At 45.4% G+C, this 118,290-nt stretch overlaps 4 protein-coding genes across 9 annotated transcripts; 2 read left to right on the top strand and 2 right to left on the bottom strand.

Annotated features, from left to right (window-relative positions):
• Positions 1-3,371: 3,371 nt before the first annotated feature.
• Positions 3,372-18,929, top strand: LOC119169706 (isatin hydrolase). The gene is made up of 4 exons (XM_037420733.2): positions 3,372-3,525; positions 7,677-7,894; positions 17,038-17,302; positions 18,406-18,929. The coding sequence occupies exons 2-4, from the start codon at positions 7,677-7,679 to the stop codon at positions 18,760-18,762; spliced, it is 840 nt and encodes a 279-aa protein (XP_037276630.2). The 5' UTR covers positions 3,372-3,525; the 3' UTR covers positions 18,763-18,929.
• An 809-nt stretch (positions 18,930-19,738) lies between these two features.
• Positions 19,739-47,627, bottom strand: LOC119169704 (retinaldehyde-binding protein 1). Of its 3 annotated transcripts, XM_075886922.1 has the most exons (6): positions 47,492-47,627; positions 42,626-42,776; positions 33,777-34,025; positions 31,352-31,545; positions 29,966-30,076; positions 19,739-20,049 (listed from the first exon to the last, which is right to left on the bottom strand). In XM_075886922.1, exons 2-6 carry the CDS (start codon positions 42,717-42,719, stop codon positions 19,873-19,875), a joined length of 825 nt encoding a protein of 274 aa, XP_075743037.1. In that variant the 5' UTR covers positions 42,720-42,776; positions 47,492-47,627; the 3' UTR covers positions 19,739-19,872. The 3 variants fall into 3 exon arrangements, with proteins under 3 accessions (XP_075743037.1, XP_075743039.1, XP_075743038.1); XM_075886924.1 differs by lacking the exon at positions 33,777-34,025; XM_075886923.1 differs by lacking the exon at positions 29,966-30,076.
• Positions 47,628-53,672: 6,045 nt separating this feature from the next.
• On the bottom strand, positions 53,673-69,180 carry LOC119170668 (alpha-tocopherol transfer protein-like). 4 transcript variants are annotated; one of them, XM_075886927.1, is made up of 6 exons: positions 69,098-69,180; positions 61,066-61,191; positions 57,793-58,044; positions 56,529-56,722; positions 56,242-56,352; positions 53,673-53,886 (listed from the first exon to the last, which is right to left on the bottom strand). In XM_075886927.1, the coding sequence occupies exons 2-6, from the start codon at positions 61,157-61,159 to the stop codon at positions 53,710-53,712; spliced, it is 828 nt and encodes a 275-aa protein (XP_075743042.1). In that variant the 5' UTR covers positions 61,160-61,191; positions 69,098-69,180; the 3' UTR covers positions 53,673-53,709. The 4 variants fall into 4 exon arrangements, with proteins under 4 accessions (XP_075743042.1, XP_037277795.2, XP_075743040.1 ...); XM_037421898.2 differs by having other exon boundaries at positions 66,644-69,160; XM_075886925.1 differs by having other exon boundaries at positions 65,652-69,160.
• An 8,303-nt stretch (positions 69,181-77,483) lies between these two features.
• LOC119170667 (alpha-tocopherol transfer protein-like) lies at positions 77,484-95,909 on the top strand. Its single transcript, XM_037421897.2, has 5 exons — positions 77,484-77,623; positions 85,220-85,468; positions 87,247-87,440; positions 94,104-94,217; positions 95,470-95,909. The coding sequence occupies exons 2-5, from the start codon at positions 85,261-85,263 to the stop codon at positions 95,704-95,706; spliced, it is 753 nt and encodes a 250-aa protein (XP_037277794.2). The 5' UTR covers positions 77,484-77,623; positions 85,220-85,260; the 3' UTR covers positions 95,707-95,909.
• Positions 95,910-118,290: the final 22,381 nt, after the last annotated feature.

Consider the following 118,290-nt stretch of genomic DNA (forward strand, 5'->3'; position numbering starts at 1 on the left):
CGCGTCATAGCTTTATCATTAAAGATTGACTGACGACACTACGCCTTAAAAAATGCCTTGTTTGGGCGACCAAAACACTGTAATTTGAGCAACGTAGCTTCTTCAGCGACTGCTGACTGATTCTCTAACAGTCGCCGCGCACTTGTATCAGCTCGCACCCGGGTTCACGAAGCTCCCAGGTGTCTCTCCTTGGTGTCTCCTATATACGGGTAGCACATAGAAGGCTCAAAAAGAAGGCAGATGCACATTTATCTGGCGCTGGCGCCCTTCAGCATTGAGTCATTTCCCCTTTCACGATCAATTCAGATTTTGCCCGGCGTTCGATGTGACCATGATGGTTGTCAGCGGCCGTCTTTAGGGGGTAATGACAAAGTTTTATATAATTAGACCACAAGGACCTCTGGCGCTAGTGTCTATGGGAGCTGCAATGCATGGTACTTGGGCCAGCATGAGAATGATGTGTAGTACACGGATTTGTCTAATCCTCGTTCTTTTGGCTCTGTTGACTTCGCGTGTTATGAATCCGTTTTGCCGCAAGACAAAGTTCAGCAAAGGATGTGCAGTTACGCTTCACCAACTTCGCTTTTTTAGGCTCACCAATTCAAATCGGCTGATGAAGTTCACTATGGTCTGTTCTTTCATTAGAAACAAAACCAAAACGCAACACTAAACAAATCCACAAGTGAGTTTAAATCTCTCAAGCACGAAGACTAGAAAACTCAGTGTACTACCCATCATGTCTCCGGGGGCTGAAACATTTCAGCGCCAGAGTCCTCTCTAGCTAATTTTAGAACTTTCATGGGGGAGGGCATGATCATTTTATGCCTTTTCATTGTTTTTTGTTGTTGTTATACGCACGCTTTTTGGGGAACTTTTGGCGCTATGATTCTATGCTGTTGTATAAAGTTGGCGACGCGCGCCTGATTAGGCACTCGTTTGCGACACTGTTATTATACTACGCATTATGAAGCGTTAATTACGCGCATTGCGACATGCGGGGCGACCACCTTCAGAGCGCACTTAACACGCACTTTTCGCGTCATTCACTACAGATGATGAAAACGCGCATAAGGTGCTGAGCTTCGAGGGCTGCCAATGGCATATTTGTATAGAAATAACTCGCCGTTAGCGATCTGGGTAACGTACGCTTCGTAACCTCGTGGTTTGGCCCAACAGGCTTAAGAGTAAGAGATCACATGTTCGACGGCCGGCTACGCTACAGGACAAAAAAGAAGGATGAGGGCGCGCACGACCAACAAGGTTTAGTACGGAGAGCGTAGATATATATATATATATATATATATATATATATATATATATATATATATATATATATATATATATATATATATATATATATATATATATATATATATATATATATATATATATATATATATATATATATATATATATACTCGCGCAATTTGAAAACAATCAAACAATCACCGCATATCCACGGAGTGAATGATGATGAGTGGAATGAAGCTTCGCAAGGTTCTATCGGCAAACCGTGAATGGTACGTCTGTCTGTCTGTCTGTCTGTCTGTCTGTCTGTCTGTCTGTCTTTCTTTCTTTCTTTCTTTTCATCCGTCTGCTGTGCGTCCATCCGTCCGTTTGCACCTGCTGAGTGAGTCATAGCACTAGGCGGTCACGTACCAAGAGAGACAAGCATGTACAGTCCTACGGCCTTAGGAGCTTCGTCTCTGAAAACAAACCAATCATTCTAGAAGCTCACAAAATGCCATGAGCAAAATTTTACATTCTCGGGAAAGTCATTTTTTTTGCCGTAGCTCGAGAGAGGCAGTGCTGCCACAGTTCAGCCGTAATATACAAAACGTCACTGACTCGATAATTGATCTTGTAGTTTTATTTCTTTTTTTTCAACAATATTTGTATCATGCAAAGGTTGTTTTGTGAATACCATTAACACAGAAAAAGTAGAAATAAAACTACAAGAGGAACTATCGATGGATAAAGAAGTTGTAGTTTATAGCTCAACTGCGTCAGAACGCCCTTTTTCAGGCTAAGTGAAAATCAATTGTCTTTACCGAGAATGTATGATTTTCGCACAAGGCATTTTGTGGTCTCCTAGAATGATTTGTTTGTTTTCGAATTTTGAGATCCTATAATTGTATGCTTTCTTTACTACACTTTGTTGGAAATTAGCGCTCGTCCTCGTCTTTTCTTTTGTCAAGTGTCAAATGTTTGCGCAAAGTAATCTTAGAGAGAAAGGTATCACATAGAAATATTACCATAGAAAGAAGAAATAGAACTAAAGGCGAAAAGACAATGAAAGCTAGAAAATGAACAGAAGAAGAAAGGGACAGAAGTAGAGTGAGAACAGATAGAAAGAGACAGAAATCTAGTAGGAAGGGCAGAAAGTGAGAGAAAAGAAATACAAATGGGGACTGACATAGCGAGAAGGAGAGATTAATAAATATAAATCTTAAAATAAAATATAGAAATAAACACGCAAGAAAGAAGGAAAACTCAAACAGAAGTGAAAAAAAGAAAGAGACGACGACATAAAGAAAGAAAAATAAAGAGTAAAAAACAAGGCACTTCACACTTGGCGCTACCGGTGCGAAACTCCCTTAATATTTTTCTCTTGTAATCAATTCTAAGATGGGTGATCAGAAATATCAAAACTTGATAAGCTTTATTTCACTTGCAGAAACAAACTAAGCGCTTTAGCGAAGCTGCAAACAATAAAATGCTTCAAGTCTGCGTTATTTGAACTTGGCCCTTGGCGATTGCGCGTTAACTGTCGGCAAAACCGCTTAACCCGTTCGTCCTTGGTGCTCGTGGATGAGTGGATTATCAAGATACTACGGTCAAAGACTCCACGGCGTTGTAGACAACTTCAGTGAGGAACGTGTTTTTCTTCGCGGAAAAATGTGACAACACAGCGAAACGAATTTTACGTCTTCCCTCTATTTGGGCCTCCGAGCGAGTTTGGGCTTTCCGTTGAGCGTTCGTTTTTTTCAGGCCGCTCATTTTTGTCCTGAGAAACGATGACTTCCATAGGTTTCCGACGTTGAGATTTCACATGCATATCATGGGAGCAGAGTTCGAAGCCCCGTTTTTAAGAGTTTTGCATTTGGAAAATGAGGCACAGCTCCTGGAACGTGCCTTTCTACGGCCTTTTAGAATTTGCGCCTCTACGATTTTTTGTCACCAAAAAACGAGCCTGCCCCATTGAAAACGGCAAAAATTCCAAGGTTGGCCACTGGGAGCCATGATTCTCCAGTGTCCCTGAAAGTGAAATATGCTAATCGCCCGGCCCGTCGTTTCCGCTGTATAAGCCACCAGCTGCGAATATACTATGTATAGAAAGACAGCGTACAAAGAGCACGTGCCTCAGGAGGTCTGCACCGACCTTTGTCGCTGTGTGATCCGGTGCACAGCTATTAGCTGACCTTACGAAAAAGACGGTTGCATTTCAATCTTTTCCCTGAAGCCGAAAAGAATACCGTAGCGCGCGTATTTCTGTTCCAAAAGGAGACACCTTGCGTTTTCCGGGTGAGTCAATCTATTCTCGCCCATCCTTCGTACGGGCAACTCGAGCTTCGGTGTACAGAGCAGTTTCTTGCCTGAAGCCTGATTGTCAATTTTGAGGCATTCCTTCTACAAACAAGTGAGCTTACAGCGCAGCATGAATACGAGAACTTTGTTGTGGAGTCGAGTGATAACAAGCTTGCAACCGGTGTTTTGTGACAAGCGTTATTTGCGATAATTTAGAAATGTTCAAACTGATCACATCAGCAAGAAGCCGTCCGCATCTGTCCATTCAATGTGAATGTTTTAAGGAGTGAGCTCACAGCTTGTCTGATATATCTCTAACGTTAGATTTCACAGTGTCGCCCCGTCGCGGTGGTCTATAGTGACTATAGGTTCTCGGCTTCTTACCCTCAGGTCGCGCGATCAAATCCCGGCTGCGGCGGCTGCATCTTCGATAGAGGCAAAAATACTGAAGGCCCGTGTGCTCAAATTGGGGTGCACGTTAAGCAACCCCAGGTGGGCGAAATTTACAGAGCCCTCTACATACGGCGTCTGTCATATTTCATGTTGAAAAGGAGAAACCTGTGGCAATATTCGTAACGCTCAGACATCAGCCAATTGTCAAGACTCGCATTTCATAAACGCTGTACGCCATCCACGTCATGCGGAATATTGTTAGCATTATTCACGTGGGTCCTTACGGAAAAAAATCTACTACAAACTATGCACTGGAAAAAATATTTGCTACAGCCATAGAGCCCTTCACTGGTTGCCCCTCCCGTCCACATTAGATAATCGTAATTTGTGTTGTCTGGCTTCAGTTGCGTAGCCAGGAGTGGCACCCTCCGGATTTTTTTGCAGTGTTATACTGGCACAAAAAATTACACTTCACCACATCTGCCTGCCCTGCCCCAACTTCCGATAAAGGGGTAACCCCCCCGCGGATAGAATTTCAGGCTATGTCCCTGTATTGTTTAGTCTTGTGCTGCTAAAGAAAATATAGCGAGTGGGCAAGCAAAGTTTCTCATGCTTCCTTTTATTACGCCTATTTCTCACATATTTACCTTTTGCGCATGCAAACTGAACAGCAAGTACCATGCTGAGTGGTACGCAGCTTCATATTGACTGTCGTGTTGACACCGCAAAAGCTCGATCCATGTAGCATGATGACTGCACGAATATGAACGAAAAAAGGACGATAGATCGATAATCTCGCTTTCGGTAAACGCAAACATATGAAATATATAATGAAGCGAAGAAGGACATAGGAGTGTTATTTCTATGAAGGTAAAGGTGGGTGAATATAGGCGAAAAAACCTGCCACCCCTTCGATCCTTACCCACAATCTCTGTAGTGCGAGTTCGATGTCCTGCCTGGTGGACCTGGTTTTTATATTTTGGTATATTACTGCTACAGTCAGTCGGTCAACAAACTTTCTTCAGGTGCTAATGGACTACAAAGTCGTAGTTTTGGGCCGCGAACGATATTGTGAACAAAATGAACCTTTCATACCAGTACTTCACTCGAAGGTTACACAAAGAAGTCGGCACGAGCTAGCAGTGTCATTTTTCGGTGTGTGCCCGGAGGGCAAGAGGAGCAAAGGATCCAGTAAGCGTGAAGGTTGCAGTAAGAGACCTTCAAGGACAGATAATTAACGCACTATGGAAGAAAGTAAAAAAATTAATAAACTCTAGCAACTTTAAATCTTTTGGATACTTGAAGCGCATCCACTTCTCTCTTCCACATGACTCACTTCGCTTCTAGAACGAGTGAGCCGAAGGGAAAAGTGTCCAACTTTCATAATCAAAGACAAAAAGAAAACTTTATAAGTTCATGACAGCAAAAAAAACAAGAAATTTTATGACACATGTTGGCTATAAATAAGCAATAACTAAATATTTAGCGTTAGTATAGAAGTGAAGTACAGCAGAATTATCAATAATAAATTTATATATTTTTTCTATTAGTGGTGCATTATGAACAGAAAAAGTAAAATGTGAAGGATGTTTTTTTTTGTTGTTATTAGGTTACCCTGATTAAGAGCCAATGGACAAAAATTACCCCATCTCTCACTAAGGAGAACCACGACTAGCCTGCGAAGCTGCGCATGGGTCGGCTTGATGTTTCGGTCATCAAGGGCACATTGCCCGATATTAAGGCATCCTTGCAAATGGAGCGCACCATGAACACACAGTATTTCCAATGCGCGTCTGCAGAGCCTCATTCGTCGACCCCATAACGCGATTGATGAGACAAGGCAAGGGAGAAAGGCCACAGCGTCTTACAACGTCTTACAAAGGCCGCAGCGTCTTACGGCCACATAGGAGGGCGAACGCGCTAGCGCGTGCTAGAGCGTTCTTTTAGGGTACAATGTGTCGGTTCATCGCGCATTTGCAGAATATCGCTGCCCGACGCCATTACATGATTGCTGAGACACTGCAAGGAAGAGAAGCCACGGCGTCTTACACGGCCAATTAGGAGGTTGAATGCGCTAGCGCGTGCTAGAACGTTCCTTTAGGGTACAACGCGTTGGTTCATTGCGCATTTGCACAATTTTGTTGCCCGACGCCATCACATGATTGCTGAGGCAGTGCAAGGGAGAGGAGCTACGGCGTCTCACATGGTCACTTAGAAGGGCCGAACGTGCTAGCGCGTGCTAGAGCGCTCTTTTAGGGTACAACGCGTTGGTTCATCGCTCATTTGCGGAATTTCGTTGCCAGATGTCATCACATGATTGCTGAGACAGTGCAAGGGGGAAAAGCCTCAGCATCTTACCGGGCCCCTTGATTGATATGTGGGGTTTAACGTCCCAAAACCACCATATGATTATGAGAGACGCCGTAGTGGAGGGCTCCGGAAATTTCGACCACCTGGGGTTCTTTAACGTGCACCCAAATCTGAGCACACGGGCCTACAACATTTCCGCCTCCATCGGAAATGCAGCCGCCGCAGCCGGGATTCCAACCCGCGACCTGCGGGTCAGCAGCCGAGTGCCTTAACCACTAGACCACCGCGGCGGGGCTTACCGAGCCCCTTATACAGGCTGGAACGCGCTAGCGTGCGTGCAAGTTCTGGCAGTGCTTGAGCCAACTGTTGCACATGAGCAGTAAGGGTGGTCACACACACCGGATTGAGCTTCGCCATGAGCTGCTTTGCACCTAATAAAGTGAATGAAATTTACTGGGAAAGTAATTTGTAGTACTTACATTACAAATGTAAATAAATTTAAGTGGCCGAAACTACAGCTGGTCGCCAGCAGGGGCCGAACCTGCAATCTTATAATAATGCGTCCGATGCCCAACCATTTGAAGTAAGCTGACGGTAATGCTCTTGGGCGTTTATTGGGTTCGGCCCCTGCAAAAGGCCATTTGTCTTTTCAACCACTTTAGTTTGTTCATCTTCAAAGCATAATTGCAACCAATAACATGACCATTCTCTCAGTTGCTCGATTATCTGTTGGGTTCTTATCAAGGTTATGAGTAGCTAAATGCCCCGCCGCGGTGGTCTAGTGGCTAAGGTACTCTGCTGCTGACCTGCAGGTCGCGGGCTCGACTCCCGGCTGCGGCGGCTGCAATTTTGATGGAGGCAAAAATGCTGTAGGCCCGTGTGCTCAAATTTGGGTGCACGTTAAAGAAGCCCAGGTTGTGGAAATTTCCGGAGCCCTCCACTACCTCGTCTCTCATAATCACATGGTGGTTTTGGGACGTTAAACCCCACATATCAATCAAGCATGTCTATCTAAATATGCATGATATATCTCCACTAACATTATGTAGTACTGAATATGGTGTAAAGAAATATTGTTTCCACTAAATGTATACATCAATACTGGCTTTGCATTTTTGTCAAAAATACACCATAAAGAACATTCTTGGGACAAAAAAAAAGAAGTAAAAGCGGCCAAATTGTATGAACATTTCTGAGAGCTCGTCTTGCTGAGAAACTCCCGCCACCGTCGAAAAAGTCCGGTATGAGCTGCGCTGGTAGGATCCGGGCTTCAGAGTAGTTCGAAATCTAGCAGTATGAGATGCTATGAAATCGTTCCACCTACACTTCAATATAGATCATCGAGTGACGCTAGGTGGTGCATGAATGACAAGCTAACGGTGTTCTTTGCAAATGTTTCTTCACTTTTGTAGGCCACAGACTAATACTAACGTTTTAATTTGCAGATGTGGTTAAAAGTGACGACATGGTTAGTCTTGGCTTTCTGCTCCTTAAGAAGCCAAGATCAAGCATGGGCGCTCTTGGGAGTGACACCACCGGCCCTAATCAAAAGCTACAAGATTGTGGACTTGTCTCACCACTTCAACAATGAGACAATATACTGGGACGATAACGGCATCTACAATTTGAACGTGACAGTTTACAACACCACTAGAGCTGGGTGGTACGCAAGTTGATATTGACTACCGTGTTGACACCACGAAAGCTCGGTTCGTGTGGCATGATGAATACGCAAATTTTGTTGCTAGTCATTGAATATGAATGAAAAAAGGACGATAGATGGATTATCTCGCTTTCGGTAAACGCAGATATAGAAATAGATAATGAAGCCAAGAACGACATACGGTTGTTATTTCTACAACGTTAAGCGTGGGTGAAAATAGACGAAAAGTTGGCTACCCTTTAGATTCTTACCCACGACCTCTGCATTGTGAGTTTGATGCTCTGCCAAGTGTGTAACTGTGGGGTTTTTCGCCCGTCAAATCTATGTGGTCCTTCTGCATGCGTAACTTTGTGTGCTAGCCAGCGTCACGCTTAGATGTAACGGCGAACGCTTAATCGGGAAACGATTTGGCACGCTGCGGAACAATGAACTCGATCACACCACATAGTACGTTGCTTGGTAGGATGATACTAGCACGTTGATGATAAGATAATGACACACCCTCACTACGTGCGCAAATTTAAAATGTAAGCATTTCGTTCTTCGTTATTTTAGTGACGTCACGCGTAGGTCGCCAGTCACGCGTACGTCGCCACGTGTGGTGCAGTTCCTGCTATATGTCGTTTTTCGTTCACCGAAACAACGCCTCCTCTATTTTATCAATAACAGCCACATGCGCCCGATCAATGCCACCTGGAAGATTATCAGTCCTGATCACTGTCGCCGTGACGTCACTCGTTTCAGCCGAGCGAGCACGCGTACGGGAGTCTGAATTCATTGCCGCAATCGTCTCCCTTTGAAAGATAAAGCGTTCGCGGCAAGTTCTACTTTCTTCCTTTTGGTTAACAAAAAAGGGCACTAGTTTAGGTAAATTATTGCGCTTGAAACTTTTTGGATACTCACCTGTGAGCCATTTCTTCGACGAAAAAGCTAAAGATTGACGCTATCGAACCTGTAATCGATCTCTAAAAAGGAATTTTGTGGACCAACAAATTTACAAAATAACTATGGTAGATAATATTCATTCTTTATTTGCACACATACGCGCACACACAGTATATATCACGAGCACGCAGATAAACTGTTCCTATCTCGTTTGCAAAGTTCCTGCAGTTTTATTTGCACTCTTTCCAACATCTGTCTTCATGGGCACGTAGTTATTGAGGAGAGAGTGTGCAGGTGCCACAAATAAGATATCCAGCACAACATCAGAGCGACGACCATTGCAAGTGAAAAGAAAATCTTTCGAGACCGACACAAGAAGCGGCGTTCCCTCTTTTGTTCTGGCCCCTCTCGCAGTGGTGCGTAGTCGGTCATATAACGTAGGGCCTCGGAAAACTGTTAGTACTGGGTTTATGTTAAACTGTGTAGCCTCCGTGGGTGCTTCTATCGCAGTGCTGGTTCTTGGATCGATATATTATTGGTAGTGGCTCCTAATTACTATAGCTTGAAGTAGAGATTACACACCTGAAAATCAATTAGGAAAGCACTTTACCGTAAGTGTCTACATGCATCTAAATTTCAAGGAAATACACTAGACTAAGGTGCTGACCGCAATAACACTGCAATAACGTGATATGAACACCAGCAAGAAAATACTATGCACAAAGCTGATGCACTAAGTAATTCCATTGCATTCTTTCCATTTTTGTCAACCAAGTGAACAGCGATAATACAAGTCCGCGGCGCTAATCGCCAGTTGCAAAATATTTACTGCCACTCAAGGGAAAACGCCTGTTCTAAATATCTTCTGCAACGAGCGATTAGTAATTTAATGTCAGTGCCTACGCCAACAAGTCAGAAACACAAGCACTTTTATTTCAGAGCAAGAACAGAACATGGTGGGGATGGGGCCATTGGAATGACTTTCAAATAAGCAGTACGGCCACACGTACCTTGAAGTCCCGAAGAAAATGGCATGCTCCAATTTTGTTCTTCGGTTGTGTTTAGGAAACAAGAACACTTGCAGCATCGGTCCCTTTGCGGTGACAATTCGCCACGCAGCATTTCCCAACCATTCGTATTTCCAGTCGTACGGATTGTGTATATCCAGCGCACAAAACGCATCACATATCCACGCTGCAGTTCATGGACACAGAAAAAGATGGTCTTCTCAAGTCGCCAACATGAACACTAGCACGCTGCGAAAACTTTCGTCGGGCTTGGCAATCCATGTCGGTCGAGCTACCAGAGAAAGCGTAGGCACGTCTGTGTAGCGAAATACGCTAGTCAGAATGGAGTGACGTCCGAGCCTGTGGCCGACACAGTGAGCAGGCCTGAAATTATCTAGTGGCATTGACCCAATCTACCTTTTCACCCCTCTCTCCTGTAGTCTTTTCCTGCTCTCTCCCATCGCCTAGCATTCGGACGTGCTTTGCGGTCACGGGGGAGAGTAGCCCCTCATGCAGTGCCTCATGATCACGGTGTAAGAATTGTTCTTACACCATGCTCATGACGGAAATCATGTGAAGTCATTTTTTGTCAGGTGTGTACAGATACGTGTAGTGCCCCACCGTGGTGGTGTAGTTGCTAAGGTACTCGGCTGCTGACTCGCAGGTCGCGCTATCGAATCCAGCCTGCGGCGGCTGCATTTCCGATTGAGGCGGAAATGTTGTAGGCCCGTGTGCTCAGACTTGAGTGCACGTTAAACAACCCTAGGTGGTCGAAATTTCCGGAGCCCTCCACTACGGAGTCTCTCATAATCATATTGCCACAGCTCGACCATCGCAGAAGACGCGGGCCACAATTCGCGTTCGTAAAAGCCGCCACACAAGTAGCAAGAAAGCCGCGCCATCGAACGCCGTCCTGCACGCGCCACGGTGCTACGCCACGGGACCGGCACGAGACTCGAGGGCCAGACGAAGAGACCGACGAAGTTCGAGTCAGCGAGCAAGAGACATTTTTTGGCTGACCATCTTTAGTTTTGTGTTTGCGGGCACAAGTTTGCCCTAAATAAAAAGTTTATATAGTACCAGGTGCTATATTTATTCGTAACAATCTGGTGGACGTGCTGGGTATGATTCCGAGCCCACCACAGGTAAAAGAGAGAAGCCCAGATCCCAGAAGATTAGAGCCAGCAGAATTACCACCTGTGCACCAAAACCCGAGTCGCCGACTACGTGGTGAGCAGCCCGAGTTTGGCCCCCTAATTGACCCATCAAGACCTGTCGAAACCTCAAGCGCAAGCGTCACTGCGATGGCCACCCAGTCGACGCCATCTCCATCTCACCTCATTGTGGATTCACCTCGTACACCAAAGGTCTTCCACGGTGAGACTTTGAAGACGCCGAGGACTGCCTTGAAGGCTTCAAGCGCGTTGCAGGTTTGAATGGTTGGGACGAAGCCCGAAAACTTCGTTACGTTTACGTCACCCTGCAAGATTCGGCACGTACGTGGTTTGAGAACCACGAAGCGCCCTTGCTGTCGTGGGACGACTTCCGACGAGAGCTAATTGACACCTATCCGAATACGGACCGCAAAGAGAAGGCAGAGGCTGCTCTTCAAGCGAGGAACCAACGGCACAACGAGAGCGTGACCATGTACATAGAAGACATGTCGCGGCTCTTCCGCTGAGCCGACCAAAACATGGCCGAGGAGAAGAAGTTGCGGCACCTAATGCGCGGAGTAAAAGAAGAAATTTTTGCAGGCCTGGTGCGTAATCCACCGCGAACAGTGGCGGAGTTCCGGTCCGAGGCAACGACCTTGGAAAGGACACTACAACAACGTGCGCGACTGTACAACAGAGACTTCAGCGTCTCTTCAGTCAGGGCGGAGCCAACAGCCCTTCCCACCAACGTTGACGTCCTCCGGGAAATGGTGAGGGCTATCGTTAAGGAGGAGCTCCAGAAACTGCAACTCCCCCAAAATCCTCCAGTGATGCCCTCTGTCGCGGACGTTGTACGTGAAGAAGTGCGGCAAGCAATTATTCAACCACAGCCTCAGGTGCCCCACCACACGCAACCGGAACCTCAGCCACAGCTGTTGTACGCGCAAGTCGTATGGCAAGAGATCAGACGCCCCAACTTTGCACAAGCTCCCGTTATGCCACCGACCTTTCCTCGCAGTACGCCACCGCCGATGCCAGAAGCGGGACCCCGCAAAAGTCATGTATGGCGCACGGCAGACCGGCGGCCCCTCCTCTACCACTGTGGGGAGGCAGGTCATCTTTATCGGACATGCCACTACCGTCGGGTTGGGCTACGTGGCTTCCCAGTGTACACCCTGCCCTCGTAACGGTGAGTGCCCTTACGAAATCGAAGAATATTTATCTTCGCGCTTTGCCTCTCTAAACACTCAGCAACATGAATCGTGGTCGATTGCGCCAATGCGCAATAGGTCACCGAGTCCACACCCATCGTCTACTTTCCCGAGGCGTCGTTCACCAAGCCCGTGACGGGAAAACTAGAACCAGCGACCTGTGGAGGCAGGGCCGCTGATTTTCGAAAACTGAAAACCCTCCGTCGTTAACCGGATCAGACGACGACACTGACACAATGACGGACAAGCGGAGTAATGGTGACGTGACATCCGAGCTACAAGTCAGAATCGATGACGTCGAAACCATAGCGTCAATAGCCACAGGTGCACACTACTCAGTAATAAGTAGCATGCTCGCAAAGAAGCTGAAGAAAGTGCTCACTTATTGTACCGGACCGCAGATACGCACCGCCGGAGGGCACTTAGTCAGCCCCGTAGGATTGTGCACAGCGAGAGTGGGAATAAGAGGCCATGTGTGCGTCTGCAGTTTTATTGTTCTCCCCGAATGTTCCCGTGAGGCAATTCTGGGCATGGACTTTTTGCAATTAAACAGTGTCATCATCGACTTGCAGAAATCAAAAGTTTATTTCTCTAGACAGAACGCCGTTGCCATCTGTCATACGGAGCAACCAATTGTTTCGTCTCTTCGTATTGTGGATGAAGGTGTGACAGTGCCGCCACGTAGCAGCGTGACAGTTTCTGTGAAAAGCGACGTTTTTCGTGAATATGTTGGACTAGCAGCACGGCAGCTTGGGCTAGTTGGTATGGCATGACGATAGTTGTAGCGGGAACAAAACGACGACACAGTCTTTCGTGTCCTTCTTGTCTCTGTGTCGTCGTTTTGTTCCCGCGCTATAACTATCGTCATGCCGGACTAGCAGTAGGAAATATCGAACTGCTACTCACAAAGGGGATACGCGTGGCGAGAGGTCTAGTGAAACTGCGGAACGGATATCTGATGTGCTATTGACTAACTTTACCAACGAGGTACAGCATGTGGCGAAGGGAGCAGCCATAGCATCACTTCATGACTACGTGCAAGTCTCAGATGTTTGCACAATAGAAAAAGTACCAACAACGCCCTCAACAGTGGACAGCGTCCTCGCGAAAATAGATATTGACCGAGAGCTTTCATCTCTGCAGAAAGACCAGATTGTGGAGTTGATCAAGGAATTCGCAGAGTGCTTTTCCTCTTTATCGAAAGTCGGACGTACTCCTGAAGCAAAGCACAGCATTGTAATCGAAGGGCATGTTAGACCAGTATGTCAGCATTCATACCGAGTAGCTCCGAAAGAAACGGAGGCGATAAAGGAGCAACTACAGGAGATGCTCGACGACGATGTCATACAGCCCTCCAAAAGCCCATGGGCATCGCCGGTAGTACTTGTGAAGATGAAGGACAACACCATGCGGTTCTGTGCTGATTACAGAAAACTCAACCTCGTCACGAAGCGGGACGTGTACCCACTCCCACGAGTCGACGATACGTTGAATAAACTGCACAATGCTCCCTTTTTTTCATTGTTGGACCTAAAGAGCGGGTACTGGCAAATAGAAGTCGACGAACGAGATCGTGAGAAGACGGCGTTTGTGACACCCGACGGACTCTACGAGTTCAAAGCACTCCCATTTGGTTTGTGTTCTGCTCCCACTACCTTCCAGAGGATGATGGACACTGTGTTCTCCGGCCTCAAATGGCAGTCATGCCTTGTCTATCTTGACGACGTAGTATTTTTTTCCACTACGTTCGAGCAGCACGTGCAGAGATTGAGAACGGCACTGGACGCTATTCGCATGGCTGCACTTACGATCAAACCCGAAAAGTGCCACTTTGGATTCCGGGAGCTTCAGTTCCTCGGGCACATTGTCAGTTCTCACGGTGTCCACCCAGACCCGGAAAAGATCACTGCAGTTGAAAATTTGCCAAGGCCAAGAGAAAAAAAAAGCTATGCGACGTTTCCTGGGGCTTTGTACCTACTATAGGTGCTTCGTTGAAAACTTCTCCAAGATTACGGAACCACTGACAACGCTCACGAAGGTGTGCAATTCATCTGGCACCAAGAGCAAGAAGACGCCTTCTCTGAGTTACGACGGCGTTTGCAGTCACCTCCCATACTCGCTAGTTTTGATGAAGATGCCAAAACAGACATTCATACGGACGCCAGCAACGTTGGCCTCGGTGCTATTCTTGTTCAGTGGCAGAACGGGGAAGAAAAAGCTATTGCTTATGCAAGCCGCACTCTGTCGAAAGCTGGGTTTAATTATTCAGCTAGGGAAAAGGAATGTCTCGCAGTTATATGTGCCATCAGTAAGTTCCGTCCAAATTTATGCGGTAGATCATTCCGGGCCATCAGTGACCATCATTCATTGTGCTGGCTTGCGAACCTTAAGGATCCTCCCGGAAGACTTGCTAGATGGAGCCTGCGTCTACAAGAATATTACATCACCGTAGTCTACAAGTCTGGCCACAAGCACAATGACGCCGATTGCTTGTCACGAGCACCAGTCCAGACCTCGTCTCCTGAGCATGAACAAGACTCCGCATTTCTTGGAGCTGTAAATGTGTCGGAGATGGCTACTGATCAGTGAATGGACCCAGAATTACTTCTGCTCATTCACTACTTAGAGGGGCAGCACCTCGAAGTACCGCGAGTTTTCGTCTGTGGACTACGTTCCTACGTCCTCCGCAACAACGTTCTCTACAGGAGAAACTTTCAACACACCGGTGAAACGTTCCTACTGCTGATACCATCATCACTGCAAGCAGAAATTTTAGAAGCGTGTCATGATGACCCATCAGGAGGTCACTCGAGCATTAGTAGGACTTTGGCAAGAATCCGCCAGAGATATCACTGGCCAAAATTGATGGATTCAGTACAGCATTATGTAAGATCATGCCGAGAATGCCAAAGACGCAAAGTACCACCCCTAAAGCCAGCAGGTCTTTTGAAACCGATTGAGCCACCGAAAGTCCTGTTTGAGCAGGTCGGAATGGATTTGCTAGGACCATTTCCTATGTCATCTTTCGGGAAGCACTGGATAGTTGTAGCAACCGACTACATGACCCAGTATGCCTAGACGACATCTCTCACAAAAGGAACGGCAAAGGAAGTGGCTCAGTTTTTGTGACCCAGATAGTGCTGCGACATGGCGCACCTAAAGTCCCTATAACTGACAAAGGAACTGCGTTCACTGCCAGGCTAGTACAGTCTGTCATGAAACTAACGCACACCGACCACAGAAGAACTATCGCGTACCATCCGCAAACTAACGGGTTAACTGAAAGGCTGAACAGGACGCTTGCTGACATGATCACGATGTATGTGGACGTCGAGCATCGGACTTGGGACACCATATTACCGCATGCTACATTTGCACACAATACCGCAGTACAAGAGACAGCCCACTTCACGCCATTTCAATTTGTTTATGGTCGGACAGTAATAACGACATTAGACGCGATGCTGCCTGTCAACAGCACGAATGAAGAGGACCCTGACATAAGCGAATATATAGAAAGCGCAGAAGAGGCGCGACAACTAGCATGAAACCGCATAATTCAACAGCAGGACGTCGACGCGCACCGTTACAATTTAAGACGAAGGGACGTTCAGTACTCCCTTGGAGACCAAGTGTGGGTCTGGACGCCTGTGCGTGCACGTGGCCTATCAGAAAAGCTTATGCGGCGCTATTTTGGCCCTTACAGGGTTCTTCGTTAGCTAGGCCCATCAAACTACGAAGTGATCCCTGAAGGTCAAGTATGCACAACACGACGCAGGAATCTCCCGGAAGATGTACATGTAGTACGGATGAAACCGTACTACGACAGGAACTGAACAAGTGAACTGACTCACATCACTTAACACAAGGACAAGTCCTATTGTTTAGAAACTGTAAGCCGGCTCTACGCATCGGGGCGATGCGTGCTAGGAGGGAGACTAATGCCACAGCTCGACCATCGCAGAAGACGCGTGCCACAATTCGCGTTCGTAAAAGTCGCCACACAAGTAGCAAGAAAGCCGCGCCATCGAACGCCGTCCTGCACGCGCCACGTGCAGGATGGCTACGCCACGGGACCGGCACCAGACTCGAGGGGCAGATGAAGAGACCGACGAAGTTCGAGTCAGCGAGCAAGAAACATTTTTTGGCTGACCATCTTTAGTTTTGAGTTTGCGGGTACGAGTTCGCCCTAAATAAAGAGTTTATATAGTACCAGGTGCTATATTTATTCGTAACAATATGGTGGTTTTGGGACGTTAAACCCCACATATCAATCATATCAGATCCGCGGGGTGGCGTCTTGCATTCCTCGTGTTCAGAATATTGGCAGTGACGCTGGCTCTGTGAAATATACATGTTTTGAGATAGCGTGTCGCCGTTGGGGCTGCTATTCGGGCAACCAGTGGGGAAGCGTCACTATGTAACGTTTCTGCATGCGCTGCTGTGTGACGCGGCGGAGGTAATGTGTCGAACCAGAAAGAAGCGGCATGAAGGAGTGAATCTGACAGACCTATGATATTGGTGTGGTAGACGCGTCTATCTCATCTTCCGGGGAAAGCGTTCAGACGCACGTGTGACGCGAGTAGCACGACCCCTCATATAGCGCCGCATCACGACCGCTCCCTGAATTAAGGGGGAGCGACTGCTCCCGTTGAGAAGCGCGCGTTTGCACTGGCGTCGAAATAAAGGAGGCGTTAACCTAAATAACAAAAAAAACCTAGTATGACAATGTGCTTGCACTTTCAGAAATTATTTGCGCAAATAATGCAGTACGCTGTGATACAGTCCTCTAATGCCTGTATTGACTAGCCCTATCGTAAAGGAAAACCAGCGTATGTCCTAACCTGTTACAGATACAAAGACAAACTTCTGATGATTGTCTACAGGCTTCAGATGGATGTGGTCGAGGATCCCATACACGGTGGTACACATTTCGACGCCCCATTACACTTCAACAAGGATGGCTGGGACGTTTCTCAAGTACCGCTCGAGATGTTGCTCTTCGTGCCGGTGGCACGTGTGGACGTGCGACACAAGGTAGCGTCGGATCCGGCATACCTTCTTACTGTTGACGATATTCTCGACCGGGAGAAACAGCATGCGCGTCTACCCGACGGGTGTCTGTTTATCGCCCACACTGGACATTCTAAGGTACATATTTTTTGATGCTGCAACAGTACTGTAGGCCTATAGGAGATAACCTATTATTAAAGTAGTACGCCAAAACATTCAAAGGGAAAAAGGAAGTTTCACTAATTTAAAATTTCTTCTGCTGACGTCCTCAGCTAATTGTCAGTAAGGTGTCATTGGTGCCCACAACGTGTCATTGATGATGTCAATCACGGATTACAAGTTATTTCGGCCTCTTATAATGCCAAGATGAAGTAGCAACGTGAATTATTTGCATTTCACGATCATTTATTCGGCGCATTTCTAGCGATTTCTCAAGCTACGCTGCAGTAGGGACTTCGCTAATACCACACGGTAGTTCGACGGTGCAGGCAGACCGGAAAGACTTGCTGAAATGACGAGAAATGAAGAATAACATACTCCATGGCAGTGACAGAGAGACTCGTGGTGTTGAGTGTGAAGGAAATATAGTCGACATTGTGGTATGAGATTAAGAAAGATGCTCATTTCGCACGCCGTATAACACAAATTAGCTCAGCCTCATTAGGAATATATGATAGTGGAGAGAGAGACAATACTGCACCAATTGTACGCGCTCAGTGCCGAGTTTTGTATTTACTAATACGTGGTAAGCTATATAGTCAAAGCACCTTGTAGTACGCGTAGAATCTGCAACACGCTTTTTTATGCAGTTGTCACACCTTCTATTTCGCCATCTGTCACCAACGCGTCACACCAATTGTCTTTAGACAAGTGCATTTAGTTTGCTGATGTTTTCCGTCCTCTTAAGTCTTACATTATAAACCGTTCGACGTTTATACCTAGCATATTCACGTACAAACGTGGTTTCTTACTAAAGAAATCGAGCAGTGCAGCAGTTCTGCATACATGCTTTCGTCCATTGTCTTTAGATGAGATTCGCGTGCGATAAATGTGTAATACCCTAGCCCCTGCAACAGTCACATTGGGATGGCACAGCGCATAAATAGATAAGTGAATCATTTTTACTGTTGCAAATGAACTTAATTGCTTCTGTTCAAACGTTCTGTCGGTGAGATAACGATGACTCCATCAGTTCGCTAAAACGAGACGATCAAACAACAGGCACCTCTTTTCTGGCACAGTACTGGCCCAACCGTACGGCGTATTTGGGCATCCAGGCCGACGGCGAAAGGCGTTTCCCGGCGTTGACAGGAGATGCCGCATCGTTCTTGGCCACCCAGCGCAGCGTCAACGGCGTAGGTCTGGATACGGCATCCGTGGACGCGTCCCGCTACGATGCGCACAGGGCTATCCTGAACGCGAACATGTTCATCCTCGAGAATCTGGTTAACTTGGAAAAACTACCGACACTGGGGTCGTACGCAATTGTCCTTCCGCTCATGCTGGATGGTGGCAGCGGATCGCCCGTTCGCGTCGTAGCCATTGTGCCACGGAGGAAAAACTATATATACCACTCTGAAGACAATTACGCAAATTAAACGATCAGTTTACTACGACGGTGCAAAACAACGTCGGGCGTGGAAACAAAACTTGTCGTTTTTGTTTTACCTGTCCTGGAAGCATGACGCAGACGCAAGTGGATGTGTTCCCGTTCTGGACGCCGACAGCTCAAAAGACACCACCAAGCCGGAGTCTAAAGCAACCGCTGCTGATGAGGTCTGCACGAAATGACGCCGCCTCACGCCGATAGGAGAAGGATAAGTAAAACGAGCTGAATGTTTATTGTTTTAACACCTCTAGTATGCGAATTTATGAAAAAAAAAATAACGTAGCTTAGGTTAACCGCACATGAAGTTATATTTGTGGACAGAAAATCGCACGACGAGATACGAGCAATCCTATCATTCCGAAAGGCAGCCGTCTTGTTTGAACAGCAAAGTAATCTGCATCGTACTTGTCACTAATAACGTCTTCACGAAGCTATTTTCTGTCTACACGAGAATAGTAATGCAACTAAAGGTAGTCGCTACCCACACAGCTCTCTTCCTAACCGCCTACGGTGAGAATGGCGGTCGAGCCAAGGTCGAGCTGACGTTTAGAAGAGCGCGCTAGTCTTCTTCGGGGCTATATGTAGAAGGCAAGTCTACTTGTTTTTGCGTCGGCTTGAGCTCATTACCCACGTGTAGGTATTTTTTTTTCTTGGAAAGTTACATATTTCTCTTCGTGCAGTTTTGCGGTGATTATTGGAACACACCCGGGTTGCAGCATATCGAAGTCCTTTCGTGTGAAAACAGTTCAAAAATAGTAGTGAACTAATAACTCTGCGGTGAATTTAAACAATCGCGTTTCACGCGAGAGATAGCGTGTAGAAGATCACTTGTTTTAAAGTTGTCATGAGCACGAGATAAGACTGTTAGTGCGCAATCCGCCGTTACGCGATTTTTCCTATAGTAGAAAAACGCAACTATAAAAAAAGGAAAAGTAAGAAAACTAGAAAAAGGCAAGCTTGGAAAATAAGAGATGGCACTGTTTACTGTACTTTGACCAGCCAACAACGTGACACCATTGTCAGTGTATTAGAGGTAAAAGAAAAAGTAACTATACACCCTTCTAGATATGACAGCAACTTCAAGACTCGGCATAGTGTGTCAAGGAGGTGGGAGGTCATATCGGCACAAGTCTTCGAATACATGACGCTTCCTAAACACAAGCTCCTCCTGGCGGTCGAAATCGAAGTCATTTCGCTTGCCTCCGAATTCGTCGGGTACCAGGTCTTGTGGACAAATTTTCCAGAGCTCCGAGAGGTCCTCTCGAACGAAGTGTACCTGTAAAAGTGAATACATAGCGCAGTCAATACAAGTCCACTAATATTGGTGTTGCATGTTTAATGAAGAGCAAGGGCGAGAACAGGGAAGTGGGGGTTGTCACATTGATAGAACATGTGTCTTCCCTCCCTTTGCTCCCTTCAAGAGAATGCATGATGAGAACACAGCCCTTAAGCTCCCGGCTCCCCGTCTCACTCCCGGTATAAAAATCCTGGCTCAGCTTCTGATGAATAGTATTAGTCCACTCTCCATAAAAGTGTCAATACCTCGTAAACACGCATGTCCAAAAAAAAAAAGAAGTTTCTTTCACTGATAAGTTTGTCTATTTATTTATTTATTAACACGATCACGATCAGAGTGACTACGCCCATTGCAGGACAAAGACTTCTCCCTTGTTCCGCTTCTCCCATTTAAAGGAAACTGCAGGCCGAAAACGGGGCACAAGCAGCAGGGCAAAAGTGTATAGGAGCAGATATAATTCAAAGCAACACCAACAAAGATAAGTGTGTGTCGAGGCCACATAAATAGCAAGGAACAATACTTATAAATGTAAAACATAGTGCAATGGGTTCGGTCCCACATTAAAGCGATAGAAAGCGCCACATTTATAATACAACTGTGTGTCGTTTCGTTCAATCGCGCCGCTACTACAGCCATGTGACACGTGTTCGACGAAAGTATCTACAAAAATGTCGCAAGGCGTTTTGTTCGCAAGAATACTGTTTTTGGTACCGCCGTTGCTAGTGATTGTTCTTTAATGTAGGGGAAAAAATTGTGCGTGGCTGGAAATAATTATAACGCACCAGGCGCTGTGGTAATACGAGTCACATATCTGGATAGGAGTAAATGAACAAAGTCGGCAGAGTTATTACGTTATGTCTGCAACTAAAAGTACCGGCAAAGTAACAACATAAATTCAATTTATGTGCTCAGTGAAGTGAAAGATTACAGAAAGAACCAAGCATGGCAAAACGCAACGGCAGCAAAATGTGAGTAGCAAATAAAGCACACACGTTGACAAAGCAACAAGGTGAAAATGCCCACGCTTGTTTGAAAGTACAGCCACCCCCCCCCCCTTGTTTTTTTTTTTTTTTTTTGGCCTGAGCGCGCGAGCGTTAAGTTCTCGGTCAGTTTGTGCCTAGTGAAGCCCAGCGGTAAAATAAGCCATAATACGTGCATGCGCGCGGTGAATACTCTTATGTGGGTGTTTTCTGCCACACTGTTGCGGTGACCGGACTCTCTCTTTCTAAGTTATAATTTAGATGAAAAGAAGAAAAAAGTGCCGCTCGTAACTGTCTATCGCTTGGATGACACCTCAACATGTCGGCACAAGGAGAGGGTGAGTGGGATTAAAAGTGGATAGGAAGGAAAAAGCAAAAGAAGCAGTAGAAGCAGCACGCTAGCAATTAGTGCTTACTGACTCAGCGGTTGATGCTCACACGTTCAGGTTAAATAATGAGTGGCTGTTCATGAGTTACGGTAGCTAAAATACATACAAAAAAGCGAACAGTACTTCTTCAATAGACAGTTCTACGAAATACAAGTGTTCGGCAAGACACCATCAGAATATGTTAGAGGTTTTGAGGTCGAGACATAATGTATATGCCATCTGCATATGCTAGGGTAAGATGCCAATGTATTACCTTGAGTGGTTTCTTTTCCTTTTTTTTATATAATACGGATGTGTTTCGTGCCAGGGCGCGCCACTGCTCGGTGACGTATTTCCTTCACGGATATGGCGTTGTAAAATATTTACTAATGGATTGTGAATAAAAAAACAAGAAGGAAAAGTTTCGTGGCGGAGCGTCAAACCTGCGACTTTGCGCTTCTCAGCGCGCGAGACAAACCACTATAGGCCACAGAGCGGCCCTTCTCCAACGTGTTAATGGCGAGCCATTTATATACATCCTGTACCGGTGACGGCCCTCAGAGCTTGGCAACTTCAGCGCGCTTCCATCATCAGTAAGGAGATGGCACGACGGGGGCGGGTAGGGCGTGCGCGCGCTATAGGTCGTCGTTCCCGCCAACCCACGCCTCACTGTGCGCCCGCGCCTCCACATGGTGTGGTCTAAATGCCTATAGAAGTTCTATAATGTTGTGGCTCACGCGCGCACCCTGATCTCGGGATCCGGCCGCTTTGTACATCCTGTGCTTCAACCGCAAGTTTGCTTTGAAGTTACAGTGGGGATCTTCGATTTTCAACTTCTGGCTACCCGAGGGCTGCCAGAGCCAGCCACAGCGCGCTCGTTTTTCTCGGGCTGCTCCGTCCCCCCCGCTGCGCACTTCCGGTTGGCGTTCGTTTTTCTCGTGTTGGACGTTCTGGCGACCCGCGGGGAGCCCGAGGATCGCCAGACGCTTCCAGGACAATTGAGTCGTTGAAGCTTTCTGGGAGGTTTTGGGCAGGTTTCGGGCTAGCAGACGCCGAAAAGGTACGATGCGCGCTTGGTGCCACCTTTGTGAGAAGTCGGCGGATTCCAGTGTGAGCACTTGAGGACTGCGTCTTCACTTGCCATTACGCGTGGCGTTATCTTCTAAAGCCTGTTTCCCGCCTTGCGAGATGAGGCGATTACGAGTGGCGGCGAGTGTTTGAAGCTACTGTTCATCGCATTTGTAGTGTTTCCCGTGAAGCTTTCTCCTGTGAACAACGCGATGAACTGTTGACTGCGTCATGCACATGCCTTAAAAGTTATGTACGCAGTACACGTTCGTACGCACGCATGGAGACAGCTTTGGAGTTAATTTTTTTTTTTCGTAGTAGTCGTTTGTGAAGCTGTGCCTAGTTTCTGTGCACTTAGCGAAGACGATTGTGCTTGAACTAGCTTGCTCCGTCGTATGTTTGCGTACGTGAACCTCTTAGAACCTCTGTCCTGACTACTAAATTGATCTTCGATGGTAATAGAAGGCCCTAGATCGCGACTGTTGGTGATGCTCGCTGGTCGCAAACGATGTGCGACACCATTTTCATCTATGAGCCAGCATATGTTGTATGATATTGTTACACAAGGCAAGGCATTTTATTGGAGGTTTTTAATGGGCCCTGAGTCCGCGATCACAGTATAATGATGATGATCTCCACCGCCATGGCCCACACCCTCTCAGAGGGATTGCAGTGAAGGCAACGTCGTCTTCATTCTCTATCCGCGCTTCCCTTGTTTTCCCTGGTAGTGATACTTCTTATCATTCCTCCGGTCTCAGATGAAGCCCTCTGGGCAAATCGTTCTTGCATCCTTCGTGTAAACGGCTTCAGGCGGGCAACATGCGTCACCTCTGTCTTGCATGAACGTCGGCCACTAGTGGTGACACGTGCAATTTCATAGTTGACCTCACTGAGACGATGGAGTATCACAAAAGGACCGGCGTAGTGTGCCAGTAGCTTTTGGCTCAAGCCACGTCTGCGTATTGGGGTCCACACCCACACTAGATCACCGGGGGCATAGGTTACATGCCTGTGTTGACTGTCGTAGCGAGTTTTGGAGGACTCTTGCGCTGCCAGTGTACGTAAGCAGGCAAGTCGACGTGTCTCTTCCGCCCGACACAAAGTTTCCGCAATTTGTAAATTGTCATGGACGAGAAAAGGAAAGATAGTGTCCAGCGTATGTCGAGGTGAGCGAGCGTAGAGCAGATAGAAAGGGCTGTAGCCTGTCGTTTCGTGTTTCGACGTGTTGAAGGCGTACCTGACGAATGGTAAAACTTCGTCCCAGTTTTTGTGGTCGGAGGCGACGTACATTGACAAAATGTTGATCAACGTTCTGTTTGTGCGCTCGGTGAGGCCGTTAGTTTGCGGATGATATGCAGTTGAGTGTCGGAACTTGGAGGCACACAAACGAAGTAATGATTCGACAATATCAGCGGCAAATTGTCGTCCACAGTCATTTATTATCACGCGAGGAGGTCCGTGTCGGAGGATGACTGAATGCAACAGGAACTCCGAAACCTGGACTGCCGTGGCGGAGCATAAGGCAGCCGTCTCGCAGTACCGCTTGAGGAAGTCGACGCATACAATTATCCACCGGTTACCTTTTGAGGAGCGTGGAAATGGTCCCATCAGATCAATGCGGACCTTTTCAAAAGGGGAACCGGGAGGTTTTATAGGTTGCAGGTGACCAATTGGACCCGAGGAGGGCCGCTTGTGGCTCTGGCACTGCGTACAGCTGGCAACGTGGTTCTGAATTGTCTTGCTCATTTTCGGCCAATAGAACCGCTCTTTCGTGCGACCAAGTGTTCGTGCGGTGCCTAGATGGCCAGAGGTGGGGTCATCATGCGTGAGACGCAGAACAGACGTTTGGAGGAACGCCGGAACAACTAGCAGAAAGCGGGCGCCCGTCTTGGACAAGTTTCTCTGGTAATGAAGACCATTTTGGACGCAGAATTGGCCTTCACCTAATGAGTTTCTCGCTCCAGGGAAAAGAGTTTTCAAGCTTGGGTCATTACGCTGCTCAGCGGTGAAAGTCACGGCATCAGGAAAGCCAGACGACAGAGAAGCGATAAGGTGGTCAAAAATGTCGCCTTCACAATCTGTTAATAGTAGCGGCATTCTGGATAGGCGATCCGCATCAGCGTGTAGCCGGCCAGTCTTGTATTAAATGGTGAACACATGATCTTGCAAACGAATGGCCCATCGTGTGAGGCGGCCGGATGGGTCACGAAGGTTGACCAGCCAACACTAAGAATGGTGATCTGTGGCGATAGTGAACGGGCGACCATAATTGTATGAGCGAAACCGTTGCACGGCAAAGACTACCGCTAGGCATTCCTGTTCGGTCACTGTGTAGTTGCGTTCAGGCTTGCTTAAAGAACGACTTGCGTACGCCACAACGTGTTCCTTCTTGCCAGAACGCTGAACGAGAACGGCACTGATACCGATGCCACTTGCGTCTGTGTGAATTTCCGTGGACGACGAAGGATTGAAGTGCCGAAGTATGCGCTGCGAAGTTAACAAACAATTCAGCTTCTGAAAAGCGGCATCACACTCGGAGGTCCACTGAAACGGGCTGTTCTTGCGTAGAAGGCTCGTCAGGAGGTGAACGACATCCGCAAACTTGGGTACGAACCGGCGGAAATACGAGCAGAGCCCGATGAAGCTTCGTAGTTGTTTCACAGATTTAGGACGCTCGAACGATTCAACGGCCGCTGTCTTTTGTGGGTCAGGTCTAACGCCATCTTTGTCGACGAGATGTCGTGACACCAATGTCTGTCGCTCGCCAAAGTGGCACTTTTTCGAATTCAATACAAGGCCAGCTTTTTCAATGCAGCTGAGCACGAGGTCTAGGCGAGTGTTGTGCTCCTCAAACGTACGTCCAAAAATTACGACATCATCAAGCTAACACATGCATATATGCCACCTTAAACCACGCAATATAGAGTCCATAAATCTTTCGAATGTCGCAGGAGCATTACATAATCTGAATGGCATAACGTTGAACTCGTAAAGTCCGTCGGTCGTACGAATGCCGTTTTTGTCAGCTGCGTCCATCGAAATTTGCCAGTAACCTGATTTCAGGTCGACAGATGAAAAGTAGGACGCGGAATGCAGGCAGTCTAGAGCGTCATCGATGCACGGCAGTGGATAGACGTCTTTCTTGGTAACAGAATTCAGTCGGCGGTAGACAACGCAAAATCTCCACGTACCATCCTTCTTCCTCACTAGAATGACGGGAGCGGCCCACGGACTTGCCGATTCCTGTATTATTCCCTTTTCCAGCATTTCTTGGACTTGCTCGTTGATGATCTTCCGCTCCGATGGCGCCACTCGGTAAGGTTTCTGCCTAATGGGATGCGCCGACTCGGTGTGGATCTGATGACGTATCCGGGACGCTGGGATTAAGGGCCTTTGGCTGTATTTAGAAAAATCGAACACTTTCGAGTGCTTAGATAAACGTCGAGCAGTGTATGACGTTTGCTTTGGTCAAGTGACTTGCTGATCATTTGTAGCAGTTGGGCATCTTCTGAACCTTCTAAGCCTAGATGTTCATTTTGGTTGGTAGCATCAACAAGCGCAACCAGCGTCATACATGACTCGGGTCTAAATACTGCAAGTTTCATGCCGCCTGGTAGAATTGCAGGCTCCATGGAACTGTTAATTGTCCACACACCTGCCCGTCCATCAACGACTGACACTATACAATGGGGAATGATAATGTTCTTTTTCAGGCGTGCAAGGAAATCGGTTCGAGCGTGGCGTCAAACGTGCCACAGTTGTTACTGGAACATGTCACGCGAACAGACACAGCAGAAAATGCAGGAACGACTGTATCCACGGAGACGAAAAAGATGCACTCCTCCGGACAGGAATTTTCCAAGAGCGCCGTTGGGAAAGTACCATGTCTAGAAAGATGCCCTCTTCTGCAGGCTACAGTTGCCCCACACTAACACAAGAAGTCAATACCCAAGATAACGTCATTTGTAGACCGCGGAATAACCACAAACTCTGCGCAAAACACCTTGCCACACAGCGAGACGTCCACAGTACAATATCCCACCGGACAGAACACGCCACCACTTACACCACGAAATGTCACCCCACGGTTCAGGCAAACCATCACTTTTGGTCCAAGCAGGTTCTTAAAATTTACACTCATCACCGAGACTGTTGCGCCTGTATCCACAAGTGCCATAGTAGCACTTGTGGATACAGTGCTACTATATGATATTCATAAGCGTCTGCTGCGTCGATCGATGGTTGCCATGGTGGAATAGAAACAGGAGTGCGCACACGTTCTGGTTCGTTTACGTGCACATCCTGAAAATTGCTGGGGCGATGATAGGTCTGCTGACATCGAAGCAGCTCTTCTCTGACAATCTGCCGCATGGTCAAAGCAAGGTCGTTAGGCGGCACTGTTTCAACATTAGCCACATTGGGGACGTCGGACAGGCGGCCCAATTTCGGAGAAATTCGACGCATCTTCAGGGATTCAAAGGTACGACAGAGCTTCATCACGTCGGACACGGAGTTCAAGCAGTCTTTCCCAATTAAGAAATTGTACAAGTCTTCGGCTATACCCTTGAGAACGTGTCCAACCTTGTCTTCTTCAGACATCCTCCCATTCACGATCTTGCACAGCTTCCATATTTCTTAAATGTATGTCGTACATCTTTCTCCCGGAAGCTGTGCCCTCTGAGACAATGTCTGCTCCGCGCGTTTCTTATTTGCGTCCGAATCACCGAAGCACTTCTGCACTTCTTCAACAAAACGTTCCCAAGTCGTGAACATGTCCTCGTGGTTCTCGTACCACATGAGGGCGGTGTCAGTTAACGAGAATACAACATGACTGAACTGTTCGTTTGAGTCCCAGCCATTGCTTCTGCTCACCCGCTTGTAGTTCTTGAGCCACACGTCGACGTCTTCTCCTGATGTCCCGCCGAAGTTTGGTGGCACTCTGTAGTACGGCACGGAACCCATCGGAGTTGGCCTCGAAGCGTTGTATGGCTGCTCTTGGGCCATTATGATCGGCGAAGGTGAAAGTCCGGCGAGGCGGCGGCTGCGACGAAGTCCTGGTAGTGAAGCTCCCGTCTTTGGGTTCGTCCTACCCAGCACCTTCCACCAAATTGTTACACAAGGCAAGGCAACTTAATGGGCGTTTTTAATGGGCGCTGAGTCCGCGATCACAGTATAATGATGATGTTCTCCACCGCCATGGCCCGCACCCACTCGGAGGGATTGCAGTGAAGGCAACGTCGTCTTCATTCTCTACCCGCGCTTCCCTTGTTTTCCCTGGTAGTGATTCTTATTATCAATATTATACAATACGGTGCGAGAAAAAAAACGGAGAATGGATTGAGAAATGTATACATCCTTTCGTGGCCCATTTCATCGTTGGCTTTGTCTTTTTTCACCTCTTTGTAATAATGCCGCGCCATACGTACTATGACCTAGTAGGCCGAATCAAAGCTAATATCCATGACATTCGTTAAGTGCCACTTAGGACTGGAAAACAGGCCAAGGCAAGTCCTAAAAATGGATCGAAAACGCGTCATGCAAATGTTTATTTTATATACGACGCGCACTCGTAGTACCGATACCTGCGCATATCATAAACTTTAGACAAAAACGTAAGTTCGTCAACGTGTGTTTGCGACGTACGATAGGCGATAGCTGAGCAGGTATATATATATCTTCAAGCTCTTTTGGGGATACGATCACTTTCGTGTGACTTCGCGTCGTGTTGTGCAGTGACTGATACATGTACTAAAGAGACGAGCTTGTTAAGCCGTCACCGTCGCGGCAGCTCATCTTGCATCGTTCTCAAGGTAGCGTGCGCCAGCTGGCTGTTTCGTTCGCGGACGCGGCGAGTGATCGTGCGAGCGTACGAAGTCATACCCCAAATGCACACGTTCGAGGATATTATTTCAGCTTTTTGGCGCGATTAGCTACGTATTTCCGAAAGGACAACGCAGAAAAAAACCAACATACACGCGGTGCATTGTTTTTTTTTTTTTTGCTGCCAAGACGGTAGAGTTTGTTTACGTTTGCGCTGGCTGTCCTGCGTTTGATGTTGCGACCTTCTGGCTGTCGCCGGGCGTGCGCGTAACCAGCCTACGTCATTTTCTACCGGAACCGGATGCAGCCGTAGCTTTCGGGGAGCCCGCGGGTCTCCTGAACCAACCCAGGAATCCGAAAATCGAAGAGGCCCAGTAGTTAAAGAGATCACGAACGTCATTTCGCTCACTGCCGCGTTTGCGAAAGGAGTGCGCTGCTCCCACACGAAGAAGCGAGAACTGTGACCATAGTTCGAGCTTGTCTTGTGTATATCTGCGCGTTCATTTCGTGCGCTTTTCTTTCTCTCTGAAGAGTTTGCTTTAGGTGTCGAGCTGTGACAGTTGTTTGTCCACGCTCGTCGTGTGTATGCTCATTTCGTGTGCGCTTTCTACCAGGTATGCGCTCAAGTTTCGAAATGCTTGCCGTTCTTCGCGTGACATTTCAATGTCTTACTGCACCGCTCCCAGCTTCGCCCTTGTGGATGAACAATGCTCAAATAATGCTCAACTACCTCTGCAAGGACACCTTTCACAATTATGTAATAGTGACCCCCCCCCCCCAAAAAAAGAAAGAACAATCAGCCATTCTTTTTTTTTCTTCAATGCGTCAGCTCCCTTTCGGTGTGATTGCGAGAGCACTCTTGTAGCTACTGGATTGTTCTTGCGAACTACGAAGTACTGCGCTGGCACCACGGCGGCACACCAGGGCAGGGACGGGAAATATGCAGCAGAATATTTCTCAAATCGAATTTGTCAATCCCTGCCATCCGCTGTTGATGTCAGGCCCGTCGACGTTGTTATACGCAGAGAAGAGCGATAGACTTCAAGCTGGCTGTGATACGTTAAAACCGTTTTTCTGCCACGTCCTCTGCTAAAGTGTTTCGCTCACATGGTGATTGGATTCTCGACTACTGAGCGGCAGTGTTTTCCCACCATGTTCAAGAAGTTCCGAATATACCTTTGAAGGTTATGGGCCTATGCTCCTCAGGAACTGTAGGATTAGGACAGCTTTCTTGCGACCTTGACTATTTCGGGTACTAATATATTAAGTACTTTTTCCTCGGTTAGCGGGAAAGACAGATATAATGGTCTGCGACATGCTAAGTGAAAGCACTGAATCAGGCTAATTTGTATTTGTGCTGTATAAGCTTACGATGCTTGAAAGCTTGAAGGAGGTAAACACTATGCATGTAATTCTGGATAATAAGTTCCTACTCAAAGCTTTACATGATGTAGCGCACAATAGAAAAGACATGTCATGGCGACGTGCAATGCCTAAATCACTGTACTCAACGATGTTGCTGGTTAAGCCCAGTTCTCGGAGATGCTGCCTGGAAACAGAGCTGTGGCGCACAAAAAAGTTCAACTGAGGCTGCAGCCAGCGTTTCCCAACTGTAGAAATTAAGCTTCCTAAAAGTGAATGACAGAGAAAACATTTTACCCTCTTCAGTAGCTTATGCTTCAGAAAAGGTTTGACGACTTCAAACAGCGTCTTGAAAGCAGAAGGGTAGTTGATTACGTACACAGCCTTCATTCGCACTGGCGAACAGTCCTGAAAATGGAGAGTATAGGGAAATTATGACGAACGCATTCGACGGGCTGTCTAATTTTTACGGCAAGATTGTTAATTTTAACTACCGCTTTCATGACAGCTGTGGTACGTTATAGGCGAAGAGTAGTGATAGACATCTCGGCTAAGTAGTTGACAAACGCATTGATATGCCACTTCCAGCGCACAAGTGCACGCCGTCGTATAGCTGAGAAGGGCACGAAGAATGCCAGATTTAAGCTTAATCCCATTTCACCACAAAAGAGCTTTTACAAATACAATAAACAGCCACTGGTTGCATTAAATTTTTAAACTACCTAAACCGGGCCATAATTATCGGGGGGAACAAAAATAGCAAGCCCGCGGGCCTTTCTGGTGTCATCTACAACACCCGTGAGTACTTGTACGCAGGAGCATGTACCATGGCGCGCTGGATATGTTTTTACGAACAAAGGTAGAAGATGCTTTTCCACACCTTAGAAATTCGAACGGGACAGAGATAAGCTGTAGCTCCGAGAAACAATATGACCTTTACGAGAGTGTTGATGATATACACGGGTTAAATATACAAAATGAAGTATAGATGCATGCATGTTCCAAATAAACATGCTAATTTTGTTCTGATTCCAGAATTACATGATTATGATTGTTTTTTGTATTTGTTTCCCTCTCCGGTCATAGCCCTGCGTTAACCCCAAAAGGCTGACACTATCTGTAAATAAATTAATCAATAAATAAATGTTAGCTTATTAGTAAGTAGCGCCTGGACGTACGTTCATAGAAAGTGAAAGCAGTTTTTTCACAAGCACATGAATACAACAGGTAATCAAAGCATATGAGACGTGATTTATTCGGTTTAGCTGTACCTTAGTAATTATGCGGCATGAATCTAAACCAGTTAAGTGGATAACTCTTTCCATTGGTGGTGCCCGCACTGCCTGTGCCGGCAACTTTGGAATTAAGCGTTGGATGATCGACCGGTTCAGCTACGCATGGAGGAATTTCCTCCCCCTAAAGTTTCGAGTTTTATCTTTGTGTGCAACCCCGAGTGTTAGCCAAAGCGCTAGTGTAAAATTCTTCTTTTGCCGGAAACGCAACAAGAAATTTTCCCACGAAGGGGTGTCTGACAGACGAGCTCTGACATGCAACCTCAGTGCATCAGGCCTGCCAGGAAAAAAGGACCACGATATGAAAAAGAAGTAAAGGGGCACAGTGATACGCTATGTCATGAAACATCGTTGTGATTTTCGTCGTAAGACTACAGCCTCGTTTTCTCACCTGTGTGATGTGAGTCATCTTAATTAGTAGCCCTGGAGTTAGCTGACGAAAATGGTGGAAACCAAGTCCTTCCAAGTCCACGATGCCCGCCACTCCACCAATTTGTGCCAAGTCTTCATAAAAATTGCAGCTCGCCAAAGTTAGTACGCCTCTAATGAAATCGTTGAACGAGCACATTGTAGGGTTCCAGGCACCTAGAAAGGCATGGCAGTGAAAGGGCACATATATTATTCGTGAGACCAGTAATTGTACACATTACTAAAATTAAAAACAAGAGGCCGACTGAAAGAACATCAACTAAAACAAACACTACTGCTCCCTACGGGAGCCGGCGTGTCTATTCTTCTTGAACGGGCCCTGCAACACTTTCCAAAGTAGCCATGGAATGAAGTAAGTGAAGGGGCTCATCGCCTCCACAATCCACACAGCACGAGTGCAGTGAGAAAGGCTTGTCACACGCTGCGATTGTTTTCTTTCTACACTTGTCCGGACGAAAATACTAAAAATTAAGCAGGGAATAATGGTACGAGGGAGATAGGTACGTCGCACCCACCTCGTAACCTTGACAACCTTCTCTCTCTCTCTCTCTTTTTTTTTTTTGACGCACACGCTGACACACCACGGCCTTCCGCGGAGGCCTCATTAACTCCCAAGCGCGTCATGCTCAAGTCAGGCAATGACTTGATATTCGGTCCAGTGACGCACTGATTTGTGAGTACATAGCATCATTTACCGATAGCAGATAAAGCGATTTTAGGTGACTTTGCGAATTTATTGGCTCACGTGTATGGTTTCGTATTTGGCTCACGTGTTTTCGAGAGCCTGGACTACCAATCGGCAGCGTTTTCTGACCGTGCTCAAAAGTGTTTCAGGGCCCCTTGAACGAGTTTAAGAGGTGAAGCTTCTTGTAGTCTAATGCAGTCTATCCCTCAAGCATAGCCAGCGCAGCATATTCACAGAGAGGAAGACGTAGAGACAGACGCTTCGCCCCACACATGATTCACTCCATGTATATGCTGTGATCTTTTTGGTCGGCCTCTTTCTTTTATCTGTTTACGTCTAGCTCCTAATATGAAGTATACACATTACAACAGCCTCAGTAAAAACAAAGTATTAAACAGTAATAAACGAGTCAGTTACTCTTCGAAAACACGTGTTTGTTTTCGTGGAAGTCACTTTTACAAACTGGAGTGACGAAAAGCTTGTTTGCCCAACTCATAGACCTAAGGTATTCAAGGCGTTAAAATTTAGGTGACGTGTTCTTGTATTCTGTTCATTTTGAAGTAAAAGAAAATCATCATGATTGCTTACGGGAGAGCACACCTTATTAAGAACTGGGCTCGTTTTTTCACATTTGAGTAAGCTGCAAGAGCAGCGCAGTCCTCCCTCCGCTCATAAGTATACCCTCTTCTTCCGAAACGGCTAGGACTCAGACGATATCTCAATTTGCCCTAGGAAAATTCTTCTTCTATGCACGATGAGACCACGCCTCTTAACATCGTCTCACGTTCACGTGCGTTACATCAGTTGAACTCTTTTTCCTAGAGGGATACTGACATGAACTCGATATATCGTAAATTAACATTTTTTTTTTTGTTTCGATGATGTGGAGCATCAGTGCTCCCCACGTACTGGTGTCAGACAACTCATTTGAAACATTTTACTCAGATTCTAATTTTTTAGTCACTGGAAATTAACAAGCCAGCCCCAACCCCGTGTGACCACTTAAAAGCTGATCTTCAGGACCTGAATAAATTTCAACATGTCATGCTGAAATGGACATTATCCCGACGAGTCAACACGGTTGCAGTCAATTCGCGATCTCTGCGCCCTGCACGCAGCCTAAATTTTACAAATCACAGTCAAGGCTCTCTGCATGATCAACAATTCACTCCCCTTTGTTTACGTGCTCCACAAGCAAATGACGGATCTTTCGCTCTGTACATCGCATTTTGCTGTCTCCCCGTGACTACCCAAGGCGACGGCTCGCCACTGAGAGGCCGCCCTCTCAATATCAAAACGGAATGGTTGTGTGAGTGAGTGAGTGTGTGTGTGAGTGTGTGTGTGTGTGTTTAGAGTGGCTGCATGGGCCCCGCCGCGGTGGTCTAGTGACTAAGGTACTCGGCTGCTGACCCGCAGGTCGCGGGTTCAAATCCCGGCTGCGGCGGCTGCATTTCCGATGGAGGCGGAAATGTTGTAGGCCCGTGTGCTCAGATTTGGGTGCACGTTAAAGAAGCCCAGGTGGTCGAAATTTCCGGAGCCCTCTACTACGGTGTCTCTCATAATCATATGGTGGTTTTGGGACGTTAAACCCCACAAATCAATCAATCAATCAAATCAATCAAAGTGGCTGCATGGAAAATAGAAATGATTGGAACGAGGGGCGTTTATGATGAAATTACATTGAGGTTATGCAAGAACTCACCCAATCTCATCAGTGCCATACTTCGCCCAAGGGAGTCGGGCTCTGTTGAAGTCATTACCAGATGGTTTTCGTGGCAAATTTCTCTAAGCCGACTGTTTTCTGGCCTTAGATCTCTGAAAAATTCTGGTACGTCACGACGAGCGTTAACGTAGTTCTGGAACACTCTGAAAGCCGCTTCAACATTGTACTTTTTGCTTCGAAGAAACATCAACAGGAACTTTTCGTCACTGGGAACGTGCAACGACGCCTCTGGAACATACAAGAAATGTCCGTAAAAACGAGAATATTCATCTTTCAGTGCTGCTACGCAATGATGCAGGCATTTCTCTTCTGTATTTTTCTCTTTTTCATCTAAAGTAACAACTACAAGAGTAAGATTTGTGCAACGTAAAGTGCTTTCTATAACATCAATTTTGTTTTAGAATTACTTTCCCATTTGTTGTAGCCACCCTATAGGTGTTTGTCCTTACTATCGGCCATAATAATATGACTAAATACACTGGGCCAGTTCCCACAAACATCAAACTAGTGCACTTTGAGTTAAATGTCATCAATTGCAGTATAAATAGTCGCCTTATCCGCCAAAAAGCACGGTTATACAAGAACACACACATAGAACGTGCGTAGTCGTGTTTTAGCGCCTATGTCTAGTAATGATACTAATGGTGCATTAAACAGTTCATAAGCAAGGACTACTAGAGTTATCGAGACTCGAAAAATTGGCTCATAGGTGGATCGTTCGATATGAGCAAAGCATATGTGCGTTCTTCGTGCCTGCTATTGTAGATGTGCCGAGCTCGAGCCGTACCTGTTGCTTCTAAAAGAGTCACGGACTGTACCACTGAGTCATGATTGTGCCAGCAAACTATTAGGAAAAGACGATGTCCTTAGAGTGAACAGATAAGTGTTTAGCCGCACAGTTGCACAACGTGTAGTGCCCTAGGTGCAACGTATTGAAATATGGTGACGAAGGGAAGGAAGCGCATTAAGTTTCACGTTCTCAGGGGCTCTCTCGGCTAAGCCTCATTTGGAAGCCCTTCCCATACCAGAAAAATGACAAGCGAAGATGGCGTGTGTGTACATCACCTACCAAATTTTCTTTCTTTCCTTCCTTCTTTCCTTCTTTCTTCCTTGCTTTCTCTTTCCCTCTTATTCCTTTCTTTCTTTTTCTCTTTCTCTCTTTTTTCTTTCTTTCCTTCTTTTTTCATTCTCTTTTTCTCTTATTCCTTTCTTTCTTTTCTCTTTCTCTCCTTTTTCTTTCTTTCCTTCTTTTTTCATTCGCTTTCTCTCTCTCCTTTTCTTCTTTCTTTTTTTTCTTTCTCTTTTTGTTTCTTCCTTCTATTCTTTTTTTCTTTCTGGTATGTGTGATATGAACAGTTGTAGTGAGTCCTACAAATTTTTTTTGTGTCTCGAGCATAAGTTGACAGCTCGTAGGAGCCAGTCAGACGAATTTCGCTCACTATTACATTCACCATGAAACTTTATTACCTCACCACATGAAGGCAACGTCGCATTTATCCTGGAAAGAAAATGAATATCTAGCTCTAAATGCCAAGTTAAAGGAAAACATTTAATATAACAAAAGACTCGCATTCTATATTAAATAGTGGTCCAGTAGCCGTGTACAATATTGAAACCGAACGTTGGTATGCCTGCGAGTCCACAGCGAACGTCCGTGCCTCTGAAAAAGGCAATCTGTGTCAAGGCCAGCCCGCCTGACGCGAACAACTCAACGGCGTAAACACGCAGGGCGCCTTTCTGGCGCGCACGTGCAGTGAGTCAGTGCAGCCGCGAGCCCATCGAGTAAACAACCGGCGTCTTCCTGTCTGGGGGTCTGACGCACTGCGCGGCGACGTCACTCGTCCTTGGGTGCAGCCACCTGCAGCACAGCCTCTCCAGATTCGATGAGAAAGAACCCGTCTCTTACGAATGACACTGTAGGGGAAGGGCAAACGGAAGCGGAGAAATTGAGTGAGGTTTCTACCACACGGGCGTTTGAATCACGGAAGCCGCTAATCCGCTACAACTGCAAAAAGGAAGGGCACATCACGATAAACTGTCAGCAAAAGCTTGCAACTATCCTAGAATCGGAAAACAAACGGTAGCCGCTAATCTGCTACAACTGCAAAAAGGAAGGACACATCGCGATAAACTGTCAGGAAAAGTTTGTTTTCGCAACAATCCGAGAATCAGAAAAAAACATGCGGTTGTTGGAGCCGTATCTCCAAGAAATTAGGGTGAATGGGAAAACGTGCCGAGCACTTAGAGACTCAGCGACAAACATGGATGTTGTCCATGCTTCATTGGTGTCTCCGGATGACTTTACAGGAGAATGTGCGTGGATCAGGCAAGTCGCCGAGGAGCAGAGTGTTCGCTTACCAATCGCCACGGTTGTCATTGAAGGCCCGTTCGGTAAGCTTCGCACCGAAGCAGCTGTGTCTGCCGCGCTAAACGATCGTTTTCCTTATCTTTTCTCCAACAACTCAGAGCAGCTTCTCAAAGAGCAGGGTAAATCGTTCTTCCCCAACTTAGCGTACATGGCCCTCACGCGATCGCAAGCGCGGAAGCTTTCGCGGAAGCTTGATCTTGTTCAATGCGGTGAACTCTCAAGTGACCTTGTCGGCGGGTCGACGGAACCCCAGAAAGGAAATTTTCCGCGTGAGTCATGTGAGCAGCCACGCGAGCGGCCCGTCACCCAAGCGACCAGCGCGGTATGCGTAGGGGGAGACAACATGGCGCCATTGAGTCAGAGCGAGAGGGTTGCAACGCTCTCGCCTGTAGCGGAAAGTTGGAGCGAGCTGTCAAGGGATGATCGAGAGACGCCCATTCAAGAGCAGCGCGAGGACCTCTCGGTCAAAGCGCCAGTGGAAAGCCACATGAAAGCTTCACAAATGTTGTCGAAGGAGTACAACGACAAATCGGCGAATAAGCGTGCTTTTGAAGTTGATGATCAGGTAATGCTCCTGCGGCCGTCCAAAAAGAACAAGCTTGAGGTTCATTGGGAAGGGCCCGCCAAAGTAATATCGAAGCTTCCTGATACCAATTATGAAGTGAAATTAGGAAGGCGGCCGAACAAAATTTACCACAGTAACTTAATGAAACCATACGTTCAACGTCAAGCGGTCGTAAATCTGCTGTTGAATGCTTCAGAGGAAGAGGGAGACGAAATTTTTAGTTCTTGTGAGGTAATCGAAGGGGGATCAAAAGTAATCTGGGAACAGTTGAACCTAGAGGCTAGCTTAAGTAAAGTCCAGAAGGAGGACCTGAGAAAGATTGTTTCCGAGTTTGGAGACCTGTTTTCGGACCGCCCTGGAAACACGAGGGTGATCGAACACGATATCGAGCTAAGCGGTGAGGAGTCAATCCGTAGCAAGCCGTATCGTTGTTCCCCTGTGCAACGTCGCAAGTGTGAGCCGCTCTTGGTACCGCATAGGTATCGTCGCCTAAAAGTGGTCGGTTACTGAGATGGAGCGTGATACTCCGACAGCGCAACTTTGACGTTCACTTAAAAAAAAAGGGGGGGGGGGGAGCTTAACGCTAATGCAGGTGCATTGAGCAGTGCGTTCTAGCTAGTACCCTCTCACCTTTCGGTTTCTCGCTGGCGATTCGGGGCAAAATTTTTTCCTCATCACGACCTGAGCTGAGCGCTCTCGTTCAGAGTGATCTCAAGGGGCCAACTTTATGTGGTATTCTAATTCGTTGCGTTGTTGTACGTTTGAAAATTCGAGTTCTTATTTTAAGAGTCTTTTGTCCCACATGTGCCTCTTGATGTAGAGGGAAAGAAATTCCGATGGACGCGTAGCTAGGTGTATGTTGTACTATACTTTGTCTGGTGTTCTGTCGGGTGACCGAGGGCACTTGCTTGTGTCGTGTGTTGTCTGTTGTCGAACCGTTCTTGGCAAGTTGCAGAACCATCGACAAGTGCTGAAATCAAAGATTGTCAGAAGAGACGAGCGAAGCTGGTCGACAAGTTGTGGCGACAAGCCAGTGGAGCTGGGATCCGTCCTCAAGAATGAGATGTGTTCCCGGAACGGAGTCTGGAGCTGCATTCTCCCCATGGCCCTGGAGGCGAACCTGGAGGGACCTGGCGAACGAGCGCGCCTGTCATCCGAGCCCCGTGGAAGCAGCTCGTCTTTTCGGCGCATTGTCTGGCGGCGGGGGTGCTGTTATGCCTGCGAGTCCACAGCGAACGTCCGTGCCTCTGAAAAAGGCAATCTGTGTCAAGGCCAGCCCGCCTGACGCGAACAACTCAACGGCGTAAACACGCAGGGCGCCTTTCTGGCGCGCACGTGCAGTGAGCCAGCGCAGCCGTGAGCCCGTCGAGTAAACAACCGGCGTCTTCCTGTATGGGGGTCTGACGCACTGCGCGGCGACGTCACTCGTCCTTGGGTGCAGCCACCTGCAGCACAGCCTCTCCAGATTCGATGAGAAAGAATGACGCAGCCCAGCGGCGACCCCCATTGGAGGAGTCTGACCTAACGACCAGCGGCGCTTCTGGTTGGACATTTGGGTTGGACCCGGTGCATATAAAAGAAGCCCTGCGGCGCGTCGCGAGAAGGAGACCCCTTTGACAGCAGACCTATGTGTTAGAGAGGAGAGCTCGACTCTTCGAGTCTCTGTCGGCCCCAGTGCCGAATTTGTAACGCCTCTGTAGATATGCTGTACATAAACCTTGTTTAACTCACCGTCGTCTCGTCCGCTCGTCTATCAGCTCTGCGCAGAAGCAGTCGCGAGCTGAAAAACCTACGCTACCAAACGGCTGGTGACCTTTCCGGCGGAGTTCGAAGCAGTGGCGCCTTCGGGACCGTGTTGGCGTCGCCGTCTTTCGAAACAGTGGTTGCAGCGGTGAGATTCGTAGCGCCCTTCGTAACGTCGTCGGAGGTGCGCTTCGCAACAACGTGCAGGGGGCAGGGCATTCGACTTTCCCTCACAAGTTGGCTCCTGGCACACTCGTTGACACAACATCATGTTTCCCGCTGAAAACATAAGCTCGAACATGTTACACTCTTTGTAGCTCCTGAAAGGACCAACACTACATCACACTCGGTAACGCATTAAGTTATACAATCGGAGGCTATAGTTTTATACATACGTAACGATTGATTTGATTGATTTGTGGGGTTTAACGTCCCAAAACCACCATTTGATTACGAGAGACGCCGTAGTGGAGGGCTCCGGAAATTTTGACCACCTGGGGTTCTTTAACGTGCACCCAAATCTGAGTACACGGGCCTACAACGTTTCCGCCTCCATCGGAAATGCAGCCGCCGCAGCCGGGAATCGAACCCGCGACCTGCGGGTCAGCAGCCGAGTACCTTCGCCACTAGACCACCGCGGCGGGGCATACATACGTAACGAATCACAGTGGAAAGGGAAGTTTTAATTACTTTGGCTTTTTTATACGACTGACGTGGTGTTGCAGTAGTTCCAAAATCGACACCCCTGTGATCAAGCTACGAGGTGGCATGATGACGTCACGTGATAACGTCGTAAAATGGCGTTACGTGTTTCAAAGATCTGTGACGTAAACTATATTTGAGCATACACGTGAATCATACATTTCAGCTTAATAGTACCAAGCAAATAAAAAGAAACTTTTTTTCTCCTTTTGGCATCTGTGTTTATAGAACTGTATTTTACTTTTTTACGAATTTTGATGTATAGTAACAATGTGATGATCTACAAATTTCTTGTATAACCTAAACCCTCTATGTAATGACCAAATGGGTCTTAAGTGTATATGAATAAAAAAATTCTGCAGCCACTTAGGAAGTGAAAGTTAAATCAAAATAGACAGTGACACACTGCGTCCGCTTGGTCGGAAAAATTTATGGTTCGAAAGCTGGAATACCACACAGCTTTTGGAATCGCTGTAAGCTATTCGCCACGTACTGGTGTTCTTGAGAACGTCATGTGTATTTTCCCTCGGGCTTTGAAATTGCACTTACTTTTTCTCGCTTTTTTTTTGTTATTGTATTTCAAAGCACACTAGCAGATTTCTGTCGGGTAGGCTAGCTAGATGGTTTCTGTCAAAGTACACCGTACTGGAGCCCTGTCTTTTTGTCTGCCACCGTCTACTGGATTAGCACACGTGTCGCAGAACTTTCCTCCTGGTAGCTAACGACAAGTAGAAACCCTGTGACGCCGTGCCACCTTCATTATGAGGCCTCCATCAAACAAGTTCTACCGCTTCCTTGCCGTTGTGTAAATGGGCATTGCCGTCTTAACGCACTCCGTGTAGCACATACATATTTATTATTCATTTGTTTACCTGCTCACAGATATACTATAGAAGCCTTTCAGAAGGAATCGGGTAAGGGGGAACTACCGTTATACAACAGTAAACTAGAAATGCTTAAAAGTAGAAAATACATCATTAGAGTATGATGAATATTCCCACAACGCAGTAGTATTCCAAAATATTAATATAATAATGAACCGTATTAAGATATACATGCAGCAGAAGACTGCAAAAATATCACTGTATTCGGAGGGGGATAACACATGAAGATAAACGTGCAATAGCAAGGCCAACTGGTACAACGAAGTTCTGCGGAGATGATAATGAATGAAAATGAGGATCAGAAAAAAGTAAAAGGTGAAAGATGGCTTAAAGTGCAAAATGTTCGTTTGAATGATTACCTAGTGTACAGTGAGAGGAAATCAACGTCGCCCAGGAGAGCATTCTATAAACGTGTAATAGCACGAAGCAAAGCAGAAAAAATAAACGCAAGTGTAGAGCAATGTATTGGGGTGCAGCCGAACTGATTGTACAGACTTTGTTAAACTGTGTGTGTGAATGATATCGGGGTACTGTTGGTATAACCAGTACTCACTCGCGGCGTCACAATTGATTTTGATTCTCCTAGCGCTAGACACGATAACGATTACACATGATTCGCGGGCGATACTCTGAAGTTTTATATGGGTATAAGGGAGATAAACTTTCTCGTAAGATTCGGCCTTGTTGGCCGTATCAAGCTATTGTTCTAACTTCTGCGTTTCAAGCTAACTGTACTTCGGATTTATTACTCTGAGTTCGTATTTATATTGCCCAGGCACTTCCGTACTCTATCAATAAGTGTATTTGCCATCATTTTATTCTAATGATTTGTCTCTAATTGTTCGTTTATTCGAATGGCGCAGCCTTTATATACTGAGCCAGGATGCGTGAGCCTACCAGGAGGCCGGAACTACGACATGACTTTTCGAAATATGAAAGCTTTTTTTCTCTCTCTCCCCGAGTATATATTAGTATGGGTCACCACGAACCCTTTTATTAATGGTGAATTCTTAATACTGAGAGTTTTAGTGCATCGACTATGGGCTTTCGTTGATAATCGAAGGATGAAACACAACTTTTACCAATCTGTATCTTTCATAAAATGATTGAAAAGAATTCATTGATTGGTCGAGTGTTTTATTGAATAATTTATAAAGGCATGAGAAGTACAGGGATCGGTACCCAGCACCTATAGCAATTGTGAAGAGGTTTATCAGCCGTTGAACGACGATACGCTTGTCAGCGACGATGGAGCGTGAAGCCCAGTCCAGCGAGACAGCAGCGATCAGATCGCACGAACCGAGGAAGCCGAGCGTTGGCGATGCTTCTGGATAGAGGCGCACCTTCTTCATTTTGAATAATTGATATATTTATTAATTATTGAACCGACATTCAGACTTCAGACAGACAGACATCGGTCTGTCTAGAACACAGACAGACAGACAGACAGACAGACAGACAGACAGACAGACAGACAGACAGACAGACAGACAGATAGACAGATAGATAGATAGATAGATAGATAGATAGATAGATAGATAGATAGATAGATAGATAGATAGATAAATAGATAAATAGATAAATAGATAAATAGATAAATAGATAAATAGATAAATAGATAGATAGATAGATAGATAGATAGATAGATAGATAGATAGATAGATAGATAGATAGATAGATAGATAGATAGATAGATAGATAGATAGATAGATAGATAGATAGATAGATAGGCTTTTAAAATCTTCTGTATTACTGGTGTGACATGTGAGAGGTCGAGAGGCAGCTGCCAGCTGTTCACGCCGCGACGCGCAATAGCTCGCATGCCAAAGCGGAATGTCTCGCGGAGTCATATAACGCGGTGACGAGGAAAGTGAATGAGACAGCAATAGTTTATTAGTCGCTAGAATCCTATGGTATTATTTCGTCTCATTCATACCTCAGACACGGTTTTCGGTAAGTCAAATTTTCCTGCAACTTTCTCTGGCGGATTGATTGATTGATGTATATGTGGGGTTTAACGTCCCAAGACCACCATATGATTATGAGAGACGCTGTAGTGGAGGGCTCCGGAAATTTCGACGACATGGTGTTTTTTAATGTCTCTGGTGAAAAAGCTCGAGGAAGCGGGTTTGATTCCCGGCCGCAGCTGTTTCATTCTAACAGAGAGAAACTCAAAAATACCCGAGTACTAAGGTTTGGGTTCACGTAAGGTAACTTCGGGGAGGGCCGGGCAGATGGTCAGCGGAATCCGATGTCCTTCCTTGCAGTCAATCATATTACCGGGGCTTCCACACCTACAGTCTGATATCAAGTATGTAACAATTAACATGAAAGTGAAAGAAAAGTACGCCCCTTAGCTGTCGGTTACATCTACAACAAGATGGCAACATGACTCATGCCATGAATGTGCCAAATAACGATATAATTAAGGTGTAGAAATGCCTGAATACTAATGAAAGTGTATTTCTTGTTTCTTGTCACATGTTCTTGGACACAGACAAGAAGAATAGTTACCCCCCTCCCCCCAACAAAACAAAAAGTTGTACTTTTTGCGGCAGAAACTTACCTTTTATGAGTAGACGAAGACGTCGGAGACATTCCTCTCTAACTTCTTGGGTTTCGCCGAGCTCGAGTCTGGCCCTTTCTTGAAGATCCATCATATGGAGCCGCTCGGTGTCGCTTGCGTCTGGTTGTGTTACCGCGGAAGCATTTGCAACCTGTTCAAGGGCGAAGGTTTTAATTACTTGAGGAAATGCGTCGTATATCAGCATGCTTCCAACCAACACCGTGCGTCAGTGTCTTCTGAAACATTCTTCTATTGGGCAAATATGAAGTTGCGTTCATTCTAACCACGAACGGCGGGCACAGCAGTTTATCGCTTAAACGCACGAAAGTGTTTCTGACCTGTAGAACTTCTAGCTCGAAGTCTTCCGAGATTAAGCATCACAGAAGTGACGGTGATCGGCTGCTTGGTTGAAAGGTGGAATGGTGGTCAACAAGAAAGTTTCTTTAAACCCTCTTGTTGGTCGCATTTCAAATAGAGGATAAATAGTAGCGGCACGTGTACGGCGCGATGATGTTAAATAACCCCATGTGGTCAAAACCTTAGCGCATTTTGCACTAAGACGCGCACATCTGGATCACCTAGCTGGATCACGTGGGCATGCAGCTGGCCCTGGCTTGAATAAGCTTTTAACCTCGAACCTGTGTTTTTCCCACCGCTTGTTCTACTATATTCTATAGACCTATTTCATGTTTGTAAACAGGGGCAGGCGCCGTGAACATACTAAGGTGCTTGTATACCGACGTCCCTGCTCGTAGACTCTGCCCACGCGCTGTGCTCGGAGATACCTTTGCAGCTGCTGTGTCACTTGTCACTTAGGCACAGATGGTACTGGCAAGTTTTAGGCTGGGCAGAGCGCACGTGCCGTGACGTCGCTACATTCGCCTAAGTATGTGGAAGGTGCCCACTCCTGTATACAGACGTGGAATAGGTATATGCATGGCTATGCTTGCTCTCCATTTTAAAATCGTCTTTTAGTCTGGCTCTTTCTGTCTCTTTCCTTCGTTAACCATCTGTCCTGAGCGTTAGGGTGGTGATTGAAGTTCGACCAGTTGATAGTGATGATGATTTTCTATCTACAATACACGGCAAACCTCGGCCATACCAGCTATGCTCTAAACATACGAGAACTTCATTCACTACGGGCCTCTCACGGGTGAGTCGCTTTGGAAAGTTCAGACACATAAAAATCTAATGTATTAATTCACTTTTTAGAGATCTTTTAAATAGAAATCGTACAAACACAAAGTTACACCAAACAAAACCACAAGCGCTGTGAGCTTTTCTCTCTTCGTTAGTGTCATCCGTGTATCTAGGTGCTCTGCCACATATGCTGTGAAAACAGTGCCGGTTGTTCATCTGCTCCGTAAGCCGTTCCAGGCGTTCATTGAATACCGTGCGTACAGCGCTTATAAATTGTCCCAGAGTTAACTCCATGAATGTTTCCAAACACAAAGGAAAAAGGGGGCTGGTTTGTAGGGGTGGGGAAACCTAGACATCGACTGAACTTGCGTCACCATCGTCACTATCAAGGCAGCACCTCTGTTCCTTACGTGCGAATTTGGGTGTGCGTGCATGTGTGTGTTGATTGCTCACCCACAAGCACAGGGGAGGAGAAAAAAAGCTTGCCCTCTACACCTCCTCCGCTTTTAAAGACGATGGTCTTCCTTGGGGACCATCGACAGAAAAATTTTGGTCTGTCTGTCTGTACATTTGTCTGTTTGTCCGCCCTAACAATACCAAATGGCCAATCCCATCCGCAGCGCCCACCAATATTGCTCAAGGTTTAGCGTTCATAGATGTGCGATGGTCAAGTAAAAAAGCAAATAGTGCGCATATCTGAGACGCCATAAGAGCACGTCTATGTGTTGTATATCTGCCTTTATACTGGAAGAGGCACACAAAAGTAACTGTAATGGATGTAATGTTTATCGCGCTGCGCTGACAGTGCAACGCGATGCTCAAGGAGGTGTTTTCAACGCTTTGCTACGACGACATGGTGGCGGCACCTGCCCGTCGCTTTGCATTCTACACCTTATCACCTCCGAGACTGGCGCGCATCTTTCTCGCTTGTTCGCCTTCGCTGCACGCTTGAGGCACTCTACCGCAGCGCCTTCAGAATACGATTCACCAATTTTCTTGCGCAGAACATCAAATAAACGTTTTGTTCACTCTCTCCAGGGGCAAGACTATCGTATTTTGACGGCATTTACAGTGTAACAAGTAGATTCGGGCAAATTTTTTTTTCTTCGAGTGAATGTGAGCCAACGAAGCAATATGAAGAGTGTACTGCATTGGCACATGAACATCGGCAAGCATATTCGCTATCAGTCATTAACGTTATCGGCGGTGGTGCACACACTGGGTTAGCAGACAAACCACAGGACCGAGAGATAAAGAATGTGCCTATATAAATACATCTTCACGCTGGGTAAAGTACTGATATTCTTAGTTTTGCCTACACTTTCTTGCTGAAACAGTAGGCCTCTAGGGGGAGATACGTCACACCATGACGTCACGGACGTACGTGCAAAGTGGCCTTGGCGAAACACCCCCGCTGCTGGCTCAGAGTACACCTATGCGCTGTTCGGGGCTAGTTTTCTTTGTTTTTTTAAAACCTAAACGTCATTTTAGGTGACAAGATTAGCTGTGGTATGTGTTAGAAAAAGTCGAGGAGTGTGGTTAACACCGTGAAAAAATAGTTGCCACGTTGGCTGGCTGCTCATTCTGGAGAAGCGAACACACGTAGTGGCTTGTGCGAGGAACAGTAGCACCTTCTTCGAAAATGTGCATTGTTTATGGTGTCGTGTAGTGTTCGTATAAATGCACCGACTATATTGGTTAAAGTTTACGGGCTGTGAAATTGAGAATATTGTGTGCTGTGTGAATAACGGTGCATCTTGTATGCAAAAACATTAGCACACGTTTAGAACAGGTGGAAGTAAGTGTTTATCGACGGCACTTCACAATTGAACATTCTAGTCAAGGTAAAAATGCATTCAACGCGATCATCTGCAGGTGGGTATGTCTCAGCGTTTCCGCAGAGTTCTGAAAAAAAGAATGCATGATCTCAGGGCTGAAATATACGACTACGCATGAGCTATTAGCATGTTTTAGCATTGCCCAAGCTGTATATATGTTGTACCACAGCGAATGTGCAATCCCAATAAATGCTTAGCTCGTATTATGGGAGACCTCCTACGCCTTTATGGAAGCGGCAGAGAGATCTTGTTTCTCACATACTTGGAACCTTTTACAGCCCGATCTTTATGAAGTGAGAATGCACATTACAAGTTGTGCAGCTGGTTTAAGAGAGCAAAGTACGTAAACACGTTGTAGGCATGCGACGCAGCGAGGTCACTGTGCAAGAAATATCTACATAATTAAGCTATCAGGATAACAATCGCGTGAACATTCAATGAGTTATGAGGATTGCTGTAGTGGGGAACTTTGATTTTCACAGGGCTTGGTTTATCTCAGCCTAACACGCAGCAAAATGTGATTTTTTTTTTCATTCATCTCAGATCATAGCTATTTATACAGAGTAAGAATCTTACCCTTGACCTCGCGTACAGCGCGAAACCATACTACTGCCGATGTTCTACCTCGTTGAAAACTAAAGTGCATATGCAAGGACGGAAATTGAGTATATTTCCAATCATGCTACACAAATACCAGGCAAATATTTCTCGAAATTTTGAGCATACAGATCATTCACTTTTGTAGAGGAAAAAAATATAGATATTTTTTTATGATTCGCACGCAGAACGAGCACATCACCACATGTTATTCTTTAGAATCGTGCATTATAGGCAGTTACCCTTCCTTTTTGTGATTATCACAGAAATAGCATTCCGCCCACAGTTCTGTCAAAGGAATGCAGAGAGACGCAACGCTGCTGTGCAGAAACATCCCGCCGGCGGAACTTTCTTCCCAACCAGTACCTGCTCCGAGGGGGGGGGGGATGGTGGGCGGCTTGCTCGCCGTGACGTCACACTGTTTACAAACAAGAAGGCGTCTATTGTGATAGTCTCGATAGCTTGCACAGGCGAATGGTCTGCTTGCGATGCTGCATATTTATGTGTTTCTGTAACAAAAGTTACGTAGCATTCGGCTGCGGTCCTTGTGCGTTCTTTGTATATTTCTCAAGCTGGTCACCTAAAAATGGAATACGATTACCACGCCCTTGTGCCATGGCTGCAACCACAGATATGTGTGTGTGCTCGAGGTACGCTCGTGTGACCTTAGCTAACAGCACTTCGCTAACATATCGGAGATAAAGATTCGTCCTATCTGACAAAGCAGCGCTGCTTCTTAAGCCGAAAGTTCTGTACACAGTGCTAAATAAATTAGCAATGCCGTTCATGGTTGCTTCTACGATAAAAACCCGTATCGGACGCATGCCGAGAGATGGAATTGCTTGACACTTTCACTACACGCAAGTAGCTTTTCCGAATTGTAGTGATATCCCATTCGCTGCTTTCTGCGAGAAAGCTTTATGGATTTTGCCTAGGCACTAGAAGTCAACCATCACCGAGTGTCTCTTCACTGAAGCGCTTCCGTCCCTCCCTGAGCGCGCTGACTCAAGCGCAAGCATTCGTCCATGTTAGGTAGACATAATTAAAAAAAAAAGAATAAGCGCAAGCAGTGAAACGTTCACGCCACATGACAGTTGTCGCAGCTGTCCGGAAAATTAAAAAGTTCAATGACAATCTATGGCTGACACGAATATTGTTAAGGTACGGCGCCAATGACGAATTGCGCTGTTCTCCACGAATGCCGCATCACAAGGTCGCAGACACCGCATTCATTAACGTACGCACTCTTGGACGAAAAAAACTAGAAAAAAAAACACTCTGTTGCACTCACCAGCGGTGAGCAAGGCAGGACCGGTTGCCGCGCGTTCCCATCGGCAAACTGGCTTCTCGCGTCGCAGTGGCTTGCAGCGTTTGCACCTCCTCGCCACCAGTTGCGTATCGTTCGGCGACTGTTAGATCACGGCACGCGAGAGGGCGTTGCTACCTTCTCTTCACCTACGTCACTACGAATACGGGCCGGCTTTTTCTTGATTGTAGAGCTTTATTTTTGTTGTTTAAACGACTAACTCGTTGTGTTCCCCTCGACATTCTGGCACGTGCTATAGAGTAATTGATCTACCCTCTTCAGTCACGAATTGTGATGTGCTGTCAGAAACGCGTTGAATTTGCGTGACATAGTAACAAGGCACTCAGTATTACATTCTATGTAGGAAAATGAAGAAAAGCGTTGTTCCATGTGAGTTTTGATAATTAAAGTGTAGCTAATTATCTGATTATTCTGCCAACGGTAAGCTTAAGTTGTTACACAAAGAAAATCTGCTATTAGGCCGCAAATGCATGCACTGTTTGTTTTCAGGTTGTATCTTCTCGAACGAAGAAAAAAAGATTCTTTTCGCGTTGGTGTTGGAATGTGTTACGCCGTACAATCGTCGAACATGGTATAGGAAAGCCATCAAACTGATCCTCTGCAGCAATACGCAGCATAATGAAGTTAAATGATCGCAAGTTGTTCACTCAGAAGGCCTGCAAGAATGTGCACACTGTGTTTCAAGCCATTTGATGAAACAAGTGGTGTGTTACGTGCCATTGTAGTTGGCATCTCCATTAGTACATACCGTGACTGAAAGAGCTACACCCTCCCAAGGTCGCAAGGCTTATGCGGAGATTCATGATTTCACGAGCTCATTTAACCTAGCTGAGTGCAGATGGACATCGGCAACGGCATTCTCTCAAGGAGCTCTCAGGTACGCAAAAAAAAAAAAGAAATGAAAATATATAGCGAGGGTGGCCTTCTTTTTATCGTGAATATTGGGCACCGTACAAGACCTTCTTTATTTAATTGATATGTGGGGTTTAACGTCCCAAAACCACCATATGATTATGAGAGACGCCGTAGTGGAGGGCCGCGGAAATTACGACCACCTTGGGTTTTTTAACGTGCACCCAAATCTGTGCACACGGGCCTACATACAATAACTTCCTGCTTTATCCTATGCTTTTATGGAAATCTCGACTGCCATTTTTTTTGTGTGGAGATGCATATGTGGCATTTTCTGCCCATTTTTAATTACAGTCGTTTCACCTTTTCTACCTCTGCGCGATGCACTTAATGGTGTCATATTTTTTCCTGAATTGTCAGTCCAATTCTTTTTTAAGTTGCGTTTCGGCGATAAATGTGTTATTTGAAGAGCTACGTATTTAGCGTCGTATATAGGTCACCTTTGCGCCAATACACCCGATTTAACAAAGAACTAGCATGTTACTACTACGTAGTAAGATAACCTTGCAGAACGTGACCCGATTTTCCTCTGTCATAAGGCAGAAATAATTGATCCTCTTGGGATGCTTCCGTCATGCCACATTAAAGTAGCAGTGACATCAACTTTACGCATGTCACGTTATTTGCTCGAACGTGCAGTTATGGGCCATCAAGTAAGGCTTCTATACTGATAATGCTGATAATGCAACAAAGGGACGAATAAATATCTATAATGTTCATTTGTAGGACCAATAAGGAGGGTGATTCAAAACGGGTGCGAATCCCTCCTATTCGCAGCGCCGCCGCGCGGCCACCTGATTAGGCCATGCCCCATCTCGTCGCATGGCCAGAAGAAACGGCAACACTTGCTTCTGCTGACATTAACCGCCGTATTCACAAACGCTCCTTCACTCAAGAAGTCTCCTCGACTTGACAAACTCGATGGGAGCGCCATCTCTTGGCAGAACAAATCACTGCATATCGGCAATATTCTGCGGCGATTCTTGAGAAGCGCAGCGTCAATTTCAGTCGAGCAGCGGCGCAGTGCTCTACTCAGTCAAGTGAAGGATGGAATTCGAGTCGAGGAGTGTTTCTAAATACGGGGGTCAGTCAGTTAGGCGCGCATGTGTAGCAATGTGTTCGTCACCACCACTATCATCGTCGCCGCTGTCATCAGTGTCTTCAAGTGGCGAAGAAAAAAAAAAGCTCTGAAGAATGAGAAATTGCTGTGATTTGCGACAGCACGAATCATTTTTGCTTCGATCTTTGGCAAACATCGCCATTAAAAATGAAACCGTGCTGAGAAGCGACGAGACGGCACTGAAGACTCACGCTTGAGCCGTGCTGACTCGTAAGAACGCAGAACAAGAAGAAACGATGTGCACGTGATCAAGGCTACTGCCCTGTTGACAAAAGTAAGCAGTGCGGTATCTAAAAATGACTAACTATTTACTCAACGGAAAAGGTCGACTGTCGCAAACGTTCGAATACGTCCGCACTTCAATCGCGTCTGCCAATTCTTCTGCTAGACCGAACCGCGTACTGTGCCGTCGCCTTTTCCAGCAAGCACCGAGTGACGCTCCCGGTGCACCATTAGTTTTGTTCGCAGATATTCATGAAAACATTAGATCGCATGTGCATGTGCGTACATGCTCGCTTTCACAAATTCATTTGCTTTAAATGTTCTGAAAGGTTACATGTGACTTGCGCTGAACTTTTGAATGAGCATGCAGCGATGAGATGTGTTCTCATGCAGTCTCCACTGTAACCGACTGATGTGTATTGAATTGTACAGATAACATTTATGTACGGTCGTGTTGCTACAAGCCACATAAATGCACTGCTTAAGCTACGCTCTTGTAACTAAGGAAAATCGTGAGAGGGAATCGGGGTAGCTTTATGTGTATGGTGTCATGTTATAAAGTCGAAGTGAAGGTTAGGTTACAGAAAACTTTCCAATGAAGAAATTACGCCAAGACCCAGCTCACAAAATACTTTAGACATTGAAGAGATCTTTATAAAGGATTGTAATTACGTACTCCATTTGAGTATTTACTCGTAACACTGTGGAAACTACAGGCTGCTTCGATAAATCACTGGAGTGAGTACACATTTAGCTCTGTCCCGTGCTCTCTCAGCGAGTCTCTGTGCGTTCAGTGTGGTATTATCAGGGAAAAGGCGTGATGGTATCTACCAGCTGCTACAAAAATATGATCTTGCTAAGCAAACAAGTCTCGTTTTTATTTTTTTATGTGTGTTTTTTATCGTACACCGCATCCATGAACGCTGGTTGACCACGACGCCAGATAAAGCGAAATGATAGAAGAGATCTCAAGTTCGCTTTCGGCGCTGGCAGGGTTTGCGATTGCGAGATGCTTGTGCGGTGGCATTTGCGTGGTTTCGACACCCGCTACAATCATGCGCTTCACGAAGCAATGATAACGTGAGCCTGGAAGTCACTGACCTGTAGCGTTACGTGAAGACGTGTCCCGTTACGTTCTCGTTCGTTCTGGCCTTGTGCGCGCCAACAGCTTGGCACGAAAAATTCAGAATTAATTATGTTTATGTGACAAAAGGAGGCGATCGACTTACAAGGGGATACACTCGGCGTCTATGTTCGTTCTTGGTTTCTGAAGGTGTACCGCTGTGAAGCATGTAGTCGGCTTAATTCTTGACGAAATATTTTGTTTCGGTAGCTGAGATGTCTTTCCTAATACTCTTAATTTCATAATTGTCCAGCTTCCGACCCTCCCTTTAGGAGTTTCAGAGCCCTGTGACTGCTAGTGGTCTGCTTTGTGTTGTCCAGTCGCAAACTTCGCCACTTATAGGTTCAAATAGAAACGCCTGAAGCTTCGAAACACCTGCTTATGCATAAAAGATTTGTCTTTAGGTGATTGTTTCAGTTCATATTCAAGTATGTCCCATGACAGGTAAAATAATCTCTCATAAGAAAACCAGCTTGTAGTTAAGACGCATCTGGGAATGAAATAAAACAGATGAATGCTATCTGGTTGATGTAGTGAATAATGATCAAAGAAATGCTACGAATAATTTCCACCTGCACTTGCTGTAGTATTTGCGAGGCCCCAAAGAAAGCTTATATGTTCCTTATGTCAGCTTAAGATAGGTGTGGCTAGACATTTTTATAAGGGGGGGGGGGGGGGGTTGCCATTAATTTTTTACATATGTTCGTGCGTGCACATGTGTATTGCACTATTAAAAAGTTCGTTGGATTTGACCCCCCCCCCCCCTCCTTTACTCCTTGTCTACATTAAAATGCAGCACATAGCTAACCAGCTAAGTGGCACTGGCTTGGTCACAAAAGTTGTAATATAATAGTGTGAAGAGTGTTCTTCAGCCACGTGATTCACCAATTGGGCACTATGTTTGTATTGAGATCAAAGATCGCAAATTTTTTCGGACCCCTTTTTACGGCATCTGTCATTACCTGATTACATATTGAAAGTCAGATATTTAGTTCCCCGTTCGCATCTACTTTCACCTCGTTCGTTTCATGCATTCAAGCAGAACACTCTTATCCAGCATATTATTCGTTCATGTGTTTCTGCCGGTAGGCGTTCATAGCGTTCTTTATTTGAGTGAGCCATGTTTCTCCTCAGCTACCCCCCCCCCCCCACACACACACACACCACACCCCACTTCCCGATTATTCTTGTTAGAAAAATAAAAGCTTCCCAATGGATTCAAAATATAAACTGGTGTCATCATGTGCTTGACACAATGGCCTACGTTTGGTTCCCGGCTTTCCGAAGGAGAAGAGGGATAATGGTAAGTAAAGAATTAACTTGCACACGTAAGGTATGAGCGCTATCTGGGGGTTATCTTGGAAAACGAAGCGCAACATCACGGGTCTTTCGCCGATTTATATATATATTTATATATACATATATATATATATATATATATATATATTCAGCAGGAAGTTCAAGGGGTCTGGTACGTATAAAGAACACAAGCGAGTACACGTACGAAAGAGCAATACTTTTATGCCAATATATATATATATATATATATATATATATATATATATATATATATATATATATATTCAGCAGGAAGTTCAAGGGGTCTGGTACGTATAAAGAACACAAGCGAGTACACGTACGAAAGAGCAATACTTTTATGCCAATGTTTCAGCCGTGGCACGGCCTTCGTCAGGGAATGACGAAGGCCGTGCCACGGCTGAAACATTGGCATAAAAGTATTGCTCTTTCGTACGTGTACTCGCTTGTGTTCTTTATATATATATATATATATATATATATATATATATATATATATATATATATATATATATATATATATATATTGTCAAAAATATGCATGGTGGCTGCACCTCTGTTCTTTGAAGGGTGATGTGAAAGGTACCAGAGAGTATAGGCATGGCCCCGATTCGGTCTTCCCTTTGGATGATAAGGGGGGGGGGGGGAATGCACTTTTCACAGCTTTATCGGATAGACTCGCCAGTATTTAAAAAGTTCAATCCGTGTAAGACATACAATTGTTTATCGCTGCAACACCTTTATCTGCTACTGATACTGCAGTCACCACTGAAGGAATCGCGCAGCTTCAACGAGGCGCGTGGTGCCAGAAGGCTTCGTAAGCATGAAGACGAACACATACCCCAATATCAGCATTGTCGAAATCACGGAGGCCGAAGTGCAATCTTTTTTGAAGTTCCACATAAATTTCATCATAGCCTTAAGTTTCAAGTCGGATGCCTTCGGTCTGTCGTTGTGCGGCCCCTTCAGCAAAACATGGCATTGAACAAAGTGGTACTGACACCCACGTAGTTTACGTCACCGATGACGCCATCACATTGCATTGTCACTCGGTCAAAGGAGCGCCGAGTTCAAAGGTTGGGTTACTGCTCACCTGAAACCTTCTGAACGAGATGTGCAAAAGGCCTGAGGCAGGGATGAACAATGTACTGAAAACATCGAGTGAGAACGTCCATGTAACTTAGAGTGCATGTCTCTCTCTCTCACTGCTGCTTGTTCTGTCTTGCAAGGAGCTCAGCACTCGATAATATCACTTGATGTATTACAAAAAGGGCAGCAGCCGTTACCTTCAAGCGCTAAAGTTTAACAAGCTGCCGATCTCCCTTCTTTTTGAATGCTGCTCTTCACAGCACTGAAAGACTGGAGCTCTTGGTAACTGCACTACTGTCTTCATGTAATCACTCTCAATACTTGATTATAATATACACGGAAGCACAAAATAAAACAATTAGTTTCGTACAACACACGTTCTTTCGAGGTAATAAAATTTTATTGTTCCTTATAACTGCAACTTAGCATTTTTTCGAAGTGGTCCGCATTTCCGAGGAACACCTTTTCCTGCCTATCGAAGTCGAAACGCTCCGGTTTACCTCCGAACTCCTCTGGCAAAATTTCGGCAGGAATGTCTCCGCAAAGCTCTGTCAAGTCGCTTCCAATGAAACGGAGCTGTCAGAAATAACGAGCGGTGAAAAATAGCATCAATCATGTCGTCGGAAGAATTCACGTGAATAAAGCAAGTATTATGAGCGAAGTATAAAGCATTGTTTATGCAGTTAACGTATTTTAATACACTCGTTTTTCGAACAATATATCTACGCAACTTTTAATCACTGTTTCTAACCTCTCACTTTATCACAATTAAGGTGTCTCAGACGCCTTCTTAGCGCTTTGAAGTTTTATTTGGAACAACATGAACACACAACCTGTGCTGCGGATAACAACATGTAGTCACGTATGATAATTCGACGCCATTGAGTCTTGCTTCCTGGAGGTTCTGAAAACCTAAAAAGACAACATGAATCACACTTGTTCATTTCTTAATTTCATAATGTAATTGCAGGCTAAGGAGCACCTGCGATGGCGGTTTTGAAGGTGTTTAGTATATTGTGTAAAAACAAAAAGAAGGAACTGCTCTAAATTTATTTAACAAAGCTTAGCATCGTAAGCGTCCAGAGAGTGTGATTCGCCATCAATTTGCGTTTCTCAAGAGGTACTAATCCTAACAGAAAATTTATGTTCCAACCCTCTCGACTACACTACGTGTTTCTAAACTTAGCACCAGTATAATGTCAATTAACTTCTGAACATTTGTACACTCGAGCAAGTGGTACATTTCAAACAAGAACTGTGCATATAATAAATGCTTTTATTACGTCATGTTTAAAGAGCATGGCGTGCCACCAGGCTTACTAATGAAAATTCATTAAACATATCTTCCGCTAAAAACCTTGACTTCCTCTAAACAAAAAGAAGTTTGCTTAAGATGTACGTCCTCTTATTAAAAAAAAGAAAAGCTCACATCAGATCCTTAGCCAGAAATTTTCAAGAGAAATACGCGAGGAGGGAGGGGGGAGCAAAAAGCTTGATCTCATCTATCCACACGTTGGCTACACCAATGTAGTGCATCTCTAGAACTCATTGGTCTACTATGCAAATATGGCTGCCTCATTCCTTAACACTACCTCTACCATTTCCTGATGCATCGCTAAAGCAATTAGTAATGGTGACAGAATGTTGCCGTAAAACAGGATATTGTTACTCCTATTGTACATATAGAATTATCATTTACTATAGTCGATTACAGTCCAAGAAAAATACAAGCTTCGCCCAAAGGGGTCACCGTGCACCCAGACATAATTTTCGCTAATGTTCTACTAATTGAAAACATTTACGTGACTTTTCACGCGTGCCGCACAGGCACGTGTTAATTTTTACAGTTTTCAGTGAAAGAATTTTACTTGTTGGCAATTTTCATCAAAAATTCTCACTTCACTGCTCAGCAAACGGAACATTTTATTTATAAACGACGAACTGTTAGTTCATAGTATGCGTAGTATTTGTATTATCAACAAAAAAAAGTACATATGATTAGAACGGAAATGGCCAATCGTTCCTTTGTTGCCCAGGTGAATGGCAGACGGGCTGCAGTATTGGGGGCGGAGCGCGTATTTATTCCTAATTTGTAACCAAATACGGAGCCCTAACCAATACCAAAAGGATTAAGTGCTCGCTATGTTCCGTTCAACTTTTTTCATTTCCCAGTGTAAGTGAAAAAAAAGCCAGAAAAAGCATAAATTTGCATTCGCAAGCTCCCAACCAAAGCCATTCTTAGCGTCTCGAGAGATTATGGCTGTTGTAGATTTCAAGAATCTTGTTAGCGAATAGGCGTCGTCTTTCAAGGATTATTGTATTATGTGAAAAAGGCAGCGATAGTTTTTTTCCAAGTTAGGAAGAGACGTTATGATCATGCTAGTGGAGCAGCTCTAGGTGCCTAAAATAAACACGATGGGATCAGCTCTTCCCTACTATCTCGCGAATACCGCCAAATTGATTGGTATACCTATTTATAATGAAGAAGGCCACTTATTGTTAATGTTAGCATGAAAAATTAGCCTGTTTTTTTTCTGTTTTGATAGAGCTTAGGACTGGAAGCTTGCGGTTTATTTTGTGAGGTTGCACCCAAAGATGCTGTCGACAAAAAGTGCATTTTATATGACGAAGAAATTAAGTTGGTGGGGTAAGCTTCCACATGATCACATAATCATTTGGCTAGGCCGTGGGCTCTTAAGTGTGATACAAAAAGGCGTGGGGCCATTGTTTCATACCACTGGCATCGCGAAGTCAGCAAACAGCGATGCTAGCTATGCCACGGTAAGCTTCACTCTGAGTAAAGTGCTTATTTGGGCCGGTTGGTGCATGGTCAATGAAGCAAGAAACAGCACGAAAAAGCACTGTCTTTCTCACTATTTCACGTTTTGCGCTGTTTTTCACATACTTCTTCATTTGCTGTTGTTGCCTTACCCGCTTCTGCAGTTTCTCCGAAAGAAATGATTTCACAAGACCGTAAAGGGTCTCTGTTACCGGCGGGCAGTTTATGAAGTAGACTCCTTTGATCCGCACCGGCATCGTGTCCTGCAAAATGGGAAATCATTCGATAACGACGAGTAGTCGAAAGAAACTGCATCAATTCACCTGTGCTTAAGAGTCTATATATACGTAAATTACTGTATCGTAACGCCACACGTTCTTCAATCATTATCGTCTAAAATTTGTAAGCATGACTGTACTATGTGTTTTTTTTTACTTGCCTGTGCTAGCATGATGGCCTTTCTTGCGAATTTAGGCGTGAGCTGTATCAGGTGGCGAGCGCAGAACCCTTTTAGATCTACAATCGCTACGCCTCCTCGAATCTGTATTTCTTCATCCAGGAGGCCAGATTCTAGTCCTACCAAAACACACCTTGCGAGATCGTCCATGGAACAAATGCTTGGACTCCAGGCACCTGCGAGTACAAGGATGAACATGAGAAACATTTTAGCTGTATCTCAAACGTCAATAAGATATATTCAATTTTTGCAGATCGGTGACTAGCGAGCGAAAACTGTGTACTGTCTTTAGGTTTATTGATATATGCATACATTACAAAATAACTTCAAGCTTCATATTTTGTGTTGCTTTAAAAACTCTATTCTAAGCAAAAAAAGGAGTACCTTGAATTGTATTCGAGAGTTCTCCCTTGTACGTATATAACTTCCACGGTAGCATGAAATGTTGACCCACCTTTAAAACAACTTTTTTCGTGTGGTGACAACGTTGTGTCAACATTTTGTGCTACTAGGGTTTCTTCGAAGGGGTACCTTTACTCTCTTTCGAAGTTGTTATATTCTCTTCTGGTTGTCATGCGACTCAGAAAAGAGGTAACGTACCTCTTTAAAGAGGGTCATATATAAGTCAAGACAAAACTACGCAAAAAGAGTCGTTTTTTTTTTTCCTAGAGTGTATGTTGCCACGTGACTGTGATACAGTGGTCCTGTCAATTAGTGCTCGTGTTCCATTTCTCTTCCTCCAACCACTACTTCTGTGGAACCGGCTTGAAAAAAAAAAAAAAACTCTTGTGACATGCAGCAGGTGTTAAGTGAAGAGCAACATGTGGTGTTGATGCATCAAGTATGATGCTGATGATCTTCCAGTACGTAGCGACAAGGTTCCAAAATTCGACAATTATTTAATGTACTAATTTCTTCCATAGAACAAGTCTATCTGAACTGTACATGGCTGGCTCAAAAAAAAACGTGCAAAAATGTTTCATGGTATCTTTTGCGGCCAACAATTAAACATATGACCAAGGCATAAAACACTCACATTTCGTGCTACTCAACTGTGTCTCAAAAAAAAGTGCTAGAAATGGTAGTCTTCGCGAGAATATGCCGACAGAATAAAAATTTATCGCAGCACGCATTTTGTCTCGTGAATGGCTAATAATATTTCGTCAGGGCTATATAACAACCTCACTCAGAGGCTCAAAATGTCCTGCGTGGGCAATACGAACATTACACGCCTGACTTTGCTCACCAAAATTCACGTAAGCCACGGCTCTTCCTTGGGAGTCCCTCTCCTTCGGGTACTTGATGATTTTGTGCTCGTTGAAGACAGCCTGGTAAGGAATACTCGACGGAGTCAAGTTGTCGAAATACTCCGGAATGTCTCTGCGAGCACGCACGTATCTCTTTATTGTTCTCAATGCACCTGGCACATTGAACTTCCGGACACGAAGGAACATGAGGAGAATGTAGTCATCTCGAGGAATTCGCACGTGACTGTTCTCTGCGGATGAAAAGTGGAATCGAATGAATTACTCCCGTCACGGGCTGCAGTGATTGTATGTTTCTGGTGCAAATGATTGTCTCTGTTTACACACGAGGTACAGCAGCGTTGTAGAGGCGCACTCGATATACGAAGATTTTCACACTAATAGGTACGCTGCACACATAACTAAATCATAAATGAGTGTCATGAGCACCCGTAATGGGTCCTCGGAATGATCAACGGATTGGGTACCCAAGGACTAAAAACTCAGCGAAAGATGGCAGATCTAAGCTTACATAGAGTGATGAAATTAGAAAATTCTGAGAGAACATCATTCCCGTGTATTACATTCTATTGATGTAGCTGGAAAAATTGCGTACTCACCACCCTTTTAGGTGACAAAGGCGCTTCACTACACTTCAATTTATTCGCGCATACAAAGCTGTGTGTTACTTTGGACCACCACCACAAAAACAAATAAAACTGGCGTTCCAAGACTTAAAAAAAATAATAATTCTGCACAAATATGAAAATTCTCTGCCTCGAACGCTTTCTGCTCCACTTTTTCATAAGCATTCGAATAATAGTTTTCACGAAAAGTTTGTGGCAACTGATCTACGATCAAATGAAATTGAACACCGACATTTAAAGATGCTTACCGCAGGAAACAACTGACGTACACCGTTAGAAAAGACACCTTTTACGGTGGGGACATTCGGACCAACTACGGCAGACAAAAACTAGCACATCCTTACTCCTTCGTTTCTAAATTCAAACAGCATGCCCTTACTATAGTAAACAAAAATAGATCAAGAGCAACCTAAAAAAGAAAACAAAACAATATGAATGATAATCTACTCACGCTTAACACCTGATACGTCCACTTGTTCTTTTTTCTCTTTTTTTTGTTGAACGTTTGTGCCACTCTTTCGTAAATTCACATGTCTTAAAGTATATATTTCGAAGCAGGCATCATTATGTTGACGTTTTCGCAGTTTTTGATATGTGCACTGCTCTTCATAACAGCAGCTTTGGTTTTTAAATGTCTCTTTTTGTAATGCTTGTCTTTTGAAGTGTCTATTTCTCCTTTCCCGTTCTTCTCTTTTTTTTTCACTCTAGAGCTACTCGTATACTTATTCTATTTTCACTGTATTGAATTCATGTGTTTATTCTTTACACAACTATGCTTTACGTAGATGTACACTACTCGTGGATTGAAAAAGGACACTCGGTGCGTGTTGCCGACGGTACATATGTGCCGCCACTCGTGGGTGCTCGTGAAACCGAAGTGTTGCATTGTAGCATAGACTAAGGGAAAGAACACCTATAAAGCAAGATTACTTTTTTTTCAGTCACAAAAGTGTCGGTAATAAGTTCACAAAATCCGCACCACCATCGCACCGCTGGCAGACTCGCACACACGTGCGATTGTGGCGCCATATCGTGGCGCCATATTGTGACGCCAGCAGGTGACCCTCTCGTTGTGCGCGCATAGGCGATGTGGTACGCATTCTGTGTAAGACACAGCATTCAGCTGCGAGATTGCGTCTGGCGTGCGTTCGTAAACACGATAATCACCTTCCTAAAAATATAGAAAGTCCACTTCGTGGCTTCTGTCACAACATGTAAGAAAGTGAGTCGCAAACCTGCCTTGGTGCAACTTGGAAACGATACCGTTTATTAGTGTCCATGGTACAAATTTTGACCTATCGTTGAATAAAAATGGCAGAATCTGGCTCGTTCTTCCGTGGCTGATAGCTCTTCGAATGTTTACCCCGCAGAATAACCCCAGTATCAGCTGGTCGAGGTGAAACAACAAAATGAAAAGACATTGTTTCAATCTTTCACAAAAACAGGCCACTGTCTGCCACTGTTCTTTTCTGTCGGGACAAAAAGCACGACAAACCATCTATGCGTTTGTGCAGCTATTATTTATGTCTATGAATGCACGTCAGTTGCACTTTCTTAGTTCAATCCCGTTTCTGACTTGCGCAGCTAGCATGCGTGGCGTAGCATTCAAGGGCGCAGAACGAGAGCGTCGTCTGCTCGCGCCGCAAAATGTTAATGGCGCGCACCACCGAGTCTGTTTGCGGCAAATGCGAAGGCGCGCAAGTCTTGCGGCGCCCCATGGGCAGTGTGCAGTTTGTGAACTAAATACCGACTCTTTTGCGACCGGAAGGAGTAATTCTGCTCTGTAGGTGTTCTCCCCCTCACTGTATACCACAATTCAGCCCTTTGGTTCCACGAACACCCACGAGCAGCGGTACAGGTACCGCCATCCGCACGCTCCTAGTGTGCTGCTTCAATGCGTGAGGACTGTACATACTGAGTGTCGTGCATTATGGTAGTTTCCACACCCCGGAGTGTCGTGCATTATGGCACTTTTCCAAACCCCTTCCCATTCAAGCTTCCGATAAATGATGTATGTTTTTAGTGACAAATAAAGTTGTAACATAAAATGGCGGCAGCTTGTGCAAGCTCGAAAAAAATTGGGTATGATACTTTAGTACTACCCTGAACGTTAGAGTGACGATCAGGAATGCCCATCCGTATGCCTAATTATCTGTCATTGCAATAACTGAAAGCTCTGTATGAAACGGAGCAGCAATGTGACGATGATGCTTGCCACTTCACTGTTGGGAATCTTAGACAGTTTATTAAAAATATACAGGGTTTCTTTAGTATGTTTATTCCATACTATTTTATGATGTCGTTACCAAGTGTTAAAAAAAGTATGCAGTTGTCTCGTAGAAGCACAGTCGCTGCCTTCTCAATTACTGCCTACCTTATCTATGCGTGCAGGAAGGAATACTAAAATCCATTGCTTTAGAGAAATTTATATATTTACATGCTAGAGATTACTTGATAGTGTAGCTATTGCTTCATTTTCATCTCGCTCTAAGTAATAACTCATGTTAAAACAAAAACGATTTCTAACAAGCACTACACACGTTTCACGATCACTTCAGGGCCCTAAGGACAACAGTGGTAGGAAAACTGAGAGGGAGACTGAAAGTTCCAGCATGTAATATGGCTTACCATCGAGAAGTTTGTTGAGCTCTGCTAAGGATTCTCGTCTTACTTCTGCGGTTTCACCCAATTCGTTCTTTGCTAAAACTTTCAAGTCTTCCATATCGTCGGGTGCGGACACTGTGATGTCAGCGGCTGTAATCGAAACAAGAAGGGAAAACGCAAGTGCAATATTTGTTCAAAGAAAATATGATTGCTTTTCGTCTCTCTTGTTAAGCGAAAAATCTTGCTGTAACAGTATAGTACATTGAAACGACAGATGCTTGGGCTAGTAGGTGATTGGAAATCAACATATTTGCACAGCGCAAGACTACGAGTAGTTACGACGTAACTGCCCGCGGCCCTCTTTCTGTCCTTGTCTTTTCTTCTGTATATACGTCGTAACTACTCGTAGTCTTGCGCTGTGCAAATATGTTCAGGCATAGTACAGCTGTAGCGTAGCAGAGAAATTCTTTTCGGATGGGCGGGGACATACTTTGTGTATGGTCCTGCGTGCGTTTGTATGTGCTCGCGTGATATAAACATGCAAAATTCAGTGATTTCAGGGGAAGTTTTGAACACAGCCCCCCTTGCCACGCCAGTGTCCTACAGCGTATAAATTCGCTCATGTATTAGCATGGTTTTGTGGTATCTGTTGTCTACAATAACTAGAGTACATGGGCATAGACCTCGTTCAAATCTTAGCTGGCCATATCGTCTAGATGTTATGGAAAGTAAATATCTGAGTATCAAGACTCAAGTCCGGGGAATCCTGCATAGCTGAATGTGACCTAGTGCTCCCCAAAAAGCCATCCATCACATTTTTCATCTTGTCTCGCCATCGCAAATGTCTTCACCAGTCTGCGCAATGCATCACTTGTAGACTTCTCTTGTAATAATGTTCTTGAATTGTCAACAGCCATTGTGCAATAAATATGACTAGATAGTGAGAAAGGACTTGTTGCCCATTCGAGAGAGAAACGTCACGGTTACTTAACACGCCCAATGTAAACCAACTTTCCATGGCTTTGATTTGTTTGTATCCTCAACGTCCATTGGCAAATATTGAGAATAACTACAGAGGGGTGTTTGGTTAAATACGTGCGGTTTAAAATTTCAACCGTAAGTTAATTTCAAGTTAACAATCTTTTACGGGAGAAAACATGAAATATTTCTGATTTTTTGACCCAATATAGCTGATTTCTTCGAAAAAGTAGTATATCAGTGTTTCTTTTTCAATTATTTCTTCTAAAAATTAACTCTGCTTTGAAAATCAATTAAACTTTAAGGGGACACACGAGATGAAAAATACGTTTTACTTACATATTTTTCATTGTTATTTTCATTCACAAGTTTAGTTTCTCTACTTTACGACAAAACAAGCTGAGTAGTATATTTAAACTCAAAGCTTGTTAGAATCGTTCTTAAAGGGCACACTGTGGCTATAAGTGCTTGTTGTCTAGAGTCACTTGGAAATTGTCACCTGGCTGCTTGCCATTTCATTTCGCATGAAGGGTTTAAAAATACACATTCTGAAATTAACCATGATTGCCAAGTTCTCATTATGGCAGAAATCATTTTAAACAACATCTATTTGCCGCATACTTGAGCTTTCATTTACACCTATCAATGTGTTGTTTCAAGATTAATTTCTGGGGAACTTCTTCAGGTTGGACATCGTGTTGCTGGTACTTTTGATAGACTGACCAGCATAAAATTTTGCCCGCATACTTGTTAACATGTGATGGGTGCAAGGATTTCCTCTAAACCTTGATATGGCCTGTGTAATTACTACGAACCTAAAGTAGACTATTAGTATGGGCTCAAGATTCTAAAAATTGTCACGTTATAGTTTTTATTGGCCATCAAATTGTTTTATAGGCACTTTCTTACTAGTTATTTGCAGTCTACTGTTAATGTGGAGCAAGAGCAATATGAGATATTATTCCCTCAGGTTTCTATAGGTTAGTGGCATAAAAATGTTGTCCCAATATATATATATATATATATATATATATATATATATATATATATATAACGTAAGTACGTATTGACTGAAGGTATAGGCTGAGGAAGAAGTGCAGAGTAGAATAAACATGGCGTATGAGCCAGGCCACGTCTCCCATTCATCATAGCGTCACACGAGTCGGCAGGAAGAAGACCTGCCAGCCCCTTCATCAGTCGCACATCATCGACAAGGTTCTCCGCAAGGCACCCTGACCATAAATGAACTACCGGACCAGCACCGGTAGTACACATCGACGAGCATCATGACGGCATCATCGACTGACCTTCCCATCCCCAAGTACACCGGAGCAGCAGACGATGGACCTGTACAGGACTGGTTCGACCTGTTCGAGCTCCACGCTACCGCTGATCATGGTCGGAACGGGAGATGGTCGCCAACTTTAACGACTACGTCTCCGGTGAGGCCTTCAAATTCTACCTCACCCACATATTTCAAAACGACGAGTCATAGAAAAAGATATAACAAGAGATGATCGTTTGGTTTAAAGATTGCAATGACGACTACGACGAAGACTTGCTTGTAACCCACCATCCACAGACAACTGCACTCAGTCATCAATTTTACAGGCAGTCTTCAACCATTCGAACGCACAACAAGATTCGACCTCTGGCAAAAAACGAAGTGGCACACGAGTTCAGTGGCAGACGACAATGCGTATTTTGGGAAAAACGCAGCCATCGAGCGCGCCTCCTTTCTGCATGAAAGTCAGCATTTGCGAAGTCATCGCTTCAGCATATGACCCGAGACGTTGCTCAACCACCTGATGCCGTTCACTCTTCGTCTCGCATACGTGGTCCACCACCTGGGTTTTCATCATGCGGTTCTTCAAGTGCTCCTAACGCTCACCATTTGCCTTATAAGGATGCCGTATTTATGGTAGATGACATGGCGCATCGGGAAACTACCCTGTCGAGCCATGCTCCTTCCGCACGGGTTCATGCATCGCAATCCAGTGCATACACACTCGACAGTGGAAGCAACACCGAAGGCTCAGACGCATCAAACGTCGCACGCGGCAATGCGCAAGAGCCTCTCGTAGTGAACAGGCTAGAAAAAGCTTCTGAAGAACATTCTACTAACTCTGAAGCATTATCTTCATTGCCCGAAGTGCATGACAACAGCCCACAAACTACCAGCTGCTGACTGGGCACCACATCAAGTTGTGTAGAAAACCATCGTGATGTTCAAGAAGAGATCTCACCGCAATGCGTTCCACAGCAACATCAGCAACGCCAGCAAAAGCAAGTCCAAGAATCGCAGACACTTCAACTGATACACCGACAAGGACGACGACGCAAAGTAAGCCTTTTAAAACAAATTCAAGACGTCAGGCATTTTCGCATAAGGGATCGGTGCCAGAAACGCATTTGGCGCAAGAGATCAAGACTGCGCCGACGATTACAGCTCCGAAACAGCAGAAAACGACAAAAGAGACGAGAAGGCACCATCTGTACAACGCAGAGACCAAGACATCATTCTGATTTCATCAGCTGTGACCATCGCACATGCAAACTAGAAGCACACCGTCTGTTCCCGTCACGAGACGTAACTCGACGCCTTCAACATCCGAACTTCAAATGCTACAGGGACTCCCACTCTTGTCCGTTCCTCGCAAGAATTCAACCCATGTCACCACCAGTGCAGATCTCCAGGGTGTGGTTATGCCATCCAGAACGCACCAGTCAGCCTCGCCCACCAGAAATCCTGCGTTAACCGGACTGCTGCACTCTCCACTGAAGTCTCCGAAAGTTCACGGAACTCCTCTGGAGCATAGAACCAATTGTGACTTTTTACAATTGTGACTTTTTAACCTCTCCTTGTTTGCTTTTTCTTGTTCATAATTCATGCCTTCTTTCGGGGGAGGAAGAATCGTGTAACGTAACTAGGTATTGACTGAAGGTAGAGGCTGAGGAAGAAGAAGTGCGGAGTAGAATAAACATGGCGTATGAGCCAGGCCACGTCTCCCATCCCATTCATCATAGCATCACACACACACACACACACACACACACACACACATATATATATATATATATATATATATATATATATATATATATATATATATATATATATATATATATCTCGAGATTTTATTATAGGCTACAGATTAACGCAACTTTCTTTCCCAACCGCATATTTCCTTATGAATATATAGCTACCATGCGCAAAGTAGTTACTTGTAGTGACCATCCTTGCACCATTTCTAAGCACTATCAAAGACTATTCTCTAAAGAAAGCGCTGTGTCTGAGGTAATGATTCAATCAGCCACTTTGACCTTAGCATTGCTACTCCATAGTCACTAAACTGGCAAGGAGTAAAAGCCGTTTTATTTTATTTCATGATTTATATTCCCCTCCCGGCCGAATAGATTGAAGCGGGAGTAGTAACAATAAATGAGGTATATGGACTTAGAGACAAGTTAATCCAAGTAACACATTGTTTGTCCAGATTATACAAAATTTTCGCACTCACTTTAAGAAAGAAAAAAAAGCGAGAGAAGAAACAAACGAGCACACGGAGTAATAATAACAAATAACTTTCCTTTATAATCAATGTTAGCTAATATGTCGTGGAAAAGCTTACTGTGAGTGACGATTGGGACACTTGAGGGACGTTGGTTCCAGTGCTGAGATACACGGTAAATAAACAAGTGATCATGATTGATTTATATGTGGGGTTTACCGACCCAAAACCGCTATATGATTATAAGAGACGCCGTAGTGAAGGGCTCCGAAAGTTTGACCTCCTGGGGTTCTTTAACGTGCACCCAAATCTGAGCACAAGGGCCTACAATATTTCCGCCTCCATCAGAAATGCAGCTGCCGCAGCCGGGATTTGAACCCAAGACCTGCGGGTCAGCAGCCGAGTACCTTAGCGACTAGACAACCGCGGCGGGGCAACAAGTGATTATGTAATTTCTAGCTTATTACAATGATCGACACGGTTCGAAATGTACATAGGTCAGAGTATAGGGTCATCATGAACTGTTGATAAGTGCAGCATATGAAATAGCAAAAGATGAATGTCTGTGTCAGCCAATGACAGTTTATAGTTTGGGTTTGCTCGCAATGCGTTTCTAATTAAAAAAGAAGAATCAGCGGAGTTATCTTCTAGGTAAACAAAGTTGACAAGGTCGGAGTGAATATGACTTTAAATTCAACATGCATACTTAATTGTACAGCGCATCGGAGATTTTAAAAAATGCTATTTTTAAGGTAAAGGGGGCTTTTAAAAAGTTAGGCCGTAAGTAAATGAGCATGCAATTTGCGTTATTACTGAGGTCCTCTGCCTGTGTGGGTAATAAAGAACTAAATAAGTGTCGTCGTCGTATCCAGATCTTGTACAAATATTTTCACGGGAGGAGTATTTTTCCAAAAGGCGCAACATTCAAATTATGGAATGGACGGGAAGACATTCAATTAGTATCACAGAAACATGTGTGCGATCGATAATTAATTCTTGAAGTTTTCATTGTATAACCTTATGTGCATCGCTATACCACCTCCACACTTTGAAGTTGTCTAAGCAAGGTAAACGAAGAGTAGATTGCCTAGTTATGACTCTCGATTTCTCACCTGTATATCGCACCAGCTTTGCAAAGTTGATAGGTACCAGTGCTAACCTTGAATCATCAAGCGAAAGGTAGGAGACTTGTACGCAGTTACAGCAGATTGAAGCGCCTTTGCAGCCTCGCGATGCAGAACCGACCAACGCTCTGCATTATAGTGCTTTGCGCGTTCTAGAAGAGATTCCCAGTAATTAAATGATCCACCAGGGGGAAACTGCGTTGTCACTTCTTTTCTTGACTCTTCACAACCTCACACCGGCATCGTGGGAGCTCTCCTTCAAAGACTGTCTCACACTTCCGATAAAGAAATACAAAGGGACAGATCCGCTTCAACGAAGTATTGAGTTACGCAGGTAGCATAGCATATACGCACACACAACCATCAACGCACACGCTCTCCTATCACAAGTACTCATTTCGTTGTACGTGCGTAGAACACTTTAAGCGGGAAGGAAAGTGCAAGGTATTAGAGCTACTTTACGTTCCCAGTGATGCCTTGGACTCTTTTTCTTTTTTTTCATTTTCGCTTTTTCCTGACAATGTTACGCACGTTCAAGCACACTCGTGGGAACAGTTCACACAAGCCGCGAAACGCTACCCGTTTGGCGTCATTTTATCCCCGTTGCTCATCGGCTATTATTTTATTTTCTGATACTTCCCTTGCACGTGCCCGGCAGAATATGTGACGTCACCAAGGGGAACATATGCATTGTCTTCCTACTGAAACTTTCCGTACAGCATTCAAAGAGCACCGTATACGTAGGAGTCTTGCGGAAATTTATGACCAACATATGGAATGACTTACAGAACGTTTAAGCATAGTTATAGGGCACCATGGAAAGCATGCATGTTACGCCTTTGCTTCTAGAGATACTAAGTTTTTTATTTGGCTATTATTCACCGATTCCGGTCGCTTCTCCACACTACACAAGTGCAGGGGGTTTTGGAGGGAACATATCACGGGACTAGGTTTTGTGTGCTTTAGGCGGGAACGTGTCACGTCAGTAGTTGTTAGGGTACTTTCGTCACGTGACTACTCGTTGCGCCATGTTATGTGATTAGTAGTTATGTAACCAGCTATGACGTGCTTTTAGCCACGTGTGTGGAGGTTATGCGTTAAGGGATTTTAGTGACTTGACTAGTTCGCAGCCTACCGGTGACAAGTTATTTTTTCGTCCCATTTTCTTTCTTCATATCTACTTCTAATTACATAGTCCCTATACTTCTCTTCGCATCACCGCGTATTAAGGTCAATAATATTAGTTGTCTAGTATAGTTAACCTGCCCTTAGATTTGCACTCCTTTCTTTAGTTGTTACGTGATGTGACACGATTTCAGTCACGTGGCTACAGAAAATACGTGTCGGCATTTCAGTCCCGGGCCAAAGAACATGTCCCGTCAAAAATTGTTGCGTGATGTTGCATGATTTCAGTGACGTTACTAGCTGTTATGTGGCTTTTGGGGGGTACATATCACACTATTCACTCTTACATAGTTCTGGCGGAACATACACCGTGGCTAGCTACTACGTGGTTACATAAACTTTGTCACGTCAATAGTTGTTACGCGGTTTAATTCCTGAAGATGCCACCCGACTAGCTGCGCCATGAAGCGTGATTTAAATCATGTGGCTAGTAGTTGCGCAAGGTTACGAGATTTTTAGTCATATAGTCATGAGACTGAAAATCCCGTACCATCACACCACTACTGGTTACATTATCCAAACTTACGTAACCACGTCACATTAAGTAAGGTTTTGTCGTGTGACTACAAAACACATAATCTCATGTGTTACTATCACGTGGTTACCACGTGATGTTACGTCTTTCGTAGTCATACCACGAAACCTTACTTAATGCTACGTGTTTACGTGAGTCTTCGCAACGTGACTAGTTGTTGCGTGATGCTGCTTGATTTTAGCGGCATGACTCGTTGCGCGATCTTTCGTGGTCTTAGGGACGTGACAAGTTTTACGTGGTGTTACGTTCTTTTCAGTCTCGTGACAGACTAGCGCGTCTTTGTTATTGGCTTCCATGCTGGACATATCGGTGAGCATGTTGTGGGAACCAGGCTCAAGAGGACGAAGCGAATGCGTATATACCGGTTGCGACGAGCAGCTTTATGAGCATCGGTGCTAAAAGCACTATTATTTTGTAAAGTACTACGATGCATGCCAAGCTGTTCTCAGCTCAAGACGACGACGGAAGGTTCACCTTCAGAAGCGACAAAGCGCGCTTGCGGGAGGTTCAAGAGGGGGCTGTTACGAAAAGAAGAGAATGAGATTGGTTTAAGCTCAACAGCTTCGGGCAATTTCAACAGATATAGGTACTCATCTTTAGATGCCAAAGCTGCAACAGGCGTCGTAGAAGGTGCATTGCTATTGTTATCTAACACTTCAGCCACTTAGCTGTTCAGGAAAATTTGAAGACCATAAAAGTAATGGGGGAAAACAGCTTTCTACCCTCGAGTGACGATGAATTGAACGTATTATGCGCGTCTCGCTGTCGACCTACACCTCACTGTAACCGTAACGAACGCTTAGTTTCGCTGTTCTTTTCGTCTGAAGGATCAGTGCTTGCGCATGTATACACTTATCTTATAACTGTCTTGCTGTGGAGAGGTTTAGTTTCATATTACTTCTGCTGAGTGCGTGTCTGTTGAACATGTGTGTGTCCTTTTCTGCTAATACAGCTGTTTTCCGATAGGTCACTGTTTCGCACTTCACGGTTTTCTGTCTTCTTTTTGGTGTGGGCCCACTGCAGTGCATAACTAGTCAGGTCAAGTACGAATGCTTTATTGCTCGCTGAGAGGGAGAGCGCTCAGCAGGGGGCATTAAAGAATGGGTTCATGAAAAAGTCAAGAACAACAACCTGAAAGGCCCTTTTATGTAAAAAATAAAAAGATAAGAGTGAATGACTTAATTTTCAAAAAAAGTGGGGATGGGCGAAGCATGTAGGAAACTGTGTCTCAGCACCTTTAACATGCCATTGGCCTCGAGGACATACCGTGGCGCCACCTACGGGATGACGGCACTCATAGGATACCAGGTTGTGTTGTCTGCTAGAACACCGCATCTCCTGCGATTTCACTGTGGACACCGAGCGTGCTTCCCTTTGTTTTGAAGCTCAGTGCTTAAAGAAGCGGTAAGACCTGATGATACGGGCAAGCAAACTACGAGTTGATGCCCCCGGTGGCACTTTCGTGTCTGATTCGCATCGTAAAATCGCGACTAAGAACCGTTGCAGCCATGGGGGAGGATGCAAGTGGTGTCGCGAAAGCAAAGCTGCCGTATCCCACAACTACTACGCAGCAAGGCGAGCGCACGCATCCTGTATTTGACGTCAAAACGATCGCAGCGCTGGCCTCTCTAGTGGAGGCCCTCGCGGCCAATACCCGGCGCCAACATCTTGTCGATGAAGCGAGGGCTACAGAGCCAAATCACGTGCCCTACAACCAGTGAATGTAGTTCTACAGTAGCGCCCGTATCTTCACCATGAAATACAAAAGTTCCTCTCTTTTATTCTTTATGGATCTATTTGAGACAGGGCGCAACTCGCACTAGTAAAATATTCGGATTTCTTTTAATTTTTATTGTGACTTCGCGTAAAGTCTCGCTTTTTACGTGTACCGCAAACGCTAAGCGGTGTCTGCGTCAACGTGAAACGCTGATGGTGCGCCCCCGTCACTTTCCATAGCGTTACAAGACGCGCACCACATCGCACTATACTACGCGTAGTGCTATATACACGTGCAGAAGCTCCACTACCGTCTGTTATTCTCCAGTGCCAAGAAAAGTTGTCGCCTAGTATACCTAAAGAGGGGGCCAAGCGTGCTGTGTCTGCCGGCATCTCTCGCAGCTGAATCACTGCTACTGAACAACGAGACGCAAGAAGAAAGAGGGTCTGAGTGAGGTGCTTCAGCACATTGTTTGAAACTTATTGGATGATGCAGTAGGGGTGTCAAGTCTAAAACTGGGCATTTAGGGTCGGGTGTTTCGTCTGATGCATGCTGTAGGAAACTGGCGCTGGAATTCTGCTTATCCTAAGGTGCTTCTTCTTTCCTACATGCCCGGCTTCCACTTAAAAAGGCAGTTGGGAAGAGTGTTTGAATTCACTAATGTCGCTGGCTATATGTTGCCCTATTGCCTTTATTATTTTCATGTTTAGCGGACAGGTGTGTTTAGAAAAAGTGGGTAGCCCCGCCACCGTGATCTAGTGGCTAAGGTACTCGGCTGCTGAGCCGCAGGTCACGGGATCAAATTCTGGCTGCGGCGGCTGCATTTCCGGTGGGGGCGGAAATGCTGTACGCCCGCTCAGATTAGGATGCACGTTAAAGAACCACAGGTGGTCTAAATTTCTGGAGCCCTCCACTACGGCGTCTCTCATAATCATATGATAGTTTTGGGACGTTAAACCCCACATATCAATCATTAAAATCATATCAATCATCAAAACTTCAATAATCTATACAGAGCTTCCGACCGCCACAACTCAGTGGCGCCACGGTATCTGGAAGTTGTAAATTACACCCTCAAAAAGCACGCATGCATCATTGGCATGCCATGCACTACATGAGTTCCCATATATTTATGTAATTCAAGCAACGCGATGTACAGCCATCCCAACCTTTAAAGCGAACGCTCTTCCGCGGGCCCCGCAGCCGTTTGAATGAAGCTGACACCACGTATGTTTGGGTTCTGTTGCCAAGATAGTAACCATACATGCTGACATACTATCCAAGCCTGGCAAGGTATTATCACGGTAAAAGCGCCTAGCACTTCGCGGCTGGCAGTAATCAAACTAGCACTAACCACGCATCGAAGTGTTCGTGTTAAAGGTGCTGACGGCCGTACAACCCTTCGCGATGTAGCCTTCGCACTATACCGATTCCCGTTGTGACTCTGACCTCGTGGATCTTTTTGATCCACTCACTCTGTAGGCATATTATGAAAGGCATATCTGACAACTAAAGTAATTCACTGCGACACGCAACTTTATCGTCCAAGTTACACCGTCCTCTGGCGGCAGTCTTATGTTGCTTTCGCTAACCAATTTCCGACGCGAACAAACGTGAGTCCGGCGTATACTCAACAATGAACTGTAATTTGCCTTTCAGCGCTTTTCCGTCACTACTAAATAAATATTCTTCATTAGTATTTATAGTTACCTCAGTCACCAAAGCATTACAGATGATGATGATATGGGGAGTTTAACGTCCGAAAACCACCATAAGATTATTAGAGACGCCATAGTGGAGGGCTCCAGAAATTTTCGCCATCTGGGGTCTTTTAACGAGCAACCAAATCCGAGCACACAGGCCAACAGCATTTTCGCCTCCATCGAAAATGCAGCCGCCGCAGCAAGGATTCAATCGCGGAATCTTTACAAAGGGAAGCGAGTTACTACATATAGAAATTCAAAAGAAAAAAAACAAAACGTGCGATTTTATACGAGAAACAAACCTGAACTAAATAAAACCTCTACTCGATGAAACGAAAAAAAAAAACAGAAACGCTACAAAACACAACTGACAGAATTCTTCCGTGCATTGACCAAGCGTTGCAGCGTATTTTGCATAAGAATATCATTATTGAAAAATGGAACACTTTGAATTTCCTTCTGCCCCTTTTTCTAAGCGTGCGCACAGCGTACCTGGTGTTTAAAGTCCGAAAACAAGATATGACTATGAGGATTGCCACGGTGGATGGCTCCGCCAATTTCGAACATCTGGTGCCATTTAACGCGCCGTGTCATCACACAGTAGACGGGCATCTACCACTTCATATCCCTCGAAGTGCAACGGCCACGGCCAGAATCAAACCCGCGACCTTCGGCTGAGCACCTGAGCACCGCGACCGATACACTACCGCGGCGGACTACGCACAGCGTGTTTAAACAGCGTCAGAATCAACTTTGGCGGTGATAACAACGCCCAGTCTTCTTATTTTCATTACAAACGAACGACCTGAGAAAGTCACGCACGTATGGCCTCCTTGCGAGGTGGAGAGGTTTCTGCAGGAGAAGCGATTTGTAGAGGAGAGGGAAATGACCTCCCTCACTATACTTGTGCTTCGGCTACCCCCCCCCCCCCTCCTCAAAAAAAGTAAGTAAAAACCTTGCGTAAACTGATGCCAGCACTATCACGCGGGTGTGGTAAAAACAGCACAGACCTATTTCCGCTACCACTGCGAGAAGCTTCTGCATGCGTTGTACAGCGCAAACGCCTACAGGCCTGTTATCTGGTGTGCGTCGACGATGACTATATGGCAGTTCAAATGGCGTAGACGTTTTTTTTTTTCTTTCTTTTCTACTATACACGTCGCTCCGTTAATGCAGCCGTGTTATCCGAGACCACTTGAGTTCATCGGGCCTTGGCAGCTGCCATTTTCCTGGTTGAACTTATCCCGAGCGAAGTAGCTGCAGAATCGTTCCTGTCGGAAGTTTTCGACGAGCCAAAATCTGCGTGATATATAAAAGTGGTGAGTGGGAACTATTTTAAACATATTTCGCTTTAGCTTGTTTCCTCGTGATTTGTTCTTTTAAAATCTCGACAGCTAAGCCAGCTACATTTCTGATGCATGTGTTCTGCTAGTCACGCAAAATCACCTTCCAGAAATAGTTTATAAGCGTTCATGGAAAGAGGGGCGAACTCTAAAAGATAATCTTAACTGGCTATGAAGAGTTGGAGAAGGACTGCCTGGATGAGGGCTAAGCGTAATATAAAACATTTCCTCCTAACTCACCCGTTACTTAAGAACTTCATAATAATTTATTCTATCTGGCTTCACAACCTGCCCACGTATACGATAAAGCGATCGGTTTAAAGCAGCCCACCTGTTAGGCTACAAAGTGCGCAGCTGCGCGTGGTCCCTTGCAGGTGTGTAGCGGATATTTCAACCCTATGCGAAAGAAAGAATCATGTGAAGTGGGTCTATCGTAACTTCACTTGTAGTGGCCATTTTAGAGTATTTTGAAACAACTGATGTTACGCGAAGAAAAGTTATTTTTTCTTGCGACACAGTTGAAGGCGATGCGCAGGGCTCCCGATCACGCTATCCCGTTCAGATTTTTTAGGCGAGGCTGAAGCGTTCTCCAACTTTTCGTCTTAATAAACTGAAGGTAATACTCTCCATTCCCTCACCAGAGAAGGATTGGCCACCCTGGTGCAGTATCTGGCCACTACCTCCCACATGCTTACGTCAAATAACTCACGGCCCTCAGTCCCCAGCAGCTGCGAAGCAACTGACCATGGCGGCGGTCAGATCTGCAACGCAGCAGAGGGTGCTAAGAATCTCTGGATCCGGACAGGCCGCCATTGGAACCTGAACTTGGCAACGTTTAATGCTAGAACCTTATCTAGTGAGGGAAGTCTAGCTGTACTATTCGAGGAGCTAGAGGGTGTTAAATGGGATATAACAGGGCTCAGTGAGGTTAGGAGGACAGATGAGGCTTATACGGTGCTACAGAATGGGCACGTCCTTTGCTACAGGGGCTTGGCAGACAGAAGAGAACTGGGAGTGGGGTTCCTAATTCACAGAAACATAGCTGGCAACATAGAGGAATACTATAGCATTAATGAAAGGGTGGTAGGTATCGTAATTAAACTGAATAAAAGATACAAGATGAAGGTAGTACAGGCTTACGCGCCTACATCCAGCCATGATGACGCTTCAGTTGAAAGCTTCTATGAAGACGTGGAATCGGCAATGAGTAAGGTAAAAACACAGTATACTATAGTGATGGGCGACTTTAATGCAAAGGTAGGGAAGAAGCAGGCTGGAGACCAGGCAGTAGGAGATTATGGCATCGGTACTAGAAACGCCAGAGGAGAGCTACTAGTAGAATTCGCAGAACGCAATAATTTACGCATTTTGAATACCTTCTACCGAAAACGAGAAAACCGCAAGTGGACATGGAGGAGCCCTAATGGCGAAAAAAAGAACGAAATAGACTTTATAATGAGTGCACAACCTGGAATCGTGCAGGATGTGGAAGTGATTGGCAAGGTACGATGCAGTGACCATAGAATAGTACGGTCTCGAATTCGCCTAGACTTGAAGAAGGAACGACAGAAACTGATACGCAAGAAGCCAATCAATCAGCTAGCACTGAGAGGGAAAGTACAGGAATTCAGAGTGTCGCTGCAGAACAGGTACTCGGCTCTTAGTGAGGAAACGAACCTTAGCGTAGATACAATGAATGATAATCTAACGAGTATCATTACGGAGTGTGCAGTGGAAGTTGGAGGCAGGGTAGTTAGACAAGACACTGGCAAGCTTTCCCAGGAAACGAAGAACCTAATTAAGAAGCGTCAAATCATGAAAGTGTCAAGTACAACAGACAAAATAGAACTGGCAGAGCTTTCGAAGTTGATTAATAGACGTAAGGTATGCGATGTAAGAAGGTACAACATGGAGAGAATTGAACACGCTCTGAAAAACGGAGGAAGTGTCAAAGCATTGAAGAGGAAACTTGGGATAGGCAAAAGTCGGATGTATGCACTAAGGGACAAAGAAGGCAAAATAACTACCAATATGGATAGGATAGTTAAAATAGCAGAGGAGTTTTACAGAGATCTGTACAGTAGCCGTGACAACCACGGCCTTAATACTATAAGAACTAGCAGTAACCCAGATTACACCCCACCAGTAATGATAGAAGAAGTCAGGAAAGCTTTGGAGAGCATGCAAAGGGGCAAAGCTGCTGGTGAGGATCAGGTAACATCAGATCTGCTGAAAGATGGAGGACAGATTGTGTTAGAAAAACTAGCCACCCTGCTTACGAGGTGTCTCCTGACGGGAAGAGTACCAGAGTCTTGGAAGAACGCTAACATCATCTTAATACATAAGAAAGGAGATGACAAGGACTTGAAGAATTACAGGCCGATCAGCTTGCTCTCTGTAGTATACAAGCTATTTACAAAGGTAATTGCTAACAGAGTAAAGAAAACATTAGAATTCAATCAACCAAAGGAACAAGCAGGATTTCGAACAGGCTACTCAACAATTGACCACATTCATACTATCAATCAGGTAATAGAGAAATGCTCAGAGTATAACCAACCCCTATACATAGCCTTCATAGATTACGAGAAAGCGTTTGATTCAGTAGAAATATCAGCCGTCATGCAAACACTGCGGAATCAGGGCGTAGATGAAGTATATATAAACATTCTGGAAGAAATCTACAGGGGATAAACTGCTACCATAGTGCTTCATAAAGAAAGCAACAGAATACCAATCAAGAAGGGTGTAAGGCAGGGGGACACAATTTCCCCAATGCTATTTACCGCGTGCTTACAGGAGGTTTTCAGAAGCCTAGAATGGGAACAGTTAGGGATAAGAGTCAATGGAGAATACCTTAGTAACCTGCGCTTCGCCGATGACATTGCATTGCTGAGTAACTCGGGAGACGAATTGCAACTCATGATTACGGAGCTAGACAAGGAGAGCAGAAAGGTGGGTCTTAAAATTAATCTGCAGAAAACGAAAGTAATGTACAACAACCTCGGCAAGGAGCAGCGCTTCGAGATAGGTAATAGTGCAATTCAAGTTGTAAAAGACTATGTCTACTTAGGGCAGGTAATAACCGCAGAGCCGAACCACGAGACTGAAGTAACTAGAAGAATAAGAATGGGGTGGAGCACATTTGGCAAGCACTCTCAAATTATGACAGGTAGTTTGCCACTATCCCTCAAGAGGAAGGTATATAACAGCTGTATCTTGCCGGTACTTAGCTACGGAGCAGAAACCTGGAGACTTACAAAGAGGGTTCAGCTTAAATTGAGGACGACGCAGCGAGCAATGGAAAGAAAAATGGTAGGTGTAACCTTAAGAGACAAGAAGAGAGCAGAGTGGATTAGGGAACAAACGGGGGTTAAGGATATCATAGCTGAAATCAAGAAGAAGAAATGGACATGGGCAGGGCATGTAGCACGTAGACAGGATAACCGCTGGTCATTAAGGGTAACTGACTGGATTCCCAGAGAAGGGAAGCGGGTTAGGAGGAGACAGAAAGTTAGGTGGGCAGATGAGATTAAGAAGTTTGCGGGTATAAATTGGCAGCAGCAAGCACAGGACCGGGTTAACTGGCGGAACATGGGAGAGGCCTTTGTCCTGCAGTGGACGTAGTCAGGCTGATGATGATGATGATGATGATGATGATGATGATGATGATGAATACTCTCCATTAATGTAGGTCAGTATTCAAAACCGCACAATGTCCACTAAATATTAGGGCATTATACGCCACTGACCACTCTCCTATTCGACAGTGTTTTTTTTTCTCAGAATTGGATAAGTGATAAGAAAAAGTAAACCACTTTCTTACAGAGCGCGTACTCGCACCAAGAAATACTTTCGGCAAAAATAAAACAACGTGCGAGGCCAGTTGCATATGACTGCGAACGGGAAACCTATAGTCCCGTTGTGGCTGGTGACACCTTCTGCAATATAATTTCTTTTTTACGCCAAGGCCACCACTCGAAATCTTCTAATTTTCTTTTGCTGGTCTTGCTTGAACACATAAGAGCGGCGAGGCGGAAAGACTGCAAACGGCCTTCCGCCAGGTTAGGTAGATCGGCCTTGAATGAGCGTCACGCTTGCTGTGGGTCAAACACGTGCGAGAATGTTTACGCAGCGTTTGGCTCACTTATCATTCGGCGTAGCTACTTTTGTTTGTTATTGCGCTATCGTACAGGAGGACACCCAAGCTGTGGACCGTGTTGCCCAACCACAGGAGCACGAGGTGCTTATGTCCTCCCTGCCCATTGCTTCCATACGGACGAAAAGGGAGCACGCACACGCAGAGCTACAGAAAAAGACTGCAAGGGGCAGTGCAAGGGCAACAGGACAACAGAGTGACACGGGACAGCGCCTGTCCTGCGTCGTTCCTGTCGTATTGCAGTCCTTTTGCGCTGCTTTTAAGATGACAATCAAGCAATTCCTCACAACTGGACACTACTACGAAGCACATTTCGCCATACCCAGGTGAGGCGCAACCGACTCGGGGTATAAATAAGTGGGGTATAAACACTGCCAGCATGTAAACTTCACAAGAGAGTCTGATTAATTCAACGCTGTGTCTGCGGGAAGCGAGTGCAACCACCTCATGTTTATCTAAGCTCAACGTCTTTTTCACGTTTACTCCTGCATCATTTGTGTTCACCTCTAACAATGACATCTCGTTGTATCAGAACGATGTTGAGGCCCACCGGCCTGAACATCACTGTTCGGGCATTAACAAAAACGCGAAGAAACGTGTGTGTGTGTGCGTGCGTGTGTGTGTGTGTGTGCGTGCGTGTGTGTGTGTGTGTGTGTGTGTGTGTGTGTGTGTGTGTGTGTGTGTGTGTGTGTGTGTGTGTGTGTGTGTGTGTGTGTGTGTGTGTGTGTGTGTGTTTGTGTGTGTGTGTGTGTGCGTGTGTGGTGTGTGTTTGGGTAGGGGGGGGGGGGGTACCTGCCATTGTGCAGGGAAGGAGTGGATGCTGTCGGAAGGTGTTCCATTGGCAAATGTGTCTCTTGTGCATTCTTGTGGCTACTTCGCCTGACTTACAAATATAGAAGTAGGGTGCGCTGTTTTACAACGAAAGCTGCAATAAGAGAACAGAAATGGCCATTTTTGGCACCATAACAGTATACCGTCACACCGAAGCCGACGTTCGTACTGCTATCACGCGAAATAAAAAAAAATGAATTAAATAAGCCCAAGCTAGAAAGGAGTGCCAACGAGGGTCCTCTCCATGTAGACCCACTACCCTAAAATATAGCCATATCAGTGCTTGAAAATTGTTCGCCGAAAATCCTATCCAGGCTTCATGTCTGGAAGGAACGATGTACACATATGTAATATATCGTGGTGAAAGACAGATGTAACGACCTGGCGTCACACCTTCCGAAATGAGTATCCAGGCATCACACAATCTAAGCCTCGTCATTGAATGCTTCCAACTTGTAGGAAAGCTAAGCTATAATTTTTCATCGCCATTAGCTACCGAATCAGCAGGACAATACCAACCAGGCCTCAGACAACGCGAATTCTGTAACTAGTGGGTTGTTTGAATCTTCCAACTCATTCCAGAGACCCAACCATAATTCTTCATCGTAATTACCAACTAAATCAGCAATACAATAACAAACAGACCTAAAGCAACGCTAATTGAGCAACGAGTGGGTTATTTCGATTTTCCAACTCTTTCCGAAGGGCTCACCTATAAATCTTCATTGTCATCAGCCATCACTCCAAGGAAGTGCTTGATTCTCAACAGAACAATGAATAAAGGCGTTGGGAGTGCTTCCCAACTAGACAAAAATGATGTTTTAAGACGTACTGAGTACAATGCAAGTGTACCACATCAGCATCTCGAGGAATCCTCGAGATGCAGATGTGATGTTGACGGCGACATTACAATGAAAATTTACGACAAATATTTAAACTTTTTCACCACACTTTGCTTTGTGTCACAGCTATTATGGCGATAGTACACTAATAGAATGTGGAGAGGATTATTTCGTGCAACAAGCAGTTCGAAGTTATCTTAGTAATGTCTCTTTTACGTCCTAGAAACACCCGTAGAAGACATCACCGAGATTAATGCAATCTTCTTGTTTCAACAGTACAGTAAATGCGGTATCACATGCTTCTATGCCGTCATAGGTGCTGCTCAAAAGCATCGTCTTTGGTATGAGCATGCCGACTCCGACGTTCCAGCAGTCGGAGTCGACATGCTGTTCTTCTGGTGCGAAAACGCCTGACGTTACAAGTTATGCCATCAAACTTTCTTCCATTCATATAACATTTAACTCAGTGTTTTGAAATGAATTATTCATGCACAACACTTGCTGCCTGTCCTTAAGAAATACTCCTAAGAAAGTAACCACGCCAGCGAGCATCTATATGCACTTTCATCATGCCATGCGGAGGTGCGTGTGCATCGCAACGAGCGGGGTCGCGTGCGGTGATGTCTTTTATGAGCGCACGCGCCCAACGCACGCCTCTCGCACTATCTCGCTACTGGTGACAAAAATACGTCGAATATGTGGAGCTTTTAGAAACACCAATGGTACATGGTGTATATAAATCGCTCGCCGTTAATAGGCTGGAGAACGTGCGCTCTCCAGCCTTGTGGTTTGCGTCATCCTCTGCAGAGCGAGAGGTCATTGGTTCGATGACTCCTTCTAAAATATTTTCTTCACGTTTCTTCTAGATAGATAGATAGATAGATAGATAGATAGATAGATAGATAGATAGATAGATAGATAGATAGATAGATAGATAGATAGATAGATAGATAGATAGATAGATAGATAGATAGATAGATAGATAGATAGATAGATAGATAGATAGATAGATAGATAGATAGATAGATAGATAGATAGATAGATAGATAGATAGATAGATAGATAGATAGATAGATAGATAGATAGATAGATAGATAGATAGATAGATAGATAGATAGATAGATAGATAGATAGATAGATAGATAGATAGATAGATAGATAGATAGATAGATAGATAGATAGATAGATAGATAGATACCCTCAAATTCGCTGAAGTTTCCTAAGAAATGCTACACATTTGACAGTGGCACATACCTGCGGCCGGGTATGTGCCACTGGAGGGGGACAGTTTGTTTTTACCCAGAAACAGTGAGAACACGCATGAGTAATTTTAAAACGTTAGCATTTTTAAAAAGCTGGCATCAGCAGCATTGAGAAGACGAATGTAAAAGTAAATGTAACGAAGCCTACAGGAATCAAATTGTAGCATTCTCTGTGGCATTCAAGTATCTTATTTACCACAGAGTCACGCCAGGTCTCGGAACTACCTATCAAATAAACCCAATTGTCCATGAAACGTGAATTGTGGTTGCAGTACTGGCTATCCAATTTTATGAACATTATATATGTACTCCTACGATACGGCTGCCATGTCGGGTTAACGTCACATTTAGTTAGACGCCAACCAGTGAAGTTTATTTTTTGTTGCAATGTTGGCGGCTACTATCCTTGTGAGCGCCAGCGCACGCCCAAACGCGTCATACGAGCTTACTTTCTGATGTTGCTAGTACTCATATTACTGTTAGAATCGTTCCGCAATTGTAAACAACTGCTAATATGAAACATATGCGGCTGTTGAAGTTAAGTCTGTGCGTGCATTTTCACATATATTTAGCGCCAGTTCATAACGTTTCGCTCAATAAAAGAATTACAACTTGGTAACCTTCCATTCGCATGTTTCGCACAACATCCATTCCCAAGGTACGTGGAATCTGCCAAATTTTTTTCTTTGATAAGCGACAAACGTGTCTCTCTGCTGGAAGCTTGTGCACCTCGGCGGTACAGGGGCTGCGGCGCTCGGCTGCTTATCTGAAGGTCGCGGGTTCAATTACGGCTGTGACGGTAGCAGTTCGAACGACGTGATATGGTACAGCGTTCTGCGTGATGTCAGTGTGCGTAGTAAACTTACGGGGCCCTCCACTGCGGCATCTCTCTTAATAATATCATGGCTTTTTGACGTCAAACCAGTTATTATCTTTAATATTACTGTTGGAAGCTTACCATTAGGCGCTACAAATATAATAGAAGAGGTCTCGTTTCTGCAAGTGTTTCACATCTAGTACAGTTCGTAAGAGCATCCTTCTCCAATAAAATTTCAAATGGCTGCACTTGGTCCGTATTTGCGAAGTATAAGAAACATCATCTTTGTATCAGCAATACATATTTATGCAAGTACTCGTCCGAATACGGATGGAAGCGAAAATACTTGAGGGCCATGTGCTTAGATTTAGGTGCACGTTAAGCCCCGCCGCGGTGGTCTAGTGGCTACGGTACTCGGCTGGTGACCCGCAGGTCGCGGCATCAAATCCTGGCTGCGGCGGCTGCATTTGTAATGGTGGCGGAAATGTTGTATGTAGGCCCGTGTGCTCAGATTTGGGTGCACGTTAAAGAGTCCCAGGTGGTCGAAATTTCCGGAGCCCTCCACTACGGCTTCTCTCATGTTCATATGGTGGTTTTCGGACGTTCACCCTCACATCTCAATCAATCGTATCTAATACACTCATGTCATCACTGTTTCACCTTCGCTTTGAACTTTCGCTTTCTGAGTGGTCATGTGCGCTAAGGCTGTCTCGGGCATATGCAAGGTGCTTGAAGAAATGTATCTAATATTGTTTTAAAATTAGCAAGAGACGCCATTTGCTCGCTGTCATGGGAGTTACTTTTTTTGTAATGGCAGGCATTTTAAACTCTAGAATGCATGATTAGGGACAGAACTTATGAAAGCTAAAATAATTAACTTTTTATGTAGAGGAAATAGGCCTTTGAGGCAAAAGGGAGAATCGAAGTCTTTCATGCGCAGAACTGATTGCCACTTTAAGGTTTCCGAAAATTCACCTCTAGTGTTAACTGTGAAATATTGAAATTCTCTCCAATTATGCGGCGACACCGAAACCAAAACGCGAATGAGCGCAACTGAAATGAGGGACCGTTGTTACACCAAAAATCAATAAACTTCGTCGTGTGGGTGTGTAAACTGCCCTCTCAATCACAGCACGCACTACCCACATACGTTATTAAACTGGGCGAAAATTGGCCTCTGTGACCACTGTTTTGCGCACTGACATCATTAGTCGTCTGTTTGTTGCTCTCATCGGTCCTTTGGTTTCGACCTGAGAATGATTTTCGTTTCGTGGCAGAATTTAGGATAACTTTATTTTTCGGTAGTTCTTGCTAGAGGCCGCTTTTTGAAATCTCAAAGTGACCATTGGTTTTTTGCATCAGGGACTTCAATTCTCTTATTTGAGTTAACTGCTTAACTCCACTAATTAAAATTTTAATTATTTAAGCTTTTTTAAGTACCGTTCAAAAGGATGCCTTGGAGCCTCTCAAGATGCCTGACACTACAGAAAAAGAAGTTAATTAATGTAACTTTCTTAAATTACTGTTCGAAGTGATGCCTTCCACCCTCTTACGATGCCTGCCGCTACAGAAAAAGCAACTGTGAAGACATCAAGCAAATGGCGTCTTCTGTTGATTTTTAAAAAATATTGGACAGATTTCTTGAAACACCCTGTATATGCATTGGTAAACAAAAGAATTATTCTGTTTACATTCAGCGCTCGTGCGAGTCTTTTCTATCTAAGGCATCTTGTGTGTTTGCGATGTTAGTTCTATTTCAGGAGTATTTTCAACCAATACATGATCAACAACAAACGCTTATGGTTTGTTGTTGATCATGTATCAACAACAAACCATAAGCCAAACGCTTGATCATGTAACCAAACGCTTATGGTTTCAGGAGTATTTTCAACCAATACATGATCAACAACAAACGCTTATGTTAAGGTGAGGAGGAGGAGAAAAAACCATTATTGAAAAATTGTGGCGCTAGATTTGCTCCGGGCTGCTCGGCATGTGTAGTCCGAAACTTCAGGCAAAAGCTTCCTGCGGCCCACGTGCCGAGAGTGTAACAATGCTGGTTGTTGGCCTAGTTGGTACTTGCTCAATGACATGCTTCGGCCGTTAATAACACAGACACAAAGTAAAGGAACACTCAGCCGCTTGTGCTTGTCGTTGAGCGTTCCTTCACTTTGTGTGTAAGTTATTTGCGGCCAAAGCATGTCATTGTGCCGAGAGTGGGCACATCATTTTTGTTAGCTCTGGATTCAAAACATCTGGCCTGTGGCATTATCCGCACAACTTGGAGCAAAGCTGCGTGTGGAGCATAGGTGCAATGCCCGGGTACGCTTCAAGGTTAAGTACAGATGAATCAAATATGAAGTAGCTGGAGTTAAGACAGCGAGTGTATCTAATGTGATTAAGAGTGTTGATTAGGTGCACAGTCTGCCTCGGTGGTATAGTGGATACGGTGCTTGGCTCATCCCCCCCCCCCCCCGTCGTAGGGTTTGATTCCAGCTGCAGGGGTCACATTTCGATGGAAGCGGAACGCTTCCACTGAGAGCACTGAGTGATGTCAGTGCAAGTTCAAGAACACCAAACAGTTGAAATTTCCGGAGCCCTCGACTACGGCGTTCGTCATAATATTACTGTGCTCTTCGGGCATATAAACTTCGATAATAAACAGTTACAGTTACCATTAGCCTAATAGCAAAGGTTCAGGAAACTTTGTTACCGTGCAGCAAACGGTGGTTGCGGACAACTCTTATAGTTTAGCGGGATAGCGTTTACATGGTTTACAAGCACCAGCGGTCATGGTGGCGCCACCTATCAGAGATTTGATAAGGTAAAGAACAGGAAAAGGAAAACAAAACGAGAAGCGTGTGTCACCAAGCGAGGCATTGTTACAAGTTTATTTTAGTAATGATCAAAGTAAATAAGTATGAACCACGCATTAAACGCAAGAGCCTCTGTTATTGCCGATTTGCCTACATCGATCTTCTAGTTAGGCCTGAAGACGCTCGAAATGGGAAGCTTACGCTAGCTTATTCGCAATACCTTTTCTAACTGAAGGCAAGCGAAGCCATTTTAAACAGTCGTTTGCTGCGAACGAAGTGAATCTTTCAGAAACTACGCCAAGATCACTACGGATTGGTCTCCGAAAGCACCGCCATGTTTACGTACAGTACGTACACCATGCTAATACGGTAACGTTAAATCTAAAAAATAGCGCCCGTACGGTAAGCATTACGGGTAACGAGCATACCTGCACATGCGCACTTTGATCTCTCTATCACGGTAAACCCACTATCTCGCTAGGCCCATTATGCTGTAACTGTCCATTATTAGATAAAAAAAGATCTCTTTGAATAGCCTGTGTACCGACGTCTCGTACCTCCGCACAAACCCCTCGCCGCAGATGTTGGAGCGTTTTCAAGAAAGTCAAGCCACAGCTGCGCGTTAACGTCACTCTCTCCCTCACCCACAGCAGCTGCCGGCTCCTCCACCTGCTCGAAACACACTTCACTCTCTCTTCATCCTCTCCACCACCCGCAACACTCGACCGCAGGTCGAGTGGAAACACTAGACATTTTTATACGCTCATCTGCAGCAGCCATAGAGTTTTCTAATATACACTAGAGGGGACTCTGGCGCTAGTGTTCAGGGAAGCTGCAACGCACGACGCTTCAACAAGCATGGGAATGATGGGTAGTGCACACATTTGTATAACCTTTGTACTTCTGGCCTGATTTTGGCTCCGTGTGTGTTCGTGTGGCTTGGAGCTGTTTTCTCACAAAACAAATGTTAGCAAATGTTCAACGGTTGCGCTTCACCACCTTATTTTTTAGACTTACCTTTCCAAATCGGGTTACAATGTTTAAAAGGGTTGAATCTTTTTCTCAATACAAATCCGAAACACAGCAATAAACGAAGCCACAAGTACGACTTGCCGCCCGCAAGTACGAAGACTAGGCAAATGTGTGTACTACCCACCATTCCCATTGCCGCTGAATGATAGCAGCGACAGAGTCCCCTCTAGTTAATTTTAAGAAACTCTATCGCAGCAGACATTCGGACGCTGCCTGTCATAAATGGCTAGCAGGCAGCGTTCGTAGAGAAGCTGCAATCACGCTGCCGTACGGCAGCGCGACTAAAGCTTTTGAAATGTTTTTGTTATCTTCTTTCTTTCAGACGAAACCGACCTGAGACCTCCACCCGATTACGTTCTTCTTATGTTCCTGAGAGCCCGGAAGTACCGGATCGACGACGCGCTGAAGTCTCTGAAAAATTTCTTACGCATTCGGAGCAGCATGCCCGAGTACTACAATAATTTCCTACCGTCGGCTGTGGATTACCGGACAATCTCACGGGAGCATAAACTTTTCCTGCTGTCCAATCACCGAGACTCCCATGGAAGAGCGACAGGACTGATCAGATTCGGTGGGATTCTTTTTTTCTTTTATTCTGTTTGCGTCTCACATCTTTCAGTTGTGTGTGCATAATCGATGATAGACATAAAGTACGGGGAATGAAACAGAAAGACCCAGCATGCTAAATTATATCCTGGTCGTTAATTCGGGATTATTAAGGAGAATGTATAAATAATGGGCAATTATTGCTAAATTCTCTCGATTTCTTACTCTTCTTTCTTAAGTAGCGATAATCATTTAAGCACCACAGATGAATATCATTGGCTACCTCGGTAGCCATGTTCTTCCTAACAGTTTTACAGCACATGGGCAAACGTCTGCCTCCAACCGATGACAGGGAAACAGCGGGAAAAGAAATGCGGTTCACGTCACTTTATTTGCTGAACGGCGCGTGGCTAATGTATTTAAAGGTGTGCAGAAACGTTTATATTTATTCACTATGCAGTGTTTGTAGCGCTGAATATTCAGATGAATACGAGAACTATCGCAATTGACACACGCTTACGGAAGTTATTAGTCTTCAACCTTAAAAGCCGCGGTAGACGTCAACGGCCGTTTCCTGTCGGCGCGAGCTTTTTTTAGAGACGTGCCGGAGGAAGGGCCTCGTGGCGACCGTTGTGCAGCGGACCTAGGGGCGTTTTGCAATTCTTTTCAAAGTTTAACATTTAATCACAAGTACTCTTTGGTATCAGGAGAAGAATAAGCACTCGTTTTAACATTTTTATCGCGCAGTCGTAGGGCCCGTCTAGGATCATATGAATATTTGTTTCAGATGGGCGCTACATTCATCCTACATTGAATGACACCCGACTAGTCGCGTCAAACCAAACAAAACGCTTCTCGAATTTCGTCACTCTCACATAATAAAACGCCCCTTTCTATAACAAAACGACCGTTTTTTTTTTGGCTTTGCCATTCGCGCAGCGATATCAGAGCATTTCCCAGTTCGAGAAGCGATGAAAACTACATGCATGCTTTTTGTGTGTGTGTGTGTGCCGCAAGGCGCTTTTAAATATACACTGCTCTGTAAATTCCTCAAGTTAGGAAGAACATGGCGATAAACGCCGTCGCTATGCGAGAGAGGGTAGGGAGACGAGGCAGTTGTCTGTGCTTAAGGGAAAAGAAAAAAAAATCTGAGGACTTCACTCAGCTTATTTTTTGCTGATGTAACGGTTCATAGAAACCTCGAAATTCGGAAGACTAGCAATGAGCTAAGGATAAAATAAATATAAACAATGACTTAATTTATATTGACAAACTGCACTCTGAGAACTCTATGGATAGATGTGTCACTATAATGGGTTTATTATTAGCGGCGAAAATCAAAGTTGTAGTTTCATTTCTAATATTCACGCTGAGATCTCCACACGTGACGTAAGAAACTTGAGAATGTACTTTCGAAATTTTTCTTTTATTGACCTAATAAATTTTTTGAGAACTTTGTATACTGAGTCTAAGGCACCCACAGGTTACAATTTACTTCATTTAGTTGATTGGAAGCTACGTGACACACAGTAGACGCCTTCAAAATTTATCACTACGCGCGGTCTGTTGTGGAATCTCAAGGTGGCTTTGCCACTCGCTTTTTTTTTTTTTTCACGCGTTTTCACGTTTACTCAGCCTGGTGTCGCGGGAAAAGTGGTATTTTCGAGATTGTAAAATTGTACTTTACTACGTTGAAACCATTTTCCTTTTAGCATCCCTTTATTACGCTTTGGTGCTTATCCCTTGCATGCATGCCTTCAAACTGAGTGGTTACACACGGCGGTTCTCTTGATTCATTCGCAGGAGCTTGGAACAGCAGTATTTGTCCTTTCAACGAATATGTCAAGAGTGTCTTCATGCGTGTGGAGTGTCTCCTTCTTGAGGAAGAGACGCAGATACGAGGAATCGTGGGTGTTGAAGACCTTGGTGGATTAGGAATGCACCATGTTATCCAGATGACACCGATGTTCCTTCGATTGATTGTAGCACTCGCTCAAGTAAGTTTAACGATGTAAGAAATACCAAAACAAAACGAGAAAGAAGTTTCGCTGCTGAGTTGTGTCACATCACAATCACACACGGGCAAGAATCACAAGAAGCACAGAAAAACTGCCCTGGATTCTCGGCTATTTCGTTTTTCACAATATTACGTTAAAACCAAATAACGATAGCCTGAGAACAAATATTCAAATTTCCTGATATATGATGATAATTGGAAACACTTCCTGAAACACCCGAATATTAGTACGAAGTCCTAAATGTGCTCATATCCTCTGGGGCTCATTCGTGAGCTGGGTTTTTTTTTTTTTTAACCTAACGTGGAGGTGCCTGTTGGGCGCTGTTTTTCGTGGTCTTTCTTCACCTTGTCTGTGTTTGGGTGCAGTGCTATTCTTATCTGAAATGAGGAGGGTATTTTATGTCCACCACACATACAGGTTGGGAAGTCCCACCACATTTTGCAGCGCACGCCTGATGTTAAATTTACCCGCACCTACATACCATTGTTCTCTTGTTCGCTTTGCAACCCTCTATGGTGGCATAGTGTTTGTGGCAGTCGTGTGCTCACCTGAAGGTCGTAGTGTGGATCCCGAACGTGGCAGCGCGATTGTCGACAAAAGCAAAGAAAGGATGGGAACTGTGTGCTTAAAACATTGGTGCACAATAAAGAACCACAGGTGATCGAAATTTCCAGAGCCCTGCTCTACGGTGCCTGAGACAGTAATATCGTGGTTTCGAGAAGTTAAAGCTTCAAAAATTATCATTGCTTGCCTAGCACTACCCTCTTTTTTATGTTTTTCCGCACCGATAACGCCAGTCAGACAACATGAGCTAAATTATGGACAGGTATGCACAAAGCTGAATGTTTATTGAAGGTTTCGCGCACAGAACACTATAGGACACAAGCGAAAGGTTTACTAAAACGAGTGCAGTCTTTGTGAACCTTCCATCTGTGTCCACGGGTTGTGTGCACTAAAGTTTCAGCTCCAGCCGAACCAACTTGCCCATCTTTGCGTACTATTGTTGAATCTTTGTTTAAAACTATATCTCAACCTTTAAATATTGAAGTGCTTCGACATTACTGGCGTTGTTTTCAATACAGTTCATGTAAATTCACAACACTAGTTAGACCCATAGCCATAGGCTAGTAGGAAGTCTCATGACAGAAAGTTATCATCACAATAACAATTTGTATAGGAAATCACAACATCAAAATGAGCGACTTATAAGAGAAGGAAACAAGAATAAAGAAAAGAATTCATTAGAATTAAGGTAACGTGCATGCATGGTAGCCTGCACTAAAATATAATTATTCTAACACCGTTTCCTGGTGTTCATCGTTACATAAAGAAACAAGTTTCTCGAAACATATAACTATTTTCAAAACATTGTACATGCTAATTTATTATTGTTTTACATAGAGCAAGTATTTGCATCTTTAATAAGAAAGCCTTTGCATCTTTAATCGGAACTTGTATCTTATTCAACACTTTATCGTTTACTGTAGACATTTTCTAGACCTCTTTTTTTTTCTCGCGAAATTTGAAGTTGTTCCTTGTCAGTTATCTTCAAATAACTTCTGCTTTTAAAAACAATTAGGCAAACAGTGTATCTTTCAGTTTCGGTTTCAGTGTGTAGGTTGGCAACACTCTGTGCTTGTATATATTTGTGGGACGTCTAATAAAACGGTAGTATGTGTGCAACTGCTACCCGGAGCGAGTCGGTCACATTACTCCTCCACTACCAATTTGATACGTGTTCTGGCCACCCACCACATTTATTTTTATTTCCTACTGTTTTTTGTGTGTTTTTGCAATGCTCTAATTTGCTGATATTGCTAAGTTCACATGCTGTATGATCTTACCGTGGGTGAGCTTTTAGTTTTACGTGCTGCAGGGTTGGTGTGATCAGTTTGATGCGGTTGCGATCCTTAATACTTCTGTATTCGCAGAACTTTTTTTGTTTTCAAATACAAGTGTTGATATTCAAGGTAAAAGCTTTTGCCTTCTCTCTGACGGGACATGCTGCATCGTGAACGTGGTATTGCCTTCGGCACAAGTGGTGTTGATTCGCGGCCGCACCTAGCAACGGTGCTAACAGGGTCCACCTTGAAGGGAGCTATACTACCACGTTGCGCGCGTTGAGGGCAGCCGCATATAGTTCCTTTATTTTCACCATGCCACACGTGCGATCTCATATAAAAGAGAAAGCGATGCCCAAAGACCATTTCCGCTTCCCCTCAATGCCTGGCATCACGGTGAAAAGATGGTAACGTGTCGTTTTATCACTTCCCGAAGGATGCAGATTACTCGCGATGGAGAACGGTGCAAATCAGAAACTTTATGCATTGTAAAGAAGGTGACAGTCACTGTAGTTTGTTTTTTATCCAACTCGTTCATGACGACTTAATTTTCCTTGGCGAGCACATGTGCATCATTGCTTAGGGTGTGTATTCTAATCAATACTCAGGATACACCGCGGAGTAAAGTTTCGTTTATACAGGCAAGCACTTCCGGAAATTCGTTGCGTTACGTGTGTGACGTTTCGCCTTCGCTTGTTTTCTGCGCAATTAAGCCGTAGTGCTAAACCGTTTCTCAAATGAAGCTGCATTAATCAATCGCCCCAAACATTTTCATTTCACATGTGTGTTGCGTGCACACAAATGCGCACGCGAAGGTAGTGTGTACGTAGCATGTATGTAATTTCGTGCGTATTTATATGATGTCCGTATATGCGTAGCGTGCGTGCATATATCTGCTTTGATTATCAACTACTGCCAACATGTATAAGTGAGTGTTCACACGACCCTACTCACTAGAAGCCTTGTAACATGGATTGGTGAACGAAAAGAAAGAAACAATCCTACTTCAAGCAAAACTACCATTTTCTTTATTTCAAGATACACTGACACAGGCATTCCTCTTTTTTTTTTTTGTAAGTAGACGAACGACATTCGTATTCAGGTTTTGGTGGGACAATAGAAATCAGTGCGATACATGCAGTCAGCAGCTTGAGCCAGCGCAGTTACCTCGAAATCTGTTAAGGACTTGCCTGTAGCAGTGTAGCAACGCAGCACAAAAGCGCTAGCACTTTTTAATGAGCCTTGCTACATATGATCAATTACATTCAACATCGGCCTCGCTATCAGGATGTTTTTCAACTTAAAGCAAATCTTATGCGGTTCGCCGAAGAGGCCCGATGTTTGCACGCTCAGCGCAACTCCTGCCGCTGTTTCACCAAGGAAATCATTTATGCCGATGAGAATGATGTAATGAATGATGTAAACCACGGCCAGCACCTGTTTGTCTTTGACGAAGCAATGTGATCTGATGCCACAACCAAGAAACCACCACAGCGCCAAGCGAAATAGCCGTTCTGACCCTGTTAAGCACAGCTATCTTTCCTTTTCCAACTAGTGTTGCGAGCACGCAGAGTGCTTTATGGACTTACGAATATACTGCAGTCTGGTGCAACCACACGACAACACTTCCAGTGAAGGCAATGTGTGTACCTTTTCGTATACTGCTCTTCTCGGTAGTGCAGTGGTTATGGTGTTCAACTGCCAACACCAAGGTCGCGGGTTCGACGCCAAACGCGGCTGTCGCATTTAGGTGGAGGAGAAATAGTAGAGGCCCGTGTACTACGTGATAACACCAGATAATCAGCGCGAAAATTAAGGAGAGCTCCACCACGGCATTAATCGGTCATTTTGTGGTCTTGAAACGTTACACGCGAGATACAGTTGCCATTTCGTTTTCGTTTATTTTTTTCCTTCAAACTTTTAGACTGCGAAGTCACATAATATTGTGCTCAGGTTCCCTTTAGGCTCAATACACACGCCATTTTTTCTTCGCAACCAATCCACAGAAAAAGAAAAAAGAAACAAATATCATAAGCTGATATGCGAGCGAGGTGCCACGTGAGCAAACTAATTTTTCGTGTTACGCTCTTGCTTTGGGTGTGGGAGCTGATGTTTCTCTCACATCGCACGTCCTACTTCATTTTCTAGCAATCAAGCTCGAAGTTGAGAGATTTTGCAATGCGGAGCGCCCTAGAAAACTGCGCTATCATCTCATGCGGTCCCCTGTTATCGCACATCATTGCTTATCGTCAAACAGCAATATGATGTATAAGCCGTGTGTAGTATAGAATGAGTGGGATAGATGTGAGGGGAAGGAGGGAGGAAGAATAGACTTGTATATTATAGGATAGCAAGTGGCGCAAAAGGAAGTCAGTGCGAGGAGGAAAGATGTGAAGCAAAACATAGGCGCAAGTGATGTTAACAAGGATACTCGAAGGCTTGTAGGATCGGCGGGCTCATGGGGAGGAAAAAGTGAAGCATAGAATAGCCGGGTATAGTGTAATATGACATGTAGACGTACCAACTAGACCCCATTGGAGCCTCATTGATAACACTAAGGGAGAGGATGAGGGGAGGGGAGAAAGAAAGAAGGAGTGCTGGGTAAATCATAGCATTGACGCGTGTAGTGTAGTAATACAGAGGCAAAGAGAGAAGGAGATACTATAGCCACTGCTGAATAAAAGCGCTAACTTCTATATAAAAAACTTTTTTTAAGTATGCTGGATGTGTGCACCATTCAACTACGCGCCATATCGTTGCTACGAAATTTATAACCATCATGACGCAGCGTTCTCTCAAAGCTTTTTTTTTTTAAATGGAAACGCCTATACATTTAAGGAACGCTTAAGAGCTAAACAATTTTTCGCGCATAAGCAAAGTGCAATTTCATGATCCTGAAGATGCCGCTCTTATACCACGACATAACGCGCGGGAAGAAAACGCGCGAATAAAAAATGTGGGTGCAGACGCCACCATGAGATTCCCGCACCATGACTTAGAAAACTCTTAATGCATCTAGTGGGTCCTACATAGCTTCTACTCGACAAAAATGAAGTAGATTGTCGTAAGTGGGTGGCATAGACATATAGCATACAAATTTTAAGAAAATTTTATTGAGCCAGTGTTGCGAAACTACGAAAAGTACGCTTCAAAAAAGTCACAGTTTTGGCACAACGCGGAAGCGATGAATGCGATAGCAACACGTCAAACTGTTATACGAAGTAAGGCTACGAGATTTAGGAACCATACGAAATGTAATGAACATGGTCCATACTGCCTGAATTGACAGTCCAAGCGAGGCATCAAGAAACGTGTGAAGCCATTGGCTTTCACGTCGAAGTAAATTACGTTGAAGTCTCCATTGACTATCACTCTTATTTCCTGTAGGCACGCAGTACTTAAGCTGTACAGCAAGAAGTTCATGACATCATTCCGCAAGGTTCCTGGTGAGATGTACACTGCTGCAACGACGAAGCAGTACATGCGATGTTTTAACGGCGCAACTCACCTGTTTCATTATGTTTTAATGGCGCATAATGTTTTAACAGCACATCATGTTTTAACGGCGTAACTCACCACATATCATCTGGAGAAGCGAGTTGTATATGTCCGTCTAAAGTGATGGTTACAGTGCGCATTTCAATGGGGACTGAATTCACAGGCGTGACAGGACCAGTAACTTCGCGGATAGTCCTAGACTTGATGCGGGCCCTTTTTTCTGTTGCTTCAGAGTCAAAGTAGAGCCAGATGCATTTTAGAATGCCCCTTTTGTCCAACTGCATGTGCTTTAGTGAACCCACTTCTCCATTGATCAAGACATCGGAGACATCAATGTTTAGAAAAACTATGTATGGCTTGTCCAAACAAAGTGCACGCTTTGTTGAAGAATGTTTCTTTTAAGCTCATTGAACGTAACCCTATGGTAAACGGTGTATACATATAGCTTGCAGTTAGTGTGATATACAGTATGAGCGGCGTGGCCTAGTTGGTTAAAGAAGCTCGCTGAGGAGCGAGGAGCCAGTGGTTCAAATCGTGGGCACTTTCAATTTTTTCTTCTTATTTTTATTTTTCAGTATACGTTAAGAGTGTTGTCTCCCACCAGTTACGTGCCATTACTTAGGGTAAGATAGGAAGATAAATGCTCTTACCTGGCGGTAACCGCCATGAAGGTGAAAAGACGAAGTGTTTAACAAATGAGTTAACGTCAATCTAAACAGGAAACCACCGTAAAAGACCCAACGCTGCTTGCATTTCACTCCGACAAGTGGAGCTATGTTATCATGCGTGAGGGCTGCACAAGCTATCCTAAAATACTAATACCTTCATTAGTTTCTCCCAAGTGACCACGAAACACGTGTTGAGAAGATAAGGATGGACGTGGACATGACCTCGTTCATCAAGTGATTAGTGACTACTATAGTGAACTAACTAGTGACTACCAACTGGTATCCCTGCGACGATTATATGAAAACTGTGATGGAAGATTCTGTTAAGCTAGGATTCTATTACGTGAGCCTCAAATCTTGACGTATATTATTATTATCAAGTCAAATAAGTGCAATAATACGGCGCACAATGCGTCGATGAATCATTGGGCCGAAGGTCAGCCGGCCCCATTTTCAGAATGAGGAGAAGGGGAGAGGGGTAGGGACTTCAAATAATTTTTACGAATGGTTGTGGTTGTGTTTGTTCATGCGCAGCTAGATATACACTTGCAAAATTGAACATTTTTAAAATACAAGAACAGTGCTCTGATGATGCCAAAGGTTTAGTAATACAATATATGATTGCATTTTTCCAGGACACTTACCCGTTGCGGACTAAAGCATTCTACGTAGTGAACACTCCCGCTGTGTTTGAAGGAATATTCAACCTATTCATGAAGCCATTTCTATCGAAAAAACTGAAAGAGAGGGTAAGTGCCTCACGACAACAAAATTTGTTGCAGCTATAGTCTTTTTGGTGCTGCAAAAAGTTGTGCCCTGTCTTTTACAAACAATGTCAGCGACAGTGAATGCGAGAATATCAGTCTGCACAGTGTAGTGCCGGCCATAAGTGATAACAAGAAGGATCGCGATTCAGAAAAAAAAACTCGGGGAAAAAATAAATATTATTAGAATATTGTTATATAGGGAAGTGCATCGAGACCATGAACTATAGCTCGCCATATCCGATATTTATTGTGACAGAGCAGATAAAAGTGAGCTTTAACAAACCGAGAATGTGTCCCGCGCGATAATTCTGATTACGAAAACACAATATTCCAAGTCTCAAGCCGGCTACAAAGTTGTGTTTGAACTAACTCAATTCATACTGTGATTAAAACTTCGAAACCAGTAAAATATGCCTTTTCTTTTTTTTAGTGGTACACGACCAAAGTTTTTTTGGCTTTTTAAAACAATTAGGGTAATGTAGCTAGGAAGGATAGTTTATTGTATGTAGTTTATAAAGCTTTACATTTTACATTTCTACCAGTGAAATGCGCGAGCACCAAATATGTCTTTCTTACAGGCGATGTCACGGCGGCTCCCACGTTTTATGTTTCTTCCAACAAGAATAAATGTCATTGAAAACAAATGTGGTGAAGCAGAGGTCGTATTTAGCTTACTGTAACCGATAATTTGGTATATCAGGGCATGTCGCAACGAGAGCAGGTGTGCTGGCGAATGCGCATAGATAAAGCGAAAGCAGCGAAAGTACCGGCGAAAGCACAGATAGGCAACGTGCTATAGTGACACGATGCTAATTTCCCTAAAGTTTTACGTTGCCAGTGTTTCGTGCCTTTGACTACATACTTACATACTTTGTAGAACCCACGAAATAGAGCAAAAATACATCTTCATTACACAGACGCACACTGTAATTTTCGGAACCATATCTCCGATGACTGTTGCAACAGTCGTGCAGGTGACACGCGGTTACTTTGAGGCGTCGACATTGCATTTTTTTGCCTATACTGGTGAAACCTCTCTGGCAAATGCACTGCTGTAAAATAAGGTTAAATCAAACCTAAGGAAAAAATAAAATTAGAAGCTACACATTACTCGACCATGTTAGATAATAGGAATTAGTACAAATACCAAAGTAAATTTGCGAGACTGCTCTAAATGTGGTGTGGATACCAAGGTACTGCCCATCATACGGCTTTTTCCTTTTTTTTTTTTCAGATACACTTGCTCAAAGGCGGCTTCTCTGAACTCCGTGACGTCATTCCTAGCGATCTCATACCGAAAGAACAAGGTGGAACTTTTGAGGACTTTGACATCGATAGAATGGAGCGTTTCATTCTCGGCAAACAGCGCCACTTCGAAGTGATGTGCCAGTGTGGTTATGCGACAAACTACGCTTCAAGTTCAAACGTGAAGGAGGAAACGCAGCCACCCGTTTTCGATACACGGCTGTGATAGTGTCTACGGGCTTATTGTTACGTATAAGCCTAATAGGGCTGCTCAGGACCAGCTTTATATTAGAGCGAAAGCCTTTATTGGCTCATACTCGCCTCCGCCTGTCCATCTGTGCCATGTAACGACTTCAGCCATTTTTCCTCCTCCTTACAGCAATCACGTGATTGCTGAGATAGGGCAATAAAAGAGACAAGGCTCAGGCAGTCGAATGGCCGCAGGCTTTCACCAAACATATATAGGAATTTTCAAAGTGCACATGTCCAAGTTTTCGTCGTTATGTATGAAAATTCTTTCCGCAGTATGCCGATGCTTCCCGGTAAGGACTTTGCGGAACCTTTCGAAACAATTGTAACGGGAACAGGACGTGAAAACGAAAAACGCAGAAGAGGGACGAAAAACGCCAGGCCTGCACGGAAGGCGCAGCACAGTTACAGCGAATGCTAGAAGAGCGGAGCCTCTTCAAAACACTCATTGAGTAACTTCTGCAAGCACACTTCCTGATGCCCACTAGGTCATTATTAATAAATATGTTTGGGTAGTAGGCCGGCATTCGCTAGGTTATTTTCATCCATCTTCTCAGAAGCGTGGTATCAGCTAAACACTTGCAAGAATTTTTGTGCAATTTGTTCATGCAGTGGCTGACGACGATGAGGAATTATGGCTGAAGTGGGTATGCGCCCCAGTTATAGGGGAATAAGAACAATTTTTTGTGATGGGTTGGAGCATTGTATGGCCCACTCATTACGCTATTTGCATTGTACGACGACTGGTTGTTCTTTCGCTGTTATAAAATGCTTTATAAGTCGTATACATATTAACGCGATTGCTTTCCGGACATCAAGCTGCATAGGCAAATTTCATATATCACATGTATGGATGGTTACATGCCAGTCCCCGCTGACCAAAACTAAGCTAGTCACACAAGGTTGAACTTTTTGTCAAAAACTGTAGATGTCTTGTGATTGACCCAGAACCCACAAAAGTTTTAAATAGGCTTTTTTGGGCACTTGGAAGACGCCTACTTTCGAGAGGCACTGCATGTTTACGGGAAAATAAGTCAACATCGGTAGAATGCTTGAAAGCAGCGGACATGGAGCAGATGCGGGCTCTTAATCATGACGTTGTGTTGTTCCTTGCCGATGGAGTTCAAGTGGACAACATCCCTCACATTCTGGCTGTGTGTGCTGTTTAAAGCCTCGTTCTGATCCTCGGCCGCCCCCCTCTCTGCCTTCGCTGCAATAAGGTTGGGCACATTGGTCGAAGCTGCAGGAATCCTCGCTGTGATGACTGTCGGCGCTTTGGTAATTCAGGCGAGGACTGTGGTAATTCAGGCGAGGACCTATGCTAACAAGCTACGACAGCGCACAAAGAACCATGATGATAACCTACAAGAGCATATTATGGATGCCACAGAAGTTCTGGATGCAACAGGAAGCACTCCGTCAATGACAGACTCTACGGACTTCGCCAACAAGGATCCACACTATGCGAAGGGGTAACACGCGAATAAAACAGATGAAGTTCCTGCACGCAAATAAGCAAGCGTTTCTTGCAAGCCCCCAACCGAAAATGACTCCAGAAAGTTTCTTGCGCAAAAGGAGGTTCCTGCAAAGGAGGTCGGTGCAGATGCTCCAACTGCTTGTGCCGTAGCTTCGAAGCAGTATCTACAGCACGGTACGACGTTAAAAGAAGATATGCAGGTTTCTGTGGATACTGCATTACCTAAGCGCCGGGCGACGTACACCTCGGAATCAATCTACGAGGGTGACGCAGCGACTGTCAATAAGAAAACGCGCCATCGCCGAATGACCACTCAGAAAAAAATGTGCCGGAGCTCACGATCATCTAGGAGGTCTGGGAGGGGTTCGGGAGAAGTCTCACCATCAACCTCTCTGACTTACCACATGGGAAAATAAGCGCAACAGAAGGTAGTCACTACGGCGCAGTCTGGGTGACTTGTCTTTGCAACATTGAATGTACGTGGCTCCAGGTCATCGCAGAAACAGGCACAGCTCTGTAGACTTTTCACTTGAAAGCGTCTCGACTTTCTTGCCATCCAGGAGACAAAGATCGAGAGTGACGAGGAGACAGAGAAGGCTCTGCGACCCTTTCTGTCGCAGTATAATGTATGCGTTTCACATGCAAAAGGATTATCTTCGGGCTGGCTGTTGGCTATTTTTGAGAAAGAGCCTGTCATGTTCGGCAATCAGTAGTTGTGTTGATAACGAGGGTCGATACATATGTTGTGATTTTGTGTTGCGAGGAACGCCGTGACTAAATATCAACCTATATGAGTTTAATGAGACTTCTAAGCGTGTTGGAATATATGAAAATATGTCTGGTCTAAGTGACTCAGACCGTGACACTGTGCTAATGGGTGACTTCAATTGTGTATGTGACCGCAACGATCGTAGCAATCATAATGGTCAGCGTGGCAGGAGTGACGAGCTTTTATACGGAATTGTATACAATGCAGGGCTTATTGACATAGGTGTGTCGGGCCAAGTGACTGCATAGACAAGAGTTCAGGGAAGTTCACATATATGCCCCATAAAGTGGCTGGGGCGATAGCCGCCGTGGTAGCTCCGTGGGAGAGCATCGAATGCATTATTCGAAGGTCGCAGGTTTGGTTCCTGCCCACGGCAAGTTATCTTTTTACCAACTTTTATTTCCTCACATATACATAACAATTGGCCTAATAAATTCCCCTATACTTTCCTTGGCATTATTGTCTGTTAGATCTCATCAATATTGTGTTAAAACACGGAAAAACGAGCCCTTAGGTATACATTTCTTTTACGCACACGCAAACACACACACACACACACACACACACACACACACACACACATATATATATATATATATATATATATATATATATATATATATATATATATATATATATATATATATATATATATATATATATATATATATATATATATATATATATATATATTGTTACAGGGAAGATTTATTCACCGAGAGCTGGTCTTGCTAACGGCTAAAAGAGCGCACAGTCATGCAGGCCAACGGGAGAAACTCGAGAGTCCAACCCACTACAACCACGTTGTCGTCTTCTTCATTTGGGTGCCAATTCAGCTGTGTCGGGTTGACAGTATCATACACGCATCATCCCCCCGGCCCGTAAGGCACCGTCTCGGTGCCTGTTAAATGAGCGAGTCGGCGTTGTAGGGCTTGAGACGAGAAAAGTTGACTACTTCCGTTCTGGGTGCAGCAGCTGATGAGTTTGTGGTAGCGGAAATCTCGTAGGTCACAGGTGTGACCTGATGAATGACTCGGTAGGGCCCGGCGTATCGCGATAGTAGTTTCTCGCAGAGGCCAACACGTCGAGATGGGAGCCACAAGAGAACAAGAGATCCCGCAGAAAAAACGGCATCTCTATGTCGACGGTCGTAAAGGGACTTCTGTGCTGTCTGCGACGACGATAACCGAGCGCGCGCTACCGCGCGTGCCGTGAGGGCCCGGGTGATCGCATCCTGAGCGTACGAAGTGGAGGGTGGGTGGTCTGATGAAAGCAGTGTGTCGAAGGGCAGTAAGGGATGACGTCCGAAGAGTAGATAAAAAGGGGAGTAGCCCGCTGTTTCAAAATGCGACGAGTTATAGGCGAAGGTTACGAACGGAAGAGCTATGTCCCAATCAGTGTGGTCGGTAGATACGTACATGGAAAGCATGTCCGTCAATGTGCGGTTTAGGCGCTCCGTAAGGCCGTTAGTCTAAGGGTGGTAAGATGTGGTGAAGTTGTGACGGGTAGCACAAGATCGGAGTAGGTCATCAACCACACGAGATAGAAAGTAGCGACCACGGTCTGTGAGCAGGTGAGTCGGAGCGCCATGCTGGAGAATAATGTCGTACAGCAGAAAGTCGGCAACGTCGGTTGCGCAGCTGGTTGGTAGCGTTCGAGTGATTACATACCGAGTGGCATAGTCTGTGGCCACTGCAATCCATTTATTTCCAGTTGTAGAAGTAGGAAAGGGACCTAGCAAGTCCAACCCGACTCGATAAAATGGCTCGGCTGGAACTTCAATAGGTTGAAGAAGACCGGCAGGGGGAGCCGTAGGCTTCTTTCGGCGCTGGCAGAGGTCACAAGATGGGACGTAACGGCGAACAGAGCGGTACAGACCCTTCCAGAATACTCGTCGTCGAATGCGGTCGTAAGTTCTGGAGACTCCTAGATGTCCAGAAGTTGGAGCGTCGTGGAATTGTCGCAGAACATCCTTTCGCAGGTGATGCGGTACGACGAGTAAAAGTTCCGCGCCGTCGGGGTGTAAGTTGCCGCGGTACAAAATGTTGTCTTGAAGCAGGTATCTGCTAAGAGAAGGGTCAGCATAACGCGATTGAAGGCGGTCAATGATGGTGAGCAACGATGGATCTCGGCGCTGTTCGTCAGCCACGTTCAAAAAGTCAGTGATGGCTAAAACGCAGGCATCGGATTCCAAATCAGTGGAGCTAGGTGGATCAACGGGGTGCCGGGATAAGCAGTCAGCATCGCTGTGCAGCTTTCCATATTTGTAAACAACCGAGAACGTGTACTCCTGTAATCGAAGAGCCCATCGGCCGAGTCTTCCTGTAGGGTCCTTAAGCGTCGACAGCCAGCAAAGCGCATGATGGTCCGTGATGACTGCGAACGGACGTCCGTATAAGTACGGACGGAATTTCGCAATAGCCCAAACGAGGGCTAAGCATTCCCGCTCAGTTATAGAATAATTTTGTTCCGCTTGCGACAAAAGGCGACTAGCGTAGGCTATCACACGGTTGGTGCCATTCTGTATCTGAGCGAGTGCCAATGCCATGGCCGCTTGCATCGGTGCGAAGCTCTGTTCGAGCCGTTGGATCAAAATGAGCCAACACAGGTGGTGAGGTGAGGGCGGTAATTAGCGACGCGAAGGAATGTTCTTGGTCCCTTCCCCAAGAGAAGGCCACATTCTTTTTGAGGAGATCCGTGAGGGGCCTAGCAATATCCGCGAAGTTGAAGACAAAGCGGCGGAAGTATGAGCAGAGCCCAATAAAACTGCGAACTTCTTGTGTGGAACGCGGAACCGGGAAGTCTCGGACTGCACGGACTTTGTCAGGGTCGGGTTGAACACCAGTGGCGTCAACAAAGTGGCCGAGTAGTTTAATCTGCCGACGTCCAAATGAACATTTCGACGAATTCAGTTGGAGACCAGCGCAACGAAAAACGTCAAGAATTGCCGAGAGACGAGACAGGTGGCTTTCGAAGGAGGGCGAGAAAACTATTACATCATCCAGATAGCAAAGGCAGGTCGACCATTTGAAACCGCGAAGAAGAGAGTCCATCATACGTTCAAACGTAGCCGGGGCATCGCACAACCCAAAAGGCATGACCTTGAATTGGTAAAGGCCGTCGGGTGTGATGAATGCTGTCTTCTCGCGGTCGCGGTCGTCGACCGAAATTTGCTAGTATCCGGATCGAAGGTCGAGTCGAGAAATAGTTGGCGCCGTGGAGGCAGTCGAGCGCATCATCGATTCGAGGTAAAGGATAAACGTCCTTCTTGGTGATCCGATTCAGGTGACGATAGTCGACGAAAAAGCGCCAGGTGTTGTCCTTGTTTTTAACTAAGACCACAGGGGAGGCCCAAGGACTCGATGAAGGCTCAATGACGTCTTTACTCAACATTTTCTCGACCTCCGTCTGTATAACTTGGCGCTCAGCATGTGACACGCGATAAGGCCGTTTGTGGAGTGGACTGGCGTCGCCGGTGTCGATGCGGTGGGTTACGGCACTTGTGCGGCCCAGGGAACGGTCGTCGACGTCAAAGATATCCAGGTAAGAAAACAGAACACCCCGGAGCGCCGCAATTTGGGAAGGTAAGAGGTCGCTGGATATCATTTTGTCGAGGAACGCCTTATTTTGCGACGTGATGACAGGTTTCGCCATGGTCTTAGTGTCAGATGTAAAATAACAAATCGAACATTCATCAAGGGTGAAAAGATCGGCTAAAGTGATGCCTTGGGGAAGAACTTGGGTCGACGTAGAGAAGTTCAGAACTGGAAGTAGCACCGTGTTGTTAGCAACAATCAATATAGTATGTGGTAGTGCGATGTGGTGCGTAAGGGTCAAATCAATGAGGGGAGCTACCAGATAGTCTCCATCAGGAACGGATGGGAAGGGCGACAGAGGAACGTACATAGCAGCCTGGGGCGGTAGCCGTAGAGACTCCACGGATCGTAGCTGAGTGCGACTTGGAGGAGTGAAATCGGAGCGCAAAGGCAATTTGAGCCGTAAGATACCGGTAGAACAATCGATGGGGGTGGAGTGGGTGGTTAAGAAGTCAATTCCAAGGATGACGTCATGTGGGCAAGAACGAGGACTGCGAAGAGAACGGAAGTGTTGTGGCCAGCAACAGTAACGCGGGCAGTGCACATACCAAGTACCGATGTTCGACTTCCGTTAGCAACTCGAACAGTAGAGAACATAGGTGGTGTGAGAACTTTTTTCAGGCGAGATCGAAGTGTAGAACTCATAACAGATACTTGGGCACCAGTGTCAATTAGAGCAGTAACGGCGTGGCCATCAACGAACACCCGAAGTAAATTGCGTCTTGAAATTGTAGCCGGTTGAGGGTTTTCGTTCCCAGTCGTCAACGCAGCGCCACCTCCAGGAGCTGCACTCGTCAGTTTCCCGGGGAATGGCCAGAATAAGCCGGTGACGGAGAGCGGTGGCGTTGAGGGCAGCGTGACGGCCGACCCTGAGGTGACGGCGAGCGGCTTGACCAGTTTCTTTGAGCGACGACATCAGCGTAGGATGGTTCGGAGCGCGGAGATGAACGGCGAGCTGAAGAGTCCTGAATATGGTCATCCGAAAAACCGGGTTGCGAATAATGTCCACGGTCCTGACGGCGGTCGACATTACGAAAGCTTGGCCAGAAATACCCCCTGTTGCGACAATGGCGGGAGATTTGCCCAACTCGAGAGCAAGAAAAACAGATGGGTCTATCATCGTGCGTACGCCACTCAGATGGATTTCGGTAGCGTGGTGGAAACCGAGGAGTCGAAGCTGCCGCAGCGACAAGTGGGGCAGAGTGGTGGTCAGCGTTGTGGACAGGAGTGCTCATGGGCTGTGGCTGGGGAACCTGGACGCCCAGGTTAGCAAACTCCTGGCGTACGACGGCTTGAATGAGCGAGACTGTTGCCCAGTGGTCTTGCGCAGGGGTCTGATAGGAAGCGGGTGCCATGGCTTCCAGCTCCTGCGAACAATCCTTGCGATATTGGCAGGAGGCACAAGTGAACGGGGCGCTGCAGAATCCTCGCAAGACGAAGTCGCAGCAGTGTTCGGTAGTCTCGCGATGTGGTGGGTTTCGCCTACTTTTTGCTTGTTCAAATCGTCGGCATTCGGATATGATGGAGTCGACAGTGGTGCAGTTCTTGCACATTAGTATGTTGAAAGCATCATCAGCAATGCCTTTCAACACGTTGCTGATCTTGTCCACCTCGGACATGTTTTTGTCCGTCTTCCGGCACAGTTCCCGTACGTCTCGGATGTACGTGACGTACGACTCCGTCGATGATTGAACAAGCGACGCGAGGTCCTGCCTGGCTGCCATCTGACGAGCAACTGACCAACCGAACAAATCGCAAAGCTTTTGCTTGCATGTGTCCCAGCTGGTTAATTCTTCTTCATGCGTCTCATACCAGGCGTGTGCCGTACCCCTTAGGTAGAACAGAATATTTGCCAGCATAAGCGTTTCGTCCCACCTGTAGTGCTTGCTGACGCGCTCGAATAATGCGAGCCATTCTTCGACGTCCGTGCTGTCCGTCCCGGAAAACGTGCCAGGGTCGAGAAGATGGGGAGGAATCACAGGTGATGGAGCCGGCGCGGATGGCGAGGCCTGAGTGCCAGTTTCAGGCATCGCGGCTGGAGAAAGCTGGCGTCCACTGCGGAGTTCCAGAGCCGGGTTGTGTGAAAAACCCGCACCTTCCACCAAAAGATGTTACGGGGAAGATTTATTCACCGAGAGCTGGTCTTGCTAACGGCTAAAAGAGCGCACAGTCATGCAGGCCAACGGGAGAAGCTCGAGAGTCCAACCCACTACAACCACGTTGTCGTCTTCTTCATTTGGGTGCCAATTCAGCTGTGTCGGGGTGACAGTTTATATATATATATATATATATATATATATATATATATATATATATATATATATATATATATATATATATATATATATATATATATATATATATATATATATATATATATATATATATATATATATATATATATATATATATATATATATATATATGCCACGGTCCATTTCCCAAGTTTTGTGAATGTCCCAAAACACTACTCGATTCTCAGCGCAAACCGCGCCTGCAGTTTTTGCAGTTTTCGAGAAGCTTCCGGACTGTAGTAGATCATTTCAATAAGATCACGCCCACTCTGCGAACGGTACAGATTATTCTGGAAGTTACGCCACCGCCAGCGATAACGCTAGAACATTCGATGGCAAGAGTATAAATGCCGACGCGCTTCGCTGCTTGTCAGTATTTGATCGATGACCGACGCTCCGTTCGCCGCTAGTTTTTTTTTTTGAGTTTGAAGTTAATAAACTTCTCTTAGTATCAGTGCAAGACTGCTACTGTAATCGGACTTTCCGTTTACCGGGCACAGGTTCGCCCAAATAAACAGTTAAATTCCAACACAATGTCTCCTGTCTTCGGCACGTCACGACCCCGTGACATCTGGTGGAGGTGCTGCTTCTTTGATGTTCCGGACGCCCCCTTCAAACCGTGACCCCTGCCCAAGCGGCAAACAAGACACGGACGCTAACCCTGAACAGCAAACAAGCCGCAGGTAGAGGGGACTCCAACCAGAGTACGGGCCACTTCCTGAAGCAGCCAGGCAGACCCTGATCCCGACATCAACTACTGCAACCATGACCGCCCCGTGCAGCCTGCACCACTCCTGCTCCGGCAAACCAAAGAGCCGCCCACTTTCCGCGGTTCGCCACTGGAAGACCCAGAAAGCTGGATCGAAAGGTTCGACCGCGTCGCCGCCTTCAATGACTGGACAGACGATGACAAGCTCCGGCATGTGTATTTCGCCTTAGAAAATACTGCTCGGACCTGGTTCGAGAATCAAGAGTGAAGCCATACAAAGTGGGACGTCTTTCGCGCCAGGTTCGTCACTACTTTTGCAAGTGTGGTGCGCAACGAGAAGGCCGCAGCTCTTCTTGAAACCCGCATGCAGATGCCAAACGAAAATGTGGCGCAATTCACGGAAGCTATGATTAAACTTTTCCGCCACGCTGACTCCGACATGTGCGAGGAGAAGAAGGTCCGTCTGCTCATGCGAGAAGTAAAGCAGGAACTCTTCGCCGGGCTGATCAGAAACCCGCCAAAGACGGTTGCCGAATTCATTTCAGAAAAATCTACGATAGAGAAGACGCTCGAGATGCGCCCGCGGCAATATAACCATAGCTTCTCGTCTACAAGCTACGCCGGCATTCAAGCGCTTGGAACCACTCACTTGCGGGAGACGATCCGAGCGATCGTGCAAGAAGAGCTGCGAAAATTACTTCCTTTAGCGCAGCCACACGTGGAATCCATCGCGGACGTCGTACGCCAGGAGATCCAGCAATCGCTGGGCATCTCTCAGCCTCAAGAGCCTCAGCTGCAAGCCATGAACTATGCTGCTGCAGCCCGCCGCCACACCCCTCCTCCACGCGCACGCCAAAACACTGCCCCATCGCACTTCCGACGCCAAACGCCACCACCGCCACCACCCCCACCGACGTCCTACCGTTCGCCAGCGGCCCACTGCAGTGCGCCGAGGAAGACTGACGTCTGGCGCACCCCTGACCACCACCCACTCAGCTACCACTGCGGCGAGGCCGGACACACATACCGCCGTTGCCAGTACCGACAGATGGGACTGCGTGGCTTCGCCCTCAATGCACCGCGCCCACAGCCAGGAGAACGACCACGTGACATCGCCGACTACCTGACAGGAACTCGGTGGACACCACGAAGCCCTTCGCGTTCGCCGTCGCCCAGCCGCCTCACGTCACCGCACCACCGACAGTACTCTGGCCCAACGCGAGCCGGTCTCCTAGCCCGTATCCGAGAAGCTAAGGGCAGCAACCGGTGGAGGTGCGGTTGCTGTGCGACGAACTACCGAAGATCCTCCGACGACGACGACGCCGCGACGGAGCTTTCCGAACACAACGCCAACCAGGCAAAGCCCTGACGGCGAAACCTCCCTTACCGAAGGTGACCTGACGACGCAACATGTAAGCAGCGGAACAAGCCGACGCAGCTGTGACCCGACGCCACGCCTTAATTGTAATGCGAGACGGCGAACTAGCGACCTCGACGTTCTTATCGACGGCCACAGTGTGACCGCTCTCGTCGATACTGAAGCCGACTACTCCGTCATCAGTGGGTCGTTCGCCGCGAAGTTAAAGAAAGTTAGGACAGCTTGGGAAGGCCCTGAAATCCACACAGCCGGCGGTCATCTCGTAACACCTGCAGGAATCTGCACAGCGAGAGTCACCATTAACGGCCGTATTTATCCTACAGACTTCGTAGTCCTACAGCGTTGCTCGAGAAGTGTCATCCTTGGCATGGACTTCTTATGCCTCCATAGTGCTGTCATCAACCTAAAAACAAAGTCGACAACGTTATCCGCAGAAGAAGCACTGCCTTTGCTCACGCCGTGAGGAAACCATGCTTTGAATGTGCTGGAAGAACAAGTCACCATTGCGCCTCGCTCAAGCGTCATTATTTAAGTCGGCGCTCCTAAATCCCCTGACTTGAAAGGTGTCGTTGAAGGCTGTCAGCATCTGTCGGTCACCCGAAATATTTGCGTCGCAAGAGGAATTGCAGAGCTGCGGGGAGGCAAAACAACGCTTATGCTCACGAATTTCAGCAATGAGTACAAAAATGTAAACAAAGGAACAACGGTCGCATACATCGGAGAAATTGTCGAAGCTACCAGTGCTTTTGCCCTAGTCGATTCTGCGGAACCTGCTCAGAGGAACCGAGCCCCTCCCATAGCTTTCGACGTCAATACCAGACTTCCGAACCATAAGCAAGAACATCTCAAGGCCCTGCTCCGGCAATACGAAGATTGCTTTTCATCGTCATCAAAAATTCGGCAGACCCCAATCACGAAACATCGCATCATGACCGAAGAAAATGTCAGACCACTTCGTCAGAGTCCGTACAGGGTTTCGACGCAAGAACGTGAGGCCACGAAGAGACAAGTTGATGAAATGCTGCGGGATGACATTATCTAGCCGTCCAAGAGTCCATGGCCATCCCCCGTGGTGTTAGTGAAGAAAAAGGATGGAACCCTACGTTTCTGCGTCGATTATCGCCGCCTGAACAAAATCACAAGAAAGGACGTGTATCCTCTCCCACGAATAGACGACGCACTTGATCGGCTCCATAACGCCAAGTACTTTTCGTCAATGAACCTCAAGACTGGCTATTGGCTAATCGAAGTCGACAAAAGAGACCGAGAAAAGACGGCATTTATAACACCGGACGGCTTCTTCGAGTTTAAGGTGATGCCTTTCGGCCTTTGCTCAGCAGCTGCAACTTTTCAACGCGTCCTGGATACAGTACTGGCAGGATTGAAGTGGCAGACTTGCCTTGTGTACTTGGACGACGTCGTCGTGTTTTCTTCTAGTTTCGACGAGCATCTTCGGCGCCTTGAAGCTGTACTTCAAGCCATCAAGACGTCCGCACTCACACTGAAGCCAGAAAAGTGCAGATTTGCGTACGAGGAGCTCTTGTTTTTGGGGCACGTTATTAGCAAGTCTGGAGTTCATCCCGATCCATGGAAAACAGCCGCCATTGCTGACTTCCCGCCGCCCACTGACAAGAAGGCGGTGCACTGATTTCTGGGCCTGTGCGCCTATTATACGTGGTTCGTGAAAAACTTCGCCCGCATCACCGATCCTCTCACTAATCTTACCAAGGCCGACGTGGAGTTCAAGTGGGAAACGCCACAGGAACACGCTTTCCAGGAGCTTAAACATCCCCTCCAGACGCCTCCGTTACTTGTCCATTTTGACGAATTCGCCAAGACAGAAATACAGACTGACGCAAGCAGCGTAGGTCTTGGCGCCGTTCTTGTGCAGAGGGCTGACGGATTTGAAAGGGTTATTAGTACGCCAGCCGATCGCTATCCAAAGCAGAAGCCAATAATTCCACAACAGAAAAGGAGTGCCTCGCCATCATCTGGGCTACGTTGAAATTTCGCCCCAACCTGTACGGCAGGCCCTTCAAAGTTGTGAGCGACCACCACGCCTTGTGTTGGCTAGCCACCTTGAAGGACCCTTCAGATCGTCTCGCACGATGGACCCTGAGACTTCAAGAATATGACGTTACTGTCATTTACAAGTCCGGCAAGAAACACTCCGACGCCGACTGTCTCTCTCGTGGGCCTGTCGACCAACCACTACCTGCCGACCCGGATGACGACTACTTTTTGGGAACGATAACTACCGACGACTTCGCTGAACGACAGTGGGCCGACCCGGAACTTAAGGCCCTAATAGAATACCTCGAAGGCAGGACCGCCGAAGTCCCGAAGGTATTCAAGCGCGCACTTGCGTCGTTCTTCCTGCGAAACGGTCTTCTACAAAAGAAAAACTTTTCACCGCTTCGAGCTCGGTACCTCCTTGTGATGCCTTCAGCTCTGCTACCAAAACTCCTGCAGGCCCTGTACGACGATCCGACGGCAGGACACCTCGGTGTTTCTCGCACGCTCGCGAGGATACAAGAAAGGTACTACTGGCCACGTCTTACCACCGACGTCACTCGTTATGTGAGGACATGCCGAGACTGTCAGCCACGCAAGACACCGCCGACAAGGCCAGCGGGACTTCTGCAGCCAATTGAACCACCTTGCCGACCTTTCCAGCAGATTGGTATGGACCTACTAGGGCCGTTGTCGACGTCGGCTTTCGGAAACAAGTGGATCGGGGTAGCTACCGACTACCTCACCCGCTACGCCGAGACAAAAGCCCTGCCAAAAGGCAGTGTATCCGAGGTAGCTAAGTTCTTTGTCGAAAATGTCGTCCTGTGTCACGGTGCCCCGGAGGTCCTTATTACCGACAGAGGAACGGCATTTACTGCCGACTTAACTCAAGCGATCTTGGCATACAGCCAGACAAACCACCGCTGGACGACAGCGTACCACCCACAGACCAACGACCTCACAGAGCGGCTTAACAAGACGATCGCCGACATGCTGTCAATGTACGTCGATGTCGAACACAAGACGTGGGACACCATTCTTCCGTACGTGACCTCCGCATACAACACGGCGGTGCAGGAGACGACGCAGATATCTCCATACAAATTGGTCTACGGAAGGAGCCCGGCAACGACGCTCGATGCCATGTTACCCAACGTCACCGATGAAGAAAACCTCGATGCGAGTGAGTACCTTCAACGCGCCGAAGAAGCCCGACTACTCGTGGGTCTCCGTATCAAGAATCAACAGACGATCGACAGCCGCCGTTACAATCTTCGACGACGCTTCGTGGAATAACAGCCCGGTGAACGTGTTTGGGTGTGGACGCCGATACGCCGACGCGGACTAAGGGAAAAGCTTCTGCGACGGTAGTTCGGACCGTACAGGGTGGTTCGACGTCTCGGCCCACTTGATTACGAGGCTGTCCCCGATGGCATCACGAACTCTCAACGACACCGATCGCGACCTGAAGTCGTCCATGTCGCGCGCCTCAAGCCGTTTCATGTGCGTTAACGAACTGAAACAGTGTTTTTTTGTATTATTATTGTATCGTAATTTATTCATTGTACTTTCTTGCATTATTGTTGTACCTTCATCTTTAGTTAAAGCATCGGAACGATGCCTTTTTCAGAGGGGGGCAATGCCTCGTTCCATTTCCCAAGTTTTGTTTTCGGCCCAAAACACTACACGATTCTCAGCGCAAACCGCGCCTGCAGTTTTTGAGAAGCTTCCGGACTGTAGTAGATCATTTCGACAAGATCACGCCCACTCTGCGAACGGTACAGATTATTCTGGAACTTACGCCACCGCCAGCGATAACGCTAGAACATTCGATGGCAAGAGTATAAATGGCGACGCGCTTCGCCGCTTGTCAGTAGTTGATCGACGGCCGACGCTCCGTTCACCGCTATCAGTCCAAGACTGCTACTGTAATCGGACTTTCCGTTTACCGGGCACAGGTTCGCCTAAATAAACAGTTAAATTCCAACGCAAAGTCTCATGTCTTCGGCCACGTCAGGACCCCGTGACATCTGGTGGAGGTGCTCCTTCTAGAGATGCCGCCGCGCGTGAGGGAAGGGCCTTCAAGTTGTAGGGAAGTGTAAGCAATTCTGTCAGTCTGTCAGGAAACAAGCATGTTCTCCAGTTATGAATCTTTGTTGCCGATTTCCTCCTGGCTTGCTTCCCAGAGGCAGGAAAGTCTTTCGAGGTCCTCGTTCATGCCGGCTACTAATGTTCTGAATTCAAGAATGAATATGCCTTACGCTGTTCGCTCCCGCGCATGTTTCGGAAACTGGACTATAAAAGAGTTACGCTGATATTTTGAAAGCTGTTGTTTGGCAGGCACAGATGTCTGGACAAACTTACGTGTGGCAGTGAAGTGGCGTGATTATCGAATCGCATCCGAAACCACATGTCTGTTCAGCCTACATATTCTTGCCCGCAGCCATTGCGATGTAGCATATAGACCCTTTCGTTGTACAGAGGCGCAGGACGGCTTCCGGCTTTGTGCACCAACGTTGCGTAGGAGTATTGGCGGGGATCGAATGCCTTAGTGAGTAGCCCGCTCATTTTCAACCTTTTCCTCCCCTTTGTCTGGGGAAATATTTCAAATACATTTTTTCTAAGCTACATACAACAACACAGGTGCTAGTCATTAACTTTGAGCGCCTTCCTTCTACCATAAAGCGGAAAAAAAGCCCAGCATATCCACGGAGTGAATGATGATGAGTGGCGCAAAGAATCCGTCAGTCCGTCCGCGCTTCCGTCCGTCCACGTGTCCGTCTGCGCGACCCTCCGTGCGTCCATGCGCCCATCCCACCGTCCATGCATCCATCCGTCCTTCCGTGCGTTCTTTCGTGCGTCCGTTCATGCGGCCATTCGGCCGTCCATGCGTCTGTCCGTGCGTATGTTTGGGCGTCCATCCATGCGTCCTTCCGTCTGTGCGTCCATCTATCCGTCCGTGCGTTCGTCCCTGCATTCTTCCGTTTGTCCCTCCATCCGTCCTTTCTTGGGTCTGTCCATTCGTCCATCTAGCGAATACTCCAAGTACCGTCATCTTGCATCTCTTCATTTTATATTCATCATATAAAAGTACCTCCATCCAGGGGACATTCCAAGGACTAAACGACAGGTGGCACGACCGGCCTAAAGGAGTGGCACGCGTGCACTCTCTTACGACCTGCACTTGGTATCTAATTCATTCCTTTCACCGCCGCTTGTCCATAGCACTGTGGCCCAAACCTCGCAAAACCTTGCTAAAACCAAGGAGGTTACGCTCAGCGAGTTTAACGTGGCAACCTTTTCTGGTCAGACAGGATTCAAAGTGCGTCCTTCTGTTACTAGTTTTTTTTTAATAAGTTTCGAAGTCAAAACAAATTTTATTGGAGACTAGGTCACCGATACTCGTCTCTGTAGGTTTGTTCATAATAAAGAACTATCTTTCTATTTAGGATTAACGTGCGCGGGTTACCTCCTCAATTCTAAAGAGTGAACCCGTGCCGCCCGTCTAGTTCAGCCGCGGAAGTGGCTACCTCCTCCTCCTCCTCCTCCTCTTCGTACTACCACTACTACTACTACTACTACTACTACTACCACTACTACTACTACTACTACTGCTACCACTACTACTACTACTACTACTACTACTACTACTACTACTACTACAAACATCAAAGACGCATGACCCACGGCTTAAGGAGAGTCGCTCTAAAAGAGTTATCCCTTACTCTGGCCAAACTAAAAAACTAGTTTTCTGTTTCAGTGTTAACGAGTGATAATTAAAGTAACCGGAAGGTTCTTGGGAAGCAACACGTGCTGCTGCTATTGCTAAGTTGACACCGACCGAAAAGATCAATATAGCAGAGTCACAATTAACGTCTCCAATGAAGCTGAATTCTAAATCGGAGAAGTTCGCTTTTGACCGACGTGTTGTGACCATGTGTGGACATACCTTGAAACGAGCTTTTCTGCAGGGATGGCACCCTGATTGAATATTAAAAGGGTTTGTTTTGATATTTGAGAATGTCTTTCAAGTTTTTATCTCTGCGGCACACCACGCATGGTGGCTCTGCGAATATGGAAGTCAGTCGTTTGCTTTGCCTGATTGTGTTTAAATGGCGAGAAAGTATGTAGTTTACTCGTGGGAATGGTGAAGAGTAAGTAAGTACAGGGTTTGTTTCCGAAGTTGGTTAAGGCACTCTTTTTCTTTTCTCCTTAATTTTGTCATTCCGGTTCACGTTGCGAGCGCGTACTATGGCATTGTCAATAAGGTGTTCGGGATAATTTTGTTTTGTTAGAGAATGCTTTAGGTGTTCTCCGTGTCTGTCGAATTTCTGCATATCGGTGCATATTATTCAATACCGGTAGGCCTGAGACTATGGAATGCCCACAAACTAATCTCGAAGTTATCATTGATAAAGCTATACTACGTCCTCGTAACTTGAACCGGAATGACAAATTACGACATTATGACATTAATACCTTCATTAGTTTCTGCAAGGTGACCTCGATATGCCTAGTGAGAAAAATAGCGCGGAGCACAGAGGAACGCTGCCCCCATCGGTCAGGTGGTTATAGTGACTACCAGCTAGCACTATGCGCGAAGAACATATAGAAGAGGCAATTTGAACATTATAGACTTGAACTTAGAATCTATATTGCACCATTAAGTTTTGATGTATGATTACTATCTCTAAGAAAGATAATGGTGATAAAGTGGCACACAGATAATCTTAGTGCGTTATATACTAATGAGGCCCGGCAACACTTCTTCAGCATGGTCAGATCTGCTGTCGAGGCTCCCAAGAAAACGCGAGCCAGATACTATAGCGCAGCATGCAGCCTGAAATTTACAATGAATTCTCAGTCAGCTACAAATTGTTTAATGTTTTCACGACAAATGAAGCAAGAGGCCGGAATCCCCTGCGCATCAGGCCAAGTATAACTCATTGGATGAGTTTAGTATGGTGACCGTTACTAAGGCCGCCACGGGAGGCTGTGTCTTGCTGTCCACGCGTGCGTGCGCAATCTCACTGAAAAGCCGCGCATTTGAGAAAAAAAAAAGGGCAGATCCAACGTACAGTGAGAATAGATGATATGCGAAGCACGAACGAGAAAGGTTGATATGTCACTTTCAAATCAGCACAACGTTACGAGGTGGAAGTAAATTATGCCATAATCACTTCCATGTCATGTTCATCTTATTTTGATGTGTCGTTTACCTTCGTCATTTATTCACGTCACGTGATATCAAATTTAGTATGCGTGGAGCTAGCGAAACGGCCGTGAGCGGGCTGTGAGCGTGGTATGTTGTCATGTTCTCACATGTCACGCCTCAGGATTATCATGTTTACGTCAGTCATATATTTCGTCATCCATTGACGTCAGGTAACATCAATTTCGGTATATCTGAAGCTAGTAAAACGGCTGCGAGCGCATCATGAAGGGCCCAATACACTCCAATGTAGCGTTGACGCGTGCGCACGCTCAGCACAGCGATGCTATACGTTAGCGAAACGCGAAAATTCTATAGTCTGACGCCAGGCACGACCAGCGCGACCAGCGTCCGTCGGCGCGGCCCAACGGCAACCGGCACGCAAAGCGACATACCGATGCGTTACCCAGACAACACTGCGCCTCCGTCTTTTCGTCATAGAGGGACGCTGGACGCGCTGAAACGCGCAAGCGTCAAAGCAACGCAGCGCGGCGTGCGCCTGCGAGTAAATGGCAGGACCGGTGCCTCCCGTGGCAACGCCGGTGTGACGCGGCGAAATGAACGCCGGCGAGCACGCGCACCGTGTCACGTCAAAATGTATTCGCACCATCACTGTAGCATATAGTCCTGTTCTCACTTGACACGCATCTCATGAATATCATGCTTGCACCAGTCACATACCCTCATCATTCATTGACGTCACGTAATACCGAATTTGACATATGAGAAGCTAGCGAAACGGCCGCGAGCACAACATGAGTGTGGCATGTAGTCATGTTGTTACATGACACGCATGTCGCGATTATCATGTTTGGATGTGTCATTTACCTATGTCGTCCGTTCGCATCGCGTAATACCAAGTCTGGTACATGAAAAGCTAGCGAAACGGCCGAGAGCGCATCATCAGTATGTAATCATTTTGTTACATGACACGCATCTAATTTTTATCATGTTTGCACTAGTATCATACCTTCGCCATCTATTCACGTACCGTAATACCAAATTTGGTGTATGTGACGCTAGCGAAATGGCCGCGAGGGCATCATGAGCTTTGCATGTAGTCATGTTGGTACATGACACGCATGTCATAGTTATCATGTTAGGGTCTGTCGTTTGTGTTCGCCATGCAATCATGTCATGACATACCAGTTTTGCAACATGCTATGTGAACGAAACCACCACAAGAGCTGCAGCATCATGAAATGTAATTCATGGCATTCAGGACATGCATGTCATGATTTTCATGTTATGACTAGTCAGATATGTTCTTAATACAGTCATGCTATGCCATACCAAGTTTAGTATCGATACCATCATTGAAACGGCCAGAAGAGTTAAGAGTCGTAGGAGGCGAGATAGATAGATAGATAGATAGATACATACATAGATAGATAGATAGATAGATAGATAGATAGATAGATAGATAGATAGATAGATAGATAGATAGATAGATAGATAGATAGATAGATAGATAGATAGATAGATAGATAGATAGATAGATAGATAGATAGATAGATAGATAAACAGACAGACAGACAGACAGACAGACAGACAGACAGATAGATAGATAGATAGATAGATAGATAGATAGATAGATAGATAGATAGATAGATAGATAGATAGATAGATAGATAGATAGATAGATAGATAGATAGATAGATAGATAGATAGATAGATAGATAGATAGACAGACAGACAGACAGACAGACAGATAGATAGATAGATAGATAGATAGATAGATAGATAGATAGATAGATAGATAGATAGATAGATAGATAGATAGATAGATAGATAGATAGATAGATAGATAGATAGATAGATAGATAGATAGATAGATAGATAGATAGATAGATAGATAGATAGATAGATAGATAGATAGATAGATAGATAGATAGATAGATAGATAGATAGATAGATAGATAGATAGATAGATAGATAGATAGATAGATAGATAGATAGATAGATAGATAGATAGATAGATAGATAGATAGGTACGCTCAAAGTCGCTGAAGTTTGCTAAGAAATGCTTCGCATTCAAAAGAGAGAAAAGTTCAAAATGACAATGGCGCGTGCCGTAATTTTTACCCTATGCCATCCCTTCCTGCTAAGCTTCCAGCGCTTTTTTCAGCACCAGAGAATAAATTGAACTTTTATTCCAAGTAAAGGGATGATTCTCAGCCCCAGTTTGGGAATAGGTGGGGAAGAGATTGTAGAGTATACAATGCAGTAATACTAAACTAACATCACTTCTTAATTCGTTTTCAGTAGACGTTGCATAAAGGTGCTATCACGCAAGGTGGTCGTCCTTTTCTACACCAGTGGAAACAGGCCTCATGTATACAATAGATCGCAAGTGCTATTTTTATGCTTCGTCATTAAATAGTAGCATACTGTCTAGTTTCTGATGTCGGTGCGCAGGAGGTGTTGCATGTGTGTTCTTCCTCGCGAGAAAGCTGAGAAAATCCACAAAAGGTGGTATAAACCTAATCTGCGTAATTCTTGACTATGTGAGCGTCAAAGAGAAGTGTTTGCGATTGATTTTCTGGCTCCAATCCCTTTTTCAAGTGAATCTAGTGTCTATGCTCTATTGCCATAACTATGTTCAGAAACATCTCCTGCATGCTGGCGAGTAAGTCCACCCTTGTTGCTTTTGCCGGTGTAGCTTGCAAAAGCCTTCATTTCCTGCCTGTTTTCAATTTTACGCGAATGTGATCTATGAATGCTTTGCTGGAGAAGCCTTCAAGAAACATCTTTTAGGTAGGGATTGAAGAAGTCCTCCAGGTTTGACAATGAATTAGGGTGTGAGGAGTTCAAGGAATATTCAAGCCGACCCGCTTGCGCAGCGACCGCATGAACAGCTTCGTTTCGCAAGTCCGTGCCAGTATGTCCCTATGTCCATGAAATTTCCGTATTGATTCCACAGTCATGCATTCAAGCCATTTCTAATGAAAAAACAAACACAGCCTGCCTGTCCCTCATCAGAAAAGGTTCTGTTACACTTAGTCGGAGCCGAACTACGAAGAGTTGCGTCCCTTCTTCTACGAAAATGTGACAGAGTATGTAAACATATTAGTTGTGTCATATATTACCAGTATTCTATCATCTATAAAAGGGTGATGATGGGGTACATGAAGACGACCTGTATAGAGTGAAGTAGCATCGGAACCGTTACAGCTGATATTTGCTGCAACGGTACGAATAGAAGTAGACTCTAATAAATCAACAAAGTGGCTAACACAATAATCTTAGACAAGGAAATGGGTTATTATAAATTTAGAACCCACCATAAACTTAAGTTTGAACCTGTTAATTAAAAACATCTGTTCAAACTACACAACCAAGCAAATGCGCTTTTCTTTGGCGTTGTAGATGACGAAAATTTTCATAACTTTTTTCCCAAATGAATAAATGGCTGTATATTGTCTTTCATTATCTGCTTCTGTTGTTCTTTCTCTCTTTTTCGTCATATTTTACCTTCATAATTTAAAGCCTCGTGCGGAACGAATATTTTCTCTTTTTTTACTGCCAAGCTTACGACGACTTTCGCGTTCTCACCTTCACTATAAAGAGAATAAATGGCCTGAAATGAAGCGTGGTCAAGCAAACTTGTATTTATTTCGCTATATGCAGTCATTTATATATCAGTGTTTGTTATAAAAATTTTGTGCACACAGAGATAACAAGCTAGATAAACGTTATGCAATGTTGTCGGAAGTACTGTGTTACCAGAGGCTCGAAACTTTTATAAAGTTCTCCATAAAACCAAGGAATTTCACTGAGCGCATATCCCGTTACGATCAGTTCCTCCGCTGGTGGGGGATAGGTGCTCTCTGCTCATCGAAGAGTGCGCCGAAAAACTGCTTACCGGCTGGCCACCGTTCAGGCACGTACAATTCCCACACGAGCCCAGGTGTGCGTAGTCATGCCGTCCGACGTTGCGGGGTGATGGACGAGACGACCTTAAAGGGGCCTTGAAACACTATTTCAAGTAACCATGAAATGAACCAATGCACAGGAAATACCTGTCTTTTCGTGCATAGCATCAATTGTTATCGCAGCTTAATAAAAACTGCGGTCTTTAGAATTACGTATCCATGCCTTTTTTACTATGAAGAAACAGACCTCCGAATATTCACGTGTAGGTATAGCGCCTCATTTATGCGTACTAGTTGTGTTTTCATCGACAATGTGCTGAAGTATAAATGAAGAAACCAGATCAAGACCTGTGGGCGTTGCGGTAGTGGCGTGGTATCTGAAACGTTTTGGTTGACGGACAAACGAACAGACATACAGTATTTCTGCGTTAAATTATCCGCAGTAAAACTATTGTCTTCAAAAAAAACACTAACTGTCTCTCCGTCTTTTTTTCTTTACACGTGTGTGGTTCACACTAAACACCATCGTATGTACCTGGAACCATGTAACAACAAAAAGACGCTGAATACTTTTAATTCTTTTATTTTTAATAAAAGCCACTAACCAAAAAGTCATGCGCCTGCGGGTTCTTTGCTGAAAACTTTGTGTTGTTTTTTTGATAGATTGATATGATTGATATGTGGGGTTTAACGTCCCAAGACCACCATTTGATCATGAGAGATGCCGTAGTAGAGAGCTCCAGAAATTTCGACCACCTGGGGTTCTTTACGTGCACCCAAATCTGAGCCCATGAGCCATCAATGTTTCCGCCTCCATCGGAAATGCAGCCTCCGCAGCCGGGATTCGATCCCGCAACCTGTGGGTCAGCAGCCGAGTACCTTAGCCACTAGACCACCGTGGTGGCGCTTGTGTTGTTTTCTTTCATGCTCATGCAGAGCACTTGAGAGTCACTATTTAAGTCACTTTACTGTTACTTGCTGAAGTTTTTTTGCTGATAATAAATAAGTCCTAATGAGTAAGAGGACGTGGCGCAGAGCGAATGCTGTAGCGCAAAAAAGGCAAAATATTCGGAGCGATACATGAACACAATCATACAAATTTAGAAAAAATCCATGCATCTTCACGAAGTCCACCATGACGAGTAGTTGAAGCTAGGTTCTAAGGCCCAGAATATCTACGTTGAAGTCGCCTACTATAATAAATTGTTTGTGCTTGTATGTGTTTTGTATAAATCTGT

Source organism: Rhipicephalus microplus, chromosome 2 (genome assembly GCF_043290135.1).
Source record: "Rhipicephalus microplus isolate Deutch F79 chromosome 2, USDA_Rmic, whole genome shotgun sequence".
NCBI lineage: Eukaryota > Metazoa > Arthropoda > Arachnida > Ixodida > Ixodidae > Rhipicephalus > Rhipicephalus microplus.

Coding starts and splice junctions, on each gene's coding strand:
- LOC119169704 (XM_075886922.1), bottom strand. CDS start 42,719: ATGATGGATCTTCAAGAAAGGGCCAGACTCGAGCTCGGCGAAACCCAA. Junction 30,077..31,351: donor AGATGACTCACATCACACAG/GTGAGAAAACGA, acceptor CTCCATTTTCAG/GACTGTTCGCCAGTGCGAAT. Junction 20,050..29,965: donor AGCATAAGCTACTGAAGAGG/GTAAAATGTTTT, acceptor TCACTTTTACAG/GTACACTTCGTTCGAGAGGA.
- LOC119170668 (XM_075886927.1), bottom strand. CDS start 61,159: ATGGAAGACTTGAAAGTTTTAGCAAAGAACGAATTGGGTGAAACCGCA. Junction 56,723..57,792: donor CGTGGCTTACGTGAATTTTG/GTGAGCAAAGTC, acceptor TTGTACTCGCAG/GTGCCTGGAGTCCAAGCATT. Junction 53,887..56,241: donor CGGAGAAACTGCAGAAGCGG/GTAAGGCAACAA, acceptor TATTTCTGACAG/CTCCGTTTCATTGGAAGCGA.
- LOC119169706 (XM_037420733.2), top strand. CDS start 7,677: ATGTGGTTAAAAGTGACGACATGGTTAGTCTTGGCTTTCTGCTCCTTA. Junction 7,895..17,037: donor AACACCACTAGAGCTGGGTG/GTACGCAAGTTG, acceptor GATTGTCTACAG/GCTTCAGATGGATGTGGTCG. Junction 17,303..18,405: donor CCCACACTGGACATTCTAAG/GTACATATTTTT, acceptor TTTCTGGCACAG/TACTGGCCCAACCGTACGGC.
- LOC119170667 (XM_037421897.2), top strand. CDS start 85,261: ATGTTCCTGAGAGCCCGGAAGTACCGGATCGACGACGCGCTGAAGTCT. Junction 87,441..94,103: donor TGATTGTAGCACTCGCTCAA/GTAAGTTTAACG, acceptor GCATTTTTCCAG/GACACTTACCCGTTGCGGAC. Junction 94,218..95,469: donor CGAAAAAACTGAAAGAGAGG/GTAAGTGCCTCA, acceptor TTTTTTTTTCAG/ATACACTTGCTCAAAGGCGG.